At 45.4% G+C, this 123,326-nt stretch overlaps 3 protein-coding genes and 2 pseudogenes across 5 annotated transcripts; 1 reads left to right on the top strand and 4 right to left on the bottom strand.

Moving 5' to 3' along the window:
- Positions 1 to 5,576: 5,576 nt before the first annotated feature.
- Positions 5,577 to 27,989, bottom strand: FAAH (fatty acid amide hydrolase). The gene is made up of 15 exons (XM_084875632.1): positions 27,651 to 27,989; positions 17,723 to 17,836; positions 15,176 to 15,310; positions 14,810 to 14,943; positions 14,523 to 14,729; positions 14,229 to 14,269; positions 13,902 to 14,026; positions 12,444 to 12,569; positions 11,840 to 11,937; positions 10,569 to 10,668; positions 10,243 to 10,283; positions 9,361 to 9,400; positions 8,753 to 8,861; positions 8,067 to 8,212; positions 5,577 to 7,559 (listed from the first exon to the last, which is right to left on the bottom strand). Exons 1-15 carry the CDS (start codon positions 27,849 to 27,851, stop codon positions 7,431 to 7,433), a joined length of 1,746 nt encoding a protein of 581 aa, XP_084731758.1. The 5' UTR covers positions 27,852 to 27,989; the 3' UTR covers positions 5,577 to 7,430.
- A 5,061-nt stretch (positions 27,990 to 33,050) lies between these two features.
- On the top strand, positions 33,051 to 38,544 carry LOC311615802 (nuclear prelamin A recognition factor-like; annotated as a pseudogene). Its single transcript has 2 exons — positions 33,051 to 33,074; positions 35,760 to 38,544. The product of its transcript is annotated as a nuclear prelamin A recognition factor-like (transcript).
- A 3,273-nt stretch (positions 38,545 to 41,817) lies between these two features.
- LOC311615790 (protein disulfide-isomerase A6-like) lies at positions 41,818 to 43,329 on the bottom strand (annotated as a pseudogene). Its single transcript has 2 exons — positions 43,291 to 43,329; positions 41,818 to 43,083 (listed from the first exon to the last, which is right to left on the bottom strand). The product of its transcript is annotated as a protein disulfide-isomerase A6-like (transcript).
- A 1,796-nt stretch (positions 43,330 to 45,125) lies between these two features.
- Positions 45,126 to 65,047, bottom strand: NSUN4 (NOP2/Sun RNA methyltransferase 4). The gene is made up of 6 exons (XM_084875630.1): positions 64,876 to 65,047; positions 60,843 to 61,186; positions 54,373 to 54,527; positions 51,788 to 51,948; positions 48,531 to 48,655; positions 45,126 to 46,903 (listed from the first exon to the last, which is right to left on the bottom strand). The coding sequence occupies exons 1-6, from the start codon at positions 64,966 to 64,968 to the stop codon at positions 46,627 to 46,629; spliced, it is 1,155 nt and encodes a 384-aa protein (XP_084731756.1). The 5' UTR covers positions 64,969 to 65,047; the 3' UTR covers positions 45,126 to 46,626.
- On the bottom strand, positions 61,211 to 64,581 carry LOC311618240 (sperm head and tail associated protein-like). The gene has a single exon (XM_084875629.1). It carries the CDS (start codon positions 64,466 to 64,468, stop codon positions 62,033 to 62,035), a length of 2,436 nt encoding a protein of 811 aa, XP_084731755.1. The 5' UTR covers positions 64,469 to 64,581; the 3' UTR covers positions 61,211 to 62,032.
- Positions 65,048 to 123,326: the final 58,279 nt, after the last annotated feature.

Here is a 123,326-nt window from a genome sequence, read left to right as displayed (position 1 = left end):
ATGTTGCTATAATGAAAGCCTAATATGCAAATTGTTCAACTGGGAGTTTGACTGAAAGTTTGACCAGTTGCTGTAATGTGTGCTGACCACCAGGAGTGGTGTGGAACATGGCAGGTGTTGGCAACATGGTGCAGGCAGCAGGTGGCAGTGGAGGCACTGCCAGCCCCAATGGGCTCTGATGAGAATGGGACTGCAGTGGAATGGTGGAGCTGGTGAGGAGGCAACACTAGGCCATAGTGGGATGCCAGGTGGGGCTGTGGGACTGGGTATATGAGCTGGGGGCCCCATTCCCATAGGGCACCCCAAGGGACCCCAACCTCCATGAATTCGTGCATTGGGCCTCTAGTGCCACTATAATAAACAAGGAACTTTTACCATTTGCAACAGCATTGAAGGAACTAGAGAGCATTATGCTAAGTGAAATAAGCCAGTTGGAGAAAGATAAATATCAGATGACCTCACTCATATGTGGGATATAATGATCAACATACATAATTTGATGAACAAGAATAGATCCAGAGATAAATGGCAGGGGAGGAGGAGGGTTAGAGAGCAACCAAAGGACGTGTATGCATGCATATTAACATAATCCAGTGGTCAGCAAACTCATTAGTCAACAGAGCCAAATATCAACAGCATAACGATTGAAATTTCTTTTGAGAGCCAATTTTTTTAAACTTAAACTTCTTCTAACACCACTTCTTCAAAATAGACTCTCCCAGGCCATGGTATTTTGTGGAAGACCCACACTTAAGGGGCCAAAGAGCCACATGTGGCTTGCAAGCCTCGGTTTGCCGACCAGTCATAACCAAAGGACATAGACACTGGGGCATTGGGCGCTTTCCCGAGATGGGAATGGCTGGGGCAGGATCAATTGGGGAAAAAGGAGACATATGTAAAATTTTAGACAATAAGAAAAGGTAAAAATAAAAAACTCTCTTAGATCTACGTCCTTCATAGCTACTATCCTAACATTGTTCCTCCCCCTCCCAGCCAAGCTTCTCAGATGATATTTCAGATTGCCTTTCACTCACTCCTCCACCCAACCCAGTCTGCATTATGCCCAAATCATCCCAAGGATCTTCTTTGAGTTACATCAGCAGCATTTGAAGCTTCACCTCCACCCTTCTCGAAGTATGTTTGTTCCTTGGCTTCTGCGACAATGCAGCTCTTGGCTTGTCACTTCCTTCACAAGCTTTCCCTGATACTCCAGGCTGGATCAGGTCCAATTTGGTTTACTCTCATAAAATAGTGCTTCTTCTTTATTGCACTCCTGACAAATGTTTTTGTGTGATTGTGCATTTGATGTCTGTTTGCTAGCAGAATGAAAGTGCCATTCAGGCAGGGACTGTTTCTGATTGCTTACCCTGGGTGCACTGTGAGAGGAATTCAGTAGATACATTGGAGAAATGGAGGAATGGAAGGGTAGGGAGTTGGGATCAGGAATTGCGGACCAGGAGAAAGCTATAAGTTGAACTGGGGGGTTATTTGTCCTTATGGTAGACAGAGGGCAGGGACAGACTAGGATATTTCCTGTTGGGGACAAGAGAAGGAAGTATCAGAAGAAATCAAAATGGGTTCACTAATAATAACAAGTCACCCATTCCTCCATTCAATAAGCCTTTGCTGGGTATCCGTTGAGTACTAGGCACTGTGCAGGGTGCTGGATATACAAGGGCAAACCCCACACAGCCCTGACTCTGTGACATTACCTGCCTAACGTGCCCAGGGTCACCACTCCCAATCTACATGTTGGAAACTTGGGGGAACCAGCCAAGGCTGGTTGGGACGCTCACTACTTAATTATATGGCTATCTCTTAAAGGTGTAGCAGATCAGGCTGCCCTGGTGGGTGACCTGGAGTGAAACATCCCAGGGCTCTTTTCTTGGCCTTAATCTGATCCATTTATTTATTGGTGACATGGATGAAGTTGGAGAGGTCCAGTGCTCAGATTTGTGGGTAGACAAGCTGGGAGGCAGAGCAGAAAGAGTGAGCAACAGTGCCAGAATTCCAAAGGCTCTCAATAGGCTGGAACCTTGGGCTAACTCCAAACAATGATGTTTAATAGAGATAATGGCAGGTCCCTGGACTGTGTTCTGAACTCCAATAGCACAATCCCAGGGAGAGGAAGGGGTGGTGGACAGGGACATGACAGTCACCTACAAATAGACACCAGCAGAGCACAGCACATGGATGCTGCTTCTGTCTTTAGCGTACATGGTCACCTTGCAGAGAACCTGGCACTCAGAGGGTGTTTAGTGCATATTCTTGGGATGATTGTGCAAAGAAGTCAGGGATGTGGATTCAGGTCTTCTCTGTTCAAGTCTTTGATTTCGACAAACCAGCAACCTTCCCTCAACTTGTTTTCCCATCTATAAAGCAGAAATGGTGATGCCCATTGTTTCCAATGAAATAATGAAACATAACTTCAAGCCTAGTACTATCATTAAGTCACACTCCCTACTTTCAAACCTGCACAAAAGCACACCTGACAGTTGTAAGAGGACAACCACCTGTGCCTTGGATAAGCAGAAGTCTTGGCAATATAGGAAGAGCACTCCAGAAAGAGTAAGCTCAGTGAGCAAAGGCTTCAAGGTGGGAGATGTGCACCTGTGGGCCATGTGGCCAGGATGTGGACACTCAGGAAGAAGATTAGAGTGTGCAGCAGCACACAGGCCAAGCATGGCCTTGTAGGTCATTGCCAAGAGTCTGGACTGAGCACAAGTGATATTAAAGGTCTGAGGTGTGACCAGATCTACATATTTACAAAGGTTACCCATTCCCTGAATATGGTAACTTTCTCTAAGATGGCCACCAACAATCCCTTCAATTCCTTTTTAATGCATCTACCATTCCTCCATTGAGAGGTAGAGTCTGTTCCTCACCCTCCTTGAACCTGGACAGGCCTTAATAACTAACTGGCCCAATAGATTATGGAAAAGATGTTATGAACTTCTGAAGTTACGTCACAAGAAGACTTGCAGCTTCTGGAAGGGCTCCTTAGAATGCTCACTCTTTTTAAAAAATATTTTTATTTATTTTTTGAGGTAGAAAAGGGGAGAGGGAGAGAAACATCGATGTGAGAGCAAAACATCAACTAGCTGCCTCTTGCATGCCCCCTACTGGGAGTCAAGCCCACAACCCAGGGCATGTGTCCTGACCAGTCATCAAAAAGCAACCTTTCGGTGCATGGGATGATGCCCAAACAACTGAGCCACACTGGCCAGGGAAGAATGCTCTCACTCTTGGAGCCCTGAGCTACCATGTAAAAGTTTGACCACCCTGCTTCAGTGACCATGTAGAGAGGCCCAGAGTCCGCATGGAGTGGGGAAGGGCCCAGCTGAACCTACCTATCAGCTGTGCCTGCCAAAGCAGCAGACATGTAAGTTAAATAATTTTAGTCACTTCAGACTAGGTCATCTGTCAGCTGAATATCATTGGAGAATGACTCCAGTAAATGCCATAGAGCAGAAGTATTAATCACCCAAGTTCTGCCTGAATTCTGGACTTAAGAAATTGTGATTTTTTTTTTCCAAGCCACTATGTTTTAGGTTGTTTTGTTAGTTTGTTATTTAATACTGCAATAATCATAGCACTGAATAATAATCTGAGATAACAAGATACACTATTAGAAAATTATTACCACTATCACTTAATTATCTTGTAGATTAGGCAACAGAAATGGAGAACACATGATATATAAATAAACTGAGCATTGTCCTACTGGTTTGGCTCAATGGATAGACTAGCATCAGCCTGCATACTGAAAGATCTTGGGTTCAATTCTGGTCAAGGGTTATGCCCAGGTTGCAGGCTTGATCCCCAGTAAGGGGCATGCAGGAAGCAGCCGATCAATGATTATCTTTCATCGTTGATGTTACTCTTTCTCTCCCTTCTTCCCTGAAATCAATAATACATATATATATATATATATATATATATATATATATATATATATATATATATATAATTTAAATAAGTAAACTGAGCATCATGTTTGATTTTTTAAAAATTAAAGGGCCATCCAACTGTGATATGAAGGACAATTGGAGACCAGCTGGAGACAGGGAAGACCAGGCAAGAAGCTGTGGCAGTGGACCCAGGGAGGGAGGGAAAGGCTAAAACACGCAGAGGGCACATGAATTTAAGGATGTTGGTGCCATGGACCAGTGGTCAGACAGAAAGAGGAAGTGGCTGGCTTGTGTTGTCATTCCTCTGTGCCTCAGCACCAGAGGATACTAGAAAGCTCACGGCATAGGTTCTGACATAGACTGATGCAGTTTCTTTATTCTAACTCCCCCACTTCCAGCTGTGGGCCCTTGGATAAAGTGTGTCACCTTTCTATAAAAAGGGATATGGCACAGTAGGGCCAACAAGTCTGTCACAAGCAAGCAAATGATGCCTACAATTTGGTAAATGGTGAATTAAATGATAACTATTGATAACTATTAAGTGCCTAAATGGGTCATAGTAAGTTCTTGGTAAATGTCATTCAATACACCCTTCCCCCTTTTACCTGATGACGAGCAAATGCATCATTCCATGCAGTAGTGAGGGTCTTTACTACACACCAGGCACTTCCCGTCCTCTGGTCATTCAGCAAGTATTCTTCAGAATGTAAGCTCCAGAGGACAAGAACCCATCACTCATCACTGCAGTCCCAGCACCCAGTATGATCCTGGCATGCTCACAGAATTGAGCATCTTATAAGCACCATTCCACATACCAAGACTACAGTGATGAGCAAGACAAAGCACAGCTCTCAGGAAGCTCGTTTTGAGAAAGAAAGAAAGAAAAAAAAACACATATGGTCCCAGATAGTGATAGTGCTAAAAAGGACAAAGGGTGACATGTTAGGAAGTGTCAGGGAAACTGTTTAACCAGTGGGTGATTAGAGGAGGTGACACCGGAGCTGAGTGTTCCAAGCACAGTGATCCAAGCTAACACCAAGGCTGTAATGCTTGGACCAGCTTGAGATGATCAAGAAACTAAAAGGTACCCGTGTGGCAGGAGCACAGTGAACGAGAGGAGACACCCCAGGTGGGGCTGGAGAGGTGGGCAAGGGCCACTTCACACAGGGCCTCATGGGACACAAGGACCCTGGATTTTAATCTTGATGGGTCATTGGAAAGTCTTAAGGACAGAAGTGTTTCAATCTGATATGCACATGTGAGAGCACTCTGGCTACTATCTGGAAAGTAAATTGGGGAACAGGTGATGATGTGTGCAGGGAGCCAAGTCAGGCTATTGCAGCATCCAGGAGTTAAGTTGCTTGGATTGGAGTGAAGCAGTGGAGATGGTACTTGCGCAGTGACTACCTCCTCCACCTTCTGGCAGCATTGGGTCCCTTATCTTCCCTTTTCCCCTGCACCTGGGGAACAGATGTGTTTGTGTCAACGTCCACCACCCCCACAAGCCTGGGAGCCCAAAGATGGTTGAGTTCTAGGACCATTCGGCATAGGGTGGGTATGCTCATATTGGGGCTTTAAGGGTGAAGGAATGAAGGAGAGGCATCCCCCAATGCAGCCTTGTGTCTGAAGGCACAAGAATATAAATAACCAAAAAAGAGAAATGGGTGAGGAGGAAACTGGGCAGATGGCAGGTAGCTTTATGAAATAATATGAGGTGAAATGACATAACTATTACAAGGAGTCAGGGCAAAGTACATCAACTATCAGGTCATCCCAATATAGGTGTCCACGTGGGTTGGGCCTTCTAGTCAGCTCCAAGGTGTGGCACCCCAACAAGGCAGGGTCACCTTTGGCAGAGAATGCAGTTGCTACTGGTTGTACTCCTGGAGGGGAAGTGCCTTTGGAGGAGCAGAATAATCAGAATTTGAAGTAGGCTAGGTAGAGCCTGTGGCCTACCCTACCAGAAGGCTCAGGCTCAGAAACACCTTCTACAGCAAGCAGGAAGGTAGCACTTGGACTGGGGTGTGGGGGAGCAATGGGGTAAGGAGGAGTGAGGAGATACTGCTGGTAGGGCCAAGAAGTCTGTCACAAGCCAGCCAACCTTCCGCCTGCTAGGCAACGCAGTGCAGTGCAGTGAGAGGTGACCTGGCAGACTGAGCTGATAGCTCACTTGCATTTTAACTGTCAATTTGGGAATTGCCCAAAATTGGTAAATGTTTTTGCCTCTCTCTGCCCCTGGACCCCCACCCTAGCTCAGGCCTCAGGCCCTCTTCCTGATTAGGAAGATGGACCAACCTCTTTATCCCGCTCCTGCCTCTACCCATCCAGTCCACTGTCCTGCTGCACTTGTGTGATCATTCAAGAGCTCCTCATTGCCTGTGAGATAGGATTGAAGTTCCTGAGCTGGCACCTCAAACCCACTTTGATCTGGAAATACCTACATCTTTGCTCCTTCTCCTGCACCCATTCAACATGCCTCCACCTACCAAACTCATCCTGGTCTTTGGGCACATTATTGCTCCTTCTCCCTGGGATGTCCTTGTCCCCTATCTCAGCCTCTGGAAATCTTCTGGACTCAACAGAGGCCCTCCTCCTTCAGGAAGCCTTGGCCGGCCCTGTGAGCACTCTCTACCAGATCACCCTGCCTGGTGCTCACCTCCCCAGGCCTGTGGACTCCCTGCCAGAAGGGTCAGCACTCCAATGGTACCAGCTCAGGGTCAGTACTCCAGTCTCCTTGCTGCCCTGTGCCCAGCCCTGTGCTGGCCACCGAGGACAAAGATATACAATAGAGTCCCTGCCATCAGGGAGAGCCAGCGTGCTGAGTGAGGCAGTTTCTCCCCCCTGCCACCCCGCCCCCCCCACACACACACAGATGCCCAGCATATGGGGCAGACTTTGGGAAACTGGCCACCTACTCCAAGGTTCAGAGGCACGAGGAAAGCCTTCTGGAGAAAAGGGGTCTGAGCTAGGCCTCAGCGTATCTAAAGGTAGAGAAGCAGAAAGGGCTTCCTCAGCAGAAGGAAGGAGCAAAGGAAGGAAGAAGAGAAAGGGCAATGTCTAGCAAAGCAGGACTTCGTCTAAGGCAGGGTGCGGGAGAGGGTGAAGTGCTGGGTGTGCAACACCCACTCGAGAAGCCTGTATATGGTGGGAACAGGGGGAGGTTGGGGAACAGGAAAGTGATGTGGCTAGAATCAGACTCCAAAAGGTCAAGTCTCCAACCCTGAGTGCCTTAACAATGATGGACAGAAAGTACACAGACTAGAAACCGTTCTTTGACTGCTGTTAGTAGGGCTTTGCCTATGGCATACCCACTGGCTCTCACATGGGGAAGGGGTCAGGGCAGAGAACTGGGGACCAGACTGAGGGGCAAGGTCCAGGGGGTCTTGGCTTCTTGGAATGGGGAGGCAACCTCTGCCCCAAGTGAACGTTTCCTTGCAGGATGGCAGCTGTGCCCTGACCAGGCTGGGCGCAGGTCCAGTGGGTCCTCTGGAGCTGGCTGGGTGGCTGGGCAGGCAGCAGTCAGAATGACTGCTTTTCAGGAGTCATCAGTCGCTCCACTTCCCGCATAAACCGCAGACACAACTCCTCCTGCCAGGGCAGAGTCACACACTGCACGGCCACAGGCAGCCCCACGCTCTTCTTCATGGCCTGCAGGGGACACAGGGATAAGAATGGGAGGCAGCAAGGTAGAACCCCACCCCAGGTCCAGCAAGCATCCCAGATGGAGATGAGGGGCAGCACAGCAAGCCCCGCCTCAATCCTTCAGGGTCTTGTGTGAAGAAAGATAGACAAGGCCGGCTGGTGTGGCTCATGTTTGAGCATCAACCTATGAACCAGGGGGTCATGGTTCGATTCCTGGACTGGGCACATGCTCGGGTTGCAAGGTCGATCCCGGGTGGGAGTGTTCAGGAGGCAGCCGATCGATGACGTTTCTCTCTTAATGATGTTTCTATCTCTCTATCCCTCTCCCTTCCTCTACTTCTAAAAATAAATGAAAACATATTTAAAAAAAGAAAAGAAAAAGAAAGAAAGAACAGAAAGACAGGCAAGACCTACACATGCTTATGTTTCCTCCACCGCAGCTAGAGTTAGGAAATGGGTGAATCCAGGAGAAGGAAGACCTGGAGTTGGTCAGGCCAGGCCTCATGACCTTACCTTCCAAAGCACCTTGTCCCACATATCTCCAAAGTAGCCTCTGTAATGTTCCATCTGGGCCTCATCCTCAAGAGTCACTGTGGTGACAGGCACCACCCCCGCTGGGAAGTCCAGGCAGTTGTAGAGCAGAGTGTAGCTGACGGCCCCTGAGACACAGCACAAGTGGCTGGAGCGGGCCAGGTGACCTATAGTACCAACTGTCCTGTCTGCGTCTCAGTCTCCCATCCTGTGAAGTGGCACCCAACCTCCACAGACAGGGACAGGCTCTCTCCCAGGGATGAGATTTGAGTGAATGACAAAGCCCAGGAATCCAGGTTCAGGCCAGGCTGGAGAGCCTGCTGGGGTTTGCCCCAAGCCTTTGCCCAGGTAAGCTTCCCCACCTGGAATGTCGTTCCTGTTTCCTTGGCTTATCTAAATCCCACCTGGACTTCAAATTCCACCTCCCCACACCATAGACTCTGTAACTCAAGACCTCCAACTTGAATAGTGTGGAGGACAGGGAGCTCATTCCCTCCCAGGACATCCCATCTTTCCAGCCAGCCAGACTGAGTCTCCTAAGAGCCAGATCCTCCCCCAGGGCTCCTCTTCTTCTACTTCCCAGCATCCTTGCCAGGTACAGGGCTGAACTCCTAGAACAGAAGGGATGGGTGTGGCTATCAGGGGCATGGTGGGGAAGCAGGCCTCACCTGAGGACTTGCCTGGAGTATTCAAGTTCATAGCAGGGCCCAGCATGGGGGTGAGCAGCACATCCAAGTCCAGTGCTCTCCACTGGGTGATCACAGAGCTGCGGTACATCTGGGGAGAGTACCATCACAGCAGGTGAAGCACTCAGACCCAGCCCATCCCATAAGCTCTTCGATGCAGGCAGCGTGGCTAGGGGCTGGGGTGGCTGGGGACTGGGGATCTAAACTGAGCCACAATGGGATGAAGGTCCTCAGGGCACACAGGCAGGGCTGGTTTTAGGGGGAAGTGAATTCCCCACCGCCTATAAGAACTGTAGACACCATTCTTCTGGCCAGGGTAGGGCCACATAGTGCCTGGTTACAGGCAGCAGCATAGGAACCAAAAGGCGATCAAACTACGAGCCCTGGGCTGACCCAGCTCCCAAGGATGTACATTTGGGCAAGTGAGAGTCAGAGAGCAGGACCCGAGCAGGCCTGTCCAAGGAAGGGGAGGGGGAATAACAGGCTGCTCCAGAAGACAATGAAACCAGTGCCCAAGAGACCCCACTGGCGGATGCCCTGTTCACCCCTCCCATTCCCCATCCTGGTCTAGTCTGGGGGCTCTGCCTCACCTCGATCCCGTGGTGCAGTTCCCAGAGCTTCCCAGTGGACCTGGCGGAGGGAGTGAAATCACCAGCCATGATGGTAACAGCCATGGGGATCAGGAGATGAGCAACATCAGCCCCCTACTCTTAACACCTCCCAGCTCTCATTCCTGCAGACCCTTCTCTACATTATGGGAGCTCTGAGAGGGAAGTAGTGCAGGGCAGAATTTCAAATCCTTACTGTCCTGTTGAGATCAGGCCCCAAGAGGGACTTAGGCTGAGTTACTTAGTGACTCCACCGCAGAGCCAGGGCCAGACCAGGCCTGATTCCTAGCTACCCTTAGCAGAGGGCAGAGTTGTCCAAGGTCCTAAATGCCTGGTGGTGAGAAAAGGAGCAAGTCTATAGGATGCCAGGGCCTAAAAACGGGGCAGCTTCTGCCCTGCTTTTCCCGCTCCAGCCACTAAGGGGCAGATAAGACCCAGTGCAGCTCAGTTCAGTTCAGATCTCTGAGGAGCATCCTCACAGGGTCCCCAGTACTCCTTGCCCCCTGCCGCACAGCAACTCCTTCCTGGTCCTTCCACCCATGCCCCAGCCAGCACAATCTTCTCCCCATCACTCCCATCCTGTGTCTCCCTCCAGCCCTTGCTTTCCAGCCAGATCCGGACCTTGATCAGACAACTTCCAGGTCCCACCTGAAGGTCACAGAAGGACTGTGGAACAGACTCTAACTCAAGGTCTCCAACTTGAATAGTGTTGTGGACAAGAAGCTCCCATCCTCAGGACTAGTCAAGCTGGAAATCTTGAGTAACAGCCTCAGAAGTCACTTCCCACCTTTTCCTGTCGGAAACCACTTAAACCCAGGTCTGAGGAAGAGAGAGGCAGGCATCAGGACCTGGAGATTTTCTTACCGATACTTCAAGCTGTTGAGAAAGGCTGCCAACCGTGGGAACTGCAGAAGGAAAGACACAGAGTCAGTGAGTCAGCTTTGAGCCAGGTGCTGACAACCATCTTCTTCAAACCACCTTACCTCCTCTCTCTGTCCCTCCCCCAGGTCCCAAGTGGCACCCCTTTCAGCATGCAGGATGACTAAAGACCACAGGGGTGGAAGGAGGAGAGGAATCTGGGCGGGGGGCTGGGAAGAAGAGGCCATGCCCGCCAGGAGGGACTAAGGAGAAGGGGAAGAGCCCCAGAAGCTCCCTCTCCCGCCCCACCTCTTCCCTCCCTGTGCCCTCACCAGAGGCTTCATCAGGAAAGACAGCAGTCCCTTAAGCCACTCGGGCATCTTCAGAATCCATATCATGTCCCCCAAGCAGGGGTCCACAAAATCACCTTTGCTGGGAGATAAACGGTCCAGTCCAAGCACTCCCACCCCAGACATCCCTCCTGGCTTACCCCGCCCACTGGGTCCTCCATTTTCTATTCAGCAACCTTTGTCCATCTCTCTCTTCATCAGATGCCTGTAACTGCTGGTCTCCAAGCCCTTCAATTGCCTCCTTTCAAATGTGTGACTAGTTTTCGCTAATCCTTCAGGATGCCTGAGCACTACCCCTTCCTTGCTGGAGGTTCCCCAGGCCAGGACTCCAGGTCGCACTCCCTGGCAAACTCAGCTCAGAGCAATAAGGACTGAGGGCAACATCTCCCTGGCCAGGGCTTGATACCGAGGGCACCCCCTATTGATGATGCCAGCCTGGCGACACCAGTGGGGCTGTCCAAAGTGGGCCACCCATGACGCTTATCTCTGAGGCTGTCCCTGGTTCTAGATCTCAGGGAAAGGTCTCAGGTAGCTGATCCTGGGCCTCGGTCCATGGCCAGAGTGAAACATAGCACCTTCCATGAAGCCTGGACCATTGTTGACCACTGGGAAAGTCCAGTAAGCCCAGGCACATCACCACGAGGCACCTCACAGGCCTGGCCTCTGCCTCTGTCTGTTTTTAAGGTCTAAAAACATTCAAGTGGAACCAGCCTCTCTGAACGTGAGCTCTGCAAAGTCCCTTGAAGCGGGTCTGGTCCAACCCACCTCAGAAAACTGAGGTCCTGCTCGAAAGGGAAGGCTATGGCTCAAGTCAGAAGGGTCTCTTCTCCAAAAAGACAAAAAGAAAAGTAAAAGAAGAGCCTCAAATCACAGCATGTTGTCTAAACCCCTGCCCTCCTGCTTAACCCTGCCCTTATCTCTCTATCTTTCCCAATAGCCAGGTAGCCCCTGCCCATCTCCTACCTCCCAAAGAGCTCAGCTCGGGGCCAAACCACAGATGCTCAATCCAGTCTCCCCTTGAGCTGGCACCTTTCCAAACTGTCCCTGGTAAGGTATCTCCAGGCTCAGCCTGCAGTTGGAAATGCAGCGTGGTCCCTGCCCAGAATGCCTAGTCCTTCTTTGTGTTCAGCTGAGGCCTGCCCCTCTTCCTCCCCCAGGTGGCCCGTCCTTGGAGGTCAAAGCACTCCACTGCTCTCCCTGGGTCTACCCTTGTCCTGATCCCACCGCAAACCCCAAAGACAATCATCACTTACAAGTTCTGTAGGAAGCTCTCGCCACCATCACTGAACAGCCCGCCGGTCGCTAGCGTCTCTAGAGCATAGGCTATGTTGCTTGGCATGAAGGGAATCAGCTGCGGGGATTGAAAGGTATAAGCCCCACCCCTAGAAACACTTGGGTCTGTCCATCCCTTGCTGCCCCGATGGGCCTTGAGGATGGACTGGACCAACTCTGCCACACGGTAGCTCTCACTGCAGCCACAAAGGTGGCCTTACTGGCCCATGAAAACGTCCCGGAGCCACACATGAACTGTTCTGAGATTAGCAGACCAAAACCCACTGGCCCACCATCTCAGGGCCCCGGGAACCTATGGGCATTGGCGCACCAGGTGGTTGATGAGGCCTCCCAAAGCCACCATCACACATCCCTAGCACAGGGCTGAGGTCAGAATCAATCACTTACCCCAGCACTCCTGATTAGCCCTGTCAATACTGCTACTGCAGGGACTCAGTTCCCATCCCCAACCACAAAACAGTCAGGATGCAAGGATGTCAGGAAGGGGTGGTGGCATGGTGGTGGCCAGGAAGGCTTCCCTGAAAGAAGGGCCATGCCAGGGTTTCTGGGCTCCCGCAGCCGTACCGTGTGGCCAGCAGCCTCCAGTTTCTGTTTGGTCTCCAGCACGGCTCGCTTCATGGCTGGGGTGGGCATGGTATAGTTGTCTGTTTCATAATACCCTACACGCAAGGGCCGAGAGCTTGCATAGACCTGGAGATGAAGCACAAGGGTCAGAGTCAGGTCAGGAGAGGGTGGTCCAAGGAGGGGCTTCCCGAGATTGGAAGCCCCTCAGCTTGACACAGCTGCCAGGCTGAGGCCTGCAACCCCTGAGAATGGATCGCCAGCAAGGCCAGCCCCTTCTCAGAATAACTCACACTGACCCTGCAGATTCCCCTCATTTATATGAGGAAATTAAGGCTTCAGATCCAGATAATGAGATGGGCCCAGAGTGGTGCTGAAATCGGTCCAAGGCCACCAATGCAGAGTGACAATACTATGAATGGAACCCAGGCATCCTGTCTGCTGCCTATTTCAAGAATGCAAGACCTGACTCCCATGATAAATCGACCAGACCTGATTTCTACCTCTCCCCCTTTTCAGGGAGGGGTTCAGTTAGAACATCCTCCTCTGCTGGGGAGGGGAGCTCAGGCCATCCAGCCCAGATTTCCCATCTGCCAAGGAGCACCGAGGCCCACTCTCCTGTCCAGGGGCCTGCGGCCTTCCCAAGGCAGCTGGGGCTGCGTGAGGGAGCAATGGAGCTTGCATTGCTCAGTATACTGTCTGCATTAACATGACTTTACTCTTCCACTGTCTGCGTCCATCTAACTTGACTACTCCAGAATGTTTTATACATAAAGTGAAAATAATTTTCCGTTTCTGAAAGACCCATCAACTCTTCAGCAGAAGTATAAAATGACATCTTATACTCCAAGACTCCTTAAATCCCTCACCTCAAAATGCTCACCTTGCTGTGCCCACCAATCCTAAGCTGTTATTAAATCATGATCCTGACAAACCCCCACACTGAAATACTCACCTTAAATCAGACTTCAAAATCTCAACAAATGTCCCCACTTTGTCCCCTGGCCTTTTGAAGTATACTCAGGGAAGAGTCAACTGTCCTTGACTCACTCAGCCTACATGCCAAGCATCACAAAGGAGGTTGGGGATATGGACACAAATACTGAAGAAAGGCTCCTATTTGCTGAGTGTCAAACACCAAGGCGGTATATCAGTTCTCCTTCAAGTTGTTCTGGTGCTGGGAAGTGGTTCCTCAGTGGCAGCAGCAGAGGCTGGGGCTAGAAGGCCCGACCTGTCCTTGGCCAACATTCCTAGCTGACAATTTGGAAGACCGAAGTTTCTAAATGCAGGCAAGGGCTCCACCTGGTGGCTATCTGCGGAGCAGCAGCTGACTCTGGTCTCAGGCCCCTAGGGACTGGTTTTTAGGAGATAGGGCTTCCCAGGCCACCCACACTGCCTGGGGGCTGCCCTCTGGGCTCAGGAGCAGCAGTGACAACTGAACCCACCCCCATCCCTACTCACCTCCTCCTTGAAGGGCAGGGGGGGCACGGTGGGGTCCAAGCGGAACATGTCCTCACACAGCAGTGCTCGCATGCACAGCGCCAGACTCTCCACATCCCGAGCCATGGGGCCAACTGAGAGCTGTACTGTCAGGTGGGGAGGGGAGGGAAGAGAGATCACTCGGCTCTGGGGTTGGGTCCAAGTAAGGGGCTGGGCCATGGCCCAGGAGTGTGGACAGAGATAAGGAGGTAGATCTAGAGTGGTTCAGAAGATGCAGGGGCAGAGGTGGATCAAGGAGACACCCCCCCTCCCCCCCCTCCAGAGCACTAAGGGAACTGCAAACCTCACCTGCCACCTGTCCATAGACACAGCCCTTCAGACCAATCTTGCTGGATAAGAAACACAAGATAATTGGAAACAAGAAAGAGCCAACCTCAGTCCCACTCCTCACCCACCCACACAGTAGCTCAGAACTGTTACCACATGAAAGCTAGGAACCACAGCCAGTGGAGCTGTGGCTTTCCCTCCCAGAAAAACCCCAGGCAGGGAACCCCTGTTAGGAACCCAGAGAGATGAGAAGCTAGGCCAAGGTCACACCACGAGGGACCCAGAAGCTTCCTCCATCCACCTCCTACACCATACCTGAGGCGGTTCCCTGTAGGCTTGAGGCCACAGATGCCACAGAAGGAGGAGGGAAAGCGGACGCTGCCCCCGATGTCAGTGCCTAAGCCCAGGAGGGAGCCTCCAGCTCCAATGAGGGCTCCTTCTCCTCCTGAGGAGCCCCCTGGGGTCTTGGAGGAATCCCATGGGTTTGTGGTCTTGCCGTAGAGGGGGTTACTGCAGTCATAGCTGGAGGAAGCAGGGATGGATCAGCTATGCCAAACTGGCACAGGTGACCCTGCCTCCACCCCACACCCAGGAGACCCAACCTGAACATGGACTGGGGCACGTTGGTGTGCACGAAGGGAACAGCGCCCTGCAGCTTTAGCACCTGCACCACCACGCTGTCGTACTCTGCTGGCACCCCCTCATTGACACTCAAGCCCAAGGTCGAGTCCTTGCCCTAGAAGGAAGGATGGACACAGAGAGGGATAATATGGCTGATGAGTCAGGGCCCTTTCAGCAGCACAGGGTCCACTTCCACCACCCTCCCAGAGGCTAAGACAAAGCACACCATGGTGCCCACTCAAGGCCTGTGGACCTGACGATTCCTCTGAGGGCCAGGATAAGACAGGACACAGAGCTGGCTGGCTGGGTGGGGAGAAGCTGAGGCCTGACACTAAGGCCGGGCATACCTTGTAGCTGAAGCACTCCTTGAGGCTCACGGGGACACCGTAGAGCAGGCCCTGTTTGGGGGCCTGGGACACCTGAGTCTCACAGTCTGCCAGGTAGGTGGTCACACAGTTGGTCTCTTTGTTCACTTCCCAGGCCTAGGGGAAGGAGAAATGGACACAAGGCAGAGTGAGGCTGTGGTAAAAATGTGGTCAAATATACATAACATAAAGCTGGCCTTTTTGAAGTGTACTTAGGGGAAGGGTAGCCAGCACCATGGCTCACAGCCAGGAGCGCAGAGAATAATTTAGGGCCCAGCACCCACGTCACTGGGGACATCTGGCTATCTCTAACCTTCAACTCCCCAGAGACAGAGAAAGAGAGTCATCCTAGGGGCAAGACACAAGCAGGGCACTCGAAAGGGCAAGATACTGTGTCAGAAGCCCTACAGAGAGAATGAGTTGGGAAAAGGTGACCCATGGCCACTCTCCTCCTCCTTCAAGCCACACCTCTGCCCAGTGATGCAGTCAGGGCAGATCCCCATCTCAGACCACACTGGGAGTCAGCACAATGCAGGGCTAGACCCAGGCTCTCGCCTGCCAGAGCACAGCACTCTCCCCTCTGCCCTAGGCCTGGCCCACATATCTCCCAGCTTAGCTTCCCCTCTCCCAGGAGCTCTTGAATCTGATAATCAAGACACACGGAGGAGTGACTGACTCATAGTAAAGGGAGTGGGTGCTTGACTGCAAGGACACACTCACTGTGATTGGCTGCCACTAGGCCTTGCTAAAGCACACTCAACAGGGCCCTATAGGAGGGAAAGGTCAGGGAAGAATGAGGTGCAGTTTAAGTAAATACTCTTGTTCCTATGAAACACCTGAGAAAATGAGCCTGTTACCACACTCAGGCTCATGAAATCTGTCTCCAGGCTACTTACCGCATGAAGATAGGAAGCCAATCTATAACTAGAATGCTTTCCGGTGATCCCTTTCAAGAAATCATGCAAAAGTCACACTCATAAAGCACAAACATATTTCAAACACATTTCTTGAGCACTTCTAAACTAATAAAAGCCTAGGTGGCCCTCACACACGACATTGTCACAAGATGGCCACATAACAGCGTAGGTGGGACCTGGCAGCAGCTCTGATGAGGCCTGGTTCCGGCGTCTCTGTCTCTGCAGCCTCGCATGGGTGTGGAGGAGCTGGTGGGAGCAGGGGAGGGCAGTTGGGGGTGATCAGACTGGCAGGTAGAAGTGGTTAGGGGGAATCAGGCAAGCAGGCAGGTGAGAGGTTAGGAGCCAGCGGTCCCAGATTGGAGAGGATGCAGGCACCCTCTCCCCAACTAGTATTATATAAAAGACATGGTGTCCAGCATTAAGGCACAAAGACAAATAAGAAGTTCTGTCGCAAGAAAGCTCACATTTGCCATGGGAAAGAGAAAGACAAAGTAGGCCCTACAATGCGATGAGAAATCTGCTATTAGAAAGTGAACACAGTGCTAGTCAGTTTGGCTCAGTGGATAGAGCATTGGGCTGCAGACCAATGGGTCCCAGGTTCGATTCCAGTCAAGGGCACATGCCTTGGTTGCAGGCTCCTCTCCAGACCAGGCCCTAGTCAGGGTTCGTGCAGGAGGCAACCGATAGGTATGTTTCTCTCACATTGATAATTCTCTCTGTCTTTCTCTCTCTCTTCCACTCTCCCTAAAAATCAATGGAAAAATATCCTCGGGTGAGGATTAACAACAACAACAAAAGAATATAAACACTAAAGAGGAAACCCTACCTTGGGCAGGGAGGGGAGGAGGGTCAGGGAAGGCTTTGGAAAAGGGGACTCCTTCTCTAGGCCTGAAGGCTCGGCTAGGGGAGCTTGTACCAAGCAGGGCAAAGACGAGGGAGAAGCGCCTTCCAGGTAAAAGGAACTCCACACAAGCCAGCACAGAGCATGCCAGGCCCTAGAAGTGCCAGCAGCTGAGCTACCTACCACTGATGCCCCAAGCTCCAGAAGGCTTTGGCCAGAGAGGATGCTGGAGACAAAGGCAAAACAGAATCAGAGAATCTGAAGAACTGGAGACCTGAAAGGGGTCTGTCCAGGAGGCTGGTGCTTGAGCGTGGAGGTAGACAGTGCTAGAGGACCAGGGTGGCTGAAGAGGGGTCGGGAGAAGGGGATGGACTAGAGAGAGCCATAGAAAAGGAACAGATTAGACTTGGTGACCAATGGGGAGGGGCAGGAGGGAGAGGGAAGTCTGGGCTGAAAGCCAGGTTTCCAGCAAAGACATGATCAGTGTCCCCTCTTCCTCCTCATATATACAGAATCAGTCTCTCTCTCTCTCTCTCTCTCTCTCTCTCTCTCTCTCTCTCTCTCTCTCTCTCTCTCTCTCTCTCCCCACACACACACACACACACACACACACACCCCTCTGGCTCCTTTCCTCCCTGGCAGCTCCTAGCACTGAGGTCCTACAATGGCCCTCAGCAAGATAAACTCCGGGCCAGGTTTCCCCCACAGCCTGTGCAGAGAGAGCAAATAGGAAGGAGCAGGGAAGATCGAGGGCTGGCCAACCAACCTTACCTTTCCCATGTAGGTGAAGAGTACAGCCTGGGGGGACAGCTCCCCATTATGTAACTTCTGTACCAGTTGAGGCAGAGTCAGGGCCAGCAGTGCCTTGGAGTCCAGGTCGGGGTTCTGGGGAGACACCTCAGATCAGTCCTGCTCCCTGAAGGGCCTATAAGCTTGCAGCGGACACTTTGTCCCATGTCCTGAAAACCTCACATCTACTAAGCAGATGCTCACTGTAGCATGCCAATCCATGACAGACGTGCCCATCCACAAATCTGACACCGTGACCCACCTTTGCCACCTTGGACAGTGCAGATATTATCTCTTCAAGAAGCTTCCTGGAGGGGACACCCAGGGAGAAGCCATGCATGCCCAGGCTGATTATTTTTTTAATAAATTAGAATTTATAAAAATGAAAAACCTAGGCTCTGCGAAAGATGAAATGACCAAGTGTACACTGGAGGGAAATATTGGAAACCACATTTACATCCAAGTAGTAGAATGTGAATGCACCACACACACACACACACACACACACACAAACACAAAACAAAAACAAAAAAACACACACAAAAAAACACCTCAAAATGAAAACAAACAATCCGATTACAAAGTAGGCAAAAGACATGGACAGGCACTTCATTGAAGAGGATATACAGATGGCAAATAAGCAGATAAAAAAATCAAAACCATAGTGAGATAGTATGTAACATCTATCAGAACACTTCAAACTAAATATAAGAACAGTCCCAAATGCTGATGAGGATGTGAAAAAAAAAAAAGTCATTCGTGCATTGTGCATTGATGGTGATGATAAAAATGGCATGACAACTCTAGAAAACAGTAATTTCAAAAAACAAGCAAACAAACTACTATAACAAAAACATGCGATTATTACACATCCCAGCAACTCAATCCAGGGCATCTATCCCCGATAAATGAAAACATGTGGCTCCCAGGCTTGACTCAGCCAGCCTGGGATATTCAGAAGCTGCACTTTACAAAGAAAGGTCTGCCAGGTCTGGCTCCAGGAGTAAACCTCTGAGCCCTTGGAATGTTATTAAATCACCCCCAATGGCTGCCTACTGTGTGCCAGGTGCTATGCTGGCGTGCTCTATGATTTATTAAATCTACTACCATTCCCCTTGCACAGAAAAGAAACTGAGGCTCAGAGAGGGGGAGTGCCTTGCTTAGGACCATACAGGCAAATCCCAGTTCTCTGCCCACCCAGCACAGGCTGCCCACTGGCTGTCCACCTGCACCTGACCATCCAATCAGCAGAGGAGGGTGAAAACAAGAAGACCCCATCCTGGATAGTTAGGCTGCAGCTGGAGGCCACATCCAGAGGAGGATTTTTTCATTCATTCCACAGAGATGGTGCCTACTCTGTACCAGGTGCCACACTCAGCAGGGGTGATATCAGGGAACCAAGAAGGTAGATGCATACTTTGGGGGGTTTATACAAGGTGCAGGTTGTGAGGGAGCAGATAATAAGTTAACAAATAAGCATTTCAGATAGTGCGATATAAGTTAGAGAGAATAAAACTGGGGGGGGGGGCAGAAAGAAAATAAAACTGGGTGAGGGGAATGGGCACATACAGGTAGAGTGTGGTCAGGGAAGAGCTCTCGGAAGGAGACATTTGATCAAACACCTCACTGCCAGGCCTCAAAGGCTCCCAGAGTCCCTGGGATCAGCCCCGACCTGCAAACACACAGCCACTCCTTCCTCAAGGGCCTTGGACTAATTTGTGAACAGGGGCTAGAGGAGATCCAAGTCACAGCCACCAGTTCTCACCTCTATGGTTTCCTGCTCTTGCCAAAGTCTTCAGGGGCCTCCTTGTTGCCAAACCCCACAGGAACTTCTCCTTTTTATTTTGCTCCATGCCTCACTGACCACACATCAGCTTTCTTCAATTTCCTCCTGGGTCTGGACATACCACCCTCTCTGATTCTCCTCCTGCCTTTTGGCTACTTCAGTCCTCCACTTAGTCAACAAACATTTTCTGAGCATCATCTATGTGCCAAGAACTTTGTTAGAGGCTATGAATTTAGAAGTAACTAAGATAGGCAAGTTCCTGATTACGGAGAGCTTATGTTCAAGAAAATAAACAAATTAACAAGTAATAAATAGACCACAGTGTGACAAAGCAAATAAACAGAGTGCTGTGATGAAAACAGCAGAGAACTGACCAGATGGTCTGGGCAGGTCTCTCCTAGGATGTGACATGTCAGCTGTGATTTGAAGGTGCCAGACATAAGGAGAGATAGAGACCCCTTGAGTTTCCCTCAGGGAACCTCTTTTTCCCTCTTTGATAGTGGGGGAAGTCATTCATTCTGGTGGCTCTCTCCGGGCTCTCCACCTCCCCCAATGGCACCCCGATCCTCCACCCAGCCTGACTCAACTGAGCTCAATCCAGTCACTGGTGCCCACCCTTCTGTGTCCTTCCCCCTAAGTTTGCTCCCCTACTTCCCACCAGCTCATTCTCCTCCTCCTCCGTGTATACCCTCACTCAGGGAAGGGTGCTGCATCCATCCAGGTGCTCAAGTGAGAAAACAGGAGTCAGCCTGGACTCCTCCTTCCCCCTCCCACCTGCATCCAATCACTCACCAAGCCCCCTAAGTAGCTCTGGAAAACGCCACCTTTCCATCTCCTCTACCAAGATCCTCACTGGTGCTCATCCTTTCTCTTCCAGCTCACTCAGGGACCACCTAGCTGGGCGCCTTGCCCAAGTCTTATCACTCCCACCCACTGTTCCTGCCTGCCCAGACTGAGCAAAGCTCAACCAGGGCTTGGCTTTCCCCTTAAAGCCTCCTTACTCCACAAGCATGTTCCAGGAGGGGTTCCAGGCATGATCCTGTCAGACTCCTCTGCATCCCTCAATGCGACACCACCACTCATACTCTCCACATACACCCATCAAACAGCCTGTGTACCCCAGCCTCAATATTAGGAGCACTGTCCCCTTTCTCTTAAATTGTTAAGCAGATACAATACTTATTTGGGATTTTTTTTTTTAAACAATACAGGGAGCTACAAAGAAGAAAAATATGGATCCATGATTTCTCTCTATACACACTAAATAATCCCTGGATTTTTTTTTTCACATGCACTTCAATTCATTTAGTTTTACAACTTATAATTCATTCTAAAGGCTTAACTTCTTTGTTGGTATAACAGCTTTATTATTTCAAATTAAGACATCACATGCACTAGTCCATCATGATGATGCAACATTTAGCTCTTCCCTGGATATATTTTTTAAGATATACAAAATAATCCCAGTTGGCATGGCTCAATGGTTCATCATCGACCTATGAATCAGGAGGTCACAGTTCAATTCCCAGTCAAGGTACATGCCCAGGTTGTGGGTTTAATCCCCAGTGTGGGGCATGCAGGAGGCAGCTGATTAATGATTCTCTCTCATCATTGATGTTTCTCCCTTCCTCTCTGAAATTAATACCTTTTAGAAAAAAAGTATACAAAATGAAAAGTGAATATTCCCTCATCTCTGGGACCATCCTGCCCAGTCCCTCTTCAGAAAACAAAACCATAGTTAAGAGTTTCTCATTAACCTTATAGGGGGAAAAAAGTTTATGAAAACCCACAATGTATATAATTGTTGACATATATTCTACTTGGCACAAAGGGATCATACTATATACACAGTACTACACCTTACTTTTCTCACCTCACAATAAAAATAGCAAGATTGTCCCCCTACCAATTATATAAATACTAGAGGCCCAATGCACAAAATTCATGCACGGGGGGGGGGGGGGGGGGGGGGGGGGGGAAGAAGGGAGGGTGTCCCTCAGCCCAGTCTGCACCCTTTCCAATCTGGGACCCCTTGAGGGATGTCCAACTGCCTATTGAGGCCTGATCCCAGTAGGATTGGGCCTAAACTGGCAGTCGGACATCCCTCTCACAATCTAGGACTGCTGGCTCCCAACTGCTTGCCTGCCTGCCTTCCTGATTGCCCCTAACCGCTTCTGCCTCCTAGTCTGATCACCCCCTAACCACTCCCCTGTCAGCCTGTTTGATGCCTAACTGCTCCCCTGCCAACCTGATTGTCCCTAACTGCCCTCCCTGCAGGCCTGATCACCCCTAACTGCCCTCCCCTGCTGGCCTGGTCACCCCTAACTGCCCTCCCCTGCAGACTTGATCACCCCCAACTGCCTTTCCTTGTAGGCCTGGTCCCTCCCAACTACCTTCTCTTGCTGGCCTGATCCCTCCCAACTGCCCTCCCCTGCTGGCCATCTTGTGTCCACATGGGGGCAGCCATCTTTGACCACATGGGGGCAGCCATCTTATATGTTGGAGTGACAGTCAATTAGCATATTACTCTTTTATTAGATAGGCCTGGTGCATGGGTGGGGGCCAGCTGGTTTGTCATGAAGCGTGTCCTGGATCAGGGTAGGGGTTCCCTGGGGGCATTGGGTGGTCTGAGAGAGGGGCCTGTGGTGGTTTGCAGGCCAGCCAGCAACCTCCAGCGACCCGAGCAAAGGCCCTGATATCTAGGATTTATGTCTCCTCCTTAATTTCAAAGACATAAAAGAAGCTATGAAACTTTTATTTTCTGTGCAGTGAGTGAGTTTCAATTGATGTGCCACAAGAATTTTTAAAGCATGCAATACCTGACTATTTAGTCAGCAGCACTGACCTCTTTTCCCTTACATTGTCAAGTTTAAAAAATGACAACAGCCCTGGACTGTTTTGCTCAATGGATAGTGTGTTGGTCTGCAGATTGAAGGGTCCCAGGTCTGATTCTGGTCAAGGGCACATACCTTGGTTGCAGACTTGCTCCCAGGCTCCAAGTCTCGGACAGGGAGGCAACCAATCAATGTGTCTCTCTTACATGGATGTTTCTCTCTCTGTGTCTCTCCTGCTCCTTTCCATTCTCACTAAATAATCAATAGAAAAAATATCCTCAGATGAGAATTAACAATCACAACAACAAAATGACAACAGCCAACAACAATAGCTGTCCAGTGTGAATGTCCTGTCTTGAACCATAAACATTCATGTCGAATAACAGAGTTGCATCTTATTGGTCACATTGCTTAATAAGGTTGTGCTTGATTGGTTAATTCTTGGTACCAGAAATCCTTATATACAAAGTATAGGCACCAGATTTTTTAAAAAAATCACTTGGGAGAAAAAAAAAGTAGATAATTACTATTACTGTTATTTTTTTGTAAATCAATCAAAGTAATACCTTTTTTTTTTTTTTTGTCAGTTCAGCAAAAAAAAGATACTTTTTGTTGTACCACATTATTTTAGTAATTAGTTTATGTTTGCCATGAGATGAAAAAGGTTAAAAATTGCTGCTCTGGAGCATTTAAGATCTTGCTCCCCAGCATATGTTTGCCTCAAATAAACATTAAAATTCTCTACAGTTCTGCACATTTCTACATTGACAAATAACTGCCACTCCTCCATCTGTTTTCTTCCTTTTGAACCACCTACTGTCCTAATTCCAGGTATTCTAGATTGCCCTCTATGTCTTTTTTATTTTTCCTCATGGTTTTGTTGTTGTTGTTGTTTATAATATATATAAATATATATATTTATTTCAGAGAGAAAGGGAGAGAGAGAGAAATATCAATGAGAGAGAATCATTGATCGGCTGCCTCCTGCATGCCCTCAATTAAGGATTGAGCCCACAACTCAGGCATGTGTCCTGACAGGGATCAAACTGTGACCACCTGTGTTTCATTGGTTGATACTTGACCACTAAGCCACTCCAGCTGGGCCAATGATATTTTTTCCATTGATTTTTTTTTTTTTTTTTTTTTTTAAAGAGAGAGTGGAAGCATGCAGAAAAGAGAGAGAAAAAACAAAACAAAACAATGATGTGAGAAAGACATCGATTGGCTGCCTCCCGCATGTGCTCCCTGACTGGGCTGGGGATCAAGCCTGCAAACCAAGGTAGGTGCCCTTAACCAGAATTGAACCCTCAACCCTTCATTCCTGGGCTGATGCTTTAACCACTGTAGGGCATCTCATGGGTTTTTAATCACTTTTGTTTTATTTCAAGATATTTTTTGCCCTGGCCAGTGTGGCTCAGTTGGTTGAGCGTCATTCCATGCACCAAAAGGTTATGGGTTTGATATCTTGTTAGGGCACATGCCAGGGGTTGAGGGTTTTATCCCTGGTAGGGGGTGTGAGAAAGGTAGCTGATCAATTTTGTGTTCTCTTGTCAATGTCTCTCTCTCCCTCCCTCCCTCCCTCCCTCTCTCCCTCCCTCTCCCTCTCCCTTTCCCTCTCCTTCTCCTTCTCTCTCTCCCTTTCCCTTTCCCTCCCCCTTCCTTTAAAAAAATAAAAAGCATATATCTAAAAAAATAAAAAGCAAAAAACAAAAAAATATATCTCTTCCATTTGATCATGTATGCCACTGATACTGGTCTCAACAAAAACTATACTGTCCTTAGATTTGAAACAGGTAAAATAAAATGTTCCCCAAAATTGTTCCATCAAGTCAAGTCCTGCCAGAACCATGGAAGTTATCAATAGGTAGTTATGAAATGATAGTCCAGGAACTACCCTGACTTCTTCTAAATTTGTTTTTCAGATATGAAGCCAAGCCGTCAGTCACAGGGATGAACTCAATACCTGGTTGGGAAAGTCCTTTCCTGGATCCATAAAAAGATCTGCACAATCCCAGTATGCTTTGCTTCACTGGCATATACCTGGACATCAGTGTTCCAAAAAAAGCAAAAGCCTAACCTACTCCCTGATTGGTTAACCCCAGCAACTTCCATGTTCCCAAGCCATAAAAATCTCTAAGCCCCGCATTTTGGGCACAGAACCTGAGAACCTAGCTCAGTTCTCTCGCCCTCTGCAGAGCCTCGATATATCTGCCTTTGGTTTTATCAGTGACCTGGTGTAAATTCTGTTATATCAAGAAATAAGAACCCAAACTTGTCAGCAACAAATTCATCTATTGACTCATTTTGTGTTAAAATTAGGTTCAAGATGGGCTTTGAAAAAAGGCCAGGAGATGGAACTACAGGTCAGATCCATTTGAAGGAAGTAAGACCAATGGGATTTGGACAAAATAAATGTGAGGGAAAGGCATTCGAGGTAAATTACAAATGCAAAGATACGGAGGCATGAGCAGTTGTTCTGTGATGTTTTTCCCAGCAATAATAGTCTATTAATAATGTTCCCCCTTGTAGACAGAAAACAATGGAATCAACTAGGTATTTCATCACCAAAAAAATAATTTCTTCAGGAAAAAGAAGGGTTGCACCTGGCTGGGTGTGGCTCAGTGGTTGAGCACCAACCTATGAACTGGAGATCACATTTTGATTCCCAGTCAGGGCACTTGCCTGGGTTGTGGGCTCCATCCCCTATGGGGGTGGGGGTGGGTTGTACAGAGTGTGCAGGAGGTAGTTGGTCGATGGTTCTCTCTCATCATTGATGTTTCTATCTCTCTATCCCTCTTCCCTTCCTCTCTGAAAAAAAAAAAAAAGATATATTAAAAAAAAAAGAAAAGATTGCAATCTAGGGTGAATCAAAATGGCAAAACACATGCACACACTGAACCAAACCAAACCAAGATGGAGGAGACATTATAAAGAGGAAGTGGAAGTTGAAAAGGAGGTGGGAGTTGTTGCCATAATATAAATCTGTGATAAACATAGGGTTCCTCCACATAAGGCTCTTTAATAACATAAAGTGCCAGAACTCCTCCCATCAGCCCCAGCTCCTCCCACAGACCCTCCCAGTTCTGTCCTGGTTAAAGTCTCTGTCATAATTTTAATGCTCTCTTCAGTCTAGAAAGGATATCAAAACTCATTTAGGAGGCAGGTTGGAGGAAAGCAGACAAATAGTTGTTAAGCCTCACATGGTCAATAGAGAGTTACCATAAAAATGCCTTACTCTAGCGTTGTTCTAGAGATCTAGAGAGATAACTATCTTGTGATGATTCAGGAAATGTTTATGATTCCCCCCTCTTCCAGCACTGCCTTGGAATACACGAAGTATCTGGGCTGGATGTACTCTCCCGGGGCCTACTTACCTCTGTGGCCCTTGCAATTCAAGGCTGGACGAGAAAGCCTCAGAAGAAAGGCTGCTGAGACAGCCCCAAAACCCACCTCCCAGTCTGTCATCCAGTGACTCCAAAGCCAAGCAGAGGGTGTATTAAGGTCAGGGAGGTCCAGGCAGGCTGACTGCAGCCCACCTCCTACCTGCCCCAAAGGCCTACAAAGCTATTGTCATCAATATCCCAAACCTTTGCTCATAGCTCAAAACAGTAAGACTCCTGAGGTAGCTCTTCCTTTCTTCTCCAGTCAAAAGGTAATTTCCTGGCTTCCCCTCCTGGAAGAGCCAAGCTTTGGGGTTCTGAGGTCAAGCTCTCTTGCTCCAAGGAGGGTGGGTAAAGAGGTCTTTGTATTTCAAGGCCAAAACTTCTGCCCTAGGAAATTCACTTCTTAGAATTAATGAAAGGTGGTCTCTCCAGAGGGAAACTACTAATGCTTAAGGTTGAAGTGAGAGAATACCCACCTTTTAACCACCCCACACTCCTGCCAGCTGGTGGGTTCTCTGGGACTGGGAGGGGAGTTCTGTAGGCAGGCACTGTGGGCAGATTCCTGCAGCTGTCCCACGCAGCATTTGGAGCTGGCAGAACTCAGCTGGCTGCACAGAGGACTTGGGAGATCCCTGAGGGGGGGCACCTAGGAACTTGGGCAGAGGAGGAGGGCTACACAGTGAAGAACCTGTGCTCAGGTAGGGGAAGTGACCAGTTTGGATTGAACAACAGGGTCTCCCAATCTGAGCGTGGGGAACTCTAAACATTGATGATAGATTTTTGAGCCAGTTTGATGAACGAAGGCTGGAACCAAACATATTTTGATTTCAATAAATAAACAAATACGAAATATCCTGGCCCAGGAATGGTATGGAGTAAATTCATCATCTAGCCAAAACCCCACCACAATGAAGGCCATACGCTGGGCCTGTCCAGTCTCCTTTCCTAGTATCTGTCCACTCCTCCTCTCCACTGGAATGAGGCTGGGTAGTCCCACAGGACATCTAGGTTCTGGTCCCAGCTCAACTCCACCTCAAAAATCACTTGCTGCATCTGAGAATCCGTTCCAAGCAATTTTCTGTGACTCCCACGGAGGTACACCCTCCTGCCTCCTGTTGTCCCCCCATCACCGGGACTGCCTTCCTCCCTGTCAGATGGGAATCCTATCAAAACACACCCCCTCACAAATACTCCTGGCAAGTCTTTTCTCCCTCAGCACATACAACTGCCACAGTTTAGCATTTTGGTTTCTATCTCACATATACTCTGAGAGAAAGCCCTCTTTTCTAAGTCCCTCCTCCACCCTCAAACACACACGGAGCTAGAGGGAGCTGTTGACAGATCACCAGGGCTGGAACTAAACCTGCTCACGGAAGGGGCTTGTCAGGACTTGGCCATCACAACCTGAGAGGTAGGAGCTGGGGCGACTTCCCTTCCAGCCGGCCTCTGTCAACAACCCCCGGTGCATTTGGGCAAGTCCTTCTCCGGGTCCTCTTGGACAAATCAATGAGTTTGAACTGTAAGCTCTCCGGGTTCACTTGGCCATCGCCGGCGGTTCCAAAGTCCTAACCCCTAGCATCATATTGGTTCTCATGCCAGCGTTTTAGCGTTCTCATCGGCAAGAGATCTTGAGCTTCTCTGGCACGGAGCAAAGCTCCTCTTTGGACCTAGTGGCGTGATGGCCTTCCAAAACTTACCCTCCCTTTCTCTTTCGTTCCCCTTCCTCCCCTTGGAACTACCTGGCTCAGGAGGAGCACGGGATGCATTTGAGCAGGAAGGGGTTCCGAGAGTTACAAACCTGCGCTGCCCACACACCTGCGCTGCATGCCACCCGCCCTCCGGGCAACTGAAGGTGCTGCGGGGGACTCCCCCCCGGCGACCCCGGACCCCGATCCGAGCGTCGTCACCTGGAGCCGGAAGCGCTGCGCCGCCTTGTCCATGCTCTCCAGGGAGTCCCTCTGTCTCTGTCGCGCCCGGGCCGCCGCACCCCGCGCCCGCCCGCGCCCGGACCAGCACAGGGCCACCGCCGCCGCCACGAAGCAGCAGGCCAGGGCCGCCCCGGAGGCCGAGGCGCCCGAGAGCTGGGCCCACAGTTGGCCCAGCACCATGATCCCCCGCTACGCCGGCTGCGGAGACAGACCAAAGACCAGACCGCACTCGCGGGTTTCGCCGCAAAACCCGGCCTGGATCCGCCGGGGATTCGCGCTGGCCGCGCCGGATGAGAGCTGCGCGGCCGCAGGGCCTCTCGGGAGCGCGCCGTTGCTAGGCAACGGGCCCGTGGCTGGCGGCGCGCAACGGTCAAGGTCCAGCCGGGTGGCAGGCTGGGGTGGCTGCCGCGGCCTCGCGCCCTGGATGAGGCTCAGCCGGGGGAGCTCGAGGGGCACCCGCTTCCCCTGGGCGTCCTCAGAAGCACGAGCGCAGCGGTTCGGTGCCACGGCTCGGCCCGGCCCCGGCTCAGCCCCACGCACCCCACAGCCCCAACTCCCTGAAGCCGAGGACAGCTGGAGGCCCTGCGGGGAAGGCCAGCCAAGAGAACTGGGAGCGGAGACAGACTGGGCTCGGGGACCTGACTGATGCCCACAAACAGTTCAGCAGCATTTTTACTGGAGAACCTTGCAGCTGGCGGGCACCAGAGGATGCCCACCTCTCCCCAGCGGGAGGCTCCCGGGAGGGGCCACCCTGGGACCAGCACAGGAAGTTCCCTTGGGGCGCCCACTTGTTGCCCTTTTCTCTTTCTCCAGCCCCGGGATCCCATTTCTGTCTCCCTGGGCTCTTCTTGTTGGCCAAACCCTTCATCACTTGTCCTTCTGCTCCACCACCCCGGAAACTGACCTTCCGAGGTCATCTTTTTCCAGTCGTAGGCCCTCCTGGAGTTCAAGCAGAAAGAATGCCTGGCCAGGAGGAGTCTGGGCACCTCCGAAAGACATCCTCTGAAAATAAGACCTAGCGCATGGAAAGATAAGACATCCCCTGAAAATAAGACCTAGTGCAATTTTGGGAGGAAAAAATATAAGACACTGTCTATTTTCGGGGAAACAGGGTAGTACCCTTCATCAGGGGGTGAGGGATTATACACACACACCTCCCATTTAGGCCTCTCTCATAGAACTTTCTGTACTTTATCTCATTTGCCCTCCCAACAGACATATGAGGAAGACATTTTTATTATCAATTTATAGATAAGGCACCTGAGGACCAGAGGTTAATTAAATGATTTCTGTGGGTCACATGGGTGGCTGAGTGGAATTCCATCTCAGGTTTATTCCTAAACTATTGCTCTTAGCCGTGCAGCAGTACCACCATCATGGCCCCTGGAAGTGAGCCCTCTAGGATGGAGTATAGGAAAGTGCCTTGTGACTGGAAATGCTATTTGCTGAAACACCACAGCAGCTCCAGATCTGTCTTTACCTCTCTGGATCTGTGCCTTTACCTTTAAAAGGGGGTTGATTATATAATGCCCACTTTGCAGGATTTTTAGGAGTCTTGTAAGGTTCTTTACAAGTGAAGTGTTGCCTGGCACACAGTAAGCCCTCCATAAGTGTTTAGTGGCTGAATTAAATGCCCACTGTGGAAAGCCTTGAATGTTATTAGAAGAATCTGGATCTGAGGGCTTTTAGAATCACTGTCAGGCCATTGAGCAAATTCCAGAGGGGTCCAAGGCCTACAAAAAGGACCTGGAGATCTGGATGGGGTCTTGAGGCCAAAGCAACAAGTCCTGGGCTTGTAACAGAGTGAAATGCTTACTACCTGGTTCTCTTTTTAAAAATATGTTTTTACTAGAGTAGTGGTGCATAAATTCACATACAGGTGAGGTCCCTTGGCCTGGCCAGCAATCGGAGTCCATTGGGGCCATCTCACGCAATCTGGCGGGAGGGACCATGGGCAGTTGGCTGGCTGTGGGAGGTTGACTGTGGGAGTGCACTGACTACCAGGGGTCAGCTCCTGCATTGAGCATCTGGCCCCTACTAGTCAAGACATCATAGCAACTGGTCAACTGGTCATTCAGTCCTAATCGTTGCTAAGGCTTATATATATATAGATAAATTTCAGAGAGGAAGGAGAGAGAGAGAAACATCAATGATGAGAGAGAATCATGGATTGGCTGCCTCCTGCATGCCCATAACTCAGCATGTGCCTTGACTGGGAATCAAACTGTGACCTTTTGGTTCATAAGTCAATGCTTATGAACACCAAGGCTGTGGGGGCCTGATTCAGTGGGGGCCAAACATGGCGGGGATCTCCCTTTTCCGAGTCCAACATGGAAAGAGAGATGAATGAACTGGTTCTAAGTGGAGGTGGCCAGGGATTGAGAAATAATAGAAAGAAAGAAAAAGACGCAGAAATAGATTTAAAAGCTGGGAGCTGGGTGAGATGCCATTCTGTCTGATGGAGAGGCAGCATGACAATGACTCTGACCCCTCCCAGCACATTTATTTTATAACCCTAGTACCAGGAAGTATCACCAACTTATTCGCATTTTTATGTAGGCTCTAGCATGGCTGGCTTTACATATCTAGTCACACCCCTGTGACACCTGGGCTGATAACATGTCCAGCCTTATTGGGGAAGCAAGTTCCCAGGGCATAGCTCTGACTATCACCCTGAGTTCAGCTGACAATAATTTTTAAAAATGCCCATGTGCCTTCCCAGGCGCTGTCTACACAAGGCCACGCTAACCAGGCTCTGAATCTATCTTAATTCTAGCCTGTATTTCTCCCATGACCTTCAGATGAATAGCTCCTGCTATAGACATGCTAATCATTAGACAACTTCTGCTTGAGGCTTGAAATTTTGGTAAAGATTTGCAAGACTGGATTCAGATCAGTGGGGATCAGAACTAAGGAACAAGGAGATTTAGATTGCTCTCTCTTCTTTGGATCCATGTTGGCACCTGGATGTTGCTGCACCCATTCTCCCTGCCCTTGACATAAAGGAAGCCTGAATTCTGAGCTCTCTTAATATAGGTTTGGGAAACGTCTTCTTGAGCTGGTGGCAACTTCTCCATCAATAAACTTTTTCTTATGAAAAACTCTGAAGTCTTGAATATTGGCCTTTTGAAGCATCAGGCATACAAGCCTTGAATCAGAAACAGAGTGTCTAATGTTCAGATCACAGTAGGTAATCACTCCATGCCTCTTGTTACCAGAAAGGAGACCTGGCCCTGAGTAGGTCTGCCTAGGGCCAGTCGGTAGTGTGTGGGTTCTTGACTTCATGCAGGAAAAATTTCACAACATGAGGCTAGGCAAATTTTGGAGGACATTCGTTAAAGCTGGGAGCAGTGAAACAAGGAAGGGCGGGGGGAATGAGCATAGGCTGGGCTGCTTTAGCTCTAGGGGTGTCGAACTCAATCAGAGAAGGGGCCAAAATCTAAAATCCAGCCTAAATCGCGGGCCAAATGGTTTACTGAACAGTCATAAACTGACAATGTCATAAACTGACAGCGGAGTGCAGTGATGACAGCGTGGTGCGGGCCACATTGCAAGGCCTGGCGGGCTGGATTTGGCCCGCGGGCCTTGTGTTTGACACGTGCTCTAGGAAGTCAGAAAAAGAGGCCCTGGCGACAGGTTCAGGGGGTTTGCCAGGGATAAATTGACACTGCCCATTGCTGTCCTGGTTGCAAGCCTCATGGGGTCCCTTAATTTAAGAGACTGACACCTGTGGGGGAAGAAGTGGTGCTCCTGGAAAGGAGAGAGTACTCTGGGTCCTTCGTCTTGAAGCTTTTATCTCTCTCTTGCAGGTGAAAATCCTAGGGGAGGTCTTAGAAGGTTTCAACAGAATATGCATCAGTTTCCTAGGTGTACTTCAAGGTTATGATCTTCACTGATTGATCAGTGTCAGGGCAGGGAGTCATTATCATTGCGACTGGTCTTGGTGTCACCCACCTGGTTTTGCTGCTTTTCTGGGTCTGGAGCTGAAATTCAACTGAGGCCTAGATGTTATTTCTAGGGAGGTGATCTTCTGTACCTGCTGTAAATTGCTGTCAGTTTGTTGAGCTATCTGTCTCAGTTTCCCATTTCCACTTGTCCTGCCTTACTGACCTGTCTCACTCTGAGAGAGGATCCCAAGACAAGTCAGCTCTGGCATTCTGTAGTTCAATTCAAAAGATATCTCCTGTTGTGAACTGGAAAAACTGAGACATGTATCAGATCTCAAATCTGGCCTTGTGGAGCTTAAGGTCTAGTTGGGAAGGATAAAAACATGCATAGACCAAGAAATAAAAGGCATGCTTTGGTGGAAATTCAGAGATTGTGCTGCATGAACCCAAAGAGCCTTGGATGCTGGACCTTGGCTGGCCTGAACAGCCTGAACAGCCTGGGGGAAGCCAGACAGCACAGTTCAAAGCTTAGCTCTGAAGCTGGAGTGTGTGGTAACACATCTTTGTAATGTGACTGTGCCCCAATTTCCATACCTGTAAAATGAGGATAATCTATATATATAATCCTATCTAATAAAGAGGGAATATGCTAATAGACCATCACTCGATCACAAAGATGGCTGACAAGTTCCCTTAAGGAGCCTTAATGAGTAATCAGCAGGGATCTGAGGCTATGCCCTCCCCCGCCTCTGTGGGGTTTGATAGGGGATCTCAGGCTGCACCCCCCCCCCCCCCCCGGCAGAGCTTGACAAGGACCTCAGGCCATGCCCCCCACCCTGGCACCAGGCCAGGGGACCTCAGGCCACACACCCTACCCCAGAACTGGGCCAGGGGACCTGAGTCTGTGCCCTCCTGCCTGGCAGGGCTTGACAAGGGACCTCAGGCCATGCTCCCCACTCAGCAGGGCTTAACAAGAGACCTGAGTCTGCATCCCCCTCCTGGTGCCAGGATGGGGGACCTGAAGCTGTGACCCCTGCCTGGGAGGCTTAACAGGGATCTCAGGCCATGCCCCTCACCTGGTGGGGCTTGAGAGGGGACCTCAAGGCACATCCCCTGCCCCATCTGGGGGACATCAGGCCACACCCCCCATCTAGGCTCCGGGCCAGGGGACCTGAGGCTACGCCCCCTGCCTGGTAGGGCTTGACAAGGGTGGGACTGGTGGGGTCTGGATCTAGCCCAATGCGGGGGAGGGGGGTGTGTGTGTGTGGCCAGGTCTGGGTCTCATGTGATTTTGAGGTGCATGTGGGTGGGCGTGGACTTGACTCTGGGTCCCCCTTTTAATGTGCATGAATTTCATGCACCAGGCCACTAGTCTATATATATAAAGAGCCAGGATCCATAATGGCCTAATGATGACCAGTCCATCCTCTGGCCCTCAGGCTCCATTGACCAGGGGATGGCTAATGGGGGAACTGGGGTCCCTCAGGCTCCAATGAATCCATGGCAGCAGCGACTGGTGAGTGGGTGGAAGACAGATTGCTTGGTCCCTCCCCCAGCCTGCAGGCTCCCATTGATCAGGGAACTTGCGTGAGTGGCATGGGGACTGGAAGGCAGGCCTCTTGGTCCCTTCTCCTAGCCCTCAGACTCTAATCAATGGGTGGCGGAGGTGAAGCAGAACTGGGGACTGGCTTCCTTAGTAGTCCTGTAAGTCAATCTCCAGGGGACAGGCCAGGCACCAATGGACCAGCACCTCTTGCCAATCCTGACAGTGCTCCTGGCCTCCTGGAACTCAGCCTTGGGCACTGTGGCCTCTTTGCTCCACAAGGAAGAAAGGATACCACCAGCAGCACCAGGGGCAACCAATGTTGACTGTTTTCTCTCCCTGTGCTTCCTCCAGGTCACTTGAGTTGGTCCCTGCCTACCCCGCTCCAGAATAAGTGTGATCACTGCACACGGAAGGAATGTAGAAAAAAAACAAAAACTGGAAGAAACCAAGATGGCAGCATAGGGTAGACACCCGAATGCAGCCTACCACAACAAATTTAATTTAGAACTGGAAAACAGGGGAAACATCGCCCTGAAGCACCGGACAGCTGGCTAAGAGGAGGCTCTGCCATCTGGGAAGGAGAGAGAAGGCAAGCTGAACCTCAGGAACTGTGAAGGTGCGGAGAACTGTGTGAGTGAAAAGGCGGCTGCCAGACTTTGCTGCTGGCTTGCTTTCGGAGCACGGAGAGGGCGGGCTGAGTTCGCTACTGGCTTACTCCCTGCGCTCGGAGAGGGTGGACAGCTAATGTGCTGTGGCTAGCTTTCTTGTTCAGGAGGAAAACAGAAGCACCCTATTGCTCTGATAGACGTCCCCAGGCAGGGAGAGGCCAGACTGTCAGGCAGTGGGCAGAGATCTCTCGGAGGTGTGTGAAGCTAGTGGCCATTACTGTGGGACTCAGAAACCAGACCCTTGTAGGGAGGGGCTGACCAAAGTTTGTCTGCACCACCCTGAGACTCCACCCCATCCAAGAAGAGCACAGAAGCCCTTCCAATGGCTAGCTTTCTTGTTCACTGCAAATAGGACTCTCCTAGGGAGGAACAGACAGGAATCCAAAGCTTGTCTGCCCTATACCAAAGAGGTGCGCGCGCCTGCAACCAATCTTACGGGAGTCAACAAAGCTTGTCTGTGCCACACCGAGACTCTGCTCCATCCAAGCAGAATACAGAAACCCTCCTAGCTGAGACACTTCTGATCCTCATAGCCAATTGGCTTGGAGATCAGCACTTCCCAGTGATACCAACAACAAGCAAGGCTTAACAACAAGACTGCACAGACAGCCCACAAAGGGCTACACCAAGACTGTCCACCTCAGGTAACTGGGAGGCTGACCCACTGAACCATATAGGACACCTTAGCACACAAAGCCACCCTACCAACTCAGGGAAGCTGTGAAAATGCCGAGACAAGGAAACAGATCACAAACAAAAGAAATGGAGGACAAGAAGCGACTGGATATAGAGTTCAAAACCACGCTTATAAGGTTTTTCAAGAATTTCCTAGAAAAGGCCAATAAAATAAATGAGACCTATGAGGATATGAAAAGGGATCAACTAGAAATAAAGAATACATTGTCTGAAATAAAAAAATATTATACAGAGTTCTAAAAACAGAATGGAAGATCGTAAGAATCAAGTCAAAGATTTGGAACACAAAGAGCCAGAGGACACTCCTCCACAGAAGCAAGAAGATAAGAGAATCCAGAAAGTTGAAGATAGTGTAAGAAACCTCTGGGACAATTTCAAATGAACCAACATCAGAATTATGGGAGTCCCAGAAGAAGAGAGAGAGCAAAATACCGAGAATATACTGAAAGAAGTAGTGACAGAAAACTTCCCTCATCTGGGAAAAGAAATAGACATATTTCCAGGAAGCCCACAGAACCCCAAGCAAAAGGAATTCAAAGAGGACCACACCAAGACACATCATAATTAAAATCCCAAGAGCAAAAGACAAAGAGAGAATATTAAAAGCAGCAAGAGAAAAGCAGGTAGTTACCTATAAAGGAGCACCCATACGTTTGTCAGCTAATTTCTCAACAGAAACCATGCAGGCCAGCCGGGAATGGCAAGAAATATTCAAGGTGATGAATAGCAAGAACCTACAGCCAAAAATACTCTACCCAGCAAAGCTATCACTCAGAATTGAAGGCCAGATAAAGAGCTTCACAAATAAAAAAAAGCTAAAGGAGTTCATCACCGCCAGACCAGAATTATATGAATTGCTGAAGGGGGTTCTTTAGGAAGAGGAAGAAGATAAAGATAAAAATTATGATCAACAAATACGTAACTATCAATAAGTGAAACTAAAAGCCAAGGGAATTAAAAAACCTGATGAACAATATTAACTGGTGAATATAATAGAATCAGAGGTATGAAAGGGGAGTGGACTGATAATTCTCAGGGCAAAGGGGAGTGGGAGGTGTGGGAAGAGCCTGAACAAAAACTGTGCACCTATAGATGAGGACAATGGGGTAGGGTGGGAACCCGGTGGAGGGGAGCAATTGGGGTGGGGGGTGAGAGAAAGAGGAACATTTATAATAATCTGAACAATAAAGATTTATTTAAAAAGAAAGAAAGATAGAAAGGAAGAAAGAAAGAAAGAAAGAGAAAGAAAACAAAAACTGGTAACCAAGAGAATGCCGCAGTCAACATCTAGAGTCCGGCTCAGGAGAATGAAGAGAAGGGAGAATTCCATAAGTTGGCTAATGCCAAGGTATTTCTGGGTGACTTTCTGGCATGTGACAGTTGTGTGACCACAGAGGAAGGAGTCCGTTTCTCAACAGAACACAAGGACTTCTTCGTGTTCTGAACCTTAATAAGAATGTGATACCTCACAGCATAAGGTCCTGGCAGTGTCTGTGTGTTCTTAATCTCTGTCTTATTTTGCTGCTAAATTCAGCCTCAGTGTCACTGATGCATCCAGAAGACTCTGCAGCTTTCTCAAAGCCTTGGGATGCACTGTCTTTGACATGAAGATAGCTACAGACTTCAGCATCTTGGAAAGCCAGAAGGAATTTGTGCATCGGTACTGCCAGCACCTGAGGAAGAGTTCTAACTACCCATGCTGATCTCCACCTGCCCCACTGGGACTGATATGCAGAGCGTGTGCTGGGTCACCCCATCACCCCCACTTCTGCACAGCCAAGTCTCCCCAGCAGATCATGGGCTCTCTGGTGAAGGATTACTTCACCAGATGGCAGAACCTGTCCCCAGACAAGATTTTTCACATCATTGTGACCCCATGTCATGACAAGGAACTGGAGGCCCTTTGAGATGTTCCCACAAGTTTACATATTCCTAGGGTACTGACTGCATGCTAACCTCACATGAAATTGTCCAGATAATGGAGCAGAGTGACCTCGCCTCGAATGATGCTGCCATGGACACTCTTTTTAGAGGCAGGAAGAAGGAGTTGAGGTTCCACGAGGGTGCCAGCTCCGACAGGTCCCTGGCACACATCTTCAGGCACATGGCCAAGGAGCTGTTCAATGATGACATGGGAGTGCTCACCTACCGCACCCTGAGGAACAAAGACTTCCAGGAGGTCACCCTTTAAAGGGACGAAGAGGTTCTGCTACACTTTGAGGCTGCTTACGGCTTTTGGAACATCCAGAAGTTGTCCTGAAGCAAGATCTCCTGTCACTTTTTGGAGATTCTGGCCTGTGCCGGGCATGCCTAAGTGGCAGGAGCCAGACCCAGGCGGACGTTGGGCGAGCAGACAGGGCACTACTGCGGCAGATGGAAGACATCTACACTGCCATCCTGGTGTGGCCCTGGAGACCAGTGCCCATGTGCAGGAGCTGTAGCAGGAGTGGTTGGGGCGGTAAGGGGGCGGGGGACGACTCCCCCTGGGGCCCCGGCAACCCTGCACACTGCCTAGCAGGGTCCAGGGCAGTCTGCCAGGACATCAAGTGGTAAAGGTCCAGCAGATGCCTGGCCTGCAGGCCTCCTGAAGAGGGGTGTCAGACAAGTGAAGAAAAGGCTTAGCATCTCTATCATTGCTTTGGTTTTCAGAATTCCCTGTTCTCCATCTGTCAGCTCCCTCCCTCTGAGGGGCGCTGTCGTCATCACATGGATGCAACTGGAATATTGCATTTCGAGAGGATTGCCCCAATGTACGTATCCTTTTATCCAATGATGAAAAATTCCAAAGAACAAGAATGGAGACAGACTACTGTCCTTTAGGCTTTAAAGAAAACCCAGAAGTGTCCTATGAAGAGCTGAGACTTGGTTCTGTCCACATGTCTCAGAGATTGGGTGAAGAAATGGCCGGGTTTGGCCCTGACTGTACCCACTAATTTACTCATGAAGGTGTCTTTGCCACAATGTGAATAAACTGCTACCTTTTGGAATAGGGGCTCATATGAAAGTCTGCATCCCCAACATTTCTTGAAACAGACCTATGTTCTGCAGCTGTGGCAACTGTCCTGAGATCAGATCTTGTCGACCAGGTCCTGTCACTGAGGATCAGGGGTCACTGGAATGTAGGGCCCTCCCACTATGCCCTTTTATATTCAGTGATTGAGCTGAACTCACTTTGGTGGAGGCCTCGCAAGGGTGTCAGGTGTCACAGATGGAAGGATGGAGAATGGAGAGGCAGACACCCTGCTCAGTCCCTGCCTGGGTGGGGTCAGGCAGATGAAGGCTGGCCAGCTCACCCCACAATTGGGTGAGATAGTGTCCTCTGTGTCCACCTCTCACCCGGTGGGCCTGGCCACTCCCCTCAGCTCTGGGCAGCCCTCTGCATTCCACGGCAACATGCTATGCCCTCACATGCTGCTCACCCTAAGTGAGAAGGAAGAGAGCAGTTGACCCACAGACAACTACACAGAAAGATAGGGTTCATGGCTGGTGAGTGCAGTAGCAGTGGCGCTGAGCTCCTTCTGCCTCCATGGCAGAGCTAAAGAGTAGTGAGATGAGTGGTAAGGAGCAGTGAGTAGGCGGGTAGTAAGGAGCAAGGGGTCCTGGACTGCAAGAGGGATTTCCAACTGTTAACTTAGGTGGGTGGGAGGTGTCACAGATGGAAGGATGGAGAATGGAGAGGGGTCCTGGACTGCAAAACGGTGCAGGCCTGGCTGAGGCACCCCCCCCCCCCCCAGTGCATGAATTTTGTGCACCGGGCCTCTAGTTATTATTTACTAGAGGCCCAATACACAAAATTTGTGCATGGGTAGGGCCCCTAGGCCTGGCTGGGGCCAATTTGGCTCTTCTAGCTGCTGGCCTGGGCCTTCCTTCCCTGGCTGCCAGTTGACAGCCAGGGGCTTCCTTCATTCCGCAACACCCCCCGGTGGTCAGCACACGTCATAGCAAGTGATCAAACTCCCAAGGGGACACTTTGCATATTGGGCTTTTACATATATAGATTAAAAATATTATACCCCAATGATCTAGTACTATTATAAGAATAAAATGACTTAGTACATATAACAGCCAGAAAAGGGCCTAGCATATAGTAAGCAATCCATGCATATTGATCATTATATTAGTACTTGAAAAATAGAAATGTAGAGAGGGGTTTTCTGACCTGAGAAGCCTATCTCAGCAGCCAGACTGCCTGAGTTCAAAAACTAACTTTGCCACTTAATTACTGTGTAGCCTTGAGTCACTTTAACCTCCTGTGCCTCTGTTTCTTCATCTGCAGAATTGTGAATATTATAAAGCACTTAGAACAGCACCTAACCCATGATAAGGGCTCAGTAAATATTAGCTCATTATTTTAATCATAGATGTGATACATTCCTACCAGTGTTTTGGGAAGGCAATGAGGAGGAAGGTTTGGGGAGAGGCAAGCTAGAGGCAGAGACAAATGGAATGAAAGAGGATGGTGCAAGGATCTAGTGGGGGTGGCTTTCCAGAGCTCCACTTGTGGTATCAGGGAAAGCATCTATAATACCATACCATACCATACCGTGAATCTGAACAGCATATATTTGCACTCAGATGTTGTATGTAAGGGAGGATTGCGCTTATCTGCAGTTCCTCAAGCAGGCCTGGTGGGTTCGTTGAACAGGATAGGGGATTCTCCCCATGAGCTGGTGACTCTGAGCAAGTCACCCTAATGTGCCCTCAGCTGCCAAATGGAGAGACATGTATTACCTAGTCAAGCTCCCTCTGAAGTGGGGGCAGGGCTGCAAGAAGTGGAAGAAAAGCTTGCAGAGGGAGCTTCTCAGGTTCCAGAGAGTTTTAAATCTGTCTTTGTTCTGGGGATGAGAGAACAGTGTGTGTGTCTCTGTCCTCAGTAACTGCTTTGCCTCTCCATTTCCTTTCACTTCTGTGTTTCTCCTCAGGACCAAAAGGGAGGCCAGGAGGCGGGCAGAGCCCAGTTCCAAGGAACTCACAGTCGCACAGGTCAGGTAGGACACCACACTCAGAATCACTGTCTGTGGGCACTTGATAATTTTCAAAGCACTGTCAGGTTTTTTGCTCTCAGTTCTTAACCCCACTACCACCTCAGAGGCCCCCTACTACCTCTGAGTTAGGAGAGAATTTGTAGCTTCTCCCTTCAGGTGTGGTCTATTTTCCCACCCCTGTAAATATGGCCTGACCTTTGTGACTTTCTTTAACTAGTAGAAAACAGTGAAAAGAATGTTGTGCAAGAGATTTTCTCTCTATTTTCTGAAACCCTGACTCAGCCATGAAAACAAGTTTAAACTAGCCTGCCTGAGGATGAGGCCATGTGGAGTGGAACCTACTCAGCCATTTGCCCCAGCTCACTCCCTTCCTTCCATGGATGAGAGAGCCCAGCCAAGAGGAGCAGAGCCACTAATTGCAGATATATGAGTGAACCTAGCCACGCCCAGCTTATATGAGCAGAATCACCAGCCAAACCGGCAAAGTTGGAAAATAATAAATAAGAGTTCCAAAGTGAGACGAAAGTTCTCTGGAGACCTAATTTTAGAACTTGCACAACATTTGGTTTCACCAAATTTAACTGGAAAGAGAGAGGACCAGAGTCCCCTGGGGCAAATCTACTCAGGGTGGACAGATTTAGACACAAAAAATTCAGTCCATCTCTTGTCAAAATTTGAATGTCCCTCAGAGGGTTACTGGTTTGCTTTATAAAAGCCATCTTCACTTTGCAGAATGATTCCCCAGATAAGTTCTTTAAGTAACATTGCTATATGTTAGGATTTGATTTACACAAACCCACCAAGAATATATTCTACCAATGCCTCCCAAGAAAGGAAGCATGTGCTTTTTTTGCATGTCGGTTTTCAAAAACTGGTTTGCCACCCACAAGATGTTGTCTCTCACACCTTTTTGGATAGAAGACCTATGGCATACAAGCAAACTCCACACTAATCCTTGTTATCAGATCTAAGTGAAAAGTAAATACTTCTCAGAAACAAAATAAAAATGTTTCCCACTTGGCTGGTCTGGTTCAATGGCTGAGTTTCAATTTATGAACCAAGATGTCAGGATTTAATTCCCAGTCAGGACCCATGCCAGGGTTGCAGACTCAATCCTCAGTAGTGGGAGTGCAGGAGGCAGCCTATCGATGCTTCTCTTTCATCATTGATGTTTCTAACTCTCTCTCTCCTTTCCTTTCCTCTGGCATCAATCAAAAACATTTAAATAAATAAAATATTTCCTTAATAAAACTGCAATAGCTATGACTCATTATTTGTCACATTATTTTATCTTATACTAGAGGCCCAGTGCATGAAAATTCATGCACTGGAGGCGGGGGGGGGGTGGGGGGGGGTGGGGTGGGGAGAGGACGGTCCTCTCAGCCCGGCCTGCCCCGTCTCACAGTCCAGGAGCCCTCAGGGGTGGGAGGTGACCCAGCAATCAGGGGAAGGTGACGCCCCATCACACCTCTGCTGCTGCCACTGCTGGCAGTGCAAGCTTTGGCCAGCCCTGGTTACCTGAGCCTTGGACAGCCCTGGGCAGCTGTGGTACTGAGGGGACTGGTGTACTCTGGAGGCAGCCTTGCCACACACCTGCTGCCCCAGTAGAGCTAAGGGGACTGGGTGCTGCCATCTTGTGGCTGTGGGCACTGCCATCTTTGAGGGCGGGCAGTCAATTAGCACATTCCATCCTTATTGGCTGTGGGCACCTCCATCTTTGCAATGGCATGAGGGTCAATTAGCATATTCCCTCTTTATTAGATAGAACTAGAGGCCTGGTGCACAAAATTCGTGCACAGAGTTGGGGGGTGTCCCTCAGCCCAGCCAGCACCTTCTCCAATCTGGGACCCCTCGAGGAATGTTAAATTGCCCGTTTAGACCCGATCCTACCGTTTAGACCCAATGGGATCGGGTCTAAATGGGCAGTTGGACATCCCTCTCACAATCCAGGACTGCTGGCTCCCAACTGCTCGCCTGCCTGCCTTTCTGATTGCCCCTAACTGCTTCTGCCTGTCAGCCTGACCACCCCCTAACCACTCTTATGCCAGCCTAATTGATGTCTAATTGCTCCCCTGCCAGCCTGTTTGCCCCCCACTTCCTCTGCCAGCCTGGTCACCCCTAACTTCCCTCCCCTGCAGCGTTGATCACCTCCAACTGCCCTCCCTTGCAGACCTGGTCTCTCTCAACTGCACTCCCTTGCAGGTCTGGTGCCTCCCAACTGCTCTCCCCTGCTGGCCATCTTGTGTCCACATAGGGGCAGGATCTTTGACCGTATGGGGACAGCCATCTTGTGTGTTGGAGTGATGATCAATCTGCACATTACTCTTTTATTAGATAGACTGATGCTATATGTTAGGTACTGTCCTTAACACTTTACTAACATTAGTTCATTTAATTCTCTTAATAACCAATGCTGTAGATCCTTGCCCAAAAGAGAGCTCCCTGAAAAACTCATGAATGCTTTGCTCATGAAAGATTCTTTCAGAAGAACAAATTTCATCATGCATACATTAATAGCTGCCAAGGCGGGGTAGCCAAACCCTCTGATTCTCAGCGTGTTCTCAAGCTCAAATTACCCTCCAGCTTCTTCCCACAGCCACCCCCACATTTTCTTTTAGTCATCTGCCAATTTCAGAAGAACTTCCAAATAAGAATTTCTGCCTGCGGTTTGTGTCAAGAATGTGGGGCAAGATGGCTACCACACATAGCTGGTGCTCCTCACACCTCTTCTTGGTGATGTCCTCATTGATGATCTTAAGCAGCTCAGGATGTGGAGTCTTATCAGAAAATAGATCCAGGGCCTGGGAGGCCATGTCAGATCTTGCCCGCAGCCCATCACAATCCACAGGAGACTTGCCTTTCAGAAATATCTTTATTGTAGGAAATGCCCTTATCTTATACTGGCTGGCTGGCATCTAATTGGCCATGGAGTCCATAGCCACTAGCTTCACCTTCCCTTTCTTTTGCTCTTTCACCTCTGTAGCTGCAACGGCCCATTCTGGCTCTAGGTTTTTGCAGTGTCCACACCAAGGGGCATAAAACTCAACATCTTCCAAACATGTTCACTGTCAAGAACATTCTTACCAAAGCCGTTGTCAGCTCAATCACATCTTTCTTACTTGAACTTTCACTTCTACCTTATCTTACAGAACTGTATCCTCTCCCCCAAGGTGGTTCTTGATGAGCTGGCACAGGGCACTGACAGCAGCATCCACAATGGAGTCCACAGTCCTGCCACCCTGATAATCTTATGTTTTTGTTGGACCCAAAAATCTTGATGGTAGGGAATCCCTGCACCTCATACTGACTTCTGAGGGACTGATGTTTATCTGCATCAACTGCACCCATTTTTACAACATCTTTTAAAGCAGTTGCTACTTTCTTCCATTCTGGTGTTAACCATTGGCAGTGGCCACACCATGGAGCAAAGAATTCTACAAGCCACAAACTATTACTTCAAATAACTTCTTGGTTGACATATGATGGAGTTAATTCAATTACATCATTACTAGAAGAATACAGCCTATTCACTATTAGAAAGGTGTAGCTCACCAGACCTAACACTAGGCTGTGTCTGGGCCACTGCACAATCTTGCCAACCCTCAGCTCTGCTGCACCTTGCCCCTGTCCCTTCTAGTAGGCTAATTTTTAAGTTGATAATTTTAAGTTGATAAATGATGTTATAAAAATCCAAATGGCCGTTGGGAGAATAAAGGTTCCCCACTCTTATCCTATCTAATAGAGGGAATATACTAATTGTCCCTCACATCTTTGCAAAGATGGCGGCACCCACAGCCAATGAGGAGGGAATACGCTAATTGGCTGCTCCATCCTCACATATGGCAGCACCAACAGCCACAAGATGGTAATGCCCATTCCCCTCAGCTCTGCCGGAGCGCCTGCCTCCAAAGTCCCCCAATCCCCTCAACCCCCAGGACTGGCCCAAGGCGCAGGCAAGCCTCAGATGTCAGCAGCCCAGCCACCCAAGACCTGCCCAAGGTGCAGGTAATCAGGACTGGTCAAGGCTTGCACTACCAACAGTGGCAGCAGCAGTGGTGTGATGGGGCATCACCTTCTCCTAATCGCTGGGTCACCTCCCACCCTGAGGGTTCCCACACTGTGAGAGGGGGCAGACTGGGCTTTTAGCTCTAGAATAAAGTTTAAAACTTACAATGCCAAGTTTTATGTAAAGATATGAAGTAAAACATTATCTTTGGACTGAATCACCATAATTTGTGATTCTTGACTTTGGGAGAGTTCAAGGTAGAAGTTCCCAGCAGGGCTTTCATGTTATTCTGGCCATGTAATCAAGCCATGCATATGTAAGCAGTTAGACCAGTGCCCTTACCTTGGCCAAGAATAAAAAAACAGATATCCAGCCGAAACCGGTTTGGCTCAGTGGCTAGAGCATCGGACTGCAGACTGAAAGGTCCCAGGTTCGATTCTGGTCAAGGGCATCTACCTTGGTTGCAGGCACATCCCCAGTAGGGCGTGTGCAAGAGGCAGCTGATTGATGATTCTCTTTCATCGATGTTTCTAACTCTCTATCCCTCTCCCTTCCTCTCTGTAAAAAAATCAATTAAAAATATAAGCAATACATTTAAAATTAACTATTTTGCTGCCATAAGCATCTAAAGGCCAACTTTAAAATAATTTTTTCTTGAGAATTTCCAACTGAAAATATTCAATAACACCCAAATTTTAACATATTTATTTTTACAATATTCATTGCAAATTGATTTTTTAAAATTAAATTCAAAATATCATGGAGTGTGGGGATGGTTTCTGTTTTGGACGAGTGGCAGTTAACTTGTTAATAAATTATATTGTATGTAAATAACTTAAATAAGGGCATCATGTTACTTTTTTAAAGGGCACCATGCTATATTTAATCTTTTGGGACTAGATTTTTTAATATTTTATTGCTAAGATTCATCCATGCTATATTTCACTGTAGTTCATTTGTTTTGACAGCTGTGTAATATTCTATTATGTGAATATTCCAGTTTATTTGTCCACTCTTGTTCATGGGCATTTGGGTTATTTTCTGAGATGAGGGCTGCTATAAACATTCTTGTACATGTCTCCCAATGTACATATATTAATTTCTCTTGGATTTATCCCAAGTCTGGAATAACTGGGTTGTAGAGTAAATTACTATTCAATTACAGGAGATAAATTCTTTTTTAAAAGTACTTCTCTGCTTTTCTTACCTGGGTATTTCTGTCTCCAATTAGACTTGCACTCCAAGGGCAGAAGACCCTCTCATCTTGAATTATCACTGCTTTGCTTTCAACTAGGACAGCTTGCACCCCCAGGAGACCAAGGGCAGAAGCCCAGGCATCTGAGTAAACAACAGGCAAGGAGCACATACCACACAAGATGCTAATTAAGATCCTACTCCCTAGAGATCCATCTTCCTGGATTCACTAGGATTTTGAGTCTGGAAGGTCTTCCAGGGACCTCAGTTATAATGCAAATCCCAAAAAAGGAGAAGGCTTAACCTCATCTAAAATCTTTCTCAGCTGGTATCACTAAATCCAAATAAGGACTAGCAGGAAAGGCATAAAAGAGCAAATAGAGTGATAAAATAGGAAAAGAAAGGATTATTGGGAAGAACTAAGAATACCAGTATTCTAAAAGTATGCACCTCTTCTGCACAAGGACCAGTATTTCAGAAAAACATTTTAATTAAAAAACAAATAACTACATGTGACCACAAACCATTTTTAATATCCCTGTCATTAAGATATGCCTTATTTGTGCTAAATAGTTAGAATCCTATATAATAAAAGGCTAATATGCAAATAGACCAAACAGCATAACAACCGGTTGCTATGACATGCACTGATCCCTCAGGGGCAGATGCTTAATGCAGGAACTGTTCCCTGGTGGACAGTGTGTTCCCACAGGGGGAGTGCCGCTCAGCCAGAAGCCAGACTCATGACTGGCTAGTGCAGCAGCAGTGGTGAGAGCCTCTTCCGCTTCCGACGCATCAGTTGGGCGACCTCTGAGGGCTCCCGAACTGCAAGAGAGTACAGTCCGGGCTGAGGGATTCTCCCCTCTGAGTGCATGAATTTTGTGCACAGAGCCTCTAGTTATAACATAATTGACATGCAAATAGTAAGCACACTGTATGAGGTGAGGCCCTAAGATGCTGGAGAAAGAGCTCCTGAGTGATTTGGGATGGGTCAAACAAATGGCAGCAGAGCTCAGCAAAAGACAAGGAACAAGGGGGAAAAAAACCCCAGAACATAATAAGACATTAGGAGATTCCTAGGTGGTCAGAAAGCAAAGGAGGAGCACTGCCATTCTCAAGGATGAGGCCTCAATATCCCCCACAATCCCAATTACTACATCTCCAGCAGCTCCCTGGCTACCTGTCATACATGAGCTCAAGATATACTTGCTAAAGAAATGAATAATAGAAGACACACACACAAGAGTAACACAACCTTGTGACAAAGCAACTTCCCCAGTCACAATTGGGCAGCAGGAGGAATAGCTGGAATTATTAGCTTAGGAGAGCTTTCTCAATGTAAATAAGCAGACTGCATTGGCTTAACATTTTTAGTTATTTGTTTCTTACATAAGATCATAGCCATATGGAGAAACTTGTTTTGGCCCGCTGACTGCTTAAGACTGATCATGCAGACCTTACACTCATCTCAAGTGTAAGGGGCTCTGTAACCAGGGGCCTGTAAACAGACATCGAGCCACGTAGGAGCTAGTGCTCAGTAGCAGCAGTTGGGACAAGTAGAACTAACAGTACTTGGACTAATATGAGGCCCCCAATCACAGCCTCAGCTCTTTGGAGCTTCAACAATTTTATTGACTAAATGCTTTTTCCCCAGTTTACAGTTTAAACTGTGGGCCTGCTCACTGGCTCCTCCTCCTAAGCCCCCAATGGAGCAGGAACATTTAGTATAGGCTTAGAGATGGAAAGTGGGAGATGGAGTATAATAAGTGAGTTAGAAACCTGCTGATGCTCCACAATTGAACAGCAGGACAGAAAAACTCTTACTTCCTATTGATAAAAACTACCTATAGAAAGACTTAAACACGATGGAGATGGGACCAGAGTGTTTCTTTGCCAATGGTCTCAGTTTCCAATGACTCCTTGGGAGTATATCCTTTGTCTTCACACACCAGGGCTCCAGGAACGGGGTGATGCTATGTCAGTCTACACATTTTGCAAAAGTACATAGGCCCAAAATTGGCCATGAGGTTTGGGATTACCAGCTCCCCAACCTGGCAGGATGGGAAAAAAAAGAACGTGTCCATGAAAAGCTTTCTGAAGGGAGTTAGGTCTTCTACCCGAACTTCGATGTTATATTGATTAGCCAGGAGTTCGATGGCACCTTGAACCACATACTCATTCTGTAAGTGTGAGAGTGAGCAGGTGGAATACATAACATAGCCTCCTGGTTTCGTGGCAAGAAGTCCAGCCCTGAAACCAGAAAGAGACAAAACAGTGACTAGTGAGCTTCCCAGAAGTAGGAGGACAACAGAGGAGCTGGAAGCATGGATAGAGGTGTCTCCTGTGGAATGGGTAGCTCATTCTCAAGGCAGAGAGCAACCCAACCTTATTCCATGAGCTCTCTTCTCGAAGCCTTTTTGAAATGATCCCCTGAGCTGTGGCTCTAATTATGAACCAAACCCTGATGCTAGCTATGGACTGAGTCCTTACCCCAGTCCTAGAGAACCTTGACCTCAGCAACTATGTTTCCAACTTGAGCTACTTACTGTAGGGAGTGCTATAGGGTTAAGCCTTGGACTGACCTGTTGGCAAAGCCACAAGAAAGTCGCAGGTTAGAGGGCACGGCCCTCTTAGCATAAATAAGCTTGACCTTATGACACTCCCTAGATCCTTCCTGAGTAGCTAGCTAATGGGCTATAAGAGGTGTAGCAAGTGCTGCCAAAACAAGTGAAACTAACAAGAACATTGTAACTATGGTGACCACTACCTTGTTTACCTCTAACTCTAAAATAAAGGCTCAGTTTGCCGCCTGGGTCTCTCTCTGTGGCTTCAGCCAGGCGCAGGAAGATCCACCTAGACCCAACTTATTCTCTTAGTCTGTCTTTTCTACATCCTTCGCTGCTCCCACTCAGGCTCCCCGAAGCCTTGGATGTGCTGGTACGGCACATGTGGCATCCAATGCGGGGCCTGAATTCGGGGGAACTGCAGTTGTCAGGTGAAAGGACGCTCTAATAAAGCATGTGCAGAAAGCAAAAAAAAAGAAGGTAAGGAGCGAAGTTTAGTAATAACTAGGTGTAAAACATGGGAAATTCAGGATGGCAAGGAAAGAATTTATACGTATCCATGCTTAAGGCTATGCTCCAAACACGGGGCTGTTCTGTGAAGTATGAACAGCTTTTCGATTTATTGGATTTTGTAAGTAAAACCTGCCCATGGTTTCCTGAGGAAGGAAAGGTAAATGTAGAGGCATGGGAGAAGGTGGGAAAACAACTTAGAGATGCTAGAAATGAAAGCCAAAGGGCTACATGGAGTGGAAACAAGCAGCCTGGACTATGTCCAAGAGGCAGGAGAGGAAAGCACTGGGTAAACGAATGCGGCTCCAAGACTGATGCTGATAATAATCCAGTGCCTCCTTGGCAGGGAAACTTCAAGCAGAGCCAGCCATCCGGGTCTCTCTGTGGCCTCAGCCAAGCACAGGAAGATACACCTAGATCCAGCTTATTCTCTTTGTCTGTCTTTTCCACATCCTGTGCTGCTGCCCCCTCCCCCCAACCCCCCGACACACCAAACCCTTGGCTGAGCTGGCCCGCACACTTACTGTACTGGGACTAGATGGAGGTAAGTTGACATACCAGAAAGTGAATCTATGTAGCCTACCATACTATGCATGTCCTACTACATAGAGTTTTTATGTTCCAGAGAAGTCATCCTCTTGATGTCTGTCTTCTCCACAGGTCCTTAGACACAAGATCCTTCTATGGGTGATGGTCTTGGAAAGAGCTTCCAGTCCCCCAGGTGACCAGACCACCCCCCCCACCCCACCCCACCCCTGACACTTTGGCACAAAGTCCTGGGTTTATGTAAATCTATCACTCACGCAAGAAGCTGCACCTGCAGCATAGGTAACTTCTGCCGCTCCTTCTTTCTTGAGCGCTGAAAAATGTTGTTCTCCTCCTCATGAAGGGAGTGGCGGTCTGTGGTACAGGGCACATCCACCAGCACCTGTCCAGCAGTGTTAAAGGATAAAGTATTAAAGCTCCTTAAGGCCAAGGCTATTTTAGGTCCCTGATCTCAGGGGTTTGCAGAGCGCTCCCTCTGCCAATGCTTCCATTGTAGAGTAGCTGACAAAACTCATTTTAACCTGATAGGCCAGTTAGCGGCAAACTCATCAATCAACAGAGCCAAATATCCACAGTACAATGATTAAAATTTCTTTTGAGAGCCAAATTTTTTAAACTTAAACTTCTAACGCCAATTCTTCAAAATAGACTCACCCAGGCCATGGTATTTTGTGGAAGAGCCACACTTAAGGGGCCAAAGAGCCGCATGTGACTCTTGAGCTGCAGTTTGCCAATCACAACAATAGACAATTGTGAAATAATGAATGGGAAAATAGTATGTTTAGGTATACTCCTAGTTAGTTAAAAACAAAAACAAAAACTAAAACCAACACACCAATAGCTATAATTACATACTTGATATCAACCTATAAGAAGTCTTTAGTACTTCAGAGCTCTGTCCTTGGTTCAATCCTTAGCTATTTGAATAAAATCATCTAATTTACAGATCATAGAGTGTCCAGAGGGTAACTAATATACTCAACAGGATTAGGATTTAAAATATCTTATGCTACCCTGGCCAGGTAGCTCAGCTGGTTAGTGTCATCCCAATTCACCAAGGTGTTGGGTTCAATCCCCAGTCAGGGCACACACAAGAATCAACCAGTGAATGAATAAATAATTGGAACAACAAACAATGTTTCTCTCTCCCTCCATCTATCTCTCCCTCCCTCCCTCTAAAATCAATAAATAATTTAAAAAAATAAAATCTTATGCTAAAACAGTGTCATATCTGATATGAAAAGTTTTAAAGTGAGAAATGTAAAAATAATTCATTTCCTAAGAGCCTACACTGGGCAAGGCACCAAAAACAAAAAGAAAAATGTTTAATTGTCCTATGTTTATATATTTTAAAAAAGTAAAATCATCTAGGAAAAGTATGTTCATTTTTAGCTAAACAGAAACTCCAAGTAAATTAATAATGACCCATTGTTCAATACTTTGATGTTTTCCTAAGCTGCATGAATTGACATAATACATAGAGTCCCGTATCTCAAGAACTATGCTGGCCTTCGCAGGAAAAAGAAATATTAATAAGGATGCCCAGAGAAGGGCCACTGGGAAGTTTAGAAACAAAACTTCTTCTTCCAGCAATGTAGTGAACTAGATGTCCTAAAACCCTTGCAATACAAAACACCTGAAGAGTGGATAAAATAGCCTGGCAGTTTTTCTCAGTGGTTAGAGCATTGGCCTTCAGACTGAAGGGTCACAGGTTTGATTCCTAGTCAAAGGCACACACCTCAGTTGCAGGAGGCAACCAATTGATGTGTCTCTCTCACATCAATGTTTCTCTCTCATTCCTTCCCCACTTCCTCCACTTTCTCTAAAAATCAATGGAAAAATATTCTCAGGCCTCAGGTGAGGATTAAAAATAAAATTAGTGAAATCCTCAAAAGCCAAAGAAAAAGTAGAATCATAGTCCTGGCTGGGTGGCTCAGTTGGCTGAAGTGTTGTCATGTACACTAAAAAGGTTGTGGGTTTGATTCTGAGTCAGGACACATACCTAGGTTTCTGTTTCAATTCTGGTCAGAGCATGTACAGGAGGCAACCGATCGATGTTTCTCTCTCATATTGGTGTTTCTCTCTTCCTTCCTCTCTCTAAACTCAATAAACATATCCTTGGGTGAGAGTTTAAAAGTAAAAAAAGTAGGCGCTAGCTGGTTTGGCTCAGTGGATAGAGCATCAGCCTGCAGACTGAAGGATCTCAAACTGGATTCCAGTCAAGGGTGCATGCCCAGGTTTTAGGCTCGATCCCCAGTGGGGGGCATGCAGGAAGCAGCCAATCAATGATTCTATCTCTCTCTCCCTCTTCCTTCCTCTCTGAAATCAATAAAAATATATATTTTTTTAAATGTAGGAGCACAAATGTAGGGAGGCATGCTAGAGCTGAAGCCAATGGCTTCTATCTATTATCAGATCCCTAGTCACCCACACACACCAAGAAAAGAAAAAGAATAGAAAACAGGGCACTGGGCCCATTTGAAGTAGGGAATTGGAATGTAAATCCATAGCAAAGCCAAAATCCTCAAAGGGCTACACTGTCAATCAAAGAATAAACTAGAAAAAAAAAAAAAATCAGTTCACAATAGACAAGATACTTTGTTTTGGCTTAACTCTGGGCAAAAAGAAAAAAAAAATATCCCTGAGAATTTTTAATGACTAAGATAGAAGGTTCAAATCTAGAATGACTGCATGATCCAGAAAATCCCACACAGAATAATTAATGGTCATGGGTTAACAGATCCTCCAAACACCTGAGGAAAGGAAATGTAGGTTTCTTTCTAGAGGAATGCAAATCCTCTATAATTAACTAGGGCTCTATAACTAACTCGGGAATATAGTAAGCTACTAAAAAAAAAAAAATCAGGTCTTCTCAATCCTAGTAAAGGCCGAATAGCTTGTTGCAAACCAGTCCTCTAGCTGGAACAACTAGAAATGCTTAATAAAATATTTAAAATACCTAACTGAAATCATTAGAGATCTACTAAGGCAGTGGTTGGCAAACTCATTAGTCAACATAGCCAAATATCAGCAGCACAACCATTGAAATTTCTTTTGAGAGCCAAATTTTTTAAACTTAAACTTCTTCTAACACCACTTCTTCAAAATAGACTCGCCCAGGCTGTGGTATTTCGTGGAAGAGCCACACTCAAGGGGCCAAAGAGCCGCATGTGGCTCGAGAGCTGCAATTTGGCGACCACGGTACTAAGGAAGCAAGAAATTTAAGGGTTTCTGAGCAACCAAGTTGAAATGAGAAATAAATTAAGCCTAATATATATTTTTTATACTCAGTCAGGTTCAAACTTGTTTTTGCTGCTGTCTCTAATGAAGATAGTAGTAGCCAGTCATCTAAGCTAAACTGATAATTCTGTAGATGCATGGAGAGCTGACCAGCTCGAGAAACAGCCCTTACATGCTCAAACATGTAGGGCTCAATCCTACTGCCCAGGGCCTAGAGTCAGGATGAGGAGGCCAGATTTGGCTGGCTGGATGTTGTAGGATAGGAATCACTCACCCGGTCATAGGTGTCTCCCTCCAGTTCTCCCCACTTCCTGCCATCCCATGAGGTGACTCGAACTCGACTCTTATCCCTAATATCTTCAGGTACATAGCTGTGAAGGACATTCTGAAGTCTGCCTGTTCGGGAAGTAGAGAGATCATTGGCAGCAAGATTGCCTGTGGGAACATAAATTTGAGGATTGTTTTTTTACTTCTGTAAAAAATGCCATTAGAATCTTGATAGCGACTGCACTGCATCCATAGATGGCTTTTGGTAGTACGGATATTTTAAGCGTGTGGGAATAAAGGAACTTCAGAGGTCATGGCCCAACATCCCACAAGCAATGGTGCTAAAGGCAACAATAAAATAGGTTGTCCCTGATGACTGTGGAGCCTACATCTCAGCCCTGGACTGCTTATATTCCAGGTTCTCTTATGTAAGACAGAAATAAACTTTTCTTCATTAAGCTAGTTGAGTTTTCTATTGTATATGACCAACCCTAATCCTAAATGATTCACCATCTATCTTTCATTTTCCCTTTTGTAACAGACACAGTCCAATAAACATTCCACTTTGCTCTTGGTTCTACAGTAAGAAAAAGTATTACTGCAAGCTTGCTGATAAATGGCAATTGATAGTTGGCCTCAGAGTCAAGAAGAGAAATGGAGGTGGTAAGTGTGGTCAAGAACTAGAGAGTGAATGTTTGGCAACAGAAGAAACTAGACTTTGGGTGGTGAGCACACAGTAGAGTATACAAATATAAAAGTATAATATATACCTAAAATTTCTATACTGTATTAACCAAGGTTACCTCAATAAATTTAATTGTGAGAGGGGGAACTAGAGAGGGCATACTTTATCTAATGGGAATGGTCACTACCATAAAACAGGTCACTACCATAAAACAATGGTCACTACCAAAACCAAGGAAATGTGGTTTTAGGACATCAAGAAGTAAAAATTGTATTCTCTGTTCCAGAGGAATTTGCAGTTGGATATGAACTGAGAACAGAAAAGCTGAGTCCTATTCTGGTTCTACCTTCAACTTATATAGAAGGTTTAAGTTATTTAATCTCTCTATGGTTCAATTTCCCTCTCCATAAAATATGAGGGCTGGACTAGGTAAACTCTAAGTTCCCTTCTGGCACTAAAATTCCTGTCTCTCTGGGATCAAGGAGTTGCTGGGATGAAGGTGAATTGTTGGTAATTTAGCACACTGAAGAGCAACTGTCAAGTATGTTTCCTTGGCCCTTCTTGCTTCTCTTAGTTCAAGTTCCTCCTCTTCCAAGCAATCCTACTTGTTTCATCCCTCTTCTGATGGATTTCCACGTCACTCAGTAAGATCAGCACAGCGCAACACACAGGCATTGACTTCATTATTATGCTATATCAACATCTTTTCTCCTTTCCCTCTGGACTTCCAGAAAGCTGAGATCAATTGTGGTGCCTCTCTAGAATCATTCATGGGGCTTACCATGAGGCTGCAAGCTATGCAAACTGTACAAATTGTCTGATGAGAACTGGAAATGAAGGGTCCAGGCCCAACAAAAAGGTAGGGTATATTGCAAGAGAAGCCTGCCTGAGTGCCAGGGTGAGTGTGAAAATCACAGCGCCCTTATGGATATTTGTCAGGTCCTTAAGGAGAAAATACTGCCTATTTAAGGCAGGATGTAGGCCAATGAATGGCTGAAGTAAACACTTACAGTTCACAAGGCCCAGCCTAGGCTATACTACTAAAATGGTAAGACTTGGTCCTGTCTCCAAGGAGTTAATAATCTTGAAGAATGAGAAGGTGCACACTCGGTAAAGCTCTGATAAAAGGCTAATAATGTGCAAAGGTGATGGCCAGGAGTGGGTACATAGGAGACAGCATCACTTCTAAACTGGCCAGTAGAGGCCATGAGGGAAGACTTCCAGGAGGTGGCACACTTGAGCTGAGGCTTGAAAGTTAAAAGGAATTGGGAAGGTGTATTCTAGAGAGAAAACAACATGAACAAAGGGGGGAGGCTAATTTGGACAACAAAGAGTAGCAGGATATGACTGAAGCACATAAAGCCTGGGGAAGAATAACATAAACCTATAAAGCAGGGGTAGGGAACGTCCCATAGGCCTATAAGGCCCATGAAATCATTTGGTCTGGCTGTTCTAAGGCATTAGGGGTGAGGAAATTAAATGTTTGCCCAAATATAGCAGGCTAATTTTTAAGGTGATAATTCTGTATGGCCCACCAATGATGTTATAAATATCCAAATGGCCCTTGGCAGAAAAAAGGTTCTCCACCCCTGCTATAAAAGTTCTCTGCAGCCAGATCTTATTGCTTTAGCTGGCAACTTAGTCTTAGAGATGAAGTAAATAGGGAGTGAAAGTATCATATGGTAGATTGACTAGGACATTACTTTAATCTGCCTTCAGAGGCCTTGCTCTGCTTGGCAATCTTCCTTGGCCAACTGACAGAGAAATAGAGAAAATAATCAGAAAAAATACACCAGCAAGCACTATCCCCCCTCTGATCTTAGGACCAAAGACATCATATTCAGTGTGCCCCTGACTGGGTGAAATAGAGAGCCCTCCCTGTCCAAGACACCAGCCCTCTGACTTACGGCAACAGCCAGTCTGAAGCAGTGCTAGTGTCTTTCCCCCGGGGGCTGCACATAAGTCAAGCACTGTGTCGCCGGGCTGCAGGCCAAGGGCAAGGACAGGCAGCAAGGAGGCAGCATCCATCAGGTAGTAGTCCATGACACCGAAGCTGCCACACCTGGAAGAGAGAAGAGCAACTTATTGTCAAATTCCAAGTCAGAAGATCCAATGGGAGTCAAGGTCACCAAGTCCACTAAGTCCACGTCCTCAGGGGTTTTTAAGCTCTACTCAGCAAAAACTCATTTCTCAGACCCACACTCACTTATTTACTCACTCACCCACTCATCTACACAGCAGCCAGAGTAAGCCTTTTAAAGCAAGTTCAATCCACTCTAATCAAGCCCCACTAGCCATCTTTCTATTTAATTAAGCCATGCCTGCTCCTGGTTCAGACTTTTTGTTGCTGTATCTTCTACTTGCAATACTCCCAAATATCCCTCATTTGTTTCCTCACTTCTCCAGACCTCTCCTCACAAATTACTTCATCAAAAGGCACTGGCATTCCCTGACCACTTTATCTAAAAATAGAAGCCACTTACTCCCATCACCTTCTAGCTCTCTATCTTGTTTTCTTTAAAACACTTACTATTTACTTTATATATAAAGGTGTGTGTGTGTGTGTGTGTGTGTGTGTATGTGTGTGTGTGTGTGTGTGTGTGTGTGTGTGTGTGTTTCCCCTCTATCCTTTCCTATTAGAATGAGGGAAGGAATTTTGCCTAGTTTGTTTATCATAAACTGAAACAGTGCTATAGTAGGAACCCAGTTTTATTGAGTTACATACTGAGATGGCTCAGAGAAGAGTGCCATCACTTGTGCCTGTTGGAGTTAGGCCTGATGAAGGCCTATCCTTCATCAGGTAAAAAAATCTAACAAAATAAAGGAAAAAGGATGGAAGGGGATTTGACTTGGAGTGACAAGTGCACAATATACAGATGATGTATTATATAATAGAATTGTACACCTGAAGCCTATGTAATTTTATTAACCAATGTCACCTCAATAAATTAAAAATTAAAAGTAACCATAATAAAAAAAAAAGAATAAAAATGAAGATACAAAGGAACAGAAGCATGCAAACTCATAGCTTCTTTCAGAAGCAGCAATAATCTGATAATCTGGTATAGTAGAAATACAAGGTGAATGATACTGAGATTGGAAAGCAGATGGAAGCGAGGTTGGAAAAGGTCTTAAATCCTTTGCTAACGAGTTTGGACTACAACTTGTAAGCAGATACCAAAAGCTTAAGGAAAAATATGTGTTCTGATCATCTACATAGAGTTTTAGGAAGCAAGGTGGGCTAGAAAGAACAAATTAGAAATGCTAGTGAAAAGGCTATTATAAGAATCCAAGTGAGAGCCAACAAGGCATGAAGAGAGGCAGCAATGGTGTTGGTAAAAAGGGACAAAAGACAACTATCCAACAGTCACAGAAGGACTTCTCACTCCCAGGCCAGTTGGCATAAGGTGGTACAGCCATTCCCCATTCCCCTGCCTGAGACACAGCTCAGCATGACAGCCACTGGGAACAGACTCAAGGAGACAGAAACCTGGTCCTGGTGCCCCGACAGGAAGGCTCTGGGAGAAATAGATAGCAAGACATAAGACACAGGTAGCACCACTGAGAGTAAGCTACAAGAGTTACAAATCCCCTGTGATGAAATTGTAACACCCCCCACATTCAGGCTCAAGCTATGATGGGATTTTAAAAAATATATTTTTATTGATTCAGAGAGGAAGACAGAGGGAGAGAGAGAGATAGAAACATCAATGAGGAGAGAATCATTGATTGGTAGCCTCCTGCATGCCCTTTCACCCCCCATTGAGGATCGAGCCCACAACCCAGGCATATGCCCTTGACTGGCAATGATGGGATATTTTAAAAGTCAAATCATGCTTGGACTGTCTGTGAAACTGTGTACCTCATTCCTCACAAAGGAGAATGAGAAGAAAACTGAATTATCTGAGAAAAGCACAGAATTGCTACACACCAGCACTGGTCCACAAAACCTACTCTCCTCAAGTTCCTTCCTTTGAAAGCATCACTCCTTAACCTTTTTAGTTCAAAGATAATTTTGAGAATCTGCTAAAAGATACAGTGGCTTTTCCAAAAAAAGTACAACTTTTCAGATAATTTTCCTGAATACACCTTTGAACTCCTTAGAAGTTAAGGTTCCCTTGATTTACAGGGAGCCCATTAAGACAAGAAGGGAAAAAATCCCAACTCCTCTCAAGGTGTCTTTCCTCAGTGGCACCCAGCACCTCAGAAATTACACCTTAGGAAACTACATGGTTCTTATTTAATCCATGGTTCTGCCTAAAGCTAATGCCTCCATATTGGTCTATAAACCTATTCCAATCTATGTTCTCACCACCACAGTGACTAATGATATTCCTGAAGCCCTAGACAGTTTGGCTCAGTGGATAGAACATCAGCCTTTGGACCAAAGAGTCGTGGGTTCAATTCCAGTCAAGGGCACATACCTCGGTTGCAGGCTCCTCCCCAGCTCGGATTCGGGTGGGGCAAGGCACATGCAAGAGGCAACTAATCCATGTGTTTCTCTCACATCAATGTTTCTATCTTTTCCTCTTTCTTCCACTCTCTCTAAAAAAATCAATGGTAAAATATCCTTGGGTGAGGAATAAAAATGTAAAATAAACTGTCACTTTAAAATAATGATAATAAAAAAATAATCTTCCTGAAGCATAGCTTTGATGAGAATATGTCAATAGTAAGATATAGTACTTATGAGGGTTATATTGAAGGTATTATACTAGGTGCTTAACATGTACTAGGTGTACCAGTTCATAATGAGGATTTTGTAATAAAAAAAAACCATGATAATTTCAAGAGAAACATCAAAAGTGCTTTATTCAAAGTAATGTCCATCACTAGCTACACATTTCCCCATCTTTCAGGTAATTTGTGGACAACTTTTCTTGTTTTGAGGCAAAGCATTCAGAGACCCAATTTTCCACTTCTTTGTACATTTTGAAGTGCTGCTCAGAAAGTGCGTGTGGCATCGATCAGAACAAGCGGTAATCTGAAGGAGCAAAGTCTGGTGAATACAGCGGGTGGATTAATAATTCCCAGGCAAGATCTTTTAATGTGTCTCTAACTGGTTTTGAAGTGTGTGATGGTGCATTACCACTAAGCAAAATTACTTTGCCGTGTCTTCTGGCCCATTTTGGTTGTTTCATGATCAAAGTGTGGTTCAAATTGATTATTTGTTGCTGGTAGCTATCAGTATTAATGGTTTTATGTGGTTTTAGAAGCTCATAATACACCACACCCTCCTGATCCCAACAAACGCAGAACAGTCTTCTTTCTGAAGCAATTTGGTCTTGTAGTTGATGTTGATGTTTGACCTGGATTAACTCATGATTTTGTGCATTTGGGATTCTCAAAATAAATCCACTTTTCATCACCAGTCACAATTTGATGCAGAAAATTCTTTCATGCCGTTGAAGTAACATTTTACTGATGACTATTCGGTTTTCCATTTGTCTAAAATTCAGTTGATGTGGCACTTATTTTCCTTCCTTTAAAATCCTTCCCATTGCTTGTAAATAATTGGAAATTGTTTGCTCAGCAACATTTAATCTTTCTGCGAGTTGTTTTGAGTTTGACATGCATCTTCATCCAATAATGCTTGTAACTGTTGATCTTCAAACTTTTTTGGTTGACCTGGACGTTCTTTGTCTTTCACATTGAAAGCGTCACTTTTAAAACATTTAAACCAGTGTTCACAAGTACCTTAAGATGGAGCATGTTCACCATAAGCTTCCCGAAGTATATAATGACTTTCAGCAGTACTTTTCTTCAAAATAATGAATTAAAACTTCCCACAAATCTCTTTTTTTGGCATGAAATTCAACATTTTTAAGTGTAAAAATATCTATGCTGTTAACACCTTCAGCAAATTTGACATATGAAGTTTTGAAGCTTGTTGTCAATACAATAAAATAGCATACATATCAAATCGCATATATATCAACATACGTGTAACTTCATCTATTGAAAAAAATCCGCATTATTAACTGGTACACCTAGTATTATTTCATTGAATCCTCAACACAACCCTATGAGAACCCAAATTTGAGAGCCAGTCTGCCTGGATCTCAAATCCAGTCCATTTGCTCATTAGCTGTGTGGCCTTCAACAAACACTAAACTTGTCTATGCCTCAATATCCTCATCTATAAAAACAATACCAGATAGAATTATTGTAAGGAGTAAAGAAATTAATATATGTCAAATGCTTAGAAAAGCAGCTGGCACATAGTGAACTCTACTTATTCAATGCCACATGTCTCATAAGTGATGAAGGCTGGAGGCAAATCTAGGTTTTTTTGACTCCAAAGCCCATTCTGTGCATTATTCCTCCCCTCTACTCAGAAACCCTTTCCAGTGGTTATCTAAAACAGATCTTGGCAATTTACAGCAGTATATTCTAAAGGGTATATAGTATGAAGCCACCCAGCCCTGGCAATTTCAGCAACACTGAGCTACCAGAAAAAAATTCCCTTTCCTAAACCTACAAGCTTCTGACATTCAAGATTCTCACATATGGCCTCCATATGTTTTTCCAGCCTCATACTACTCTTTTCTTAAAAAAATATTTGATTTCAGAGAGGAAGAGAGAGGGAGAGACAGAAATATCAATGATGAGAAAGAATCATTGACCAGCTGCCTCCTGCACACCCCACATTGGGCTTTGAGCCCACAACCCAGGCATGGCCTTGACCAGGAATTAAATCGTCACCTCTTGGTTCATAGGTCAATGCTCAACCATTGAGCCATGCTGGCCAAGCTCTTACTACTCTTAAGCATACAGGCTTCCTTCAAGCCAGTTGATAGGCCTATTGCAAAAGCCTCCTAATTTACATTCCCATTTCTAGCCTTGCCCCTCTCCAATGTTTCCCACACAGTAGCCAAAATGATATTTTAAAAATTCAAATATGGTCAATGGAAAGATATGTACACATATAATACATTAATAAGAAAAAAGAAAAAAAAATTCAAATATGGTCATGTTATTCATCAGCTTAAAACTTTTCCTAGTTCCCTTAGAGAAAAAGTCCAAAATCCAGTATGATACTTTTATAATCTGGTTCTTGCCTGCTATAGTAGCCTCATATTTAGACTTTTACCCATGTTACCAGTTTTGATTCCTACTGTTTTCAGGTTTTAACTTAAATTTCACACCCTCAGAAAAGACTGGGTAATATCTCCTAATTACAGCATCTTGCAGTTTTCCTTTGTAGTACTTATCAAAATCATAGTGTTTTTTTAAATTTACTTTTATTTTCTGTTTTTCTTTATTGATTGATTTGAGAGAAACATCAATTTATTGTTCTGATTATTTACCAATTCATTGGTTGATTCTTGTATGTGCCCCAACGGGATCGAACCCGCAATCTTGGCATATTGGGATGACACTCTAACCAACTGAGCTACCTGGCCAGGGCCATAGGGTTTTAATAGCTGTTTTCCTCACTAGACTGTAAGCTCCATGAGGGCTTGTGCATCCAAAACTCAGAGATTTAAGAATGCCTGAGACAACCTGCTTCTGGGTTGGGGCTTTGTATGTAGCAGACCAGCTCCCTCGCTGCGATCTATTGAAAGTCAGTCCTTGACATAAGGGTTTGTAAAAACGAAGAAAAAAGAAAAAGGAAAAAAAGAATGTCTGGCATTTGGTATACAATAAAAATTTGTTGAGTGAATGCATCAATCCTTCAAAGATCAATTCCACATTCTACAACTAACCCTAATCTGTTCTTTTCTCAATTTGTAAAGTACAATTTAGCATTTGATTAGTTTCTTTTCCATTCAACTCCATATACATTTGGGCACTGGATCAGAAAACCAGAGGTTTTCCTTTCTTTTTCCTGGTGTACTAACTTTGTGCAAGCTCTGTTTCCTGGGCAAGTCCCTCTTCTTCTTTGGTACCATGAGGTTACTACTTGTCCTATTCACTTGCTTATAAGAATGGGTGGTTATAAGAAAACAGCTATAAATAACACTAATTTTAACTGGAGAGGATGTAATAAATGCTCAAGTCAGAGGTGGTTGTTTTCTGTAGGAGGCAGATCAGAGTAGGTTCAAAGTCCAGGTTCTGGTGTCAGACCACCAGAATCTATCTGTTGTACCACTTAAACTATCTAAGGGACCTAAAGCAAATAAGGACTTCAACTTCTCCGCACCTGTTTCCTCAAATGTAAAGCAGGAAAATAATATTACCTTTCTTTGAGGGCTGTTAACAGATAAAAAGAGATAACATATGAGCAGCACTTAGAAAAAAGGCTAACATGTATAAGCACTCAGTAAATATTAGCAATATTATGATCTCTATTAAAGAAGGCAGGAGCTGGGTCTCTTCCTGTTTACTTCTAGCAGACACTCAAGGCAGCCCCAGCCATGGCTCCAGATACTACCTGGCAGGAGGGAAACGGCTGACATCCCCTCTGGTGAAAGTGAAGCATCGAAGGTTTGGACTGCAGGCCCAGGAAGTTGAGGATGGAGCTGCCGTTTGGCCACTCTCAGGCTCCAGTTCCCCATGGGAGTGGGCTTTTTTCACAAAGTCTCTGGCATGCATCTGCTCCAGTTCAGCACTCACATGATCGCAGGCAGCAAAGTTATTGACGAGTGCACCATACTTCTGCTCTGAGAGAAGACTGACCCGGATCGATGGCCAAAGATCTCCAAACTGCACACTGTAGGTCATGTCAAAATTCTGCAGAGCCAGGCGAGTGGCAGGAAATTTGGGCTCTGTGGCAGCCTACAAGGGAAAGAACATGCTTATCTGTTTTCTAGTTTTGTCTCTATCCCCTACTGCCCGACCCCAGCAATATATCAGATCTCTAGAGCTAATGTGGATCCAGTTAGTGCCCACTCCTGCCTTTGGATCCTTCCTTGGCCAGCTAGAGAAGTGTGAGAGAGAAAAGTACTAAGGAGCTGATCTATCTGTCTCAGGGGTGTGAGAGAAAGGAAGCTGTAGTTCTCGCAATAGCATATGGGGGTCACCAAGAAAGGGGCAATCTTCCAGGCCTTGGAGTGAGAGGACCATAAGAGAATGAGTGCTTAGAAGAGGACTCGAGGAAAATCTACAGAAGACTGAAAGAAACTACAGAGTCCTTATGGGAAGTATCAGGCTGAAAAGCCCATCAATTTCCTAAAGCACTTTCATGTCTCTTAGCTTATGTGAGCACCACAACAAATAGTTCAGTGGGATACAAAAAATATCAATTTTCCACATTTGATGGAGATAAGGGTAACTTACCTAAGGTTTTGCAGTGGCAAAAACCATAATGCGATTAAAGGGTGGAGGGTAATTTTGGAGAGTTTCCAGACCCCAGAAAGGATAGGACAAGGAGAGTTCATAGAGACTTTGGGGTTCAAAGCAAACTGGGAACGTCTAGGATGACTTCTATGGGAGTAGCAGAGAGGGACATCAGTCAGGTTTGACGAGCATAAAAGTAGATTCAAAGGAAAATGAAGGTATCGACTGAGGAGTCCATAAGTTGGTCCAGATTGCCACGGCTGAGTGTTTACTATGGTTGGGCAGTCCTGTTCCTGTCTGTGAATTTTGCTTTGGTCTGGATTTCAGAACTCTTGCTCTTGGCTCTCATTTCTTATCCTTTTGGGGACTCTTGCTTCGGCTATTGCCTTGATGGGAGCTTTTGCGCTTGCAGTGCCTTTTGAGTTGCTGGGAACTCTTGTTTTGGCTTAAACTTTTGCTATGAAGGGAACTCTTGTTTGGACCTTGGCTTTTTCTATATTGGGGACTCTTACTCTGTCTCTGAAATATACGAAGTTGACAATTCTCACCCTGATCCTCATTCAAACTTTGGTGGGAGCAATTGGTCTGGCTCTGATATCTGCTAACATGGCAACACTTGCTTTTACTCCGACTTCTACTAAGATGGTTCTGATTCTCACATTGACTTCTGCTTTGGTGGATATTCTTGCTCTGGTTGTCACTACTCTGGCATTCAGTAATTATAACAGTTGAACTACTGCAGGGAATGTTGCTACAGCTGGAACTCGTGGGTGAAATCAATGGAGAGCTGTAGGGTATCCGGGGGGGCTCTTTGGGCGGGCCTTGAGGAGCCACAGAGTAGACGTGGAAGCCACAGGGCATAGTATCAGGGTGGCTGCAGGGTCGGGGGTCAAAAGGTGTTCTTAAAGGGATATATGAATAGATGTGGGTAGAACATGGAGGTCCTACAGGCTGTCGAGGGGGTTGGGGTGGGCCTCTGGGAGTGCCATAAGTGCCACAAGGAGGCACCATGGGCTGGTTATAGCACTGAGGGGGATTAGTGGAACCAGAGAGTGGGCAGGGATTAGGGGTGGAGGGAACCACAGAATATATATGGGTATTGCAAGAGGCCCCCACCGGAGGTCCATGGTGGTGGCTCTGAACATAATGAGGTAAGAGAGGATCACAAAGAAGGCAGGGGGGAAGTGAAGTGGGGTTAACAGTTTTTAGGGTTCTAGGGACCAGAGTAGGTAAGACAGTCCCTTGGGGACGTGTTTGTGGGCAGGAATTTGAACAAGTTGCAGTGGAACAAGGATCAGAGAGACCAAAAGGATGGGAGGGAAGTGGAGGAGAGGCGCTATCCTTAGGGGGCTTGGGCTGATCAGAGGGAGGGTCTTGGGCAGGGCTGTAGGGAGCATATGGCTGTTTTAACTCTGGAGATCTGGTGGACTTCACTTGGGGACAAACTTGGGTAAGGAGAGAGGGTTCATTATAGCTTCTCCGGGGAGGTGACTGAGGTGGAGATGTAAACTGGTTGCCCAGAGATGAAGGGAAAAAGAAGGCAGAATTAGGATGCTGTGTGGACAGGGGAAGAGGTGGTTCCTGGGAACAGGGGGAACCAGAAATCGGGGTGCCAGAAATAAGGAACGAGTTCCCATTAGTCTCCCAAGATTCTAAACAAGGCTTCCTGGAAGCCTGGGACTGGGGTGAGCAAGAATCAATAATCCCAGCTGGTAAATGGTTGCCACAATAAGGGCTCCTGGGGGTAGATTCGTGGGCCTCTGGGGAAAGACGGGAAAAGTGATGTGAGTCCTCTTGAGGTGAGCGAAGACAGCCAGGCACATTTGCCTGAGAAAATAGGGAGCTACAATAATTTTTCTCAAGGGGTGGGTCATGCTGGGGTTGAGGTTTACAAGAGTCTGGAGGCTTACAACGACCTAGGTAACACTGGCCAGTGGGTGGGGAACATGCTGAAGAAAGAGAATCATTATAACTTTTCCCAGAGGACCAGGCAGGGCACAGGGGCGAGACCTGTGAGATCCCCAAAACCCTGGGAGAAGGGGATGGGGAAACTATTGGTCTATATTCCATGGGCCGGTGAGCAAGGTAAGGTGAAATTATGGGGCCAGTCACCGGATATGTTACCAGGGCAGAAGGATACTGAATAGGGTAACAGAGGTACGTGTTCCGATCAACGTAAGGGCTTCTGGGACAGGGCCAAGTTGGTGTTCTCGGAAGACTCATCAAGCTGCAACAAGGGCTCTGTGGATGGAGAGGGGGTGATCCCACAAATCTGAATCGGTGAAAACAGGGGCTCGGAGGGGTTGAACCCACGTGAATAGGCTCGCGGTAGGATTGCCTTCCGTGTGGCAAAGAGGGCTCTAAAGAACACCTGGCCAGGCGCAGGGGGGATTGTGGGGGTGGGGAGAGGGGCAGCGGGGGCTGGGAGGGAACCAGTTCCGGTGGTCGGGAGCCGAGCATGCCAGTTTGGGAAGAAATTCCGGGGCTCTCGGTGAGGCCAGAGGAAGGGTCTCTAGAGAATTGGGGAGAGCCCAGAGGATGAGTGGAGTGGATGCACCCTTCGCCCTGGTTTGGGGTCGGGCCGGAGGTGTGGGCAGGGGGATCGCTGTAACCTTTCCAGAGTCCCACAGGCAGCTCGAGGGTGAGGAAGGGGTGATAGAGTCCTGTCCCGGAGGAGGGCGGCGGAGACGCAGGAAGAAAGGGGGGGGAGTTGCTATGGCCTTTTTCGATGGGTGAGGCTGGCTGGGCTGCCAAGTCTACATGGCAAGAGGAAGAGGTCATACGGGGGCAAGGGGGAAGGGGGAGGGGAAGAGAGGGAGGGAAAGGAAAAGGGAGGAAGGGAAGTGGAAGGGACGGGGGAGCGTCCCGGGGAAGAGAACCCAGCGCCGGGAACAAGAGGCGGTGACGTCACTGGGAGAATGAGGGCGGGGTGATGACGTAAGTTATAGAGGAGGAATCGCGAGAGAAGCAGGAGTCGAAGAGGAGTGGCGAAATAAAAGGGCCGACGGAAGACATTGGGCGCCAAAAGTAAGGGGGAGGGAGGGTCTTAGGGACGGCCCTGAGGGGCGGGGAAAGAGGCCGGAGGCGGCCCAGGGGGCGGGGGGGACACCTCACCGGGAACATTTCCCCGGCGGCTTCCGCATCGGCCTCGGCTACCGTTTCCTCCCGGGCTCCCGGCGGGACCTTACCCATTTCTTCTTGTGTCGGTGCCTCCGCAGGACCTTTGCGAAGTCTGCTGGCTTCAGCAGGTCCCGAACCCCCCTCGCTACCAGCGCAGCCATGTCAGCGTGCACCGCCGGGTAACTCCGGCCGGAAAGGCAGCCCGAGGCTCCCGCGTTCCGGGAGGCGGTGAGCTCCGCTCAGCTGTAGGGGGCGGGGCTTCCGGCGCCTCCTCCGGAGGCTCCGCCTACCAATGCCTCTTAGGGGCGGGCTGGCCCCTCCAGGGCTCTTCGGAGAATGCTGGACCAGAGCACCCATTCCCAAGAATGGTGGCTCCGCCTGTATGCTTGGTGCATTGGGAGAGACTCCGTGAAGTCCTTATCCCAGAAGCGGGTATCAGGGAGGATTGGGAGCTAGTGGTTGATACTGAAAGAGTTAGATCCCATATATAATTAAAAGAGAGAAAGTACAGGACTTGCTGGTTGACTGACTCTATATTAAATAGTACATACTACACCACCAGTCAGTAGCTGTCCTCTTACCCTACTTTTATTCTTATAACTTACTAGAAGCTTGGTGCATGACATTCGTACATAAGGGGAGGGGGGGTGTGTTCTTCAGCCAAGCCTGCATCCTCTCCAATCTGGGGACCCCTCGAGAACAGTCAAACATCCCTCTCACAATCCAGGACTGCTGGCTCCCAACTGCAAGCTTGCCTGCCTTTCTGATTGCCCCTAACCACTCCCCTGCCAGCCTGATTGATGCCTAACTGCTCCCCTGCCAGCCCAATTGCCACAACCTGCCTTCCCCTGCTGGCCTGGTCACCCTTAACTGCCCTTCCCTGCCAGGCTGGTCACCCCTAACTGCCCTCCCCTGCTGGCCTGGTCCCCCCTCAACTGCTCTCCCCTGCAGACCCGGTCACCCCCAACTTCCCTCCTCTGCCTGCCTGGTCACCCTTAACTGCCCTCCCCTACAGGCTTGATTGCCCCCAACTGCCCTCCCTTGCATGCCTGGTTCCTCCCAACTGCCCTCCCCTGCTGGTCATCTTGTAGCAGCCATCTTGTGTCCATATGGGGGCAGCCATCTTTGACCACATGGGGACAGCCATCTTGTGTGTTGGAGTGACAGTCAATTTGCATATTACTCTTTTATTCGGTATGGTAGAGGCCTGGTGCATGGGTGGGGGTCTGCTGGTTTGCCCTGAAGGGTGTCCTGGATCAGGGTGGTGGTTCCCTTGGGGTGTGGGGCAGCCTGGGTAAGGGGCCTGTGTTGGTTTGCAGGCCAGCCATGCCCCCTGGTGACCCAAGCATAGGCTAGGGCCAGCTGGAAGCAGGTATCTGGGATTTATTTATCTTCTATAATTGAAACTTTGGTAGCCTTGAGTGGAGGCCAGGGCATTCCAGGGCAGCCAGGAAGCTTGGCTTCCTCCATCGCCAGGGGCAATCCAAGCCTCTGGCTCCCTCCAGCTCTGTGGCCACCACCATATTTGTTGGGATTTATTTATCTTATATAATTGAAACTTTGTAGCCTTGAGGGGAGGCCAGGGCTGGCCAGGAAGCTTGGCTTCCTCCATTGCCGGGGGCAACCCAAGTCTCCTGCTCACCCCAGCTCTATGGCAGCTGCCATCTTAGTTGGGCTAATTTGCATACTTGCTCTGATTGGCTGGTGGGTGTAGCAGAATGATGGTTAATTTGCATTTCCTCTTTTATTAGTGTAGATTACCACCTAATATGTATTTATTTTCTTATAGCCTGCAAAGTTATTCTTTTTTAAAATATATTTTTATTGATTTTAGAGAAAGAGAAATATCTATCAACTGTCTCCTGCAGGTCTCACTCATATTGGGGCTTGAGCCCCACAACCTGGGCATTTACTGTGACCAGGAATAAACCAACAACCTTTTGGTGCATGGGAAGAGGCTCAACCTGTTGGGAGCCATCAGAGTTGAGACAAGTAACTCCGTCTTAAGAAAATACAACTCCATCTTAGAATTAAGTTCCTTCTAGCAGAAGTTATGCGGTGCCCTGCAGGTTTGGCCAGAAGCTAAAGATTAACCTGTGGCTTAGCACATCTTGCTCCAGAGGATCTCTGCAACGTCCCCTTCCTGATCCTCCCCCATAGCTAGCCCAGGCCTTGGAATGTTACACCTTGGAATGTTACACCGCCATGGCAGTTAGCCAATCCTGTGTTGCCAGGTACCTTACCACCTTGTCACTCAGTGCCTAAACCAATTATACACTGTCAAAGACCCCGCTGCGTAGGCAACCCTGCCCCCCTTTGTTCCTGCTGTATATATACTGCCATTCCAAAAATAAAGTTTGAGGCTTGATCAGAACTTTGTCTTGCCTCCGCACATGGGAAGAGGCTCAACCAACTGAGCCACACCAGCCAGGGCAAGTTATCATTTCCAAAAGGTGAAAAACATGCACTTTCTATGTTCATTGCAGCATTATTTACAATAGTCATGATTTGGAAGCAGCCCAAGTGTTTATCAGTTAGATGAGTGGATAAAAAAGCTGTTATACATTTATACAACGGAATATTACTTTAATGGCATATGCCCTTAAAAAAACCAAGAAGGAAATCTTACCCTTTGCAATAGCATGGATGGTCCTGGAGAACATTAAACTAAGTGAAATAAGCCAGCCAGAGAAAGACAAGTATTATAATTCCACTCATGTAGAATTTAATGGACAAAATAAATTAACAAAATAGAAACAGACTCATAAAGAACAGAATGACAGCTGTCAGAGGGGAGGAGCTTTGCCCCACTGGTGAAGTGATGAACCAAAAAAACAACAACCTCATAGGCACAAACAATAGTATGGTAATTACCAGAGGGAGGGGGCTGGGGGGTGGTGGAAGAGGGTGGTATAAATGGTGATAGAAAGAGACTTGACTTGGGATGGTGAACACAATACAACATACAGATGATGTGTTATAGAATTGTACATCTGAAACCTATATAATTTTATTAACCAATGTCACCCCAATAAATTTAATTTAAAAGGTGAAAAACATAACTCATCTATATATATAAAATCCTAATATGCAAGTTGTCCCCTTGGGAATTCCTCTAGGAGGCCAGGAGTTTGATTGCTCGCTATAATGTGCACTGACTACCAGGGGGCTGACTACCAGGTGCAGAATGAAGAAAGGCCCTATCTGGCAGCTGAAGGCCCTTATCAGCCCTGATTATGGCCAGGCCTAGGGACCCTACCTGTGCATGAATTTTGTGAACCAGGCCTCTAGTACAAATATAAAATGAACACATGCCAAAGATTTTCTTCATTAAAATAAACTACTCATCTGTTATTATCCTAAATAATGAGGGAACTATAAGATGGTAGTACTTGTTCAAATGAGAATTTGAGGTTCAAAGATTTAGATTATCTAAATGCTGAAATGAATTTGCTAATAGTTGCAAAATGATTAATATATTAAGTAATAAACTATAACATTTAGAATTATCCCTTCTTCCAGATGGAAATCAATTCCATCTCTACTGGACAAAATTCATGCTCATTACTGTGGATGGGAATCATTTGCATTGCTCTCAGACAATTATTATTGATTGACATTGTCATTGGTTTTTCTACAAGTTAACCTCTATCTACAAAGTTGTAAGATAGTCTAAAAAAACAACAATGTCTGGGTGTCAGAATCTGAAATCAGCCGAAACCGGTTTGGCTCAGTGGATAGAGCGTTGGCCTGCGGACTCAAGGGCCCCGGGTTCGATTCCGGTCAAGGGCATGTACTTTGGTTGCTGGCACATCCCCGGTGGGGGGTGTGCAAGAGGCAGCTGATCGATGTTTCTCTCTCATCGATGTTTCTGACTTTCTATCCCTCTCCCTTCCTCTCTGTAAAAAAATCAATAAAATATATTAAAAAAAAAAAAAAAAGAATCTGAAATCAGGGCGTCTAGAGTTGTGCTCCCTCGGAGGGCTCCAGGGCAAGGTCCTTCCTGCCCGGTCAGCTTCTGAAGGCTCCTGGTGCTCCTTTGCTCCTGGCTCCATCCCTTCATCTTCAGGAGGCCTCTCCTCCATCCTCACATGACTCCTCCTCCATCTTCAGGTGCCCCCTCCTCGGTCCTAACATAACCCCAAACTGTGCTCATGTGCACACTTCTGGCTGTCCACGTGGCCCCACCCCCTGTTCACGTGCCCATTGTACAGCCGAAGCTACTGCAGCGCAGAGAGAGCGAGTGACTTCTTCTTACATGGGTACACAGCAGTGAAAGGACGGAGCTGAAAATGGAACCCTCAGCTGCTCAGAGTCTCTGTCTCCTCGACCTGTGACCTCTGGGTAAGCGGCCCTTCCCCCTGTGGCCATTTGCTGTGATGGGCTTCACCCTTCCCTTCACCCTCCTCCTCCATCCCCAGCAGACTGGGGTCCTGTCATTGCACCTGTGCCTCTGGGCGGCTGCCCTCTGTGTCCCATGGTCCCTCCCAGCTGGGACCTTGGTGGAGCCCTGATGCATTGGGGTGAGAGCCTTACTGGGAGAACATCCCCCCTCCCCTCGCCCTCTGTGGCTTAGATTACAAAGTGCCATTATTTTTCCCATCTGGCTTATGCTGCCTGCCTCTCCTGGCAGATTTCGTTTTACCCGGAAAAGAAATTGATTCGGGGTCTGCAAGCTAGCAGACTTCCCGCATTCACTGTGAGAGACATGGCTCTGCCCCTGTGCCTCCTAGTCCAAGTCCCCGATGCCATCCCACCTTCATGGCAGCACCTCTCATCACCTGGACCCCCATTCAGCATGTGGCACCTTCAGCACTCCCCTGCAGCTAGCTCCAGGGACCTGCTGAGCCGGAGTCCCAGCCAGTCACCATTCCCCAGGTCCAGATTTCTCAAACCAGTTTGGGAGGGGCTGGGGGGTTGTCGCCTTAGGCAGAGGGGTGCAGACACAAGGTGGGTACTCCGCCCCCCTCCCTCCATTACCCTTCCATCCCTGCCACACACACACACACACCCACCTCCCCTCTCCCCAGAGGAAATGCGGAGAGCACAGAGTCTTTGCTGAGGTCTAGCTCCTGGAGGGCTCAGCCTGCGCAGTGCGGCCACCAGAGGGGACCCGCCTGTAGAGTGGTAGGCAGAGCAGGCCTCCCAGGGCAGCTAGATGCCCACCAGGTCCCAAAGCCAACCTTCAGTCTCTCCCTTTACCCCCTCTGAAGGGGAACCAGGTGTGGTTTCGGCCCAGCCCAGCTGCCTGCCTTGGGAGACAGCAGAGGTTGTCTCCCTCTGCTGGCCACTTCCTGTTACTGCAGAAAGCAAGAGTCACCCTGCCACCCAGCCCTTGCCCGCTGGGAGCCAGCCCAGCACATCATTCCCGTTTCACTGGTCAGAACCAGGCCTCAGTGCTTCCCTCAGCTGGGATGGGAGATACTGTGTAAAAGTGTAACATACGTGAGATTCCGGTCTTAGAAGGAAAGGGGAGGATAAAGCAGAAGTGATAGTTGAAGAAAGAATAACTGAGTATTTCCAAAAGGCATCAAGCCACAGACAGACTCAAGGGACTCTGAGAATCCCTGAGCGCTCCCTGCCAAACTGGTGAAAAATGAAGTGAAAGTGAAAATTTTTAAAGTAGCCAGCAGAAAAGACACCATTGTGTTCAATGGAGCAAGAAACACTAGGCTGGAAGACCCTTCAGAAGGGAACAGGAAGGGGTATCAGGATTTCTCACCAGCTCACCCACACTCACAAGAAACATTAAAAGTTCATTAGGCAGAAGGAAAACTATCCCTGACAAAGGGAGTGAATAGAGTAAAAATAAAGAGTGCCAAAATAAGAGGTAGATTAAACACAAAGGGATTGTTTTAAATAATTTATTGTGGGATTTAAAAAATATACACAATAGTCATAATTAAAACAAAACAAAATTTGTCAATGAGAACTTACACTCCTGGAATTCAAAGTTTCATCTGAGACCTGGGTGAAAATAAATAAATAAATAAATAAATAAATAAATAAATAATAAGTAAATAAGTAAGCAAATAAATAAACAAATAAATTTGCAGGCAAAGAAAGCACCTCCTCAAATACTGCTGTGTCTATTGCAACTTAGTGGCGGTGTGCCATAATTGCAGGGAAACTTAGGATAAAAGATTTTAAAATGTGGTAACCAGAAACCTACAGCTACCAGTAAACATAGCAAGCTGGCATTGAGTTGTTATATTTGTTGAATGAATAGGTTATTGCTATATTTTCTTACTATATTTCTTTTTAAGAAAAATATCACACTGAAATAAAAACTGGCATCTGATAATTATAAAGAATTCAGTAAAACATGCTGAAATCCCAAAGATGGAAGTCAAAAAAGCACCCTGATCCCATCAGCTAGAATAACTAAATAACATTAGGTGAACATCATTCTGAACAACTTAATATGCAAATACAAGAAGAGGAGCTCGGGTAATGAACAGGTGGGTAGAGGTACTTTCATAAAACCATAACAATCATATTTCAGATACAAATTCAACTTTACTTGAATTGCATAAAAGAAAGAGACATTGATGGAATTGCTGAATTCATATTTCCTCTAGGCAAGAGATACTTCTCCTAAAGTATCCCTTCAAGATTAATAAAAAGAGAAACTGTCAGAACATTAAAGGTTGAAGTCATGATTTTTCTAAGGACATATTTTCATTTTTGTTTGTATATAGAAAAGTACAAAAATTATAAATCCCCAGTGAATTAAAACAACATGAAAGATTTTTGGTAACTACATCTCCCGCATAATTTGAGACCATTTATCACTACTCCAGATGGTCCTGTCATACTCTCTATTTCCCCCTTGTAACACTGTGTATTTCTTCAAACTATTGTTAATTTTTGCCCAAGTTTGAGTTTTATGTAAAGACAACATTGCTTGATGTTATTTCATGTAGCTATAGCTCAGTTACTTTTAAAATATACACTGAGTGCCAGATTATTATGATCTCTGAATGCATAATAATCTGGCCACTCTAATATATATATTAGAGGCCTAGTGCATGAATTTGTGCATGGGTGGGGTCCGGCAAGCCTGGCCAGGGGGAGGGGACATAGGTGGTTGGCTGGCCTGCCTGCTGGTCAAACTCTTGATTCAGGGAACAACTTGCATATTAGCCTTTTATTATATAGGGTATATACTGAGTGGCCAGATTATTATGCATTCAGAGATCATAATAATCTGGCCACTCAGTGTATATTTTTATTGATTTCAGAGAGGAAGGGAAATGGAGAAAGAGATAGAAACATCAATGATGAGAGAGAATCATTGATCAGCTGCCTCCTGCATACCTTCCACTGGAGATCAAACCCACAACCTAGACATGTGCCTTTGACTGGAATTGAACCTGAAACCTTTCAGTCCATGTCAGATGCTATACTAATTGAACCAAACTGGCTGGGGCTAGCTCAGTCATTTTTATTGTCGTATAATATTCTATTATAGGTTAGTTTATCAGATTTAGCAAATCAAAATTCAAGATACCCAACTGAATTTGAATTTCAGATAAGTATTTTTAGTATAAGCATGTCCCAGGCACTATTTGTGATAGGCTTATACTATAAAATTATTATTTTCCTAAAATCTAAAGGGGCATCTGCCACAACCTGCATGGCAGGTTCAGGAGGGACTGCAGGAGGGCCGTCACACAATGAAGACACTACTCAAGAAATAAGTTTTAAGCATAGAGTCAGGTGGAGCCTCTTTTGGGAGAGGATCCATGAGTCCTAGTCTTGCCTGTTTTTATTCAGCTTGGTCACACATGTAGGCAGAGCACGTAGTAAGCTGATAGTATCAAAGGTCAGTAAACATTTACTCAAAGATTATCAGGTCAGGGAATGCTTCCAGACAGTGCAATCTCAGAGCAATCTGTGCTGGCGTCACATTTTTATGGCCTTCCAAATTTCTTGTTGTACTTTCATGCTAATGCTGCTATGCGGTGGTCTCTGGCAGGCATCTTGTATATTATTTAACAATCCTACTGTTACAATCTTTAAACATTATTTAATACTCTACTTTTGGAAACTTTCAACTTTTGGCTATTGCAGATAAGCTGCTAAGGACATTCTTATACATGTCTTTTCATTGTTCAGGTTTTAAAGCAAATTCTTTCTTCCTTGTGCAATATGTGAATATATGCTTTCAATTAAAATGTGATCAAATTATAGTATCAACATTTTGCGTGTCCTGAACATTATAATTTTGGGACTGTGTACTATTCTTTTGGGTGACTGGGAATTGTCAAATTATAGTTAAATTGTGGCACATTTTATTGATAATTTACTCAGTCACAGTTCTAGATAAACCAAGAGGTGGTTGCAGAATAACCAAGATAGAACTCTTTTTTTTTTCTTCTGTAGTTATTGTTTTGATTTATTTTATTTTTTTTTATTTTTATTTATTTATTTATTTTTACATATTTTCTTGATTTTTTTTTTATTGCCCCCCTCCCTCCCTTCCACACATCCCCTCCCTCCCCATAGTTTTATGTCCATTGGTTGTACTTATAAGAACTCTTTTTTTTTAAAAACATATTTTATTGATTTTTTTTTTTTTTTACAGAGAGGAAGGAGAGGGATAGAAAGTCAGAAACATTGATGAGAGAGAAACATTGATCAGCTGCCTCCTGCACACCCACTACTGTGAATGTGCCCACAGACAATGTGCCCCTAACCAGAATTGAACCCAGGACCCTTCAGTCCGCAGGCCAACACTCTATCCACTGAGCCAAACCGGTTAGGGTCAGATAGAATTCTTAAGATTTGCCTCAGTCTCTTTTCTAGACAGCACAAGTGAAGACACGATTGAAGGTACATTCCCAAGAAAGTATGAGTGGAGAGGAGTTGTGCGAAAGACCAGAAGGAAAGCAGTTAAAGGTGGGGCACTACTGAGCTGGCTATGGCTTCAATAAAACTTTACAGCAGATAATTTAATCACAGGAGAGGGCCTTAGAGAGGCCTGTGGATCCATTGAATCTGATTGACAGTTGTAGAAGAATACCAGCCCTTCATCTTTAAAGTGTGCCCCTGGGGTGGTAACATTCCCACACTTCCAGGTTTGGATAAGCTGTTAGGGTACTGGCGAGACCAGATTCTCTCTGGCCACAGCCCAGTCAGACCCGGAGCTGCAATGGAGCTGCTTTTTAGCCTGAGCTGCCTTGGAGCTGCCATGAAGTTGCTTTTTAGTTACTATAGGAAGATGATGGAGGTCTTGCAGAATCCCGTTCCCTGCCTAAAGCAAAGGGGGGAGCAATTAACTAATGGCTGAAGGAAGCAATGGTTGTGCTGACCTGGGCCTGACAGTCATAGATAGGCCAAACTGTCATTATAGCTGCCTCAGCCTGGAGACAGAACAAGTGTCCAGGCTTAAGGAGCTGGTGGGGACTGAGCTGTGTGGAGTGGTAGTTATCCTACCAAATTCAGGAGGGTGTGTAAGCCAGGGAGAGCAACTCTGATTTTCAAGGGTAACAGAATGGATAGAAAATTTGGTAAGCCCCGAACCAACTGTGGCCATGTGAGTAGACATAGAAACAAGAAACTTAGTCTCTATTTGTGTTTTCTTTCATCTTGTTTCCTCAACATATTCTCTCTCTCTCTCTCTCTCTCTCTCTCTCTCTCTCTCTCTCTCTCTCTCTCTCTCTCTCTCTCTCTCCTAAAGTTTTACATATGTCTCATTTCCCCCCTATGGACTCCCTTCCCCAAGCCATTCCCACCACAGGTAAGCCCCCACTACTCCAGTGTCTGTGTCCATTGGTTATGCTAATATGCATGCATACAAGTCCTTTGGTTGATCTCTAACCCCCCACCTCCCCTGCCATTTGTCTTTGGATCTATTTTTGCTCATCAGTTTATGTTGATCATTATATCCCACATATGAGTGAGATCATGTGATATTTATCTTTCTCCAACTGGCTTATTTCACCTAACATAATGCTCTCCAGGTCCATCCATGCTGTTGCAAATGGTAAAAGTTCCTTCTTATTTATAGCGTTGCATAGCATTCCATTGTGTAGATATACCACAATTTTCTAATCCACTCATCTGCTGATGTGCACTTAGGCTGTTCCCAAACCTTAGCTATTGTAAATTGTGCTGCTATGAACATAGGGGTGCATATATCCTTTCTGATTGGAGATTTGGGATTGCAGCAGGAGTAGAGGCTGCCTGGCTAGGGGAGCCAGTCCCGAATAATTTTGCAGAATATAACTGTCCCTCACTCACACATACATCCCCTCCCCCCCAAATGTCCAAGCACTCCCCTTTCACTCTCTCACTGTTGGCCGCCATCTTGGATTTCCTATTTATCAGTTTATTAATTTTCACATATTATGAGGGCTTACACTCACTAGATTAATTGCACTGTAATCAGAGAACATATTCCATATATTTTGACAATTGTTAGACAAAGGAAATACAGGTCAATTCTGGCACATATAGCAGAGACACCTGACATTCCTGGAGGAGGAGCACTTACAAGCATAAAAATGAAAGATGAGAAGGATACAGGTAGAGAAGGTGTGTATGCTATCCATGAATGTGTGCATGCCAGGGTGTAGTTGCTGAGGGATCTGAGTCTCATGGGAGAAATTCTTAAGTGGGCAGGACAGAATCAATGTAATGTATTATAGTAAATGTTATGATGGAGGGGGAAGCACTGGGACTTTAGGAGTATGAAAAAATTTAATGAATCTGCTTCATGAAATTATAGATATATAAAGCTAAAAGATATGCTGAAATGGTTAAACTCTTTGAAATCAGCTCTGGGTTTGAATTCTCTTGCTTCTTAGTAACTTCAGCTTGGGCTAAACACTAAACTTCTTGAAGCCTCAGTTTTTAAATCTATATCATGGGGCTAAAGAAATCCTTGCCTGGCAGGATCAACATGAGGTTATCTGCGATACATCAGATACAATCAAACAATTAGCAAAAGGCAGGTGTCAGGGCTCTGTTAGCGGGAATGGTTTTAATCCCTGGGTGTGTTGGGTATCTGGCCCACAAAGGAACTCTGAGGTCACAACACCTAGGAAACAGCATGGGGAGAAGATAAGGATAGCCAGGAGCACTGGCATGCTGTAGCTGAGTTAGAGAGAGCCTAGCAAGCTGGTGACTGCTTAAAAGCCACATGCACAGAGCACCTGGCCCAGAAAATTTGGACCCTCCTCCCAGTTCTGCATCGGCTCATCCAGAGAGTCTCAGTTTCCTTAAATAAAAAATATAGGGGGAATTTGCATGGCACATTGGATCTCCAAGTCCCCACCTAGTGGAGAAGTAGACTGAGAAGAATTCAGAAGCTCTGTCCACATGCAGTAGGAAAGGTCATTTAGATCAGCTATTTCTGCCCCGAGGAACAGGGGTGGCAGCAGGTGGGTCATGCATTTTCGATCCCTGGCATTTTCTAGGATACCCTAATACTTGTGTGCCAGACACCCCACTAAGTGCTTTATGGACATTATATCATTTAACTATCTTGACAACTCTGTAAGGCAGGAACTCTTATTACCTTCATTTTACAGATGAGGAATCAGGCACAGAGAGGTTAAGTAATTTGTTTTACATCACACAGTTAGTTGTGGCCAATGTCTCTTCCAGCTCTTATAGTATATCTAGACTAGAAGCTATTTGAGAGGAGGAGCTCTGTCATATCTATTTTTGAAAACCCAGGGCCCAGAGTTAGAGAATCCAAGATGGCTGCACAGGTAAACACCTAGCCGCAGCTGCACCAACAATTTCAATAAAATATAAAATGGACATTATCCAGAACTACAGGAAAGTTGACTGATTGGAAATTCTACAATGAGAAGGAAGGAAAAAACCAGAAGGAAGAGCGGAGGAGCTGTAAAAGCCTAAGGTACGGAGACACGCTGTGCGTGTGGAGAGGACGAAGCCGGAGAGGAGGGGCGGCTGAGTGCCTGGCTGGCGTTCTCTATTGGGAAGGAGATAAAAGCTCTGACTGTGCTGAACCCCAGACCCGGCAGCACTGAACCCCAGTTCTAGGCCAGACCCTGGGGACCCAGGCTCAAACAGAGGGAGCTGGGGCTGTGAGGCGGAATTCCAGGGGAGCGGCGAAAGGCAGAGCCCCCGGAGGCGAGCACATTGAGAGCAGAGAAGGGGTGGTTGGCTGTGCTGTGGGATTGCCCTGGCAGGAAGGAGACAAAAACTCCAGACTGCTCTGAACGCCACCTCCAACCCCACTTCCAACTGAACTGAACCCCAGTTCCGGGCTCATTGGGGGAGAGCCTAGACTGTTTTGTAGCAGGCGAAAATTGAGGGCACCTTTCTCTCAGAGGTGCTTGCAGCGAGTACTGAAGGGCCCTGAGGAATACTGAGACTCAGGAGCTGCATAGGGTGGTGCTGACAGAAGCCAAGGCTGTAGGCTCCACCCTGAAACTCCGCCCCATCAGGGAAGCTACGAAAATGCCGAGACAAGAAAATAGATCACAAACGAAAGAAATGGAGGACAAAAAGCAACTGGATATAGAGTTCAAATCTACGCTTATAAGGTTTTTCAAGAATTTCCTAGAAAAGGTTGATAAGACCTATGAGGATATGAAAAGGGATCAACTAGAATTAATAAGGAATCAACAAGAAATAATAATGGATCAACAAGAAATAATAAGGGATCAACAAGAAATAATAAGGGATCAACAACAAATAAAGAATACATTGTCTGAAATAAAAAATATTATACAGAGTCCTAAAAACAGAATGGAAGATCACAAGAATCAAGTCAAAGAGTTGGAACATAAAGAGCCAGAAGACACTCCTCTGCAGATGCAAGAAGGCAAGAGAATCCAGAAAGTTGAAGATAATGTAAGAAACCTCTGGGACAACTTCAAGCGTACCAACATCAGAATTATGGGGGTCCCAGAAGATGAGAGAGAACAAGATATCAAAAACATACTGAAAGAAATAGTGACAAAAACTTCCTCCACCTGGTGAAAGAATTAGACTTACAAGTCCAGGAAGCACACAGAACTCCAAACAAAAGGAATCCAAAGAAGACCACACCAAGACAAATCATAATTAAAATTCCAAGAGCAAAAGACAAAGAGAGAATATTAAAAGCAGCAAGAGAAAAGCAGGTAGTTACCTATAAAGGAGTACCTATACAATTGTCAGCTGATTTCTCAACAGAAACCATGCAGGCCAGACGGGAATGGCAAGAAATATTCAAGGTGATGAATAGTAAGAACCTACAGCCAAAAATAATCTACCCAGCAAAGCTATCACTCAGAATTGAAGGCCAGATAAAGAGCTTCACTAATAAAAAAAAGCTAAAGGAGTTCATCACCACCAAACTAGAATTATATGAATTGCTGAAGGGGGTTCTTTTGGAAGAGAACGTAAATAAAGATAAAAATTATGAACAACAAATACATAACTATCAACAAGTGAATCTAAAAACCAAGGAAATTAAAAAACAACAACAACTGATGAACAATATTAACTGTTGAATATAATAGAATCAGAGGTATGGAAGGGGAGTGAACTGACGATTCTTGGGGAAAAGGGGAGTGGGGGATGTGGGAAGAGACTGAACATAAACTGTGCACCTATGGATGAGGACAATGGGGGGTCGGGAAAGGGCAGAGGGTGGGGTGGGAACCTGGTGGAGGAGAGCAATGGAGGGGGGGAAAAAAGAGGAACATTTGTAATAATATGAACAATAAAGATTTATTTAAAAAAAAAAAGAAAACCCAGGGCCCAGTAGCCTTTCAGATCATATTTATTACTATACTGAACTCAGAAGTTTTAGCTGAAGAGACATCACTTGTGGAGGGTTAAGCTGCTTATGTCTGGGCCCAGACTTAGATCATTTGTGTCTGAATATCTTAGGTTAAGGTCTGGGCACTTGTGCCTCCTGATTCCGAGCAAAGCTGAACCTATTCAGCTAAATATTCTGCTTCTTTGACCAACTACTAGCACCTCCTTTCCTCTTTCTGTTTTTGGGCACTGGGGGGTGCTGTTGGATAGTCTAAAAACCAGTTTTTCCCTCAATCCAGGAATGACATTCCTTTCCCCCCACTCTCGCCCTCCCTCCCCCCAAATTTGTGTTGTGTAACAGTATCTCCTCTGAGAACTGGGTGGAGAACTTTCTGAGGTGGACAATGGCCTGAGCTAACCTTTCGAATGTTAACCATCGATGTTTAAAGTAGGTAGATATAGAAAGTGTCTGGTGAGTCTGCAGTTTCATTTTGTTTCTAGTCTTCCTCTAGGAGCTGTTAGTCTGTGTTAAGGAAGAAGAGGTTTGCAAGGATCCATGTGGGGTGTGGTAGGTTGAATAATGGGTCCCCACAGGTGTCCACATCCTGATCCCCAGAACCTGTGACTATGTTACCTTACATGGAAAGGGGGCTTTGCAGATGGATTAGACACGGAGATTGTGCTGGATTATCCTGGTGGACTCATGGTAATCAGAAGGGTCGTTAAAAACTGGAAGGAGGAGCAGAAGCCTAGACCAGAGAAGATGTGAGGACAGAAGTGGGAGCCAGAGTCAGATGCTCTGGAAGGAGCCTCAAGTCATGGAGGAAAGCAGGTTGCAGAAGCTAGAAGTGGGTTTCCCTTCAGAGCTTCCAAAAGGAACACAGCCACACTGATGCCTTGATTCTACCTATTTTGGACGTGTGACCCTCAGATCTGTGTGCTGTTTTATTTAACCAGTAGTCTGTGGTAATTTGTGACAGCGGCAATATGAAACTAACACATGAAGAATACCTGGGACACTCCCTATGGCAAACATTACTTTTTGGCTACCTAATGACTGTTCCTAACACCTTCTTCTCTTGCCTTTTCCCCAAGTGCTTATACTCCCAGCCTCCTTTGTACTCAGGGATGACTATTTGACTCAGTGAGTCCTAAGGAAAAGTCAGCTGGGGACATTCTTCTCCATGAAAGAAGGATATAAGTACTCACAGAGAGCTCTCTTTCACTGTCTCAGCCACCTCCATGATTTCTCACTTTTGAAGCACACCATGAGAGTGTGGTGTTTGGAGTTGCAGCAGCCATCTTGGGATCATTAGGTAAAAGTCCATGTATCACCCTCTCAACTGCCCTTAGGATTTGAAACCGCTCTAAGGTCAGCCCAATGCATGCTAACAGTCATGCTTCACCTTCTAAGATATGGCTACAATTACTCTTTCAGGAGTCAAACAATTTCCTCTGGAGAAACATATACATCCATAAACAGTTATTGAATTCACCAGGCTGAGCACTGGGACAAAGATGTGACTGAGGCAGTCATGCTCTGGAAGAGTTCACAGTGTATTAATAAGATCTTCTTAGGCTGTAATGCCAGAAACCCAACTTTACATAGTGCTGTGAGAATTAAATGAGGCAATAAATAAATCCAAGATACCTAGCATGGTGCTTATTATAAGTGTTAGTCTACTACAATTTAGAAAGCTCTTTTATGTGTTTTTGACTTAAATCTTTACATTCACAAAGATCCTGAGAATAATCCTATATAATAAAAGGGTAATTGCAAATCAACTGATTGGCAGAACTACTGGTTGCTATGACATGCACTGAGCAGACAGGTGGGTGAGCAGTTAGGGGCATCAGACAGGCAGACAGAGTGGTTAGGGGTGATCAGGCAGGCAGGCAGGTGAGCAGTTAGCAGTGATCAGGCAGGCAGTCAGATGAGCAGTTAAGGGTGATTAGGCAGTCAGGCAGAGCAGTTACGAGTCAGCAGTCCTGGATTGTGAGAGGGATGTCTGACTGCCGGTTTAGGATCAGGCCTAAACTACAATAGAAGTTGGACATCCCCCAAGGGTCCTGGATTGTGAGTGCACAGGCTAGGCTGAGGGACACTCCCCCCCCCCCCCGCCCCAATGCATGAATTTCATGCACTGGGCCTCTGGTCCTATTCAGTCAATATGAAGTGCACTGACCACCAGGGAGCAGATACTCAATGCAGGAGCTACCCCTGGAGGTTAGTGCACTCCTACAGGAGGAGTGTTGTTCAGCCAGAAGCCAGGCTCACAGCTGGAGAGTGCAGCGGTGGTGGCAGGATCCTCTCTCACCTCCATGGCAGCATTAAGGATGTCCAACTGATGGCTTAGGCCCACTCCCTGTAAGGATGTCTGACTGATGGCTTAGGCCCACTCTCAGCCCAGCCTGCAACATTTCACAGTCTGGAAGCCCTCAGTCAGACATCCTCTGAGGGCTTTCGGACTGTGAAAGGTTGCAGACTGGGCTGAGGGACCCCCCAAGTGCATGAATTTTGTGCACCGGATCTCTAGTAAGAATATAATTTTTACTCCCCTTCATAGATCACACTATGTCAAAATGAATAAAAAAAAAATCCTTAGAAATCATCTAGCTCAGATTTGACAAATAGCTTTATTTACCTCATGTGCCAGCTCTGGCCTACTCATAGCAATTACCTGGAACACTGTATTACGTCCTGCTTACTGGGGAGAGATGCTGTGATTTATTAGTAATGTCTGCATGGGCTTGGGCTGGGTGAATAAGTGTGGCACATACTTGCTCTGCCTCTTCTAATCCAACCTCTTCATTTAACCAACAAAGAAAGGAAACTCAGAGAGAGGGTTTGATTTACTCATAATGAACTAGGGGCAGAACTGGGATGAACGATTTACAATACAGCTCCCAAGACCACTGATTTTTCTTTTTTAACATTGGTAGGATTTCTATCATTTAAATGGAAATTATTGAGTCAGCCTAGAACCATAGGGTCTAATTTCAGCTATGATACTGTGAAGCATAAAACAAATTGGCCATTCTTTTTGTGTCTATGGATTCATCTGATTCCCCTAAATATCTCCCCTTATCTCAAAGAAAATGTACAGGTCAAACAAGAAATGCCAGCCAAGAAGGTTAAAATGAAAGAAACACTGTGGTCTAGAACCGTGGTTGGAAAACTGCGGCTTGAGAGCCACATGCAGCTCTTTGGCCCCTTGAGTGTGGCTCTTCAACAAAATATCATAGCCTGGACGAGTCTATTTTGAAGAAGTGGCGTTAGAAGAAGTTTAAGTTTCAAAAAATTTGGCTCTCAAAAGAAATTTCAATCATTGTGCTGTTGATATTTGGCTCTGTTGACTAATGAATTTGTTGACCACTGACCTAGAACATGTAAAGAGTGTAACAAATAGCTTGAGTTGGTAAATTAGCCTCTGAGTGTGTTTTCAAGGCTGTGTGCTGGAGAGGAAATAAGAATGGCTAGATTTGCACTTTGGAAGAAATAAGAAGAAACAATGCTTCGACCTGTCAGGTCACAGAACTCTGGATTCTTTTTTATACATGTAACCGAGCATTTGAAAGAATCTCATTTCTCATGGGCATTTGGCTCTTTGCACTGAGGTGGGTTGCTCTCAGGTTTTCAAGTAACCATACATTCTGTTTTGGAGGGAGATGTGGGAAGTCTGCCTGGCTCTGTAGGCCAACAGTCATGTCCTTAGGCCCTGGGATATGTAAGCAGTTCGTAAACTAAATTACCTTGCAGATGAGTAATAGAACTCACACTGTGTGAACAACAACAAAAATGATTTCTGTACTTTTCAGAGAGGGCCTGAGGCAAGAGTAGGAGTCCATGGAAATTCTGCTTGGAGAGTGAGCTGGAGTGGACTGGATAATTGAATCAGTACACTGGGTTTTCTAATGTAAACATAATAGACGATAAATGCAGAACCGAATCATAAAAAATTTACACTTTTGTGATTTAATATTACTTTTGCCCTTCAGATTAATAGTTTTATTTTATTTTTTAACACTCCATGGTGTTTCAGAGTTTACAAAGTCCTTTTATATATGTCACTGTGTTGACTTTGCACAGCAAGTGGACAGGGGTGTTTTCCCTATTATAGGGAAGAGGAAACAGAAGTCCAGAGAGGCAAATGACTGGTGGAAGGTCAGGAAGTGAATCACTGGAGACCCTGGGACTTGAGCTGAGGTCTTTGGGTCTGCACCCAGCAGTGTTTCTATCTCATGGTAGCAGCCTTTGCAGGATGACTGTGGTTTCTTGGGCCCTGAGGGAGAAGTAAAGGTCAGTGCCAGGCAAGAAATGTGTGGTTGGACCAGATGGAGATGTTGAACTGGGGGTGGGCTTGTGTCGGTGGAGGGCTGTGAAGTCAGGGTTTTGGAGACCAGGAACACAGCACAGCCATGAGATTGGTCTGGTGTCAGTGGCTCATTTTTGAGTTTTTACTCTGGGTCAGGCAATGTGTTAAGGGCTTTATGTGCATCACCTCCTTTAATTTGTGACATTATTATTTTTAAAGTATGGAACCCAAGTCTGGGGGATGGATCCCTTACTCAGAAAGGGATGGAGCCCAGATAAAAAAATCTGATGTGTCAGCTCTGAGGCCTTTGCGTCTGACCAGCATGTGACGCCAGAGCTGTGAGTCCAGGAGGTGTAGTATTGGGAAATAAACTTGTAAAAGTGGTCTGGGACCAGTCAGGGAGGCTCTGAGGCGCCAGATTAAGGAGCTCTGTGCATTGTCTTGTGGGCAGCGGGGAGCCACACTATGGGAACGGAGAGCAGAAGTCTGCCTTCCTTTCTGAGTAAAATGAAAATTTACTCATAAGTCAAGTGGGCTCAGGCATGGTGATTGCTTTGGTGCCATTCCCAAGGCTCTCATGCTGCTTTATCCCCTCTGAAAAGGGTACACCGTTCCCACTACACCCTTCTAGTTTCTTTTAAAAATAAAATAAAAGTCATTTTTAAGAGCCTCTTTTGGCTTTATAAATTCTGGAGCCATTCTTGCCGAGCACTTGGAGAGAGGGTCTTGTGAGGATGTGGATGGACAGCCTTGGGCCCGGCCAACTTTTGCATCTCTCTCTGGCCAGAGTCCTCTGTGCTGCCGTTGCCTGGGGAATGTGCTCTGTGGCACCTTCCTCCCATATCATAAGTCCCTAAATAAACCTTGTGGATTTAAAGACCCCATAGGACCTCTCTGGAGAGAAGAGTGTTGTGAAACAAAAACTTAAATGACGTTCATGCATTTCTAGCTCGTCAGTCAGGCTGGCGAAGGACTGACTTCCCCACTGCCCATCCAGGCTGCCGTCACTGACGCTGCAGGGGCCTGGCTGACTCCTCACTGGCTTCACACGTCAACTGTGAGGGACTCTGGGAGTTAGCCTGGGCCTTTCGTGCATGAGTGATGTGCTATGACCTGTGTGATGGAATGGGAGTGACCTGGTTGAGATATGCCTAGATGTATCCTTCATGGTATAGATGTGTCTTCATATTTGTGGTTTTCCTACCCCCATAAAGATATAGGAGATCATATGTGTATATTACTTTATACTTTATAAGAAGCATATAAGTACATGAGCTTATTGAACAACAACCCTGGGAAATAAAAGATATTTTCTGAAACTTAAAGGGCAGAGCACTGAGCCTTAGAGACTGTGTTGTGGGCAAATCTCAGTGTACTATCCTCCTGCTGCCCCCTACAAATGTGTAATAGTGTGAAACTGGATTTTAAAGACTAGCAAGTCAGGATTGAGGGGGAGCAATCTTTGGGATTCCCCAGGCTGTGCTGTTTAGCAGAGGGGCTGTATGATGATTATCTGTCTTTTGTCCTTCCAACTCTGATCTCTTCTATACTTTGCTCTGTGCCCTGGGAAGTTGACCCTAACAGACTGCTTCTATGGATTCCATTTCCCTCTGACTTCTGGTTGGGTTCAGCCAATGGTTGGTACAGGCAGGAGATTGGGGTGGGAAGAAGTCAACGTCACAGGGCATTCTCCCAGCCAAGAGACCATGAGTTGTCTAAGTTGCTGTATCCTCAGGGCACTGCACTATTCTCGTTGGTTTCCTTCAACTCTGCTCCCATCTTTAAGAAGAGTCCCTTTATTCACTCTAACCCCCAGTGTGAATTTAGTGCACTATCTATGTCTGCTGAAAACTCATACAGTTTACCACACAGGTAGTGAACTGCCTTGAAAAGATTGTCTGTGGCGGGGGGGTAGGGGAGGCTGGGGGGAGGTCAAGGGGGTAAAAAGGGAGACATATGTACTACTATTTGTAATCATTCAAACAATTAAAAAAAAAGTAGACAAAAAATGGAAAAGGTTGTCTGTCACATGCATTAAAGAGGGTATTGAGTGTAAATGCCTGCTATTGGGAAGGCTATGATCTCTCTGGGCACTCACTGGTGGATTTGAATCATCGCCCCTGTTAGCCTCTTTCTCCTCCAGTCCCTGCCCAGTTGGGAATTTTTCACATAGTAAAATTTCCAGATAACGAGATATCCACTTTAAGTGCTCTGAATCTGGAGAGACTGACTCAGGGGCAAGTTTGCATTTAATCTGGTGCCAGCGGTGCCTGTTTTGTGCCTCATGTCCAGTGGGGGCCATGGTGGTGCCAGTAACAGTGTCCAGGGTCCAGAATTGGTGGCAGTGATGCCCTCTTCAGATTGTTCCTGCCACAACAAAGGCCCTGGTTGGCAAGAGGGTTTAATTTAGACCTCATTTAATTCTGTACAAGCAGTAATGTTTGTGGATGTCTTTGGAAAGTGGATGTGATGACTATCATAGCAAACCCTGGCCAAAGCAGAGAAACGAGAAAAACCCTGGCAAAGTCCTGGGTCTGCTGCAGCGCTGCTCTGATTTCCAGATCAGAACTGGTGTTATCTCCCTTTCTTTAAGGGAGCCGACAGTTAATCCTGCGGCTCTATGCTCTGATCAGAATCTGTCATTTGTTATCTGGCAGACTGCTAAAAAATAATCCCCTGGTGGATTATTTCTCCTAGGTTCACATTGCTTTGCAATGGGACCTCACATGCGCCTTCCAAGGGGTGAGGTCTGTTTCCCCACTCTGGAATCTAGGTTGCACGTGTGGCTTGCTTTTAGAATGCTGCAGAAATGACATCCTGAGGTTTAAAAAGCATTTAATGAAGGCTTTTGTTTTCACTCGGAGGGAAACATACTTTTATTCAAGAAGTCCAGAGTATCCACTTGGAGAGAGAGGCCATGAGGGGGAAACAGACTCCATGTAAAGAGGAGTGGTCCCCCTGAGTCTTGCCTGAAATCCCCATTTTCAGAAATGGGAGCTAAGAAAATGGTGTTGTTTCATGCCACTAAGATTTGGGGTGGTTTATTATGCAGGGATAGACATGATGCATTATCATGTTTAGTTTTAGTTGACATGCAGGTGATGGGGTTGAAAACCACCAATTCGCAAATATTGAACAAATACGTTTCTAGTAAATACTTAGCGCATTGTCATAGTATATTGGAAAGTCTGGTCTTGGATCTGGGTTTGGATCCTCACCCTGTGGGTGATCTTCCTGATGTGAGTTTCCAGGCTGGTGAGACAAATGCAGTGTCATGCGTATTACAGGAGACAACGATTGTAGAGCACGTGGGTTACAGTGAGCACCCAGTAAATCATGGCCACTATTTCATTTTAATTACTGAAAAAGAAGGCAGGGTCATTGCTTTCAATATGAATACAACTCAGTGAGGAACTAGATTAATTTTGGGAAGAAATATGATACAGTCTAAGCTAATGGTGCAACAGAGTGCAGGTGCGGGAGAGAGGGATTCCTGCCCAGAGGGGCTTTCTGAAGGAGGTGGCATTTGAAACAGCTTTTAGCAAGCCAGCTTTGGATGAGAGGCAGTTACCTTAATGACAGCAAGTCTTGTCACTTGGGCCTTTATGTATTGTTGAGTTTTATTCCTTGTTTATCTTTGCAGCTTTTTCTTTTTCTTTTTCTTTTTCTTTTCTTTTCTTTCTTTCTTTTTTTTTTTAAATAATTTCTTTATTGATTAAGGTACCACATATTCGTCGTCCACCCCCCATTCCAATCCCCCCCACTCATGCCCCCACCCCCTATTGTCCTTCACCACTGGTTAGGCTCATATGTGTGCACATAAGTCCTTTGGTTGATCTCTCCCTTTTATCCCCACCCTCCCTTTGAGGTCCAACAGTCTGACTCATGCCTCCTTATCTCTGGGTCTGTTCTTGTTCATCAGTCTATGTTGTTCACCATTTCCCCTAGATGAGTGAGATTATGTCCTACTGGAAATATACTTATAAGAATAAAAAATGAGATAAGCAATAATCGTTACTCACAAAGCCATATGAATCAGTTTTTTAAAAAAAAATATATTTTATTGATTTTTTACAGAGAGGAAGGGAGAGAGATAGAGAGCCAGAAATGTCGATGAGAGAGAAACATCGACCAGCTGCCTCCTGCACGCCCCCTACCGGGGATGTGCCCGCAACCATGCCTTTGACCGGAATCGAACCTGGGACCCTTCACTCCGCAGACCGACACTCTTTCACTGAGCCAAAACGGTTTCGGCTGAATCAGTTTGTAATGAGCTTCTTTCTGAGCCACCAGTTCTTTTGAGACCCAATTTCAATGTCCAACAGTTCCTTCTGTTTACATGTCAGCAATGATATTTCAGTTCTGGATGGTGGGCAAATGGCAGCTTTTTCCTCCCAAAGTACAACACACCTGTAGGTTGGCTCTGGGGCAGTACAAGCACTTCTAGTATAAGAGGCTGGGCCTGGGATGTGGAGAAGGGCCAGGATCTGTCCTGCCTTTTGCCCAAAGCTCTCAGGCTTCAGGACTGTTGCTCCAATTATTAACTGTGACACACCCTTTTTGAGTCCAGAGCCGCTGAGGAGGACTGGGCTCTAGCCAAACACTGACTTTTTGCCTTCATAGACCTTTTGGGTTAGCAGTCAGCAGCACGGATTTTAAAAATACCCATTTTTATTGATTCAGAGAGGAAGGGAAAGGAAGAGAGAGTTAGAAACATCAATGATGAGAGAGAATCATTGATTGGCTGCCTCCTGCACACCCCACACTGGGAATCGAACCTACAACCTGGGCATATGACCTGACCGAGAATTGAACCTTGATATCCTGGTTCATAGGTTGATATTCAACCACTGAGCCACGCTTGCTGGCCAGCATCTTGGATTTTACACAATGAGGCTGAGAGGGGTAGAGGACGTGGGCCAGAGCATGGAATTTTCAGCATGTCTTGAGTTAGGTAGATACCCTGTTTCCCAGAAAATAAGACAGTGTCTTATATTAATTTTTGCTCCCAAAGATGCACTAGGTTTTATTTTCAGGGTTGTCTTATTTTTCCATGAAGAAGAATACGGTACACATTTATTGTTAAATGAAAATAAAGGAAATTTAATACCTGTATATGGTACGGTAGTACGATAGTTGTCAACACAAAGCAGACAAACTGTGAATCCTACAGTATCAAGAATTTACTCATTTATTCAATGACAATCATGTCAACATCTTCTGGAACATCATCATAACAATCCAATTCCTGAATTTCCTGGTGAATTTCTTGTGACTCCATTTCTTTCAGAATCAGTGGACCAAAACTCTCATGTTTAGCCTTGGTGGGGGGGCTTATTTTCGGGGGATACCTTATATTTCACTCAGAAGGAAACCTGTAAGTAGATCTTATTTTCGGAGGATGTCTTATTTTCGGGGAAACACGGTGGTGTCAATCTCAGCTCCATTATAGTTTGCAACTTAGTTTGCTGAGTTACTTCACTGCTCTGTGCCCAGTGTTCTCCTCTGTAAAATGGAGATAACCTTCCCTATTTTGTGGCCATTGTGAGAATTCGATGAGATAATCCATGGAAGAGTGTTAAGTCCACGCCTAGCACACTGTTGGCCCTAAACAAATGCACTTTCCTTTTTGCATTCTCCTGCCATTCTCACAGTTTAGTTTTCCAGAAGCAACACCCAACCCCCTTGCTTTCCCAGTTGTGCTGACCCCTCACTGAGGGTTCATGCTTAGCTGCTTTTGTTGGTGACAGGGAGCAAGCATCACAGTGTGTGTGTGTGTGTGTGTGTGTGTGTGTGTGTGTGTGTGTGTATGTGTGTGTGAAGATGTCAGGTTTGAAGGAGAAGGATTGGAGTTCAAATCTCGATCCCACCACTCTCTAGCTGAGAGACCTTAGGAAAGTTACTTATGCTTATTGAATCTCTGTTTTTTACTGGCAAAGTGAGCACCCAAGTATCTACTTAATAGTGTTGTGATGAGATTAAGTGACTAATGAGTACACCATACCCAATCTAGGGCTTACTAAACATCTCTCTCCTTTATCCAAAAATATCTAAACCTGATCATGTTGCAACTTGTATTTTGGCCAATAACTCTGGGTTTCTATTTGGCCTTAGCAGGCAATAATCAAAGGGACTGAGTTTAGTGACACCTCTAGAGTTGTACCTCTGGTGACTCCATTGGAAAATGGAGCCAGGTAGTGAGAAAGTGTTCTATTGCCATGTCTTAGCTTATTGGAGCCAGTTTTCCCAGAGCAGATTCTGGGTAGTATGGTCCAGGGAGGAGCTGGATTTGTGACCATTCCATTCCAGATTCTTCCCCAGGACCTGGGGTTATCCTATCTAATAAAATAGTAATATGCAAATTAATCATCTCTCCACAACAAAAAATGGCTGCACCCATAGCCACAAGATGGCAGCACCCAGTCCTCTCAGCCTCACCAAAGACCCAGTCTCAGGGAGGGCTGCTGCTGAGAGCTGGCAGAGTAAGCAGCCTGGAGGAATGCTGCCCAGAGGCCCTCCCAACCTTTTATAAAAAACAAAAATAAATTCACTCGCCAGGGCCTTATCCCCTGCCAGCGGCAGCAGCCTGGGCTGGGGTCTCAACTTGGCAGGGATGTGCACCTCCACAGAGTGATACCCTTTCAGCTGTGGAGGCCTGGGGTCTCAACCAGCCAGGCAAATATGGAGGAATCTTAAATGTGTCTTTTTTTTATTAAAATATATTTTATTGATTTTTTACAGAGAGAAAGGGAAAGGGATAGAGAGCTAGAAACACCTATGAGAGAGAAACATTTATCATCTGCCTCCTGCACACTCCCCACTGGGTATGTGCCCCCAACCAAGATACAAGCCCTTGACTGAAATCAAACAGCTGATGCTCCATCTTGAGTCTGCAGGCCAATGCTCCATCTACTGAACCAAATCGGTTAGAGCAGTCCAATATGTTAAAGAAAAAACCCTATCTAATAAAGAGGGAATATGCAGGGGAGGACATTTGGGAGTGACTGGGTTGTCAGGGGAGGGCAGTTGGGGATGATCAGGCTGGCAGGGGAGTTGTTAGGGTGTGATCAAGCTGGCAGGCAGAAATGGTTAGGGGCAATCAGGCAGGCAGGTGAGCAGTTGGGAGCCAGTAGTCCTGGATTGTGAAAGGCAGTTGGACATCCCCCAAGGGGTCCCAGATTGGAGAGGGTGCAGGTTGGGCTGAAGGACTCCCCCCGCCCCCCCCATGCACAAATTTTGTACACTGGACCTCTAGTAGGATAAATAAGACAGAGATTATGCCTCTGAGTTTGTCAGAGTTTAGCTGAAAAGATCAACTAATATAACTGATTTCACAGTTTGGGTATAGATATGCACCCCCCAGTGGTGTCTGTAGTGCAAGCTTCTCTCTAACTTCCTCCTGCATTCCTTATTTTCTAGTAACCCCAGTAGACTTCCTGGATACTCACTACTGTGTGTATGGAGAAGTCTGGTCCTGGTGTCTCCTAGGTCATCACAAGAGACCAGGCTTCAAACCCTGCTCTCTAAGGCAGGAGATGCCCACCTCCATAGTAAATGGCTTGTTTTGAGAAGCTCTGGTGGCTGCCAGGCCCTTAGAGAGGGGATCTGGTTAGCAGCTGCAGTGAAGGGAGTTTTCTTGCTGTTACTACCAGGATTCTTCAAGGGTGAATAATTCTCTGTCCGAAGGTTAACCTTGGTTACTGATCAAATGGACAAAAATCTTGCTTGCTAAACATTGCTAGGCATGACAGAAAATGCTAGTGTTCACCAAAGTTCATGTTTTTTTTTTTTTTCTTCAACTCTATTTCTAGACTCCCTGGAAGCTAGATGCGGTCCTATGACTGGGAATGACTCTGGCCAGGGGAACGTGAGTGGAAGTAATTGCATGGCTTCTGGAACTGGCCCACATGAGATCCTTACTCTCTCTTTCTTCACCCACTGGCTATATGGAAAGTACTCCAAGGACCTACATGGAAGGAGTCTGGGTTCCTGAATAATGCACAGAGCATCCCGGGCCTTGACCAACCAGTACTTGGCTATAGCATTAAGGAAGAATAAACTTTTATTTTTTATTTTTAAAATAATATATTTTATTGATTTTTTACAGAGAGTAAGGGAGAGAGATAAAGAGTTAGAAACATCGATGAGAAAGAGTCATCGATCAGCTGCCTGTTGCACGCCCCCCACCAGGGACGTGCCCGCAATCAAGGTACATGCCCCCGACTGGAACCGAACCCGGACCCCCCAGTCTGCAGACCAATGCTCCATCCACTGAGCCAAACCGGTTTTGGCAGAAGAATAAACTTTTAATGTGTTAAACCAGTGGTTGGCAAACTTTGGCCTCTTGAGTGTGGCTCTTCCACAAAATACCAGGCGAATCTATTTTGAAAAAGTGGTGTTAGAAGTTTAGTTTAAAAATTTTGGCTCTCAAAAGAAATTTCAATCATTGTACTGTTGATATTTGGCTCTGTTGACTAATGAGTTTGCCGACCACTGTGTTAAACCATTGATTTGAGCACACAAGTGATTTTCTCTAAAGTGACTTGCTGCCTTCATTTTAGATATAATAGAAACTAACATCATTTTTTTAAGTGGACCTTTCTAAAGATCCAATTATACACGTGACCAGGAAATTTAATACAGTGAGATGAATGAAGTGATAGGGACATGCTTAAGGCTACGAGAATGCTAGAGAATGCTCCTAACCTAGGCTTGGAGCTCACTGAGCAGAGCCTCTGCAGAGCAGCTCAGAGTGAGCTTGGGGAGGGTGAGGATGAGGAGTAAGAAGAATGTACGTACCTGAAGAATCTGGGGCAAAGTAAGTGGAAGGTGTTGGGATTCCAGGTCAAACCAATTCAGGAGTCCCAGCTGGGAGGAACAAGGGCAAAGAGTTAATACCTTCAGTCCTGTTAGAGCTGGCTTAGTTAGCTTGGTTTTAGGGTTCAAGCCTAAGGAAGGACATTTGTAGTTGAACATGAGGTGAAGCAAATGGAATTATCCATGGTCTCTGAGTTGCTGTCATTGGCTGGACCTACCCCAGGATGTGCAGGGAAATACCTTCATGCTTCTCAGGCAGTCTAGGTACGAGGTGGTGAGGGGTTTGAGACCCATTTAAGAGACAGAACTAGATTTGGTGAGTAATGGGTAGAAGCCAATATCCAGCTTTTTGGCTCATGTGTCTGAGTAGATGATGTTGCTACTCATTCACACAGGGGCCTCTGAGGATGAGCAGGGTATGGAATATGTAGGAAAATTAATCTGGTTTGGAGATTAATTGAAAGGCTTCTGAAGGAAGTCCAGCAGGCAAGTTGCAGTATGAGTATGGGCCCAATAAATGAGATTGGAGCTGGAGAGGAGTAACAGTGAGAGAAGTGGGCCAAGACCAAATGCTTGGAACACTGGCATTTATGGGATGGACAGACAAAGGAGGGCCTACAAAGGTCCTTCAGGTGTCCACAGGCTCCTAATAACAAGTATCCTTCCTGCTTAGGACACAGCCATGCAACCCATGGTTGGTTTTATTTATTCCCCTAAGGCTAGTTGTTGGGTGAGGCCCAGACATGCCTGCGTTCTGAGTCCACCCACGCTAGGATGATCCACCATGGCAAGTCCTGCTCTGCACTAGAATTCTGCTGTCCTAAGGCTCCATATGCAAACTTTGGTTTCCTGCCTTCCCTGCCTCGGCCTCAGTCTTGGAACTAGAGTTTGTGGTGAGGCATGTAGCTGTAGAATTTATTATGGGCCCTACTCTCCTCCCCAGGCAGCCCACTGACAGTCTGACTCAGGCGTGAGTTCACACTTGGGGAATTTTAATAAATGCTGAACATCCCAGCCAGCCCAATTTCTCTGTTTCTGGGCCAATGGCTTTTCTAAGGTGATCCCTTCCCATTTGTCATTCTCTGTGCCAGACCCCCTCTGGCCTTTTAATTAAAGTCGTCCCCCCTTCCCTCCAAAGGAGAAAGCATTTGGGAGGTGTAGTAAATGCTCCTTTAAGCTAATTGACCAACATGACTAAACATTCATGGGGTTTTATTTGCAGAATTGACCTGGGCCAGGAACCTTTGCTTCAATGGAGCTCATTTTTCTTTTTTCTTCTTGAAACTTTTATGGAACTTTCCCCCTAGCTTTATCTAAGCCAAAATATTCCCCTAACTTGCCTAAGTTGTCACAGATGATTTTCTGGCAACAACATATGGCAGGCCTATCTGATTCAGTGTTATAGGCTATGGAATGATCAGATTCAGCTCCCACAAAAGCATTACTTGAGCACTGACCTTCATGTCATGAGTTTGGAGAAACTACAGTGATGCCTGACTGGGTCCTCTAACCACTGTTCTTCCTTCCCTATCTCCAGGTCTGCTTTCCCTGAGGTTGCCAGGGGCAGTGGTGCCACTCACTAGGAGAGGGATCCTCCTTCTTTCTTAAGATCCCTATTCAACCAGCTGTGGGCCTGGCTGATTTGCTCAACACATCTATATATATAAAAGCCTAATATGCAAAGTGTCCCATTGGGAGTTTGACTAACCAGGAGTTCGATTGCTTGCTATGATGTGTGCTGTCCACCAGGGGGTGGCACAGAATGAAGGGAGGCCCTGGCCAGTGGCTGTCAGCTGCTAGAGACCCTACCTGTGCATGAATTTCGTGCACCGGCCTCTAGTATTTATTAACACATTGTGGATGAATCACAAGAATTCTCGCTTCACATTACACAGTGTTTTACAAAGTATCATACTTTAAAAAGATATTAGCTTGTAAGAACATGAAATAAACAATTTCAAAATGCAATGGGTATTTAATTTTCAAGTGTGCCGTTAACATTTATGTAAAAAGCTTTTTGTACTCGTTCAATAGAAACTTATCTAGCCTCTGGGTAAAACTAGCAATAAAACTACTGGTCCGCAATGTGTTAAGAGTCTACCATACAACAACATTGAGTCACAGAGGTGACCAAGATAGAAGCCAGCCCATGCAGTTCTTAAGATTTTCCTTCACAAGGAAGACAAGGAAATAAGCAATTGCAATAGAGAAGGGGTAAGTCATTAGGATGACATGACTATAAGTTTCCGTTAATCTCAGGATAAACAATGTGAAGTTAACTTTAAATTGTAAAGGGCTAATACAAATGTTGGCCATTTATTAATATTACCAACAAATAGGTTCTAAGAAAGGTCACAACTGTGGGTTAATGAGAGACTCAGAAGAGGGGAAAGCAAATGGTGAGAAAGCACAGGGCAGGATACACCCTAGGACTGAGGGAAGTTCATTTTCTCAGACTGCAAAGCTACTAGTCTCTGTGGTGAAAGGGAATGGTAAAAGGCCATTGGGTTCACCAAGACTGCTGAACCCAATGGCCTTTCCTTTCCCCTCTAGCTGATTCCAGAAGTCTACAGTTAAGGGAACTGGGGTCCAGAGAGGAGAAGAGACCAGTCATTATTCTACAGGGAGCCAGTGACAGGCCTGGACTGGAGCCTGGACCTCCTGACTTCTGCTTCAGGAATTTTTCTCACTACACATTTTTCTTCTTTCTTGATCAAGGGTACTTTTAATTCAATAATAAAAAAAATCCACAATTTCCTTCCTTTCTTTTTTTTATCTTCTTCACAATTTCATTTCTAAACAACCAAAGACATCCCATTCTACCTCTGGGCAGAATACAAATACAAACTGATTGGCAGCCTGGCCATGGCTCTCCCAGGCAGGGACAGGGACTGGGTCCTGGCCTTGCGCCTGCCTTTCCAGGGCTGCAAGTGGTCATGAAAGGAACATTCCAACAATGGGGTGGTGGTCATAGTCAGGGAGGGGAAGGGCTTCCAGCAGGCTCTGCAGTGGCAGCCCGATCTGAGGTTTGCACTGGACAATTCAGGGATGTCCTGAGTTTGCCTGATGGGGGCCCCAATCCTATGGGAGCTGGTCAATGCCGAGGCTTCTGACCTAGGTACCAGTCCAGCTCCCCAGCCTCAGCAGTCTCACCTCTGTGGCTGGGGCAGCCTGGAATAAGCCTGGGGTTGCCTATGTGTCTTAGGATGATGGCAACACCTAACGTTTATGCCATTGTTGTAAGTGTAAGGGCTTCACATGTGCTAGTCCATTTAATCCTTCCAACAACCTTAGTAGGAAGGTACTCTTTTGAATGTATGTCATACAGATGAGGAAACTGAGGCAGAGAAAGTGCCTCCTATGGCCAAGAAATAGTCTAGCTCGGGTTTAGACCAAGTCACATGATTTCAGAGGCCATGCACTTAACTAGTAGTTATGCTGGGCGTTACAGCTCTCTTTCTGTTGTCCCATACATCTAGGTTTTTGCCTCAGTTTCCTGATCTGTACCTCAAATCTTTGATGGAGTTTAAGACTTTCTACATTAGTCAGGACTCTTAGTTGCATGCGTTAGAAACTCAAATTGGAATAAGCACAAAAGGAACTGGTTTGGCCTCTTTCACTGGAGGTCCAGGATTGTGCTGAAATGGCAGAATTTTTCTTCTTTTAACTCTGGGCTCCTTTGCATTTGCTGCATTCCAGGGAGGAGCTTCCCAAGTGAGGGAAAGTTGGTGCCAGCAGCTCCTGGCTCCAGTTCTGCTAGCTGGGGCTTCCAGCCCTGGCTTTAGGAGAAGCCCTAATGCTGATTCTCATTTCTACCAACTCCTGTCATGTGCCCAACCTGAACCAATCACAGGAAAGGCCATTTCCTCCTCAGGATCTCATTGGCAGAAACCCCTGAGACAGGGTGGAGCCTTATTTGAACCAGTTGGACTGGGAGCAGTTAGGGGTCAAAGGTAAGGTGACCAGACTTCCCGCTTTTGGCGGGACAGTCCTGATTTTTAACAATTTGTCCTGCGTCCCGCCAAATTGTTAAAAATCGGGACTGTCCCGTCAAAAGCGAGATGTCTGGTCACCTTAGTCAAAGAGAAATAAGGGTGCCTATGGAGAAGGAGGAGAAATGGATGTCAGGCAGGTGAAAATGCCAGGTGTTTCCCATACCTGCTTTGGATCATCCCATACCTTCCCCGAAACCTTATATAACCCCTGCCAGCCCTTTCTGCCTAAGAGCTGTATGTCATATTGTCCCAAACTGCCTCATTTGCAGAATGCCCCATTCAAGCAAATTTCTCCACTTTGAGCCATCCAGCGCAGGTGTCTCAGAGGGGAGCGGATTGCAGAGAAAGAGCCTCACGAACTAGTTCTGACCTACACTCCTTGGGCCCTAGTTTCTGGTCTGTGAAATGGGAGTGAGTCCGAAAGCCTTGCAGGGTGGCTGCCGGGGCTAGAGACTGTGTGGGCACCACCCAGTTTCGGTGCCTGAGAAGTCACTCTGGCCATACTGTGGGAACTGTCAGCGAATCCCAAAGTTACTGGGCTGATCCTCAAGTTAGCTGGTGGATCCTGAATTAGCTGGGATCCTAAATTTAGCTGCTTAGCTTGGTAGTCCTGGTTAGCTTTTAAAAGAGGAGCCATCAATGTCTGTCCCAGTTCACCCAGGTTACAGTAGAGTGTACAATTCAGAATTTCAAGGACTAGCCTTTGCACACATCAGGAAATGGACAGCATTCTCAAACTAGGGTACATCAAGACATTAATAAAGAAACCATTGTGGCACTCTGGCAGGGTGGAGGGAAATCACAAGGGATGCTGTGGAACCCTGGAGCAAATCACTGAGAGGCTTCCTTATCAGCACTAGCCATCTTGAAAAATCTGCCCTTAACCTTCTGAACTCCCTCACTTCCTCTTTTCCTCAAGGTTCTGGCCATGCTGGTTTGGACTTGCTTGTTTACTTGTCTGTATTCCTGTGAGAAAGGCCTTAAAGGATCATGCCTTTTGTTTGAGAATCTCAGGTACCCTGTGTATATTGTCTTGCACATACCGTGTTTCCCTGAAAATAAGACATCCTCTGAAAATAAGACCTAGCGCATGGAAAGATAAGACATCCCCTGAAAATAAGACCTAGTGCAACTTTGGGAGAAAAAGTTAATATAAGACACTGTCTTATTTTCAGGGAAACAGGGTAGTAGGTACTCAGAAAAGGTTTACTGAACAATGAATTTTGTTAACGACCAAGTCAGTGGCTGGCAAACTCATTAGTCAACAGAGCCAAATATCAACAGTACAATGATTGAAATGTCTTTTGAGAGCTACATTTTTTAAACTTAAACTTCTAATGCCACTTCTTCAAAATAGACTTGCCCAGGCTGTGGTATTTTGTGGAAGAGCTACACTCAAGAGGCCAAAGAGCCACATGTGGCTCTAGAGCACATGTGTCAAACACAAGGCCCGCGGACCAAATCCAGCCCGCCAGGCCTTGCAATGTGGCCCGCACCGCGCTGTCATCACTGCACTCCGCTGTCAGTTTATGACATTGTCAGTTTATGACTGTTCAGTAAACCATTCGGCCCGCGATTTAGGCTGGATTTTAGATTTTGGCCCCTTCTCTGATTGAGTTCGACACCCCTACTCTAGAGCCACAGTTTGCCAACCACTGACCTAGGTTAACCTGGACCGATATTGTTAGGTGCCTGCATAATAGTTATTCCTTATTCCACCCTTGCTAATGTCTCTCCAATTTGGGGGTATGAGGTGCTTAGGGGAGATGACTCTATTCTCATACCCAGGAGGATAAATCATGATTGGCTTAAGCCATCCATGGCAGTCTCGAGCTCTTTGTCAGTAACTGGTTTGGGTGTGGACATATGAACTAATCATATAGTCAATAGGACCTGAGGGAAATCGAGGTGGGGCTTTTGGGAAAGGATTTCATTGCCATAGGAGAGATTCCTAGGAATAAATGTCCTCTTTTTTTGGATAATGTGTCCTTAAGCAACCCTTGCTGCAGCCCTCTGTGACCAGGAGGAGAGACCTCAGCAATGTGCCGAGAAAGCAAAACACAGGGACATGAGGCCCCTGAACTCTGATAACGTCTTCCTGCCCCTGAGTCACCAAACATAGAATTTCCCCTTACTTCCCGATTTCTGCTATGTGGCTTAATAAACCTTTTATTGTTTAAGGTACCATATTTTATTTTATTTATTTATTTCTTAAAAATATATTTTATTGATTTTTTACATAGAGGAAGGGAGAGAGATAGAGAGCTACAAACATCGATGAGAGTCATTGATCAGTTGCCTCATGCACCCCCTACTGGGGACACGCTGGCAACCAAAGTACATGCCCTTGACCGGAATCGAACCCGGGACCCTTCAGTCCGCAGGCCAAAGCTCTATCCACTGAGCCAAACTGGTTTCGGCGATACCGTATTTTAAATCAAATCTTTTACTTTTACTTGAAAACATTTACTGCCTATGTGTTCTTGGGTTAGTCACTTATTCTTGCTAAGTTCTAGTTTCTTATCTGTGGAAAGAGATCCATTCTTTCTGTCCATCTATGCAATGGTGATCCTGTAAGAGAAGTGAGTTTACTTGGAATGAGGCCAGTGCTGTACAAATGGGAGAAAGGGTTGATATTGGTCCCCATTAAGGACTTGGATGGGATAAAAACATGCTCTTTCTCTACTCTTCCTCCTTTATTTTTTTGACCAGGGAATAGGTTTAAACATCAACAAGTATAGAATGAAGTTCCCTTGCCGAAACCAGTTTGGCTCAGTAGTAGAGCTTTGGTCTGCAGACTGAGGGGTCCCAGGTTCGGTTCCGGTCAAGGGCATGTACCTGAGTTGCGGGAACATCCCCGGTGGGGGGTGTGCAGGAGGCAGCTGGCTGATGTTTCTCTCTCATTGACATTTCTAGCTCTCTATATCTCTCCCTTACTCTCTGTAAAAAATCAATAAAATATATTTAAAGAAAGAAAGAAAGAAAGAAAGAAAGAAAAAAAAAAAAAAAAAAAAAAAAAAAGAACGAGGTTCCCCGAAGCAGCAGGCTGGGGCTCACTTACTCAGGGAGCAGCTTCTCACCAAGCTGTGAACTCCAGAAACAGGAAAGTTAAGCTCTGCCCTGAGGCCTAATGCCGTTACTAGACTGATCTGGTCACATAAGTTATTATTTTTTATTCACCAGAAACAAACGTGTAATGGAGTGGGGAAAAAAAAAAAAGATAGAATGACGTTCAGGTGAAAATTTCCCATCCACCTACTTCTCCCCTCTGTTAATTCGTGCTGCTCACCAGCACCCACCATTGCTCGTTTCTTGTTTTTCTGCCCAGAGATGTTTTATGAACATACACGCATGAAGTACACGAACATAGAGTACTAGTCCTGCACTTTTTTTTTTTTTAAACTTAGCACAGTTCATCATTGTTCTGCCCTTATTTTTTTTCAGTAGGCAGTATATCTTGAGATTTTTTTTTTTTTTAAATAACAGCACATACTAAATTATTCTTTTTCACTTATAGAGTCAAAGTATTTCATTGTAGGAATATATCTTTTTTTTACACTAAGTTTCTCATTGATTATCCTTTGGGTTGTTTCTAATCTTTTATTATTACAAACACTGTGATAATGAATAACCTCATAATAAGTCTGCTTTAACTGCAGGAGAAGCTTTCAGGAGTGCAACTGCTGTGCCATAAGTTCGTGCATTTGCAGCATTCTAAAAGGCAGCCCATGCAAATATTAATTACTGAAACAGGCCCCAAATCTGTGGTGTTAATTACATAGTTAGAGGAAAATGACTCCCAAATCCTTCTTTTCTCACCTCCATGCCATACCTATTTCACATATTCTGGGCCAATCTGACTGCCTTTCTGTGCCCCACAAACATTTATTGCAGACACAGAGTGGGTGCTCTTTTGGAGGGGCTCTTTTCGGAGCGAATGAGCTCTAAGGGAATACAAAAGCCCTAGTAGGCAGGCGCTGCTCTCGTCCCCACTGTAGAGGTGGGACACAGGCTGGCTAAGTTGCTCAGGAAGCCGACTCAGAGAAGATGGGCATGCAGGCTGTTTATGAGGGAGTGCTCTTAGGACTGGCACCTGGGGAAGGAGATCAGGAAGGAGATGCTAAGCTGTGACATGGCCTCAGCAAGGATCTCAGCTGCTCCCACAGGGTGCTCTGGAGTGTGGATGGTTCTCCAGTTGGTCCAAGTTGGGGTGAGGGGATTGGGCGTTGTACCCCTGTATTGATTGGACCTTGGATGTGAGCTTGAACTTAGGTGAGGCAGTATTCTTTAGCCAAGGCCATCCCCAAAGAGGGCTAACAGCTGTGGGCTATCTTGAGGGGCACTTAGTGCTTCATTCCTTGAAGGGCACTCCCAGCATCGGGGTCCCAGGCATAGAGAGGTCAAATGATTGCCCCAAAGTCACACAGCTTTCAAGGGGACTGGGACTCATGCTATATACTGCCTCCCAGGGAATCCATGTGTTCAGAATACTGCCTGACATTAAATAATTGGTGCTTAATAATTGTTAGCTGCTCTTATTAGTATTTTATAGGTGAGAAAGCTAGATACTTGTTAAGTTAAATTGTGTTACCAAAATCACACAGCTTTTAGGGAATAGAGGTGGGGTTTTAATCCCATTTCATTAGTTAATATAAACTTCATGAGAGTAAGGACTTGTTTATCACTGGTATCAACAGGGCCTAGAGTACCTGGCACATAGTAGGTGCTCAGTACAAATCTGTGGTGTTGATTACTTAGTTCAAATATTCACGGAGCTTGAGTGTGACTTTCCAGGCCTCTGTTCCTTCCAATGGCTGGTGTCCCCTCAGAGAGTATCTGGTCTAAGTACTTTCATTTTACAGGTGAGGAAACTGAGGCTCGACGAGGAAGAAGAAAGTTGTCCAAGGTCACAGAGCCTCTCAGTGGCTGGTCATGACTCTTACCTTGGCGTCTCCTATACAGCAGACACCTGTAGATCTTGATGTCAATGCAGATTCTGTTTCAGAAAGTCCAGTGGAGCCTGAAGTTCTTTATTTGTAATGAGGCTCCCGGTCTACGAATCACCATTGTGGAGCAAGGCTTTTGGGGACCACAAACTTTTGAGAGTAGGAGGAGAACCCTGAGGGCCGAAGCAGGTTGGTGCTGCGATTTCATGTCAAAAGACCCAGGCCTGTTCCTCTTCCTGCCACACGTAATCCAGGTGCTGTCAGCAGGCAGCAGAAACACCTGGTTGTGGGGTCACAAATTCACTCAGGAGCCAGACTGTTTCTACTGAGCCTCCCCATTAAATCAGTCATCTGCCAATGGCTAGACCGCCCAGTGGAGGGTGTGGAGCAGCAAGGCCCAGGGCTCCCAGCAAAAGTGTCTGCAACCTCAGCTGCTCAGGTGGGCCAGTGTCAGGTCCGGATTTGAGACATGGATCTGCTACTTTTTTCACCAGGAGGGCTGACGTGAGCTGCTTTTCCCCACAAGCCTTAGTTTTCTCATAAAACGGGATAATACTACTCTCTTCATCACAGGTGGGTGTGAGCTTTAAACGACCTTAATACATGTCAAGTCCCCAGCTGCCATGTAGCAAATGCTCGATGACTGTTATTTTTCTTATTTTCATTTTTATGGGAGCCCAGTCTTCTGGGGGAATTTCTGGTGATGAGGGAGGAGTGGAGTATTGCTCAGTTTTCTGGAGCCTGGGGTTCCTGTGGGAGGGATCCCAAATCCCAAATCTGAGCATCATCTGGGCCTCTGCCCTTTATTTATCTCCCAACATCTGATCAATCACCAATTCCTGTTCTTCCTAACTTCTGAGTATCTTCCAGGTCTGTTCATATCTCCCATTTCCAAGGTCTAAGAAATTAAATGGACCGTGTTTGGTGATTTTACCAGTAATTTACTTAAGTCCCCTGCAAAACTCCTGACAGAGAAGTCTTTACTGATGGGAAAATCTAGGCTCACATAGGCCAAGTGACTTCTCCAGCAAAGTCATTGGCAAAGTCAGGATGAAACCCAGGTCTGTTGGCTTTTGGAGACTGTGCTTCAGCCACTACACATTAGTCCTAGTATCCTCAGCTATAAAATGAGGGATTTGGCTAAGCAATCTTTGCATTTTTACGTATCAGCCATTAAATGGTGCCTTTGCCAGATACCGCCCTTTTCCAGACATTGGGCACTTCCTTTCCCTCCAAGATCCATGTTCCAAAGCTTCCAACATCACTGGTCAGGGGCAAGGCCACACTGCCAGCCCAGGGTCCCCTTAGTCAAGCACATCTTTGGATCAAGTGTGATACAGATTCATCCTGATGTCTTGGATTTCCTCTGGCTAAATTATAGGTGATGACCCTTTCACCATTGATGACTGCTGAGCTCCTTGAAATCCTTTCACACTCTCCCATCCTATCTCCATTGTCCCTGGTCCAAGCCACCGTCATTGCTTGGCTTTCTTCGTAAGCGTCTAGAGTTTGCATCTTCACTTCTCCAATCTCTACTTCATACCTCAAGACTAGACTATGTTGTACAATATAAGTCAAATCAGATTGTTATTCTCCTTTATAAAACCCAGCAAAGGTTCTCTTTTGTTTTTGGAGTAAAGTCCAAACTCCTCACCTTGACTGATGAGGGCCTTTATGATCTGGTGCTTTCCCACTTCTCCAGCCTTTCATACCCACTTCTCTTGTCACTGCAGTCATAGTGAATTTTCTCTGTTTCCACACCAGATCTCTGCCTCAAAGTCTGTTCCCAATGGTTCATTCTGTGAGTCTCTGCAGGGAGCTCTTTGACCCCATGTGGCTGGGCTTTGACCCTCTGCTTCATCCCTTTCTAGAACCCCATGCCTCTCCTGTCATAATGGGCACCATGCTTTTATAATTAGTATACTGAAAAGTTGGTCTTAAAGAGATATCAGCATGGGACACATTTATTTTCCCTCTAATCACTGCCTTCAGAATGTCCCTTTCTGATAACCCTGAGTGTCTCTGGCCAGGTAGTCTTTTCAAGTTTCAATCTCCTTTCCAGTTTGGGACTCAATTTTCCCCTGATTCAGGTCAGGCTTTGGCCTGAAGGACCTGGAGTGGGAAGGGAATGTGTCTGCCCTTTTACCCATTACCCATTCTTTACTCCTCACTGTTCTGCTTCTGGACTTTCAGGGTTAGGAATGCCATGGGGTGGAAAGGGGCAGCAGCACCTATTATGTTCCAGGCACTGTGCTTTAAATGGACAGATGAAAGGCATGGGCCTTGGAATTAATGCCAGCTTTGGGATTACGTAGGATTAGTTATTACTCAGAAGTATGGACAAGTCATTTTTTTTTTGCTTTAAGTCTCAGTTAAAGAATAAATATTAAATGAGGATAACAGTAAATGACTTAGCAGAGCACCAAGTACATAATTGATGCCCCATAAATGTTAATTCCTTTTCTTTTAAAAAATATGTTTTTATTGATTTTAGAGAAAGTGGGAATGAGAGGGATAGAGATATAGAAACATCCATGAGAGAGACATCAATGGGCTGCCTCTTGCATGACCCCTACGAAGGATCTAGCCCAGGGACCTCTTGGTTCATAGGTCTATGCTCAATCACTGAGCAACACTGATTGGGTGATTCCTTTTCCTTAGTGAGGAGGGTGGGAGTAGTAATCCATGTCCCATAGGGCTGTGCTCATGACCACAAGTGATAACATGGGAATTGGGGTCTTAATAATTTTTCACCTTCTTTGGTGGTCCCTTTTAATGCCTCTGCCTTTACTTTGACAAGACCTCAAAGTCTCTAAAAGACAAAGATTAAAAGGGCTTTTGGTCCCCACTTGTGCTAGGCTCTGTCTTGGGCAGACAAATGGGAGGCAGACACATTGAATAGACTCCAACCTTAGGGAACTCAGAGTCTTGCCGAGAACAGAGTGTGCTCAATAAAAGTTAGCTACTATTTTCCCTCTGACCCCTCCGCCCCCAACTTGGCCAAGAGCCAATTTTATCCAGAGAACATTCTTGAATGGGTTTAGGCCTGAATGCGAACTCAGAGCTACTTTTGAAGGCCATATTTTCCTGGTGAGCTTCCACTTCCTGCTCAGCTTTTGCTCAGACTTAGGAAGCTTTGCAAAGGGAGGCTGAAGTTTACTATTGAATGTCTCTCCTCCTTCACTGGCATTTCTCTGCTTTACAGAACACCTCAGAGAGATGAAGGACCTTGTCCAAGGTAACAGATTCTCAGTCATATCCCAGAGCTGCCTGGAGTAGAAGCCACCAGATTTAATACCCATCTCTCAGGAGTGCAAAAAATGAGTGTAGTGGGTAAAGGGCCTAGCACAGTGGTGGCCCAGGCAGCGGTTTGGCAAACAGTGCTTACTGTTATTACATGTCCAGGGTGGCTCTGGGTATGGGTTTCTGCTCCTCAAAAGCCTCCTGACTGCTTGCCCTGCTTCATGCCCTCCCTCATCCTCACCAGAGGCACCACTTCACACATCCTTAAGCAGAATATGATCTCTCTCCCAAGGTCAGATTGCTCTGCTTGTGTGTTCCTGGCTTGGGCTGCCTTGGCAACACTGCCTTGGTGGCCTCTTGCCTTCTGGGAGAGAAGTTCCAGGTTCTTGGGCTGCAGCCCTGAGCCCATGGGCTTCGTGCAAGGGGAGGGCATTCTACATAGTGCTTTTGCATGTTTTCTGGCCCCCAACATTTTTAAAGCAAATTTCCCTATCAGTTCGCTCTTCCACATGCTTTTATTTATTTATTCAAAGAACTTGCTGAATATATTCAACAACACCAGCACCAATGCCAGTAACATTTATTGCATGCTTATTATGCTCCAGCCACCATGATGAGTGCAAGGGAAGTAAGACAAATGATGCTGACTGTTGAACTCTTGCTCTGGGCAAGGCACCAGCTGAGCACTTTGCATAATAACCCTCCCAACCTCAAATAGCCCTGTGAGGCAGGTGCTGCCATGATCCCTTTGTACAGACCAGGAAGCTGAGGTGTAGAGAGCTTAAGTAACTTGCTCAGGATACACAATTGATAAATGTTGGCACCAGATTCAGACTTTTTGGCTTCCAAAACCCAAGCTCTTAACCACTATACTGACTGCTTTCTAAAAACTCATGTTTCTTAAGAGATGGATATTTTAACATGCAGCTGTGGAAAGAAAGTACTTTTTAGAATAATTTAGATCCAGGTGCAATTCCAGATTCACCACTTTCTAGGGTATAAATTAATAAAACAAAACCAGTTTCAACTGTTGAACTCTGTAACTAATGCTCTTCTAAGTGTTGTATGTTACAGCAGTTCTTATTTATTTTTTATTTTTTATAATTCGGTAAGAGAGATATTATTATTACTAGAGGCCCGGTGCATGGAATTTGTGCACTTGGGGTCGGAGGGTTCCTCAGCCCAGCCTGCACACTCTTGCAGTCCAGGAGCCCTCAGGGGATGTCCAACTGCCTCGAAGGTAGAAGAGGCTCTCACCAGCTGTGAGCCCCAGCTTCTGGCTGAGCAGCATTCCCTCTGTGGGAGTGCACTGACCACCAAGGGGCAGCTCTGGCATTGAGTGTCTGCATCCTGGTGGTGAGTGCTCATCATAGCAACCGGTTGTTCCACTGTTCAGTTGATTTGCATATTAGCCTTTTATTATATAGGATTATTTATATTTTACCAAAGAAGCAATTGATGCTCAGAGAGGTTAAGTAACTTTCTTTAAGCATGTCAGTCAGGGTCTACTTAGAAGTTAGAAACCATACAGTAATTTGAATAGTGAAATTTTAATATAAAGAATTATAAACTAATTACAGAGAAGGGCTAAGGATAACAGTGAAGAATGCAGAAAGAATTAAGTTGCAGTCTCTACCTTCAGGGTTGTGGCAGGGTACTTGTGAAATAAGAAGAAATATATATATACTCTTCTGTCCCTAAATCCTGACATGGAGCTCCCAAAGCCCTATACTTTCCTGAGTGATGGAGGAGATAGCAGTGCCTTACAGAGTTCCTAAACCTCTTGTAATTTTTCTGAGTGATAGAGCATCTTTTGGTCTAATGATGCAACTCTTGGGGGGATCCTTCTGCATGGGGCCTGGTCACCAGAAAGACCAAGCATGATTACAAGCTTGGAACATCAGCCCCACCCCTTATCTTCCAGGGATGGGAGAGGAGTTGCCTGCCTATGTGAGGGAACCTCCATAAAAATTCCCTAAACTGTGGCGTTTGGAAAACTTCTCAGTTGATAAACACACCCTCATGCCAGGAGGATGACACTCCCTAACTCCATGGACCAGTTGTTCCTGTACTCAGGACACTCCCAGATCTCACTCTCGGCACCTCTTCATCTGGTTGTTCATCTGTATCCTTTATTGTGCCCTTAATTTATTTTTAAACTTGTTTTTCAATTACAGTTGATATACAATATTATATTAGTTTCAGGTGTACAACAGAGTGATTATGTATCCTTTATAATAAACTGGTAAATTTAAGAGAGGGTTGTGGGAACCTCCAAGTTATAGATAGTTGGTCAGAAGTCTAAGTGACAACCTGGGAGTATGACTGGCATCCGAAGTCATAAGGTGGTTTTGTGCAGCCTGAGCCCTTAACCTGTGGGTCAGTGCTAACTCCAGGTAGTTATGTCATGATTAAATTGTAGGGCGCCCAGTTGGTTTCTGAGAGTTGGAGAATTGGTTGATGTCTGAAGTGTTGTGAATAAAGGAGAGCAAGAGATTTGCTTTTCATGTGCAAGGAAGAAACAAATTTGGAAGAGAACCCCACTCCTAAGCTGAGATTCAGATCTCAATGGAGAAGTTGTGACTGTAGTCCACTGGATAATGGAGAGGTTTGCTCAGGTGCCTCCAGTGGTAAACCAGCCTCTGGGATGCCCACAAAATGCTCTAAGGATCTATCTTCTGGAGTGTGATGAAGACCCCTCTCCCCCTACCTCAAGGAACTGCTAGTGAGAGTGCTGCTGACATCTGGGAAGCTACCTTCTAGGGTTCCAGTGATACTTGCTGAGGTCATTGAGATTGGGTGACCTTTACATCCTGGTTGCTGTTCACCAAAGGAGCAAGAGGAAAGAAAGCACATGGAACCAGGAAGATAAGACCCTCCTTCCTGTAGTGCCCTTCAGTTCCCTCTATTGACAAAGTTTAGCATTATGCCAGTTGGCAAAGGAGACATGGTCACAGGGCCTGGCTCCTGCAATGAAGGATGAGTACAAAACTCAGGAACAATACACTGATTATTGGCACAGTAAGTATTCTAACCCAGGTTTATGAGACACTGAAGCTCCAATTCTTTCTTTTTTGACCTTCAGTTTTTGCTAAACTGGCAACAACAATGCTGGCCTCATAGAGATGCTATGTGTATTCAATAAGATAAGGACCGAATGGGTCTGGAACATTATAGAAGTTTGGTGAAAGTTAGCTGCCTACTAGCCTATCTGTTTTTTAGAATTGTGGGGTGGTAACACTGTAAGAGACTGAAGTCTTCATCAAGCCTGTTTTTTAATTTCACAGATGATAAAATAGGCACAGAGAGAAATAATTTATCTCATGTCTCAACACCTATCAGTGACAGAGTAATAATTAGACTCCAGGCCTCCTGACACCTCTTTTAGTTCCCTTCTTTCTCAACTTTGCCACCTAGCATGTGATATATTAATTTAGAGCGAAAGTGGGGGGTGGGGTTTTCCATATGAAATTATTTAACATTGGCTGGCCTTGTACTCAGTTGCACAATCAGAGAACTTTCTTTTGCTCATAAGGAGAAGAGGTTATTTTGGCCAATTCAAGTTTTCCCTTAAAGATCAAGTTAGAGCTTTTATTTCATTAGTGAATTGGCAACATGTAACAAGTCAAGTTCATTAATAATATTAACTTTCTGACATGGAGAGGGCATAGAACTAATATTCCAGAGCCATAAAAGTATCCCTTTGGACTCCTCATGCCTATCTACAATTTCCTCTCATTACTGCTCAGGGATCTGGTAACAGTTTTCCAGCGAGTCATCTGGGCAGGCTGCAAGCTCTCTCATCTATTTCAGGGTTTCTCTTCTCATCTACATGTTCTTGTGGGGCATTGCAACCATAAGCATGGCCTCTGCTGTGTTCTCCAAACTAATTCCCCAACCCTTGTCTTCAGGCTACACAACTCCAACCACCTGGGACCTCTCTATCTAATGCCTCCTGGGCTTTCCACATGCAAGTCTCCAGGAACCTCAAACTGTCCCTTCCCTCTGACAAATTCACCATCTCCTCTCAGATATGCTCCTCTGGTCTCCCTGTCTCCTAGAGTCGCACCTTTTCCCACCAAATGGTCAGGGCAGAACATCTGCTTGAAACTCTTGTCACTTCCCAGTGTACTTTTAGTTTTTATTCTAACTTCCTGACACAGACTTACTCTGTGCTGACATGCCCTCTTTATGTCAGAAAGTTAATATTATTAATGAACATTGTCCCTCTCTTCCTTTCACTCATTTCCTTGCATCTTCCAGGGCATCAAGGCCTTTCCTACCCCAAGGTCTTCATCTAAGCTATTTCCTCTGTTTGATGTGCTCAACCCCAGATCTTCAGAGCCCAGAGTATGTGAGGGCTGGATTCAGTGTAGGGCTGGTGATTGACTGTCTGACCATATAAAAGAAGTCTGAATGTTTTAAATTTGTCACTTAAAATGAATAAACTTAAAATAAGGATTATTTTAGTGAAGGGTAAAAAAGAGGTAAGGTTTGGTTGGGAATCATTTTGAGAAAATGGACAAAAAATTAGCATCTTGCTTATTTTGTCTCATATTTAGCAAAATTTAGATTGCATTGCAATTGCATGCAAATGGTTTCCAGTGAACCAAGAATGAATCAAATGCTGGCTTGTTTGGCCCACTTTTCTGATAGCATTGTGTGCCAGCTCAAGATGCATTCATTGTTTACTTGTGACTTTTGCAGCATTATCAAAGAAGGGTAACTGGTGTAAATTTAATAGAAGTCTTGTTAATTTTTCCTTAAGTTTCATTTATATTAAAAATACTTCAAAGCACTTATTGTATTGTTATCCTTTTCATTTTTTTTGTCTGCAATGGGTAACTGGTCTATCTGCCAGATTATCATTTATCACTGACTCTGCTGTGTGATTCATGCAGTTCTTTAGCATCATTTTCATTAAATTCATGACATCCAGCATATTTTGTAAATTGCAATATTACTTTGTAGTCCATTGGATTTGTACATTCTTTGTATTATTAGATGTGGCATATTTGGCCATGAAGGAGAGCTTTCTGCCTATCCCATTCACCTCTCTGTGAGTCATAATCTTTTGTGTAAAACCTGTATGTGTATGGGGGGCTGCTCCTTGAATGAGGGTTACTTTTATAGGTGGTGAATACATTAGTGAATGTTTTCATATTCAATCTTTGCTTCCCTACTTGACCTCATAACTGTGGGAATTTTGATCATGAATACACAGGTACTGAAGACATCCTATAGAAGTCTATTTATTAGAGCTTGTATCTTTTCCATATTTATTGCTCAACATTCCTTACACCGGAACCCAGGGGCCTTTATGAACTTTCTTTGGTTCCTGAATCTAATATTCTTATGCTAAAGAATGGCTGAGATCCTTTTGATTGTTTACAAGGGAGCTCTGGCTTCCTGGTGGGGCCCAAGCCACCCTATCTGGGGATGATGTTGTGGAAGAAAGAATACATTCTCTCTTTTATTTCTTTGAATCTTCCAGGCCATACTTTATTTTTAAAAAATTTTTATTTAAATTTTTGTTAATCCTCATTGGAGGATATTTTTCCATTGAATTTTAGAGAGTGAAAGGGAGGGGGAGAGACAGAGAGAAACATCGATGTGAGAGAGAACATCGATTGGTTGCCTCCTGCCCACATCCCAACTGGGGCTGGGATGCTGGGGATCAAGCCTGCAACCAAGGTACATGCCCTTGACTGGGAATTGAACCTAAGACTCTTTAGTTCATAGGCCGACACTCTACCCACTGAGCCAAACTGGCTAGGGCCAGGTCATACTTTATATAGAATTGTAGAATGTTGGAACTGGGATATATTATGCTCCAACCAGCATTTATTAAGGATCTGCCCTGTGCCAGGAATTTTTTCATATGCTTCAACAATTGATCTTCACAGTTTTCTTGTGAAGTTGCTGCTTTTTTATTTTATTCCTATTTTAAAGAATGAGCTTAGAGAAAGTGGCTTATTTCAGGTCTCATAGCTGAGAGGACCTGGGGTGTCCTCTTCTAGTTCCAGGATCTTTCCCTCAATTTACAAATGGGGAAAAGGAGGCACAGAGATGGGAAAAGACTTGCTTAAAGGCAAATCAGCCAGTTAACTGTAGGACATGAACTCACTCTGGCACGCCAATTCCCTGTCCATCTTATTTTACTCCATTTTCCCCCTCATATTTGTTATTGTCCAGCTATTGTTTTAGGAAAGAAAAAACAAATTTCATATGAAATTATTTAAAAACCTTCAAGCTCTTCCTTAGTTGCATAACCAAACATTCCAATTTATTTACAAGCATATTTTTAAGTGTTTTTAGACTTCCAATGATACATTTATTTCATTACTCAATTGGCAACATGCAATAACTCAAAATTCATCTGATTTGTCTAGCTTTCAACACCCTTTGACACAGAAACTATATTCCATGGAGATTTCATTGTCCTAAAAGCAGCCACAAACATTGATATGTGATCAAAGGGAACTATCTGTTCACAAGCCAGGTTTTCTGATTCCAAATCCTGTGTCCTGTCCAGACTCATATTTCTTATTAAAGAAAGTTATGTTGTACTGATTAACATGATAGCTATAATTAGATAGTATTTGTTATATTCCTGGCACTTTTAACTTTACTCAGCATATATTAACTAATCTAATTCTTAGAACAATCCCATGAGGTCCATATTATTATCATTCCTGTTTTATAAACGGAGACATTCACATGGGGAATCTATTGATAATATTAAGTATTAACTTACATATTTTCCAGTTTTTCTAAAGGATTATTTTCCACTTTCAACCATGAAACTGTCTACTCCTCATGTAATCTTTCTATGTCCCAAGGTGTTATTATATTATGGGTAAAAAATGCATGAGGTCAGAATTAAGATACTTTGAGTGCAAATAATAGAACACCTAAGTAACAATGGCTTAAGAAGTAGGCAGTTCTGAGCTGGTGAAGCGGCTCAGAAAAACAAAATAAAAAATTGCATTAAACCAAATCAGCCTTTTTTTCACCTTTATGGTCCTCTTTCCCCAGAACACTAGCTTTTGTCTTCAGGCTTGTTCCCTGTGAGCATTAGTCCTCAATGGCTATGTTCAAAGGCAGGAAGCCAAGGCAACATTTGAACAGAGTGGTCTCTCTCTATCTGGGGAGACCTCTTTACTCAGAAACCTTCTAGTAAATTCTTCTGTGCATATAATTGAGTTGAACTATGTCACATGACCACTTCTAATTGTAGGGAAGGTTAAGAAACCTTGAACACGTGTGTGTGTGTGTGTGTGTGTGTGTGTGTGTAGATGTCACCATAAAAATGTGGGAAGGAAATGTCTATTGGGTAGTCAAACAATAGTTTCTTTCATACATGATAAATTGTTAATTGGATAATTATCTTTTAATGTGCTCTCTAGTAGGTAATCTGAAATATTTCATTTATTTAATTCTCATAAAGACCTAGGAAGTTTGTTGGGTTACATGGGAGAAGCTCAAGCTAAAGATGGTTACTTTGAATTTTGAGATATCATAATTCTATGATTTGCCAACACATGATATATCAGGATTCTTTCTGCTTATATAACAGCATTCTTATGAGGATTTTTTATAAGAACCATTTCTTGCCTGTGTCCTCTAGTTTATTTTTTAAAAATTTTTATTGATTTCAGAAAGGAAGGGAGATAGAGAGAGATAGAAACATCAATGACGAGGGAACATCATTGATCAGTTGCCTCCTGCACACCTCTTACGGGGATTGAGCCTACAATCTGGTCAACGCCCATCTATTGTGTCACACTGGCCAGGCCCTATAGTTTATTTTAGCTGAAGAATATTGGTAAAATAAAGGGGTCACTGTAACACATTGTCAGAACCTGGAGACTGAAATGAATAAAATGATACTCATTTTATAAAATGAAGTTAATGATGAGATGAACCACCTTAAAGATAGGATTTGCTTCAGGGCCACAAAGGAAGAACAGGTGGGTAAAGAGGGTCTTAATATTTTTGAGGGAGGAGTGGCCTATGTACTTCTCTGGGAACTTGACCTTTCCTTCATGGGAAAGTGCCCCAAACATGGTTGGTCTCTCCTGGGAGCCTTCATAGAGGGAGAGCTCTCTCTGTGGGCTCATCTTCAGAAACTGCAAAGCAGATGTTTGCTTGGGGAGGCAAATGCTTTCTCTCCTGCCTTACTTCTAAAGATTAGCAGATAGGATATAAAATCTTGCATGCCTAATTTAGAGGCAGATTTGCTGATAGGCCCCAGGGCTAGCATGCCCATTGCTACCCCATTTACTTCTCTGATGGACACAGTTGTTTCTTTTGGGGATATCTGGGAGTGTCTCTTTTGCCCTCTAGAGCTTGGCTCTCATGGCTCTCATTCTACATGATGGAGATAGCAAAATGTAGTGCACTGTCTGGGAACAACCATCTTCTTGTGTCTGGAACTGAATGCAAGTGTGGCAATGAGAGCAGAAGGATGCTTAGGAAGCTGGGAGCCAGGGATCTGGCAAAAGCATTGATGTACCACTCTGTGCTGAATACTGTCTAGTGGTCAGTCTAGAAGAAGAGTTAGGCTTCCCACCTCCACATCTAGTGCCCTTCACTCTATTCTTGGGGAAAGATGAAGAATGATTAACACATGAGGACTGATTGGATATGGAAGGTGTGATTGGGAGAAAGGCACCAAGGACATCTCAACCAAATGATTAGCCCTTAAAATCAGCACAAGTCCTCATTCAGATTGTACATCCTACAAATTGCATTGGTGACAAGAAGTACAAATTGCCAATTCATGTGTTAAAAATTCAATCCTCAATGGTATGGTATTTGAAGATGGGGCCTCTGAGAAGTAATTAGGGCATGAAGGCACTTATTGCCTTTATGAAAGAGACCCAGAGGGATCCTTTGTCCCCTGCATCATGTGAGGACTCAGTGAAAAGCCATCTATGAATCAAGAATTAGAATCTTACTAGACACCAGACCTGCCTGGCACCTTGATCTTGAACTTCTGAGCCTCTGGAACTGTAAGAAATACATTTATGTTGTTTATAAGCCACTCTGTCCATGGCATTTTTTTTATAGCATCTTGACTTGACTAAAACAGTGTCCAAGCATGTGAGCCCAATTAGTCACCCTGACCAGTGATTCCTTTGTTATGTGAGCCTTATTGATGCAGGTCTTCTTTTGCTCTGCTCTGCCACCACCTTGAGGGTACTGGATGGCCACTCTTGTCATCTGCTCCCATACAGGGGTCTTCAAACTGCGGCCCGCGGGCCACATGCGGCCCGCAGAGGAGTCTGATCCGATCCGGTAGGTTTTTTGGGCAGTGAGTGCAGCCGAGGTGTTACAGTAGGAATTAGTAGTTCATATAGTCCGGCCCTCCAGCTCTCTGAGGGACCGTGATCTGGCCCCCACTTTAAAAAGTTTGAGGACCCCTGAACTTTCTCCTGTGATGATAACACTCCTCTCCCATCCAGACGTTGGTGGCTTAAGGTAATCAGATTCTTTCTCCTTCACCTAATAGTTCAATGTGGGTAGTCTTGATTAGTGAGTAGCTTTTCACCAGGTAGTGAATCAGGTTTGACTCCCCTTCAATCTTGTGCACCTTCCAACCTCTGGGGCTAAGAAGTCCTCTGTATTCAGCCAGAGATTGGCAAAGGGGACAATGGAAAAGACACACCTGATTCTTTTTTATTTTTTTATTTTGATGTTTCTTTAAAAAAATATTTTTAAATATTATTTTTATATATTTATATTTAATATTATATATTGAATAATACTATATTTAATATTATTTTAATATTATTTAATAAAATATTTAATATATTTTATTGATTTGTTACAGAGAGGAAGAGAGAGAAATAGAGAGTTAGAAACATCGATGAGAAAGAGACATTGATCAGCTGCCTCTGTTCAACCAAGGTACATGCCCTTGTTGGGAATCGAACCCGGGACCTTTCAGTCCGCAGGCTGACGCTCTATCCATTGAGCCAAACCAGTTTCGGCGACACACGTGATTCTTATCTGCCCTTGTGTGGTAGTGACATGTGTCACTAGGACAGCCTGTAATGATACTAACCCCCTACAGCCACTGATGTAAGGGGACTGGACAAATAGTCTCTGGTTAGACAGCTGCTTCCCATGACAACCCCACACTATGGTTTGGAAAGACAAGCATGAATTTTGGTAGAGAATAGCCATTTGTATCTTCTCACTTGCTGTCTCCATCCTTAATAGTGAGCATATAAAAGTTTGCTTGAAGGAATTCAGGGCCTATTAGCCATATCACATTATGAAATATGATAAAGGAGGCATGAAACACATGAAAACCCCTATTGTACACATTAGATTGAGGCATATGGAATTGCTGTTTTGTAGATTAAAAAAGAGGTGAATACCAGCAACTTCACATGATTCAACCTAATATATTGGGCAAGTGCCTCAAAACATTTTTTCCCCTTAGAACTCTAGCTCATAAGTTTGGGAAAATCTTGCTTATTCTGTACTGTGCTGGGGGAGTCAAATATGCTTTGACCAATTTAAAAAAATATTGAGAAAATCTTACATTGTTTAGTTTTTTTAATCAGTGGTTTCCAGGCTAATTTGTGTATATAACTCATTTTCCCCAAATGCCTGTTAAATTCTCATAGCTTTAGTCTTTTACCTTATGTACTTTGGAAACTTTGCACAGAAAACACAAGGGAATCCATTAGTGAATCTTTTTATAGAAGAAGAAACAACAGGCTTTTCTTTATAAAATCCACTCTAAGAACATTGGTGGAAATTATAAATGTTTGTTGAGTGAATGAATTACTTTGAACTATCCCCACTACTCTGAGCCTAACGTTTTTCATCTATAAAATTAAGATAATAAATTAAATGGGAAGACCATTTAAAGAGCATAGAAAGGAGTGCATATGTGCTCCCTTCTTCCTTCCATTAGCATCCCTGAGATTGGAGGAGGCAGCCACTGCCACGTAGGGGACACCCCATTCCAGCAGCCACATGTGGGATTGCTTTGGTTCTGACGTGCAAACATGGTTAAGCCCAGCTTCTTGAGAGCTCACATGGATATTTGGGCCTGGCAGAGTTATTTTTATGTGCTCAAGAGAAGAAAATAAAGAGCAGCATCCTCATGCTGACAGGAAATGGCCGTGATCCTGGGCAGGAGGTGGAGCTGCGGGTGGGAGCTGTGTAAGCGACCGAGCTGCAAAGTCCACATGGAATCACTTTTCCATGGTCTAATCTGGGAACCAGAACGTTCTGAGCTTGGAGTAGAGTTATGGCTCTGCTTAGAGGACTAATTCACTGGGGCCAGCATGGCCTCTGGCAGGGCCTTGGACACATCTGTCCTCCCCCTGTCCTGACCTCCCTCTGGCAGCCTCATCTCCAGGCCTGGCAGAACCCCCAGAACAGATATTTCTCCTGGCCCCCAGCAAGGCTCCTCACTGACTTCCAAACATATGTGACTGCTTTGGCCAGCTGAGCTGAAGGCTCCTCTGCCAGGGGCCTTGCTAAGACGTGTCTTTCTCCACCCTGCACACTTGTCATGGCTTCCTGCTGAGTCACGTACCTGGTCCTGCTGCAGGATCCCCACCCCCAGGGCTCTTCCCTAGCACCAAGAGGAAGCAGGCCAGGGTCCTTTTTTTGGGACTGAATGCTGTGCCTGTGGTCCAGGTTACTGTGAGGCTGGTGCCTGCATAGGTCCTCCTGTCAGCAGCCAAGTGTGGCATCCAGAGCCAGAAAAACCAGGTTTGCGTTGTGACTTGCCACCAGCGAGCCATGTAACCTTAGACAGATATTCTACGTTCCTTGAACTTCAGTTTCCTTACCAGTACAATGGGCGTAATTATTGCTATTCCACCTGTCATTCAAGCATCACATACTCACCAAGGGCATTGTTCTGCATGAGTATGTGATGCTTTGGGCCCTCAAGACACAAAGATGAACTACACCTGCTCCCTGCCTCAAACAGGTGGCATTGTTTACACAGAAAAGAATGCAAGAATGCAAAAGTGGGTGCCAAGCCCTAGGCTAGGCATCCAAAACATAAAGAAGTGGAAATAACTGGGGCTTTAAATTCAGACACATGTATGCTTGAATTCTGGCTCTGAAATTAAGTTACTGTGTGATGTTGGGCAAGGCATGCTTTCTGGTCTTCAGATCCCTCATCTGTACAATGGGAAGTTTTAACCAGATGATCTTTTTTCCTCTAACATTCTCTGATTGTATAAGGTTACTGACCCAGAAATCAAAAGGAACAATAAATCTCTCTAGGGACTCTGGGAAATTAGGTACTGCTCCTCTCTTATAGGTTAGGAACATGAAGCACAGATGGGATTAGAAATGTGTAAAAGGATGCAGAGGCAGTTAGGTCTGACACCCTTCAATCCCTTTACTTTCCGTAAGAAAAAAAGATCTTGATATTACCTAGCAAACAGTAAGTCTGTATCTGATTTATCTTACTTTTCTCCATGGAAATTAGCCCTAGCTGGAAACATAATAGGTATTGAATATTAGAATCATGGAGTCAAAGAGTGTGGCTTTGGAACCAGGAAGATCTCTGTTCAAATCCCAACCAGCCACTTATTAGCTATCTGACTCTGAGCAAGGTACTTTGATCCTCTGGTCTTCACATTTCTAAGGTGGTGAGAGTGAACCTCCTGCCTGGGGCTGCTTTGAGTGTTGGGACAGAGAGACCATATACAGTACATCAAGTTCTGGGCCTGGTACATGTTAGAAACCTAATAAACAGAGGATTCTATAGGTAACAAAAGCTTTAAAAACGGTCTTTAAACCCAGGGTAAAAAACAGAGGACGATCTTGAGAATTAACTTCTTTTTTATTGCTTCCTACCCTTTTCTCTGGGACACATTTATTTTTAAAATGCATGTGTGCAAAATAGGAGGGAGAGTTCATATGAAGAAAGAAGAATCAGAGGGTACTGTGTTCTCATCCATGGTCATTCATTCATTCATTCATTTATTCATTCCAGAACATTCTCTGGAGGAAGGATATAAATGCATATTGACTACTCTCTGTCTGCCCGATATAATGCTTCAGTTTTCACATATGTTATCTGATATAAAATAATGAAGAGACAGCTGACTGCAGTAGAAAGATTATACATTTGATTGTCAGACATCATAGTCTTAATGCTAGTACCATTACCTTTTCCACAGTGGCACTTGGGAAAACGCAATGAACTTCTCTTAACCTGCTTCCTTATCTTTCAAGGGGGTTTAATGATCAAAGAATCATCACCAGGATGGAAAGGGATGATATTTGCAAACCATTTCACATATGGCTTGGCACAAAGAAGAAGGCTGTAAATAAAAATGCTGGCTTTTTCCCCTTCCTGCTTCTAGAGAACTTTTTTTAAAAAACAGAAAAATTATTGCCTATCGTGGCTTGTAGAATTGGGCTGAATAGGGAGCACTCTTCTAGTATAACACTGTTGACACTTTGATTACCTAATCTTTCAGGATGAAAGAGTGGGATGGTATCTTTCCCCTTCATTTTATCAAAGCCATCCCACTGCTAGGTGGACTTAGTTCATAAGACTGCAACAAAGCAAACTCCGCTCTGGGGAGTGTGACTTCTTTCTTCTAGGATTTGGGCATCTGTTTTTCCTGGGGCTGGAAGGCCAAAGCTCCAGTGCAGCCATAGAAAATCATGTGAGCTCAGCCTCGGGCCCTGAAGACGTGTGCTACTCAGGGTTCCCATCTGGGATATTGTTATGGGTGTGATTGTGTCTCTGAAAAAGTTGAAATCTTAACTTCTGGCACCTCAGAATGTGACCTTATTTGGAAATAAGGTTTTTGCAGATGTAATTGTTAAGATGAGGTTATGCTGGAGTAGAGTAGGTCCTTAAGATAATGTGACTGGTGTCCTTATAAAAAGACTGTGTGACGACAGAGGCAGAGACAGGACTGCTGTAGCAACAAGCCAAGGGATGCCAAAAATTGCCAGCCATCACTGGAGGCTAGGACGAGGCAGGGAAGGATTCTCCTCTGCAGGTTTCAGAGGCAGAAGTGTACTGTAGACACTTAGATTTTGGACCTCTAACTGCTAGGGCCATGAGACAATACATTTATGTTGTTTCAAGTACTTTGTTATGGCAGCCCTAGGTTACTAATAAGGTATTCAATGAGTAGTTATTTCATCTCTATCTTAAATGTTCAGGAACTGGAGCCCCTAAATTTCTTCATTTCTCCAGCACCAACAACATAGTATAGGACTTGGTAGAGGTAGTAGGTTTATCCAAGGAATGAGTCAGTGAATGAATGGCTGTGGCACAGAGAAGGAGTGTGAATTGCACAGGGCACCATGACTGTTGGAGGCAGAATCTGCTCTTGAACTTGCTTCTGGGTGCCTAACAGCTGTTTGTTCTACCAGGACTATCAGAATAGCTACCAGTTAGCTGCCTGGTTTCAAGCCTGGGCTTTGGAATGTCTAAGCCTCAGTTTCCTTACTTATTAGCTTTTGACCTACTTCAATAAAAAAAAAAACAACTTTCAATAAATGTTAGCTGCTATTGTTATTATTGCTATAACAATACTTTTGTATCATACATTGAGTGGTTCACATGTTTTAATTTATTTAATTCTCAGGGGAAGCCTTGAGATAAATGTTATTATTCCAGTTGTTCAGATGAGGAGGCTGAGGTGCAGAAAGGTTAAATACATTGTCCAAATTACCCAGCTAGGAAAATGGTGATGCTGGGCCGCAAACCATCCACACAGCCTCCTATTGCTGCTAAGCACTCATCTTCATCTACCTTCGTTCAGACGCAGCTTTCTGGGCCTCAGCATCAGCTACCCACCGTGGGATGGCCTCAGGCCATCAATCTTCTGACTTGCTAAAATAGAGTTTTAATTATGGTAAAATCACTTCCCTTGTACAAATAGAAATAGGTTTTAAAGATTTTATTTTAACTTATTAGTTACCTCATCAATTAATAAGAAGTTAAAAGAGAATTTGACTTATAGAGATTTATATATTTTTTCATACACAATACATATTGATCCCTATGAGCAGAAATTATTTGCATTGTCATGAACAGGAAACATTTTTATTACTGTTAATTTTCTGCAAGTTAAGTTTTATCCCCCAAAGAGTTATAAAATAGCTTAGTCAATCAAAAACAAAGGCATATAGACTCTGATAACCCTGGGATAATGCTCAAAATTCAATTCAAAGAACACCCAAGAATCTCTTTTGCCCATTTCCAATCTGACAGAATTTCCTGATAATCCTTGTAATATGTGCAATGAAAAGCATTTTTATCCATGAGATATGTAAATTCTAATAAATTACAAGAAAGAGAATTGAAAGAAAAATAGGCAAAGAATGCTAAATATGCAATTCACAAAATATTTAATTACAATGAAAATATGTTCAACCTCATTAGTAATAAAATAAATTCAAATTAAGATATTATTTAATGCCCACTAGATAAATTGGTAAAAATTTAAAAGTTGAGCATTTGTAAGAATATGATCTCTATAATTCTCATACACTGGTGGTAGCAGTTTAAATGGGCAAAACCAATTTGGAGAGAAATTTGACAATAGATAATAAAGAAGAAGGTGTGTACAGCCTATGATAAAAAAATCGACTCTTAAAGAGATTTTCAAGAGAAACACTTGTACACATGCATAGAGAGACATGTGAAAATATGGTCATGGCAGCCTTATTAGCAATAGCAAATAATTAGAAATGAATACCCATCATCAAAAGGGTAGAAACAATAATTTGTGGTGTATTTTTCTGTATATTCATACAATGGAATACTATACAGCATTAAGATGAATAAAATTGGGTTACATGTATCAATATGGATAAATCTCAGAAACGATGTTGAATGAAAGTTGTAGAAGAATCAGTGCAACTCGCCCAAGCTTTAAAACATGCAAGAACATTTATTACTGTTTTACAAGTATGTATATGATAGAAGTATACAAATCTGAGAGGGAATAACATACAAATGTCAGGATAGTGGTTTCTTTTGGGATGCAGGGAAGGGAATGAGGTTACGGAGGATGACATTAACTGTATCTGTAGTCTTAATTTTCAATAAAAGCGTGGGATATACAGATGTTTGTTATATTGTTTTGGTACTTTTTAAAATTCCTGAAATAATCATAATAACAATAACAATGATGGTGATGTACTTGTATGTCATTTCTCTGTGCTTTAAAATAAGAAAAATAAAACTTTTCTCCCTACAGTTAGAAAATGCTCCACTTACTTAAAGAACCTCTAAAAAACCTGACAAAAGAAACAAATGCAGGCAGTTGGCCCTTTGGAGAATCAGTAAAGTGTATGCATTCTTTGTTGGGATTTGGACCTTAATTTGGATGCAGAGGAAGCCACTGAAAGGTTTTAAACTGAGGAGTGATCTCATTCTTGGCTTGCAAGGACTTTAGGGACTCGTTTCTTTTTCCCTTTCCATCCTCATCTGCCTGTTCCAGCTTTGATTTTTCTTCTAGTAACTTCACACTTCTGGTAGGTTCCTAGTTACACTATGCAACTTCACACCTCGGTGTAATCACTCATGGTGCTTGGGACATCTTTCTCCCCCTTTTCTTGCTAATTAAACCATGCTCTTCCTTCCAGAGTAAGCAGAGGCAATGCTCTCTCTCAGGAGGTTTTCTTTTCTCCCTCAGGATGAGTTAGGTTCCCTCCTGAACTTCCAAAGCTCCCTCTGATATTTGTGTATAACCTTATTTAATCTTGTCTGTGCAGCCTCCAGCAAAGTGCCTGAGTCAGAGTGAGTGTTGAGGAAAGGGGAAGTACTGTTTGAGCAAGAAAGTGTAAATGGGGTGTTTGTCTGAGTCTGCCCCAGCACTATTGCTTTTTATAATGGCTCACATGCTCAGAAAGTAACATTTCAGTATGAATTAGCTCCTATGAGCCTTTGTAAGACTTGGTTAAGACCTTGGAAAAGACACTTTTGGAAAGGGGTAAGAGTGAGGTAGGTGGAGGGAAGGACTGAGGTTGAGAAGGAGATCACAGCGATGGGTCCAGACTGGAGAAACTTTCAATCACCACTCAGCAAGTTGGGGACTGGGTGGATGGAAACTCAGTCTCTTCCTTTTGTTCTACCTTCTGTGGTTTGAGAAAACAGCTGCTCTGTATCATCTTATTAAAATATCTTCCAATACTTGAAACAGGAAATGACTCTCCAGGTCTGGGGTAGTGAAACAGAGTCAGCTGCAGCAGGTGGCTTGGAAGAACCTAAGATAAGAGGCACTGGAGAACAGACAAGGCTCAGGAAAGCAATATTAAACTTGAGCAGAGTCTAATAAAGGTTTCTGTAGTTGAACCAAGTTAAAGCAAGTTTGGTTCCAAAGGTTTGGTAACCCTCCTAAATGTATGCATACAGCTGGATACTGGACTGAATCCCCTTAGATATGTCCTTGAGAATCATGAAGGGACAGACTTTTGTGCAAAAAAGAAAGGGATAATGAATTATCACTTAGCTGATGCTGACCAGGTGTTCATTTTGAGAAAACAGAATAAGATAGGCCATAAACAAGATAAGGCTTCCATGGCATCTTGAAATGTGGATGGTTGTCCCCAATCACCTTTGAATCTCAGGGCCAACCCAAGGCCTGGAACATGGCAGGTTTTCACAGAGGTTGGCTGAGTGAATATATTTCTCTGGAGAAGTCTCATGACTGGAAAAAGCCTCACCAGTCACGCCTCATATATCTGGGTTAGAAAAATGTTGGTGGCAAAATAAAAAAAACACACAAGACTTCCTGTAAGAGCTTTTGCCACCAAGCTGACCAGAAACATGCCACATCCATGTTGGATTAAAACCAAAAAAAGGCTCAATAGCATTTTTAATGGTTAAGAATTAGGGGGTTTTGGGCTATGATGGTGGTTTTTAACCACCCATCTTTCCTTAGGAAACTCCCAAACACACAATAAGACTTAACATTACAACAGCCTGGAAGGAATGACTTCCATGAATAATTTTCAAGTCTCTGGGAGGAATTCTCTCTGACTACAGCATTGATGGGATGCTGAGAAATGACCTCAAAAATTGAACCACAGCTCAAGGCTGGAATGTCCACCTGTGTACCAGGATGTCTGGCTTCCCATTGCTTGGGAACAGCCTTCTAAAGTAGGCAAGGTCACTTCTCACTGTTTCTACTGTCCATTGTGGCTCTCTTTCTCCAGCCATTTGGTAACTATTACTTCCAATCATGCACTATGCTGAAAAGTTAAGTTGGCAGTGGGAAGAGCACCAGAGGAAGGGTTTTAGGATCACAGTATTCTGGGGAAAAATGTTAAATTGGGATTAGACATTTAAATTTTTATGAATTTTCACTTACTACTGTAGGAGCTAATATTATTTAATGCTTATATCTAAATACAGAGCAAAGGAAGATAGATATCTGAATACAATACCCAGTTTCCAAAGGAGATGGAACCATTTGGCTGCTTGGTGAATAATATGTACATAGATTAACTGCATTTTCCCCAATTCATATGTTGAAGTCCTAACCCTCAATGTAATGGCACTTGGAGATGGGGGAAACACAGCACTTGGGAAGTAATTAGGATTTAGATGAGGTCATGCACATGAGGATGGGTCTCTCATGGTGGGATTAGTGTCCTTATAAGAAGAGGCACCAGAGAGCTTTCTCCCTCTCTTTCTACCATATGAGGACGTAAGAATGTGGCCATCTGCAAACCAGTAAGAGAGTCCTCATCATGAGAAAAAACTCAGCCAGTACCTTGATCTCCTAGCTTTCAGAACAGTGAGAAATAAATTCCTGTTGTTTCAGCCACACAGTCTATAGTTTTCTGCTATGGAAGACTGAGTGGATTAAGACAGTAGGAATCAAACTGTTCAAGAGCATGGCCTGTTTTGTCTTTGAGGGGACTCTTTCTCTAGAGGAAGATTGATAATGAAAAATTTGCATCACACAACTTCTGTTTTCTGTGGTTCTGATTTTCTGTTCATCAGGCATCATTCTGTAGGTGGATGAGAGTGAGTGAACAGGGCTCTCCACTCCATTGTAAAAAAAAGATGTATAAACCCTAATACTCTTAAACTTTTTTTTTTCCCCCCAATGGAAATGGAACCTCTGAGGAGTAGAACTTTCCATGGGCTCTCATTCAACTGTTAGCAGCAGGTTTTCAGGTGCAAAAAAGTTGCTCAAAAGTATAAAATGACCATTGGGGCATGAAACAGGTTCTATTAGTAGCTGGACATGACCTTGAGCAAAGCTCTTTCTTTCTCTAGACCTCTGTTTTCTCTTTTGCCAAATGAAAGCATTGGATTAGAATCTGAGAAGGCCAACTGATTTCATCATGTAAACATGTCAAGAACATGAAGCATCATGTTGAGGAGAAGTATGAGATTGTGTCTGGACTCAACAATAAAGAGCTTTGTGAGTGATTAATAACATTAGAGCAGAAGTGATGGAAATCTAAATTGAACAACTATAAATAAAAA

The sequence above is a fragment of the Pipistrellus hanaki genome, assembly GCF_964339955.1.
Source record: "Pipistrellus hanaki genome assembly, chromosome: 2".
Classification (NCBI taxonomy): domain Eukaryota; kingdom Metazoa; phylum Chordata; class Mammalia; order Chiroptera; family Vespertilionidae; genus Pipistrellus; species Pipistrellus hanaki.
This window is presented reverse-complemented; position numbering and strand designations above follow the sequence as displayed.

What these genes read in the sequence shown, in the direction of transcription:
- FAAH (XM_084875632.1), bottom strand. Translation starts at nt 27,851, where the DNA reads ATGGTGCTGGGCCAACTGTGGGCCCAGCTCTCGGGCGCCTCGGCCTCC. An exon ending in GAGAGCTTCCTACAGAACTT is followed by an intron (nt 10,669 to 11,839) that starts GTAAGTGATGAT and finishes TTTATCTCCCAG; the next exon opens with CAAAGGTGATTTTGTGGACC. An exon ending in GGGACAAGGTGCTTTGGAAG is followed by an intron (nt 7,560 to 8,066) that starts GTAAGGTCATGA and finishes TGTCCCCTGCAG; the next exon opens with GCCATGAAGAAGAGCGTGGG.
- NSUN4 (XM_084875630.1), bottom strand. Translation starts at nt 64,968, where the DNA reads ATGGCTGCGCTGGTAGCGAGGGGGGTTCGGGACCTGCTGAAGCCAGCA. An exon ending in ACCGACACAAGAAGAAATGG is followed by an intron (nt 61,187 to 64,875) that starts GTAAGGTCCCGC and finishes TTTCCCTTGTAG; the next exon opens with GCTGCCACAGAGCCCAAATT. An exon ending in AGCCGTTTCCCTCCTGCCAG is followed by an intron (nt 54,528 to 60,842) that starts GTAGTATCTGGA and finishes TCTCTCTTCCAG; the next exon opens with GTGTGGCAGCTTCGGTGTCA.
- LOC311618240 (XM_084875629.1), bottom strand. Translation starts at nt 64,468, where the DNA reads ATGACCTCTTCCTCTTGCCATGTAGACTTGGCAGCCCAGCCAGCCTCA.